The sequence below is a fragment of the Muscardinus avellanarius genome, assembly GCF_963383645.1.
Source record: "Muscardinus avellanarius genome assembly, chromosome: 3".
In the NCBI taxonomy this organism is placed as follows: Eukaryota; Metazoa; Chordata; class Mammalia; order Rodentia; family Gliridae; genus Muscardinus; species Muscardinus avellanarius.
The window spans coordinates 94,980,610-95,124,788 of record NC_137788.1 but is presented as its reverse complement, the minus strand read 5'-3'; positions in this window follow the sequence as shown (position 1 = coordinate 95,124,788).

Sequence of the window (144,179 nt, the reverse complement as noted above, 5' to 3'; positions counted from 1 at the left end):
TCCTTCATCAAGTTCAATGTGCATACTTAAAAATTAGAATTAGAAGGCAATGTTTTAACTTAAGATTAAATTATAGTATTTAAGAACAGTTAAACTAACCAGGCATAGTGGTGTACATTGAAGACAGCCTCAGTGACTTATGGAGCCCTCAAAAATTAGTGAGAGCCTGTTTCAAAATAAAAAATAAAATAGTGCTGGAGGGCCGGGTGTGGTGACACATGCTTGAAATCCCCGCTTTTGGGAGGCAGAGGCAGGAGGATCGCACTGATTCGTTGCCAGCCCCGCTGGCTTAAGAGACCCTGTTTCCAAAAAAAAAAAAAAAAAAAAAAAGTATAAAATAGGTTTGGGAGTGTAGCCCGGAGGTAGAAGGACTTCCAGGAACCCAGTACACCACACACACACACACACAAAAAAAAAAAATAAAAAATAAAAAATAGTGCTGGAGGTTTATCTCCGACGTAGTAGCTACTGTGTTCAATCTGTAGTAACACACAGACACATATACATGAATTTGTAGAACTAGATTTGTTTTTTGTTATTACATTTATTAGATATTCTTAAGCAGATGATTATATCCTATAAACTTAATTTTTCATTTATAAAACCTAGTTAATATTTTCCAGATTAGGTACTTTGGACATCAAATGAGAAACTACACAAAAAAAACTCAGTTAGGTTCCTGATATATAGTAAGTAATCCATAATTTAAATTATATTATTTGATATTTTATTAATCATATATATGGTACTTTAATATGCTATATTAATCATACATATGGTACTGTTCTATATACTGAAAAGGAAGAAAGCAATATAGATTAATGGCAACAGATACTTTTGTTTTTAGCACTGGAGATTGAAGTAAGTGACATTTTACTTCTGAGTTCCACCCCCAGTCCTATTTTAGTTTGAAACATGGGTTCACTAAGTTGCTGAGGGTCTGCTATGTTTCTGAGGCCGGCCTAATACTGAGGACTTCTGACCTACATTGCAGATACCTATGCTCATGCTGTTTCTATTTTATTGGCCATTTTAATTTCTGCTTTAGCCCCTTCGGTGCCGTAGCATGGATTTAAAAAATATTATCAAGTGCCTACCATGAGCCTCGCATAGCACTTGTATTAAAAATTTGCTTTTGCTTGCTCTATGGTGTCATTTTATTTTTGGTGCTGGGAGAAGAAGATCATAGTCTTCTTTCTCCCAGCTTTACATAATAAATGAGCATTTTATAGCAAAAATAGGCAAAGTTCAAAAAGCCTTAAAAGAACAATAATTATTTTTTTTAAATGTTATCCCTTCAAGAAAGCTACTCTGGATATAATTGTATCCTAAATATTTGTAATATACAGTTTAGGAGCAAAACAGTTGTGGAAACACTAATATTAAACCTGAGTAAGCCAAGGATTCCTAACATAAATTAAGGCCCACTTGACATGGCTTGCTGAAGTCCTATTGATTACCATTAATTATCTTTTTATAACATTTCTGATTGAAGTGGATTAGCAAATCAATTAAACACTTGGAGTTCATTTGGCATTTCATTTAACTCCATTTGGGGAAATCTATTTCTTACATAGACTTTCCTTCTGGATTCCTCCCTGAAGAAATTAGATTATTGGGGGGGGGTTGTATTTGTTTTTGCTGAGAATCTTGAAATCATTGAAATGCCATATATATATATATATATATATATATATATATATATAATTAAAATCAAACCCAGTCAGAAATGCTTGATTTTTATTATCCAAACCAAGCCCAGTTAGAAAAGATTCAGCAGCACATGCTGGTTATAGTGGTACAGGACACTTGTAAATTAGTATTTGATCAGGGAATGGTCTATATGTCATAGGGGTGTTATGTAATGGAAGTAAATGTACCGTGAAGCTAATTTAAATCCTCCCTCATCCCTGCCATTGTGCCACAGACAATCAGGAATGGCTTTTAGCAAAAGAAAACTGCTTTGGAGCCTAAGAATAACTGGAGAACAGGGTGGCTAGTGAAGACTAATGATTTATATACACTGTAAAATTACCTACCTGGAGCTATTAAGATAGAAAAGGAAAATGGAGCAGGGCTGCTATCATATCTTTATTATTGTACATTTATACTTCTCAACCTGAGCGTGAGCCCATAAAAGCAAATCAGCCGAGCAAAATACCCACCCTTTCTACCACTAAGGGTGAAGGAAATTAGCTTCTTTTTTTGCTAGCTAAACACTTACCTATCTTGTTGAAGTTCTGAACACATATCAGTTTTTATCTCACTCTTATTAATAGGGTAAGAGATATATTTTAAATCATGTCCCCAACATTTTAGCATCTTTTATACTTTCATTCTCTGAAATTGTGAAGACAGATATATAATTCTTTGTTTGGGTTTTGTCCAACGACTTTAATTTTTTAAATCATCTATATGTATGTTAATGAAAATAGGATGTGAATTTGTAGTTAGCAATGTTCACAACTGGCTAGAAATCCCATGGATGGGCAGAGAGAGAAAAAGCTCTTGGACATAAATTATATACAATATATGCAGGACTCTAATCATGACTTTTCCATTCTCTTTCCTGGCCAGACTGCAGCTTATGGAGCCTCCCTTTCTCACTAGCACTTGAGGGGAGAGGAATGCTCTTGTAAGTCTATATCTTCAAGACCCACAGGAGAGGAAGGCCCATATGGCTGTTACTCATAGTTAAATAATTGATGGACTCTAAAGGACTTATGAGAATGGCTCACAGGAAAAACCAAACGGAAACAGAACAGGAGGACAATGGCTGAGTGAATAGCAGGAATCTAGAAAATAGAGTGCCTGGGAGTCTTGGATTAGCCCTCGACGATCTCTGTGACCCGGTGACTCTGCGCCACAGATAATTCGGGAAAGAAGATAGATAATTTTTCCTACCAATTTTGTATACCTACTTAGGGAAACATATATTATCTATGGAAGAAAGCCTTTAAATCCCTGTTACTGTGGGATTTTAAACCTTTGTTGTTTTTTTTTTCTCATTCTTATATGTTTTTGATAGGAACAGAGCTTCATAAGAGATAAAGTGGTCTAATTACACTGCTACTTCTAGTTTAGTGTCAGAGAGAGGCACATAGCTGATGGTGTTTAGACAGCAACTTTTATTTTCTCAGCTTTGAAATAAATCTCAGATATTGTACAATTTGAAGAAAAATTACTTGATGTCTTTTAAGAAGTTAGTATCTTAAGTCATGATGATAAACATTTACTCCTGTTTTATCCCATTTAATGTTGCTTCTTTCTTTCTGCCTAAAGTTAGCAGGACACGTTATTTATTCTGAGAAGAAAGTATGATACTTTAGCCTTGCATGTTTAGTTTGTTAAGCAAACCCCCAATTTTATAAAAATATAATTGTTAAATTGACACAATATTACTAAGTGATACTTTACAATATTTCTAATACTCACATGGCTCTCATAAGAAATGGAGGCTTTGAAATGCATTTCTCAGATTTATCATAAAGACAAATATTAACTTTTTATATTTTAACATTAAAAATTTCTAATCGACAGTATAATTGTATTTACTTATGTGTACAGTGTGACATTTTAGTATATGTATATAATATGTAAAAATCAGATCAAAATCTTTTATCTGTTTCTGTGGTGAAGACACACAAATATATTATTTGAATTTCCAAATATTTTATTTTTTGCTATGCTAGTTCGAAATTGTATCATTGTGACAGGTACACTCTGATATGCAAAATACAGACCCTATGGTTGCAAATTCTGCATTCTTTGTGCCTAAGAAGATCCACCCTTTTTCATTCTTACATTCCCTGAGTATTTGCATTTATTTCTCTCCCTAGAGCCCTTACTTGCAGACGTTCACATGGATAACTCTGCACCAGTCATACCTGTGTGAGCAGTTCAGATTGCTCTTCTCTGACCGTAGCACCGGAGGCTGCCCTGCTTTCCCTCGGCAACTGCCATATTATCCTGTCTGTTTTAGTGATGGAGATGGCTACTAGCTGAAAAAGCATCACTATCTCTATAGATACCAATAAACTTGTTGAATGGATGATGATTTAATATTCTGGGGACTTTTTTGGTTAACTTAGAAGTAAGAATTGTACCTAAAGCAGTGTGCTACATTTATCCATCTATCCACTCATTTCTCCTCTTTTTTCATGTTTTTTTTTTTATCACTGAACTTTTGCAAATGACATCTTTAATTTGTCGCATTCAGACAAATTATATATTTTCAAAGGACAGAAGAACTTTTTTTTTCTTTTTTTGCGGTACCAGGGATGGAACCCAGGGGCATTCTACCTTGGAGCTATACCCTAATCCCTATTTTTTTATTCTGTTTTTATTTTTTGAAACAGGGTCGCACTGAATTGCGAAGAGTCTCGCTAAATAGCTGAGGCTGTCTGCATACTGTGATCCTCAGGTCTCAGCCTTCTGAATGTTGAGATTACAAGCGTGAGCCACCACAACAGGCTGACAGAAGAACTTTTAAAATTCAAAAAATTAGTGAAACATGGTTGAGATAAATTCCCCAAACATTACTTTTCACTTACCATTAAGTTGTCATAGATCTAGAATGACTTTTTAAGGCTAATAAATTTAATAAGAAAACTTTATTTGACACCTAATTATTAGACTTTAGAACAATCCTTGCCCTCAGAAACTGTAAGCAGGTATGGGTCCTCAGTCTTGTTATCCCAGTTCTTGGGAACTTAAAGCAGGAATATCACAGAGTTGAAGCCAGCCTTAAAAACTTGGTAAGATTCTCAGCAACTTACCAAGAGGTTATTTCAAAATACAAACAAAATTAATGGCTGGGGAATGTAGCTTGGAGGTAGGATATCCCTGGGATCAATCCTCAGTACTTGAAACAAAAAGCAAACAAAAACAACCAGGCGTGGTGGCACACACTTGTAGTCCCAGTATTTGGGAAGCTGAGACAAGAGGATCACTGACACAGGAGATTCGCAGACAGCTTTAGCTACTTAGTAAGGACCTCTGCAACTTAGTGAGATCCTTTTTCAAAATAAAGAATAAAAAGTAAGGCTGGGGGTGTAGCTCAGAGGTAGAATGCCCCTGGGTTCCATCCCCAGCACTAAAAAAAAAAATGTGTAATGTAATAAAAGAATATATTTAGTGTACCTAGGATAGTCAGTACTTGCTAGCTTTCTCTCCCTTCAAACCTGTTTCCACTGACCTTCGCTGTTTATGGAGCTTCTCATAAGATCATAATTAACAAATTATTAATTTGGATTTTCTTAATTTTGGTGTTTACTGTAGGCAAGAGAAATCTGCTACATGACATATGCTTGCCCGAGAGAAATGTGATGGATTTCAAAGAATCTGGGAGAAAATAAATAGCCAGGATTTCATATACATTATCACGCTCCTGAGCCTCTTTGACTTTCCCTCCATATATTGGTTGATAAAATAGATATGTAGACCTAGGTATCTACAAGCTATGAATATCACAGTAGAAACAGGTGAGGGAAAAGATGTTTTGTATGTTTGTTTAGAGGGAGGAGAAAGGAGCTTCCTGTCTGTTAGCATACCATGAACTAAAGTAGAAAGAAGGATCAAAGATAAAACTTCTGTTTCTGATTTAGGTACAACTGTGTTTAGTAATATTATTCAGTCTGAGGAGAAAACAAGATACATATAAATTCTGAGTGAAATGATACTTTTAGAAGAATCTAACTTAGATAATCTAAGGAATCTATATTACTCTTATCTTAGAGGAATCTGTGTAGATCTTTGTAGAAACAAAAATAATGTTTGAGTTTACAACATCAGTTAAGGAAAGTCTAGTTAAATAAGAGTAGCTACTGCCCTCTCAGAGAAAAAAAAAATGAGGATTGTTGAGAAAGTTGTGAATAAAAATTAAAAAAAGGAGAGGAAGACATCTCAAAAGGCACTAGTGAAGAAAGTCTCAGGATATACTGAATGAACTCAGGATAACATTACAGATATTCTGCTCAAAGTGGGGAAGGCTCTGAACTTACAGTGAAGTCACCAATACATTTTCAAATATTCAATTCAATAGATGCTTGTTTATACTGATAATTCATATCCTGTTTTCATCAAGATTTTAAAAGTGATGAAAATGTTTTGAGCAAATTTAAATGATCAGTTCCATAATCTTTTGACACATCTCCAATGTCTTGGTAATGTAGGACCAGAGGCCAGACCATAGAGAAGTAAACAACGGGTCAATGGGTGATATTATCACTAAAAGAACACAGGAAGGATGCTGCAGACAATTTAACCAGCCAAAAACATAGATCAGTATGTGTGTAAGAGGAAAAAGACATGTTTGCTTTTGTTTTTCTTTCACTTTCTAACTGAGCTTGTAGAGTTCTGAAACACTGATTTATTAATGTATTTCATTACAGATTTTTAAGAATGGAGGTAGAACTTCTCATTGCAGAAAAACTCAAGGTTGGGTACTGCCTGGACCTTCTCAGGTTAACCGATTTACAATATACACATTGTTAATTCTGTATTGTTGAATATTATATTTTGGAAAATGAATGTATTGGCAAAGGGGAACTATGGACACTGTACAGGCCTCCTTTGGTATTAAAAACATCTCTGGGTTCATAGTGAAAATGCCAAGCAAATATATCGTTTCATAAGGTTGACAGTTGCTGTAGGAAAATTGCCTGAGTACACTAATAAATTCCTCACCAAAATACATACTTAATTTTAATAAAAAATATGTGCATGTCTTTACTAATGTAAATGAGTGGCCTAAGTCAGAATATAGGCTCAAGTCTTGGCTTTCTCAATGTGTAGCTTTAAAAATATTTAATAAAATTTTTCCTTCAGTTATAATTTACGCTGATTGTCTAGATATTATATCACCAAGTTTATAACACTTAGGATTTGACTCTTCATGCAGAGTTGGTGCTCTTAGTCCCTTTTGACATACTTTTAAGTTAAGACAAGATATAATATGTGCATAATGATGTTATATGGGCTATGTTAGATGATATTGCTGTCTAAAATGTTCTGCTTTTCTTTCCTGCATACCCTCCATTAGTGGGTTGTGTATCTGAAGTGAGCTGAATTTACACATGGTCATAGCACTAGATTTGGTTAAGATAGTTTGCATGTTGTATGCCCCACTCAAATAAAACTTAAGAGCCAGCAGTAGCTTAGGATGTTTTCCTCTGCCACCTTTCTGCCACAAAAGCAAGTAACAATTCCACACAGAGCGCTCTCTCATAGCCTGGTGCCAACCAACATCATGATAATAAAATAAACCCAGTCTATCAACAAAAGAATATTCATTGTATAAGGCCTAGGAATCTTCCCCTTTTTCTTATTTCTTTTTCTTCTTTTGTTTTGGTAGAGGATTAACTAGCCTAAAATTTGGATTCTTAATTTAAAATTTCCATGTTTTTTATTTTTTTATTGGTGCACTGTATTCATACATCATAATGGGATAAAAAAAGTACTTTTGTAGACATACATGCACACATTGCCCAGTTAGCCCCTACCCGATCCCCACCCCGTTCTCTCTCCATCCCTCCTTCCCATGCTTGGCTTAGTAGTTGACATCTAGTATTATAGCAATTTATCCATCCATGGTTTTTTAATTAACACTTTTTAACTTTTTTCCTAAGTTAAAAAGTTTTATTGGGCAAAGTTTACAACAATTTACTTAAATGTATTAAGGTTTTTTCCTCCAAATGAACAAAAAGTTATATTTTTTATTGTGGTAGTGCATGAGTACAAATACATTAATACATATGTTCCTAAATAAAGCTTTCAATTTTGAATAGAAATTTTAAAATAGCAATGTGCTCTGTGAAAATATAACATCTTTCAGCTCAGCTGTATAAATATAACTGTCCTTCTGCTCAACTGTCTTATCAATTTTTCATAACTAGATTGACCCTAACACCAGAAAATGTTAAAAAGCAAAATAATGTCTTGGGGAATTAAATAGAATTTTAAGAAAAACAAGTGAAAGTATCTTTTTATCAACAATAAGCAGGATTTATAATTGGATATAAAACTATAGGAAAGAAATTAAACCTGTTGACACCCACCAACAAGTTTTTAGTGTAATTTTTAATGTTGTATTACCCTTTCATATATCACTTTCTTGCTTTTTTTGTTTGTTTGGGATGCTAGAGATCCAGGGTCTTGTGAATGGTATGCAAACACTCTATTACTAAGCTGATATCCCCAGCTCAGCTCTACATTCACATTTCTAGAGATATAGTCATAGCTAACAATTTCTTAGGGCAGGGAAATCCATAGGCTTATCGCTTGCTCTTTCTCTGTATATTTAGTACATGCAGAGTTTTAAAGTTAAGGTTTGAACCAACATAATTTATAAGATTTAAAGAATGTTTTTATACACATCTCTGAGCTCATTTTATCTTTATATATAATCATCCCAACAACCGAATAAGAATTATCACAGTAATTTTACTTGTAAAAAAAATTTGGCACTTACAAAGTATTTGCCATAGTCATAGAGATAATATAAGATGGAGTGAGTTTGGTGTGGTGGCACATGCTTGTAATCCCCGCACTTCGGAGGCGGAGACAGGAGGATGGCGCAGGCTCAAAGCCAGTCGAGCTGGTTTAGGATACCCTGTTTCCAAATAAAAGTATGAAATAGGTCTGGGAGGGTAGCCCGGAGGTTGGAGGGTTTCCAGAAACCCCAGTACCACCAAAAAAAAAAAAAAAAAAAAAAAAAAGATGGAGTGAGAAGTAGATTCTATACCTCTGTTACTTTATTAATCTCTCCTATATTCCTTGGTTGAAGTATTTATCATCTTTGATATAGTAGGTAGCTTTCTTCTCTCCCCATTTTTATTGAGGGTTTCATGAGATTTAAATTTAAGATGTATTTTGAAATTTAAACACATTAATATTGGGTAAACATGCCCGTTTTCTTAGAAAATGTGTTTTTCATACAATGATATTTGTAGTATACTCTCAACTTTTAAAATTATAACTACTCAAATATTTTTTTCATTTTAAAGCTTAATTTTATATTTTGATTTTGCAGAGATAGGAAAAGCTAATGAATAATTATTAATAAAAATAATAATCCTAAGCCTTCTTTTGGCAGAAAAAAATAAAGGAAGAAATTTACTTAGAAAAATAAATTTAAAAAACTATTGATTATGTATACAATTAAATAATATAAAGAAATAATGACCAATATCACTTAATGGTCTAAAAATGTAATAAAGATCATAAATAGTCTACAAAATGGTGCTAGAAAAGGTGAAGAAATGGAAAGAAAAGCCTGTATCAAGAGCAAGTCATTGAAGTTATGGCGAGATTATGAGAGTGAAGAAAAAAAAAAAGTATCTTTTATTTTACTTGTTTCTAGTATCTCTGCTGAGGAAGAAAGTTGTAGCCATAGAATGAAAGCAGGATAAAATTTGAGACACTGGCACCTTCTTTTTGATTCTAGGTTTAAATCTGATGTGAATATAGAATATGCTCATCCCAGGTGAGCTGGGATGACTAATATGTTGAGATGTCTTGTATGATGCTGGCCAGAGACCATGGAGGCTGGAGATTATACATTTTGTCTGTCTCTTGTTTTGATAAATAAAATCTATAAGTGTATGTACTAAGGTAATGTCTTAAATACAGTTCATGGCAGCCTGGCATGGTAGCTCAGCTCTGTAATCCCAGGTCTTGGGAGGCTGAGACAGGTGGATCACAGATTTGAGGAAAACCTCAACAACTTAACAAGACTCTCAGAAACTTAGGAAACAAAAAAATAACAAGGGCTGGAATTATAGCTTAGAAGTAGAATGTTCCTGAGTTCAATCCATGGTATAAAAACCAGAACAAAACAAAATAGAAAACTATGGCAGCCTTTCGATTATTGAGAATTTCAGTGATCATCATTAAGGGTGAATTGTACAAAGCCATATGAAAATTTTTTAATTGTTTGCCTTATTAGGAAATAAATGTTAATCATTAACTTTATGGTTTCTTTTTTTTCTTTTTTCTCAGGTTAGATTAGGAGTCTTAAAAGAATCTTCAATGACTTTTTAAAAAATTTCCTTAGAAAATGTTACTTTGTCTATTTTTATGTTTGACAAAAGCCATCAGTGACATTTTTCTTTAGAAAACTTTTCTTTAAGGGAAACTTACATTAGCATAAATTTTTTGCTTATCCCCTTGCGATTATTAGCATTAGCACAAATGAACGGAAAATGCACTTATTTTCAAGTTAGTTTTATTCCCAGCACACTTTGGTGTTTCCAGGTTAACATCAAAATTGAGCAAGTGCTGTGTGCATGCATGTCACATCACTGTGAACTACATTATGATGTGAAACTATAATGCACCAATATCTGTATAAAAATGTTTTTGAGATTTCAAATGTTGATTTTTTTTTAGTATAAACTTGACTGATGCTGGAGGAGATTAAAAAGATGTTTTTGGATTTCTTTGTTTGATCTTAGTTTTTTGAATATGTATGGCCTACTTTGTAGAACTATGAATATTACTGCAATGATCTATATAAAGTATCACACAGCACTGCCACATGATGAGAAACAAGTACTGTTGGTAAACCAGAATTCCCCTTCTTCCACCGATAGTCTTTGAAGAGATTTCTTAAATTTGCTCAAGTGTATTTATTCTTATTCACTGGAGGAGAAGGATATTATGATGAAATACAGCCCCTCTCTAAAAATGTGCCCCAAGCACTTTTGCTCTCAACCAAGTATCTACAGCTACAGGCTTAAAGTATCAGGCTTGTTATTTGACTACACATTTATAACATATTACCCTCATAAAGCTTAAAGAAATAAGACACACTCCAACTTTCGACTGTACAGATCTCAACTCCATCACAAAAGACTCCGAGTTGTATTTTATGCCTCTCCTCATGTATGAATTTGACTGTTCACAGATGCCTCTATACAATTTAACCAGAATTCCCCTTTTCGGTGGGAAGGCTGGGTATGGTACAAGCTTCACTTCTTATGGTGTTCATGTAAATGTGCATATGTGTGAGCATATATCAACCTGAGATTTCATTGCATTATGTTTACTTATTTTTCTCTGAATTGTTGTTAAATAATGAGAAATGTTTATTTGTTTCAAAGTCCTGCCAAACTCTGGTCCTGAATGCTAGCTATCTGGTTTAATATGTTCATTTGATTGGCTACTGACATTAAAGAATAAGAGTTATGACATATTGAATGCTACTAAACCATACATTTTTTTCTCAGAATCTGATTGATTTTCCAAGCCTGGGTTATTATAAAGATATCAGTTTTATTATTATTACAAATAATTTAGAAAATTTATATTAATTTATTTCCAGGTGACATTTTCCTATATCACATTATTCTAGAGCAAAAGAATTATTGCAAAATCAATGGCACTATAAAAGAGAAATTACAGAATATTTCAGGGAGCATTTAAACTATGCCAAGTAGAGCAGTGTTGATTCATGTTGCATCATCCTTTTCTTTTAACCTGTTATGGATTTTTTATTTTCCCAGAATTCATATGTTGTAGTTCTAGCCTCTAATACTTCAGAATGTGGCCTCACTTGGAAACAGCGTAATTGAATATATAAGCAGGTATTACAATATGGTCATTAGGTCAAGTCTGAGTGGTATTCTTATCAAAGGGGATAGATGGAAAAAAAGTCTTGCTTAAAAGGAGAATCATATATGAAGGTGAAGGCAGAGATAGAGGCAATGCTTCTACAAGATGGAATTATGTTAAACCTTGTCAGAAAACCTTGTCAGAAAACCAGCAGAAACCAGGTAAGAGGCATCAAACAGATTTTTTTCAGCCTTTGAAAGGTATGGATTCTTTCTTTTTTTTTTGTACTGGGGGTGGAACCCAGGGGCTTTTCTACCTCCGGGCTACACTCCCAGATCTGTTTTATACTTTATTTGGAAACAGGGTCTCCCTCACTAAGCAGCTGAGGCTGGCTTCGAATCTGTGCGATCCTCCTGTCTCAGCCTCCTAAGCGCAGGGATTACAAGTGTGTGCCACCACGCCCAGCTGAAAGGTATTGATTCTATGAACATCTTGAGCTTGGATTTACAGCCCCAGAATTTTGGCACAGTATGCTTCTATTGTTTAGGCTACTCATTTTTTGATACTTTTATACAACATCCTTAGCAAACTAATATATTACCAAACCAGTGCACACTAGTAAAGATGTTAGTCGTTGTTAGCAGCAAATGGCTCTTTCAATGAGCCTGTCATAAATTTTCTCTAGGATTGCCCCTGTTTTAATAGTTGTTAAATTTGTGAATACTGTCACTATGACTTTTCTCTCAGAAACAATATTATACCAGCTATCAGAATACAATTGAGCTCAGTTGCTAGGCTTCATTTTCCAGGTATGAAAACTAAAGATCCTGATGGTCTTTTAAGCTGCAATATAATTCTGGAATCCCATTAATTTGTGATTTGAGAAAATGATGAGAACTATTACTTCTGTTATCTAAAAGAAAAATTGAAAATTGAAAAAAATATTAGCTAGATGAAAGATATATATCTCAAAAGTATTAGGAGTTCAATTTAAGTCATGTAACACCATTGGAGTTTTCAATTTGCCATGTTTTATCATGGTTTTCCTTTTTAATTAATATTTTATTGGTTTGTCATAACAGTATATTATAGTGAGATTTCTAGTCAGACATTCACACATACATGTATGTCATCTATATGTTTATCCTACATATATGAACATTTATGAAGTCATACTTATATTAGCACAATGTCACATGGCCCATTTCTCTTTTCTTCCATATCCTCCTCCCTCATTCCCATACATTGATAGTAAGATTCATAGTAATACCTTCATAAATGCACATAAAATTATTTGTTCTGTTTTCTTCTGTAAACCTCCCCTACCCTCTCCCCAAATCTTTTCCAACTCCTCTACTGGTCTCTCGTCTAGTGTTTATGAGGCTCCTTTTCCCCACTATTTACACTCAAGCTTCCAGGTATGAGAAACATGTGGCCCTGATGTTTGTTCTACCTGATCTCACTGAGCATCATGTTCTTCAGTTCCATCTAAAATGGTGCTTTTTGGTATTTTAATGGGGATTGCTTTGAATCTATAGATCACTTTTGGCAGAATGGCCATTTTTATGATATTTATTCTGCCTATCCATGAGCAAGGGAGATCTTTCTTTCTTCCAAGGTCTTCTTCAATTTCTTTCTTTCATGTTCTGTAGTTTTCTCTGTAGAGGTCTTTTACATCTTTGGTTAGGTTTATTCCTAGCTATTTTATTGGCTTAGAGGTTATAGTAAATGGAATAGTTTTCTTTATTTCTTTTGTTATGGATTCATTGTTGGCATAACGAAAAGCAATGGATTTTTTTAGGTTGATTTTGTATCCTGCAACTTTGCTGAATTGGTTAATCAGCTCCAGAAGTCTTTTGGTTGAATTCATTGGAACTTCTAGATAAAGAATCATATCATCTGCAAATAAGGATAGCTTTAGCTCCTCTCTTCCTATTTGAATTTCTTTGATTTCCTTCTCTTGTCTTATTGCTGTGGTGTAGCAGCACAGTTTGTAATAGCCAAAATATAGAACTAACCTAGATCTCCATCAACAGATGAATGGATTGCAAAATTATGGGAAAAACACACAATGGAATTCTATTCAGCTATAAAGAAGAATAAAATAATAGCATTGCAAGAAGATGGAAGGAACTGGAGAACATTATGTTAAGTGAGATTAGTCAAGCACAGAAAGAGAAGAGACATATGTTTTCTCTAATATGCCCAAGCTAGGGAGTAGTGGTAATACCAGAGGGACTCCAGATGATGGAGGGTAAAATCTCAGCAAAGCTTGAATGGAAGGATAGAAAAGGAAGAAAGCTGAGGTTGTTTAATGGAGGAGCTACATAAGAATATGTGTAATAATATAAATATAACATGGTTAACCTGGACACTCTTTATTGGGAGGGGGAAAGGGAAACTGGGGGGGTGGAAAGGGCATGAAGCACAATCTAAATGTACACCATTTTCAATATGTTCCACTTATAAATAAAAAATAAATAAATACAAATAAATAAATAAAATGGTGCTTTTTTCCCAAACTTTGTCTATGGGGTACAATATAACATTGATATAAATTAAATTCTGGAGAAGTGGGTTTATGTGTACTGACAATAAAATATTCACTTTCTTACAATTGCATTAGATTTTGTTTTTTTTACTTATAGGTGTTTCCAAATTTAATCCTGGTCTTCATTGTAAATACTGCTGTGTATAGGATGTCCTTGAAAGAAAGGAGTTGTTCATTCAAAGCCAGTTGAAAATCAGCAAACTGTACTTAAGGATTACATCTATGGCTGTGAATAGATTTTTAGAGTTCACATTTTATTTGTGTGTCTTTATAGCAATCAATAAGAAGCCATCTGTAGCATTTAGGTGTTCCCAAGCTGATTACTGTGACAGCTACTGAATCATGGCTAGGAAATTCACTGTGTTAATAGGTTATATTGGCTAGCTAAGCACATCACTTGGATAGAATAAAAACAAGAGTACAGTGTTAAAGCAAAACAAGATTGTAAGAGTCTATTTGAGTGGAGAATACAGAAAAGACTAAGTTCTCCTAAATTTTCTCAAAAGCATTAGGATATCCCCTTGTACTAACATTTAATATTATTTCAATAATACACATTCGGTAGCAGGTTAGAGTACAGGAGAAAATACGAAAGAGATATATGCATATATGTTTGTCTCACTTTGAACCCAACTGTAATACATAATTATGATATACCAACAAAATTATAAAAAACTCATAGAGATATATTCACTTACAATAATTTCTAATATATTCATTGCCATCCATTCTGCAAAAACAGAAACCAAATTAACATGAAAAATTATACTGAGCTTTGGATTTGGTAGTACTTGTAGTAGTGTTAGTGTCTTTGATAGTGGTGAGAGTGGTGAACCAGTCATATTTTGACACACCGGTTTTAGAAAGTAAAAGCCTATGGAAGGTAACTGGCCCATTCCCTAATCATCAAGACATTTGTCTTTATTGAAGAGATATATTATAATTAACTCTCCTGATTAAATTTCAGGATACTGAACAAAAATGACTTAGAAATTACTATTTTCTGGGCACTAGATTTCTAGGAAGTATTTTCAAAGAGGGTTGGACTCTAAGGTGAAAAGGAATTTATATTTCAAATCAATATCTGGGACCCATGTACAGGCAACTGTATTTTATTTATTCTGTCAAGTGCCATTCACTAAATTTAAGTGACAGTATAGTTGCCATGGGATTGACATTCACTTTGGAATGGTCTTCAAAGGGCACTTCTAGGCATTCAAGTACCCAGAACAATTAATTTGGAAAAGGGGAAGAAAAACTGTGACATGTTCTGAAACTTGTAACCAGGATACTACAAAACAGTAGAAATAATTTAGAATTTGTTTTAAAATTATCAAAAAAATGAAAATGAGTATGTAATTTGTTGAGTATTTGCATGTTTTTGAAAACATATCTAAAAAATAACCTGTAATGTTGTGGTAAAGACCTTTACATATTAGTAGCTATAAAATGTGTTGGAATACAGAAATAATAAATATTTGAGGAAAGAAATATGTTTAATATTATTTAAGTACTATGCAGTATATTAAACATTACACAATACCAAAATGATATATAAAACTTTTATGTTTTTATGCATTTGTATAAACTGAGGGAGGGAAGAAGCAGTAAAAGGAGGCTTATGAAAGGAAACAGACCAAATAATTTTATATCCATGTATAAAAATGTCACTAACAATCTAACTAGCATGGATGGGGGGCAGGAAGAGTTGTAAGATGGAATTACAAAGGAACCACACCAAGAGATATTGTATACATATATGAATATGTTGTTTAGAATCTCACTCAAAATGAAATAACAAAGACCAAAAACACCATGACCAAAAAGAAGAATGACTTTGAGGGATTCATTACTAGATGGGACATGGCCGAAGGAAACAAATCTGGCACAAAATGGAATATATTATCCAAAAATTATGGGGCAGCTAAAAAAAAATCCCTCTCATCTTCCTAACGGGAATACAAGAAGAAAGAGAAAGAAAAGAACACAATTATCAAGGCAACAATGACTGAGAATTTTTCCAACTAATGTTAGAAGCCAACTCAAAGATATGGAAAGATCAGAAAAAAGCAAGTAGCATAAATACTAAACAAACAAAACATCCTATATAATATACAAACTGTAGAAAATTCAAAATAATAAAAAAATTTGGAAGAAGCCAGAGGGAGAAACATATCTATAGAGTATGAAGAAGTTTCATTTTTTGTCAGAAACCATGCTAACAAGTAGAAAGTAAAGTATTGAAAGAGGAAAAATATTTACTAACATAGAACTCTTTACCTTGAGTAAGTATCCTTCAAAAATAAAAGAAAATAATGAATTTCTCAGACAATCCAATAGACCTGTCTTCCAAAAATACATAATGATAATTTCTATTTCTACAAGTTTGTTTCAGAGGATAGAAACATAGGGAATATCTCCTAATACATTCTAGGAGACTTCTGTCACCTTAACACCAAAAACAAAGACATTACTAGAAATGAAAACTACTGACTAATCTCCTTCAAGAGTAAAAACTTTATGCTATGACCAACTGAGATTTATCCTCAGTATAATGATGATATTATATAATGATTATAATCCATTACAAAACAGGCTAAAAGAGAAAATCACATGATCATGTCAATAGATGCAGAGGAAGCATTCAACAAAACACAACACATACTAATAAAAAACTCTCAGCAAATTGAGAATAGAGAATTAGGAACTTTCTTTTCTTTAAAACCTATAAAGAAAACCTCTCTAGCTAATATCTTATTGAATGGTGAGATAGATTTCTCTTCTTTTCTTTTCTTTTCTTTTCTTTTCTTTTCTTTTCTTTTTTTTTTGCTAAAATCAAGAACAATCCAAGGGTATCTCTTTTCACCTATGGTTTTCAACATTGAATGATCAGTCCTAGAACATAAAATAGGAGAAGAAAATAAAATTAAAAGTATACCAATTAGAAAAGAAGCAATTAAATTGTCTTCTTTAATATGACAGGATTGTCTAGGTAGGAAATCTGAAAGAACTGACAAGAATATTCCAGGACCAAATATATGATTACATTCTAGGAACTAACACCCAATTGTAACATGTGTGGCAGATTTTATATAGAAGCCATTTCTTTCCTATATACCGGGAATGATCAAGTGAGATTTACAGTTAAAAACACGTTGACTTATATTAGTATCTCAAAAATGAGCTATTTAGTTTTATGTATGTATTTCTTTCTTTCTTTCTTTCTCTCTTTCTTTCTTTCTTTCTTTTTTTCATTCTTATTTATTTATTTATGGTGGTACTGGGATTCCTGGAAACCCTTCTACTTCGGGGCTACACTCCCAGACCTATGTTTTACTTTTTTTTTTTTTTAATTTGGAAACAGGGTCTTTTAAGCCAGTGCGACTGGCTTCAAACCTGTGCGATCCTTCTGTCTCTGCCTCCCAAGCACGGGTATTACAAACGTGCACCACCACGCCTGGTGATTTAGTTTTAAATATAATAAAATACACATAAAATTTATATAAAAAGTACAAAGCTCTGATTAAGCACATCAAAGAATTAAATAGATACATTTTATGTTTATGAATAAACTCAATATTGTCAATAAGTTAGTTCTCACCAATTATCTCTAATTTTAATACAGTACTTATCAAAACATCAACAGATTCTGAAATGTCTATAATGAGGAAAAAGCCAGAATAGCCAATTTAATGTTGAAAGAGAAGAAAAAGTTCAGAGGATTGACTTTACTAAATTTCAATGTTTATAATAAAGCTAAAGAAATCAAAATGGTAGGCTATGGACAAAAAATACAAAAAAAGACAAATAGATAAATGGAAAAGAATTAAGAGCCCAGAAACAGACTCACATAAGTGCAGTCATCAACTCTTCGACCAAAAACCAGTTGAATGTAGCATTGATAACAATAATAATATAGTAAGAGGACATTCACAAGCAGAAATTAATTTAGACACAGATATCATACCTTTCAAAACTAACTCAAAATGAACATACACTTGTATATAAATTGCAAAACTATAAAATCTTAGAAGATAACATAGAAGAAAACAATCGTTTTTGGATGTGACAATGACTTTTCTATATAACTCAAAAAGCAAGATCTACAAAATAATTGATAATTTGAATTTTCTTTAAATTAAAAATGTCTGCTTTAAAAATGATAATGTCAGAGAATTAAAAGACAAGCTGTAGGCTGCGATAAAAATTTTAAAGGTCACATTTTATAAATGATTTTTATCTAAACTGTAAAAGGAACTCTTAAAATTCAATAATAATAAAGCACAACAACAGCACTAATAAACTTTTAAAATAGGTACATTTATGAACAGTTTTTTGACTAGAGATGGTATACAGGTTGCAAATAAGATTATAGAAAGTGCTTAACATTCTATGTCATTAGGATATTGAAATTTTAACAATACTAAAATACCACTATATGTTTTTGTGAATGCTCAAATGCAAACCACTAACTATACCAAATGCCAAGGAGGACGTGGAACAATAGTAACTCTTACTCACCTCTTGGTGGGAATCATAAACAATACAGCTACTTTTAAAGATAGCTTAATATTTTCTTTCAAACCTAATATTTTCTTACCATATAATTCAACCGCCATGTTTCTCGGTATAATTCAATTGAATTGAAAACACATCCATTCACAAACCTGCAATTAATGTTTACAGCAATTTTACTCATGATTACAAAACTTGAAAGAAATCAAAATATCATTTGGTAGTGAATGGATAAGTTATCGCATATTTCCAAAAATAAAATATTACCCTGATCTAAGAAAAAATAAGTTATTGAGATCCAGAAAGTCATGAAGACAACCTAAATGCATATTAGTAAATGAAATAACTCAATTAGAAAGGATGTGACTTCATCTATATAACATTTTGGAGAAGAAAAACTGTGGAGACAGTAAAATAGAACCTGTAATTTATAGAATTTAAGGGAAAGGAAAGAATGAAAGAAAATAGCACAAATGCTTTTTAAGGATGTAAAAACTATCTTGCATGATGCTGTAACAGTTTGTATGTGTCATTTTATGTTGTCAAAGCACATGGCATGTAGAACATCAAGGTGATAAGCCCAACCACATATTCCCCCCACAACATGACTACCATATTACTACCATATTACTACCATATTATTTTTATTTTACACTTTAGTAGGAATTTGCCCAAGAGGGCACAAATTAAAATGTGCTTTCATTTGCACCCATTATTCAAGGATTTAATACTCAACATAGTAAGAAAAAAATTGCAATGTAAATGTCTGTTTACTAAAGCTTATATTTTAAATTACTATCATTTACTCTGTCATAAATTATTAGTCCAAAATGCTAAAACCCAACTGGCCTTTTAGAATTGTAGGGAATATAACAAGAATTTACATTCTTATGCTTGTTTCACTCACTCTCTAGGTGAAAAGATATGCATAATTTAGGAGACTCATTTGTCTTTCTTTCAGTGATACAACTGTAAATAGTTTTTGTTGGAATCTTTTCAAGTATTTGAATATTGATTGGCCTTAAAGGTGTGATGTGTAGCTATACTAATCCTTCAGCTATTAGATATGAGGAATGAAACACTAGCTTCTTGATAAACTTACTAGAGGCACAGTTTTTTTAATCGTTAGAGCCCCTCATATTTTCACAAATATACCTATTTATGATTTCATAGATCTAAGAAAAATTGCTGGTACTGTCCAAAAAATAATAAGAATCTTTTTGAGTAGTTTTATAGCCATCACTAACTTTATATATTATTATTATTACCGGTAAAGTCAAGTAAGGCATTTCTCCTCATCTTTCATAATAGGGTCTATTACTGGGTGAGAGGAAACTAGAGTGAGATTAAAGAAACTGAAATCCATTCTCAATATCTATCTTTCCTTTTTGCAACATCGCTTTGCCTCAGGGTGCCTTGGTAAGACATTGAATGTGAACATTCATTCTGTTTCTAAAATTCCAGTATAAATTTTGCACAAACTATGGCATCTCATTATAAGATAACATATCAGATGTATTCATTGATCTTCCAGATGTTATATGATTCTCCAACTACATTTAAAATGGCTGATTTACAAATATCAACATTTGTTTAAAAGCCTAGACTGTTATTTGATCTGATCACGGATCTGGTTTCTTTTTTGTATCCCCCCAAAATACAGTTTGATTTGGTATTCATTTTCAAAAGAGAGCATTAGATGAAAGGTGACATTGTCAGGGACATTTTTCTCTTTCTGATTAGCTATTAAATGGTCAAAAAGGGATAGGGAAGACCTAAGCAACAGAAGGGATTTTTTATCCAGCTTAATATCTCCTGCACTCAAAGAGAAATGAGTTGTACTTTGAGTGCATTAGAAGACACATCCCAATAGGCATGGATAAAAATGTAAAAGATATTTCCATTTGCAGTTGTATTTGGAATTGTTTGACATGAGCATACTGGGCCAAATGAAAAAGACATTAAGTTTGGGATGTGGTCCCTAATCTGTCCTTGAATTTCACATTCAATTCTCTTTTTTAAAAGCTCCCATAAGAGACTATTTCCATATTATTCTTCTTTATGCTAAACTTGTATAGTCAAATATGACTATTTGAAGTCAGATCTTCAAATATAAGAACCCAACCTGGAATTTCAAGCACAATTGTATAATAATCTTTGGACAGAATAGAATTCAACCAACTTCCAACGAATTGAAACACCTGCTTTACAGATACCCCATGGAGGACAACACACACACATGTGGGCAATTCAACAAATTTAACAAGACCTAATGAGCCTTGAAACTGTAATTTAATTCTTAATTTCTTCGAAGTAAATTTAGTAATGACTGATAAGGATCATCATCATCCACACTTAGAGAGTCATTAGCAGGAAAGTGGAAACACCTGTCCTTTTATGTAAGGCACTTATTTATCTAAGCTATGAAGCTGGTGTCCCCTGAAAAGGAGAAACGAATGAAGATTCCAGGGTTAAAATGATCTTAAAGGCAGAATTATATGCTGGAAATTCTGGTGACAATTAAAATCAAATTTTATAGTTACAGAATGAAGGTTAACAAATGCTTTATAGTCTGAACTGACAGAAATAAGTAGTTCTAGTGTGATCGGCATATCCTTGGGTGATAGTTGCATGTATACAACAGTGCATGAATATGTTTGCTTTGCACAAGTAAATTTCAGGATTGTATTATTTCCATGCAATGGTCTTTCTTTGTTACTATCACAATTAAAAATCTGATATTATTGTTTTACTCTAAGTGATTTTGCTTTAGTACTTAAAGATAACTGGGTATATTCAGTATTCATTAGGAATATAAATGGATAAATTGGAGAAGTAGCAAACTAGTTTTTACCCGTGCTTGGAAAGCTGAGAAAGGAGGATGGCCTGAGATTCAAGGACAGCCTCAGAAACTTAATGGGATCCTATTTCAAAATAAAACAATTAAGAATGCTGAGGTTGTAGCTTGAGGATAGAATGCCACTGGATTCAATCCCCAGCAGCAGTCCCCTTAATAAACCCTCAAAAAAAAGAAAAAAAAGAAAAAAAAGAAACAACAAATGCTTAAATTTAATACTTGGTAAAGTACAAGAACAACATTGCTTTCACTGATTTACATTTTTTCTTATCTCTGTGAAGATAATTCATGAAAATCTTAACTGATAAATGTGTGTAGGGCATGTGTATGTGGTGTGTGTGTGTGTGTGTGTGTGTGTGTGTGTGTGTGTGTTCTTCCTTCTAATACACTTTTATAAATGAATTCAGGAAAATTAATCACTGAAGACAACCTGGGAAGATAGAATCTGTTGCTGAATCTCATTTCGCAGTGTAGACGATTGGAAGAGATGTAGCCCAATTATCAAGTCTGGCTTCTGTCGTAATTCAATTTACTCTTCCAGTGACATCATTAGGGCAACAAGTGGCATAAACAATTCAAAATCCTTTTAATTATTAATTTCTCTGTGACTCAATTTCTCCTCTGTAAATACATTGCTTACCTCTATGTTTCTTCAAAGAAAACAGTGAGAAAAATATTAACTTGCAAATGATCAGAGTTGTAAGAGTTTATCCTTACTACCATATTCAGTATTTCATTCATTAGACAAACTTAATATCAATGTGTTCACTAAAATACAGGCATAAGGGGGTAAGTAAAATGTGAGGAGGGATTATTATGGAGGGCTCTACTATGGGCATATTGAACAGCTACCCAGGGAAAGCAAAGATTTTTTTTTCATCTGCTAAAATATATGATAATGAACATATTTGGAATAATTAATGTCAATTGTATTGCTAGCATTTATTACTTTATTTGTGGTAATTCAACAAGTTTAACAATACTTAATGAGCTTTAAAACTAATTTATTTTATTTGCTAATATTTATCATTGTTAATATTTGTTATTTATTTATTATTTTATTTGCCTTTGTAAAAAATGTAATGAAGGATGACGTGAAGATTGGGGATTGGTTTGGGAACTGTTTAGTGTTGGAGGCAGGGCACCACATGCCATGAAAACAAGAAATGAGAGGAAAATTATAAGAAAGTGGGAAGATGGAAGCAACAGCCACATTGTGGAATGGATCTCACAGTTTTGTAGAAACACTGAGATAAAGTAAATGCAAGCCGCCTACTAAAAACCCATAGATACTATTTAAAATTCAATCTCATATGTAACAGGAAACCCCTGGGGTTCTACTGTGGCTTAAATATAGTTTGCTTCCTGAACCCATGCTGGAGTTTAATCCTCAATTAATTATATTAATTAATTAATTATATTAAGAAGGTGAAAATTTAATCCAGCTATGGTGTTTAGAGATGGGTTTTTTTGAATTTGTAATAAATACAGACATTAGGATGGAGCCCCCCCTGATTGGATCCGGGTGGCTTTCTAAGCAGGGGAAGAGGCATACACAAGAGCTCCTAGTCCCTCACTTGAGGATGTTTTGTGTTGCCTCAGGACTCTTCCAGCAAGAAAGCCTCTCCAGATGAGGTGCCAAACCTTGGACCTTTAGCATCCTGAGCCAGTGAATACATTCACCAAATGGAGAGAAATTGTAAAGTTGCTAACACATGAAAATTAGAAAATTTTACATACTGAGACTATGTCTTTCTGTCTGTCTCTGTCTTTCTTCATTCTTTCCTAAAGTGAATATTTTTTCTCCCTTTTTCTGTTTCTAATTGGTGCACTGTAATCATACATCATAATGAAGCTCCAAGTGATGGAGGCCCACATGAACTCAGGGCTCAGTGAGCCTCTCCTGAATTCCCAGCTGCTCCCTCACCCTCTCAGTGCACGGCATTGAGGTTGACATTGATAATTTTGTGGATGTGCATCATGTCCATCGAAGTGTTTCCTTCATCGAGTCTCCCTCCCTCCGTCCACTTCCCTCTCTTAGGTTTCCATCACTCCTTTGTCTAAAGTACTTTGTGTTTCCCAATTTTTCCCTAGCTTCCATATATGAGGAAAAATATCTGACCTTTCATTTTTTGTGTGTGACTGACTCATCGCACTTAGTACAATATTTTCTAATTCCATCCAGTTTCCTGCAAACGATATGATTGTGCTCTTTATGGCTGAGTAGAATTTCATTGTGGGTATATTCCAGAATTTTGCCTCAGAATCTTTTGTATCTCTTCTGGACTATCACTTTCAGAGTTTGTGGCTTTGGGCTTTGTGTCTCTAACCTTATATTCACTTATATATTATATATTTATATATTACTGATAAAAAATCAACTTGGCTGGCCATAGTGACACGTGCTTGTAATCCCAGAATTTGGGAGACTGAGACAGGAGCATGGCACAGGTTCAAAGCCATCCTCAGCTACTGAGTGAGTTTCTCAGCACCTTAGTGACATCCTGTTTCCAAAATAAGTATAAAATAGATCTAGGGGTATAGCCCGAAGGTAGAAAAGCCCCTGGGTTCCTCCCCAGTACCACACACACACACACACACACACACACACACACAAAAAAAAAAAAATCAACCTGTCAATCTTCTTTTCTGTTTGCTTGTTTGGGCCACGATAAGGTTAGATTATTTTTTCCCAAATTTTATTTATTTTTCTCTGTTTTTACCTCCGTTCTTCAAAATATGTAGTCTCTGATTACCTTAGCTTTTATGTCTCATACCTTTGTTTCCAGTTATGAATATTCTCTTTTGTATTTCATAATTATTCTATAGTAAAAGTTTAATAATTTGTTTAATTTTTAGACTGCTTTTTATCCCATTTTCTTTTTCATAGTGTCACTTAGTTATTTACTGTATTCACATTCTAAATGGATTTCAAATCCTGAAACAAAATTATAAGTGAGTAAATTAAGTCTGTTATTTATAAAGTTATCTTGCTTCAGAGTTTAATTACATTAAGATAAAAGTAACACAGAGACCCTAACTAAAGTGCAAATTTCCAGGGTGAACCATGTGAGCTACTCTTTCACTTAGAGTTTGGGCCATGCAGTTTATGTAGTTGGTTTAAAGATCACATTTAAACATATCGACTTAAATTTTTCTAAATAAAGTCATTAAATTTTTTTGCTATTTGGTTGAAAGGTTTATTTTATAAATGTTTAATAACATTGTATTCAGGAACTGAAGAGCTATATATATATTATTTGCTTTTTTGGTGATGACATTTTTAGGTGATAAAGTCTAATACTGAGCTTTGCCATTCATTAATACAGTATTTTTCTTTATTAATTTAGGTTTTCTGTTACTTCTTTAAAAATGTTTGAGGCCGGGCATGGTGGCGCATGCTTGTAATCCCTACCCTTGGGAGGCGGAGACAGGAGGATCGCGCAGGTTCGAAGCCAGCTGCGAGCGCTGGCTTAGGAGACCCTGTTTCTAAATAAAAATATAAAATAGGTCTGGGAGTGTAGCCCGGATGTAGAAGGGCTTCCAGGAACCCCAGTACCACCAAAAAAAAAAAAAAAATGTTTGAGATTTCACTGTAATGATCTCAAAACCTTTGTGTAAAATTTTTACCTATGTGTTTCATAATTTTGATGTTATTAAAAAGGCTAGTGATTTTTATTTTAGTTTCCAAACACTTATCAATAACATATTAACCTTGTATGCTGCAGTCTTGCTAAACTTACTGATTAGTTTTGGGTGCATTGTTTAGATTATTAGGGGTTTTCTATATATAGCATATGCCTCTGTGTAGAGAAACATTTCTGTATCTTATTTTCAAATATATATATGACTTTTATTTCTTTTAGTTATCTTGTGTACTGGTAAAAGTATCAGTAGGTTGTTGGATAAAAATATTAAGACTAGGTATCTATCCATGTCTGATCTTTAGAGACAAGTATTCAGACTTTCACATGAGGCATATTGTTTGCAGTGAGCTATCTTTACATGCTTTATTTTATTCCCAGTTGTTTGAGAATGTATATCACGAAAAGGTGAGACAGGAGGACTACAGGTTCATAGTCAGCCTCAGCTACTTAGTGAGGCACTCTGCAACTTAGTAAGACCCTGTTTCAAAATAAAAAATAAAAAATGTATCTCAGAGGTAGAATACCCCTGAGTTCAATCCCCAGTACCCCCCAAAATTTTTTTGCTAATGTTATTCATTTTACTTTTACTTTTATATATACACCATAAATCCACATTCATTGCTTTTCTTTTTCCTTTATATAAAGAATGGAATAATTAACTTGAGAAATATCTTATATATTTTCAGTCATTTAAAATTCATTCACAGATATTCACATGTTTGTGTGGATGCAATTATTTCTCTATCATTAATTTGACTGTTAATTTATCATTTCTTTTATTTATATCTGCCAATAATATATTATCTAATTTTTTGTTTAAAAGGCTTTAAAGCCTATATTTTTCATTTGGCATAGAATTCTGGGATGACAGCTTTTAATCTTCCAGGCTTGTATTTATTTTTGTATTTATTTATGTATTTATTTATTTATTTATTTATTTATTTATTTATTTATTTTATTTTGTGCTACAAAGGTTTGAACCCAGAGGCATTCTATCTCCAAACTACACCCCCAGACTTTTTCTTTTTTTTGCAGTGCTGGGGATATAACCCAGGGACATTCTACCTCCAAGCTATACCCCCAGCCCTATTTTTTATTCTTTATTTTGAAACAGGGTCTCACTAGTTTGATGAGAGTCTCACTACTTGCTGAGACTCTCCTGGAACCTGCCAACTTCTTGTTTCAGCCTCCCAAGTACTGATATTACAAGCATGCGCCTCCACGTCTGGCTCTGACAGAACTTTAGAGTGAGTCTCTTTATTATTTTCTAGGTTGCAGAAGAAATCTGGTATAAGTTTTTAGTTGTTTTTTTTGGTATATGATGAAACTTTTTTTTAGTATTGCTTTTCAAGAATTTAAATATGATATGTCTAGGTGCAAATGTTTTTGTTGTTTCCATATATAATATGTCTTGCTGAAAACTAACTTGCTGAAATTCCCAACCTATTCATTTATATGAAGCATCTATTGTTCTAGAAACTTTTACATATTATTATAGATATTTTAAATGCACTATCTAATCCAATATCTGTGTCATAATTGAGTTTGATCTTTGGATTGTTATCTCTCTTGATTCTGATTGTGTGTGTGTGTGTGTGTGTGTGTGTGTGTGTGTGTGTGTGTGTGTTTGGGGTGTGCCTAAAGTTTTGACTTGGTGCTAAATGATAAACTAAAGTGAAAAATTGTATTGATGCCTTGAAATTGTCAGACTTCTCATGGTAGGCTGGTAATTAGGGAAGGAGTTGAGTCTGTACAGTCAGATATGTTAATATTTGTTGATAATATATTTCAAATTTCTTCATTATTTCCATATGTTTATTGTTCTGAGTTTTTCATAATGTTTCTGCTATATCTTTATGTTTAAATCATCTCTCTGCACCAATGTCCAGAGAAAGACTCCACTATTTAAACCCTATCTAGCAGAATGCTGCTACTTCTTTCGAATGAACAATGTGCTGTTAACATGGAGGTATTTTCTGTTGTTTAGAACAGCTTTAATGATAGGCTTGGCCTTTGTACCAGAATCGTGGGTCTAAGTCTTATTCAGTAACCTCTAATTATACAATCAGTAAAAATCCTAAACTGTTCTGAGCTGAGAGCTCCTCCTACCTCTCCTTCATGGGTGCAAGTCTGATTCCTGTTTTTCATCCCCACCCACAATGGGTATTCATTATTGTCTGTGGGGCAACAGTTTCTGCTGTCCTTGCTCTAAAGTCCTCATCTGTAGTTATTGAGGAGACAACACTTTTCAAGCAGATTTTGTATTATTTTGCAGATGCTGCCTTTTCCTCAGCAGACCTGCACTCCTGAAGGAACCTTGTACAAGTCTGTACTTTTGATTTTTCATGTGAAGACCTGGTAGACACCCATGACTCACTGGATTTTATATTTTCATGCTAGCTAGCACCCAGATTTTACAAATCTGTTAAAACTTTATATTGAATTCTTATGTGTGTGGCTAAGCCATTTTCTTCCCTTATTGTATTGCAAGGGATCCAACAGGGACCCATCTCTTCTTAGAAGCTCCTATTTTCAGATTATAGGATATTTGGCTGTTTTGTGATCTCAGTAGATTACCTAAGTGGTTTTAAAATGAGTGTCACTCTTTCTGGATTTCTCCAGTTTATATAAGGAGAGGCCACTGCTCTTCCTTCAAAAAGCTTTGTTTCACAACATTATGTTGAGATTAGCCAATCACAGAAAGTGAAGGGTCATATGTATTGTCTAATATGTGGAAGCTGGGGAGTAATTGAGATACCAGAGGGACTCCAGTTAATGGAGGAGAAACCTCAGTGGAGCCAGGGAGGTGGTCTAGAGAAAGGAGGGGGGAAAGTGAAAATCACTGAAGGAATTACTACCATCAGCTTTGTGGGCATATGTGAAAATACCAATGTTAATCTCAGTACCCTGTATAGAAAAGAGGGAGACAGGGAAGGAGGGATCACCAAGTACTGTGTGCATGTATGTCACTGTCAACGTAGTTTACATTAACATGTGAGACTACCATGCACCAATAAACCATATTTTAAAACAAACTTTTTCAAACATTTGAGACTCTTGATCTGAACAGGCTTGAATTTTAAGTATATGCTAATGAGAAGTGTCAATTTTCTTTTCTTTTTCTTTTTTTTTTTTTTTTTTTTTACTGAGGATTAAATCCAGGGGAAGTCTACCTTTAAGTTACACCCAGAGGCCCCATTTGTATTTTTTATTTTAAAACAGGGCCTCACTTAAGTTACTGAGGAGCTTGTTAAATTGCTGAGGTGAGTTTTTTACACATGTGCCACTATGCCTGGCCAAGTATCAGTTTCTAGTCTCTCGGGAAACCTATTTTTAAGGGTTCTATATTATCAAAATTCCTTCAGGTTTTTAAAAGCAGGTTTGAGCATCTTCTGTAGCTTGGATTTTTAGCCTCTTGCCTATTACCCATATGTAGCAAAATATTCTCAATAGAAAATTGAGAATTGATCACCAATGGAAAATTTTCAATTGATGAAACTTGAGTTTTCAGTTTTCATCAATTGAAAATTGATCATCAAATTTGCTAATTTGGTGATTTTACTCCTTCAAGTAAGCAATTCTCAAATGCCTTATTTCCTTATTCATCCTCAATTTTTAGTTTCTCTGTGGAAGTGCTGTTCTGCTACATTCCATTCCATTTTAGTTAGAAGCAGAAATCTTTTTGTTTCTCTTCTCTTGTCTATCTACTTCAATCAATCTATGATGCACATATCATTTTAAAAGTATTATTTCCTATATGCTGGCAGTTCCACTTTGTATTTTAACAGTGCATGATATAGAGTTATAACAAGAAGAGGATCTCTCAAAAAGTATTGGCTCTGGCAAGAGTATATATCTATATATAGTATATATATATATATATATATATATATATATATATATATATATATATTCTTTTGTTTTGCCATGGGACAATCCAGATGTAGGATGGGTCTTGGTTAAAAGGGATGTGTCCTGCTTTATAGGTCGATCAACATAATCTAGTTCCTTCTACCTTCATTATCCCTTCTGCTAAAATATTGTTTTGGCATTTATGATTGAAAGTGGCTCACCAGAAACATAGCTTTCAGTCTGCATTCTGCTGATGCAGTTTTGGAAACAGGAATTGCATTGGGGATAGAGATATAAGAAGCTCTTTAAGAAAGGGTTTATGCTTTTTTCGGTCATATCTTCTGGGAAGTTATTTGGGTTTTTATTTTTTATTTTTATTTTTCAAATCTCTTCTACAATCACCTTAGTCTAACCTCTTGTTTTTCCACAGTTCTTGAGTTCAGAGAATATTCACTTGTTGGGATCTATCTATCACCCACATCTCTATCTTCTTCAACCTGATGACTAATTTGTAGCGAAATGAAAAGAACATTGACTATATGGGAAGAAAGCTTCTTTTAGCTAGGCTATTTCCCTCAGTCTTTACAAATTATATAATTTTATCTGACTTTATCACGCACTGTGGAGTTAAAAAAACACAAAGATCATAAATTATCTAACATTTGCTAATTAATTTCCCTAAAATAAATAATAGGTTTGGTAGCAAATGGTCTACCTTCTATAAGGGAAATAATTTTTACCAAAAGTCTTATGATTTTTATTTCTACAGTAACTATATCTTCACCATGGGCTGCTAACTACCCTCTTAAACAATTCCACACATTTTTATATTATGTTACTCTAACTCCCCTGTCCCAGGTAAAATTTTCCCTACCGGTCAATTATAACATACTTTTGCATATATAGATTCCTTCCCACATGACTACATAATTTTAATGTTAAAAGTAAAATAAAATTCTTCTACGGGGCCTTTAGTGTGTAAGGTTTATATTCATCCACTTCTTAGAATACCAATGTCAAGTATAAATACTAAAGATATTTTGCATGCCTGGATGCATTTCAGAAGTAAGTAAAAATAACTCCAGGAAATATAATATACTTCTAACTACAGGTAAAACTATTTTGTGTCTTATTAAATCATTCTAAGTACCGAATCATTTATAAATTAATTCTATGTTAATGAAGAAAGAATTGGTTTATTGACACCAAGTTTGAAAAATCAATACTGAGAAAGCAGCAAGAAATTTTCAATTAAAACAATGAAATTGTAAATCTGAGTATTGATTACTTTGCTTTGATAGGCACTAAGTTTAGCCTTTTGATATATGTGCACAATTTCATGTACCTTTCTTCCAGACATGATTAGAAATTTAATTATATTAACTAGCACAGATTTTTTTCGTAATGAACAACTTTATTCAACTTATTAAGCTGATCACCAACTGTTTTATAACGCATCAGTTCCTAGACTAATGAACCATACATCCTTGTCAATCCCTAGCAATGCTTTGACAGTGTTTACCTCCTTGTTTTTAAATGAGAAGCACATGCATGGATTGTTGGTTGCTACAGCGGGCTTCTCCCGAAGGATATGGAAGGTCATGATTTCTGGTTTGAATTGTTTAACCAAGCAATACTACTTGATTATCCTATCACAAAGAAAAAGAAATAATGTCATTTTACGATCTTCATTTTAATCTTAGTTCATTATAAAAATCAAGTGTAAGTGAATTACATAAGTATTTAAGTGTGTGAAAAATATGTGCATTTAAAATACTTTTAGCATCCCACATAGTCAATACATGAACATGAATCCTTTTATGCAGTTATGAAATCTAAAAACAAACTCTGAAAAACAAATTTTTAAAATTAACAATTTGATAGCAAAAAGTAAGCCATTTTTTATTACTTTATTAAGTACACTCAATGTATATGTCATTGAGCTTCTGTTAAAGAATTTTAATGTGCTTGATTATGGGTGCTGCACCAGAATATACTGTGGGTAGTAAATATTTTACTAAAAATGAATCTTTCTACATATGTATATATATATATATATATATATATATATATATATGTATATATATATGTGTGTGTGTATATATATATATATGTATATATATATATTTGGAGGATATCTATACATATATATATATATATATGTATTCCCCAAATGGTAAATTTTTATGATTCAACTAAATTTTACAAGTTCACAATTTTTTACTTAAATCTTAAGGTAAAATATATTTTATGCTTCATATATATTTATAAATAACTATCATATGATATATAGTATATATATTTACAAATATAAATATATTACATATGATGCATGCATATATATTTATATTGTGAATGTACTTAAATATTATTTTTATTTATCAAAAAGCACATATTTGTAAGTTCACACAGTTTGATTTATAGCTCAACCTAACATGTTTGTGGATTATAATTATGTTATTACTTTTTTTGTGGTAATGGGAATTGATCCCAGGAACTAGCTACCTTTAAGCTACATCTACAGCCCTATTTTATTTTTTTTGTTTTGAAACAGAGTCTTGCTAAATTGCTGAGGCTGGCCTCAAATATGCAATCCCCCTTTCTCAGCTTCCCAAGTACTAGTATTACAGCCATGCACCACCATACCCTAAGATGAATTATAATTACAAGGATATTATTTTATCATATATATGGTATATACACATACATATTTATAACAGTACAATGCACAAAAAATACTGAGCAATTTTTTTGCTAAAATACTCACTTAAAAATACCCGAATTGACAAGTCTGTATTTTCATTTAAAGCTCACATTTTTCACTTTAATCTGTTGTACTTCTGCTCGCTCTACAAAGTGTTTACTATACACTGCGCAACTCTGCTGCATCTCTTAATGGTATCCTGACATCCAGATTTGAAATATCAGTCATCCTGACAACAATTTCCTGCTTGTTACTCATAGACTGATTGTTCTATAAATCTTTTTCACATTGTTCTCTCTTATCTTTTACTTCCACAGATGTTAGTCTAGTTCAGAACCCTTCAGGCATGTGCATAAACTATTGTAACAGGTGTTTGAATTGACCTTATATACAGTGCTTTCACACTGTAGTATGTTCTATCCATTTGTTACTTGTTCAACAGCATTTAACAGCTCCTAATTTTCTACTTAATTTAAATTAAAATTTTATAACTTAGCAGTTAATGCCCTCTACCGTCTGGCCATAGTTTTTTGTTGAAACCTTATTTTGTTTAACATTTAGATTTATAGGGGGGTTTCTCAACTCAATAAGTTACTTATGCAAAACACCCACCATACACCATACTTAATCGTAAAAGATGGTGTCTTTCCTAAAGATCAAGAAAAAGGCAAAAATATTTGTACCTATCATTGCTATTTAATATAGTAGTGGAAGTCCTAGCAAGAGCAATAAGGCAGGAAAAATAAATAAAAGGTATATTAATTATAAAAGAAGAAATTATTAAACATATTTGCAAATAGTAAATTTCAAGACATCTATGAATAAAAATATATACTACTATATGGGTATAAGAAAGTTATCTTGTAGAAGATCAATATACTACTACTGTCCCAACTTTTCCTTCCATGGAAAATGGAATATATAGGTAATAAATTTAACATTGTGTATAATCTGCATGCTTATTATTTACAAATCATTATAAAAGGCAAAAAAGAAAATATAAGCAAATATACATACTGTGTTCTCAGACTGAAAGACTCACCATAAGTATGTCAAATCTTCCACATTGATCTATAATCAGGTTATCTATGAACTTTTGATATTCAATTTCAGAAAATTTATATCAAAATCTCTGAAAGATATTATATATAGTCTTATTATAAAATAAATTTGAAAAGGAAAAAATATGCGAGAACTCATTCTGCCCAATTTCAAGATTTGATGTACAGCTACAATAATCAAGAACTTTGTGATATTAGCAGAAACATAGGCAAATAAATCAATGGAATTGAATTGAGAATCCCAAAACAACTCCACAAAAATATAGACAACTGATTTTTGACACTCAAGAAAGTAACTAGCTCTTTCCAACAAATGATGATGTGTTAATTAGACATCATTAGGCAACAATTATGCGTGCATAATACACACATAAGTATATATGTAGAAATAGATACATATTTATTCACATTCATATTGGGATTAGAATATCTTATCATCCAGTAATGTTAGTTCAATGATAATATGAGTGAATAATTTTATATATTTGGTTATGTGTTATGAGCTTACACAGATTTAAAGTTCAGAAATGGATCTACTTATAAAGTGACTAAATTTTATTTAGGGACACAAGATCATATTAAAGAAATAATTATAGAATGAGAAAGAATAAATTTCTGAAACAGCAGAGACATTTAGATACACTGTGGGGGTGAGAAAGAAAGATATGGGGAGAAAAGAATGGGCCAACTAGAGTGAAAGTGATTCTTTAGACTGAGGTCCTTTGACAAGTGACAGCACTGTAAGTTGAAAGCGTTTTAGAAATTAAATTATTGAGTGCCATGAACACCTACAGGTATAGGGTTTGTTATGGTTTGTCTTAAATATCCTCCAAATACTCATGTACTAAAAGTTTGACCACCAGTCTCTGTCACTATTGGGAAGGAGCAGAACATTTAGGAGGTGAGGCCTAATAAAAGAAAGTTAGATTACTGGGGCCATGCCCCAGAAACAAATAATAGGACTTCACTCCTTTCACTCTCTCCTTTTGCTTCTTGGTCAGTATATCCCCTGCCCCACACACATATGCAAAAAGATTGGGTTAAGTAGCAATAGACTGAAATCTCATATGCTATGCTCTCAAATAAATTTCACTCTTCGTAAGTTGATTTTCTTAGTTATTTTGCCATAGCAATTGAAAGTTGATGAATATAAGATGGAACCTCCACTTGAAACCATACATTTCAGGATGTATGATGCCACACATATATCAAGAACATTTAAAAAGCTTCGTAACTCACAAGATGACACTTTTTGAGAACAGAGTAGGCCCTCAAACTCGTTAATTAATGGCTTGAAAAACAGAGAAGGGAGACTAGCTTGTAGTCTTATGGTGCTTAGAGGGTAAGGCTTGAAATCAAGAGTTGTTTGAATTGAATTTCCACCAGTGCCAAAGGAAGGAACACTCAGGAATCTGATTATCTTTCCCAGATGAGGGACGTTAGAAATAAAGAGTGGAGTGGCTTGAAGCTTTTTCTGATGGAAACATCAACAATTGAGGCAGAATTTTTATTATATTGGATGCCTCAGCAGACTTACTGGATCTGAAACTCTTGGATTTTAGAGTATCACCCAGCAATCTCTGTGTTAACAAGCCTATCAGTTAATTACAATGTATTGTAACATTTGGGAATTTCTCTTAGTAAAAGCCTGTGGTGGGAATTAGAGTTTGTAGTGTACCTAGAGTGAGAGGGCACTGTGGGGTTTAGGAAGGAGATAATGAAGGCAAAACCTTAATATCTGAAGATTATAAAAATTGGAACTTTATATTAGGCACTAATAACAGATTTAAAAGGAAGCAAAACAAATAATAAATGTTATGGGATCATTATAGCTTATAAAAGAATGAATTTGAGAAAGTTTATTTTCCTTAAGATTTATCTTTGTTTACAAGCTTTTTACTTGAGTATATATAATATGCTTTATGCTAAAACACTGAAAATGTATTAATTATACAGATTATCTACATCTTTCACTAATAATGTATTTTATATAGATCATGATATAATAGGAACTCATTTATAACTCACTTGATTTTGTAAGTCTAGCTAGAAGATTTTGAAAATATACATAGGTGTGTGAACACATAAATATTTAATCATAATTTCTCTAAGTTGTTTAGGCAATTCCAAAGACCATTTTAACTCACGGATCTCTAACTTTTAAAACAATTATCTTTGGAAGTAAATTTTACTCAGCCAGAAAGAAAAATATAATTATGACATTTACAAGGAAATGGAGGACATTTATGCTAAGTGAGATTAGTCAGTCACAAAAAATAAGAAATCAGATTCTCTCCCTAATATGCAGAAGCTAGTGAGACAATGAGTCACAGAAGGAACTCTAGATGAAGAAGGGATACTATAAATGACCAAATTAGGCGACCTAACTGATTAGATGGGAGAAGGGAAGTGGAAAATTCTTTAATACATATGATGTACTTTAACAAATATATCAATAACAATCACCAAGCCAAATATGAGAAGGAGGGAGTGGGGAGTGTGGTGGAAATTAGGTAAGGGCTAATTGGGTGATGTGTGCATGTACGTCTCTACCATCTCGTATCCCATTAAGATGCATGACTACAATGCAGCTAAATCTTTTGTTTTTTAATTAAGAAACAAAAAACAATTATCTATCTGTAATATGAGTAATACAAATAACTAATTTAATATCTGAGGTAGTGGCATTTTATTTTCTTAAAGTTTAACTTTTCGGAAAATGATACTTATTCGACAAATGTTTATTTAGTATCTGCCATATTTCCAAACACTGTCCTCCATACTGGAGATAAAATGATAAAGGATATGGACCTTCCATTAATGCTTTCTAAGAAATTATAATAACAAAAGTCATCAGATTCAACAGGTGAAAAAACTGAAGGCTACAAAGTTTTAAACAATTTGTCATGGAAATATATAACAAAAAGGGCTTAACTAAAATAGACTCTAAGTGTTTTAGTGTATGATAAAATTTGGGATAAACAGAAAAGGAAAGTTAAAGTATTTACAATTTGACTCGTAAAATATTCTAGCCATAGAATGGAAGGATTGGAGAGGAAGAAGGCTGAGGTTGATTAATGGAGGAGCTATATCCAAATATGTGTAAAAGTATGCATATAGCATGGTTAACCTGGGCACTCATTGTTGGGAGAGGTGTAAGGAGGGGGGGGAAGGGTAGAAGGCACCAAGCACAGTCTAAATGTATACCATTTTCAATATCTTCCACAAATAAATAAATAAATATTCTAGTCATGCAAAGCATTATTCAATGAGCTGACCCTCCATTCCTGTTCTGCCCAGTCATGCTATGGGTTGGACCATGGACTGGGTTGAGACTCATCTTAGGTCTCTTGGTTCACCTCTCATTACAATCTTCCAATCAGGTAACTTAGCAACTCTTAAGAATATTAGTAGGTGATTTCAGCTTTCATCCTTATAGTCCCTGTTAAGTATAAAGTTTTCCATTGTTTTGGCAATGGAAACAAGTAGGGTTTTGAAGTTTCATCCAAGATATTTGAAAATGTATTGGGATAAATTGTAAACATTTATGGTTGGAGCTTCTTTCTTAAAGTGGAAAGGATAATATAAACACCTGTATTTTTATGTATTGAACACAAATTTTGGAATCACATGAAAATATAAAATTTATAAAAGGTAAGTGATATTTGTGCTAATATTTCTTATGCTATCACTACATTCTTTTGTAGGCTTAGGATGTTTTATGGAACTAAAATTCTATGATCTGTTTCTAAATAAACATAATGAATCTGTTTCCTATACTTTAGCTATATACCAAAACTATGAATTAAGTATTATTACATATAAGTCAATATATAGAATAATTTAAAACTCACAATTTGCTATGTAAATGTTCTAATAATGAATCTTTTATGATAATGAAATTTATTATACATGGAATTTGCTTAAAACAAAGCACGATATAGATTAATGCACTCCAGAGTAGGTTCATCAGGGCAGCTATGTGATTTCTATAATTTTTCTCATGATTTATGTTAGACATACCTTCTTTATTACCAAGTAAAGAAAAATCCAGAAGATATGTTTCTTTAAAAATAAAATTATCTTTCCTATAAGGAGTATCTCCTATCCCCTCAATTAGGTAGCCTTATTTGCTCATCTATAGAATCTCCTTCTTCCTCTAGAGTTTCTCCTATTATACACTTCTCCCTAGCTTTCACATATTAGAGAAAGCATCAAATTTCTTATTTTGGGGGACTGACTAATCTCATTTAGCATAATGTCCTCCAGTTTAATCCTTTTCTCTGTAAATGATGTAACTGTGTTTTTCTTTATGGTTGAGTAAAGTTCCATTGTGTACACATTCCACCGTTTTTGAATATTACATTACTTTCTAGTATGTTATTTTTAAGATTTTCATTCCTATTTGGAATCAACTATTGCAGAAGAAGAAAATGTTCAAAGGATATAGTGACAAATTTTTTGTTACTACTGTTAATTCTGACAAGTTAATATTAAAAGAGACTAAAATTGCTAATAATATCTGTGTATAACAGTTGTGCTTATTCTCTGTGTAGGAGTTGAAACTAAAGGTGAACCACAGACTCACCTTCAGTTTCATAAATGCTTCTGCAGAAATGGTTGGGGGTAAAAAGAATCTGGGTGATTATATCAAATCTTATCTATTTCATAGAAATTATAGCTATTTCCTGATCTTAAATAGAATAAGCTTTCCATATTTTGTCACATAAATCAATTTTTTAATTCCTCTGTTAGTTGGCAATAACAAAATTTGAACTTAACTTAGAATGCCAGTGCATAAACCTACAGATAACAAAGGAGAAGATGGTTCACAATGGTGTTCATAATAATTGCCATTAGACTCTTCTACACACCCACCCAGACAGCTAAACGTTATTTATTTTTGTGTGTGTCTAGTACTGAGGATTGAACCCAGGGTCATTCTACCTCTGAGCTACACCACCAGTCCTATTTTATTTTTATTTTGAAAACGAGGTCTTACTAGATTAATGAGAGTCTCACTACTTGCTAACATCCTCCTGTCTCTGCCACTTAGCTACTGACATTACAGGTACACAACACAATACCCAGCAGGACAACTAAACTTTTCAAATCGAACACAAATACAATTATAGGATCAGCATCAATTATTGGTGAAGATAATTAGCAATTGTAACTCTCAGTCTGTTTTGGGAACTGTACAGACACAATTACACTTTCACCCCATAGAGCATATACACCAAAATACATCTATAATAATGTTGCTAATATCATTATCTCTAACAGCCAAAAACTTAAAACAACAATAGAATGGCTTAAGAACCTGATGCGTGTGTATATCCATACAGTAGTATACTACAGAGAAGCTAAATTAATAAACTATTACTATGTTCAACAAGAATAACATTCATAAATATAACAGTAAGTAAAAATAATAGCACTCATGGGGTACAGTTTGCACTTGTCAGTTTCTTTCACTGCTGAAAACTAAATTGCCATAAATGTCACTTCTTTTTTTGTGTATGGTATTGGGGATGGAACTCAGGGGCACTCTACCTCCGAGCTACACCCTCAGCCCTATCTTATTTATTTTTTTATTTTGAAACAGGGTCTCACTGAGCTGCAAAGAGCCTCACTGAGTATCTGAGGCTGTCCCCAAACTGTGATCTTCATGTCTCAGCCTCCCAAATGCTGGGATTACAAGACTGTACCACCAAGCCCAGCTGTATTTTTTATTCTTTATTTTGAAACAGTGTCTCACTAAGTTGCAGAGAGCCTCACACATAGCTGAGGCTGCAGTCCTTCTGTCTCAGCCTCCTAAATGCTGGGATTACAAGCATTTGCCACCATGACTAGCTCTAAATGTCACTTCTTAAAATAACACATCTGTACTATTTGATAGTTTCCCTGGGTCAGACATTTAGAAACAGGTAGGTTCTGGTATAAGGAACTCAATGTGCCAGGTAGATATGGAGATGTTGGCTGGAGCTTCACTTGACTGAGACTTGGATCCTCTTCCAAATTTCTTAAGGTTGTTGGAAGAATTCAATTTCTTGTGATTTTATTACTAAAGCCCATGTTTTTCTTAATGGTGTGGGCCAAGGTTTCTTGCTCACCCTTGTCCAGCTCTCAGCTACTGCAAGCCACCCTCAGGTTTTAACCACAAAACCCTTTCATAGCATGACTCCTATAGTTTGGATTTATAATATTTCCCAGACCTCAAAGGCTGAAAGCAACCATTTTTAGAGCCAAGACATGTTAGTTGAGGAATGGTCCCTGGGGATGTAGCCAATGACAGTTTTTTTCTGTTTTTTTTTTTTTTCTAAGCTGATGCTGCGACTTTCTGTTTATCTCTCTCTCCTGCCTCTATGAGATGATAACAAACCCCTTCCTTCTGGTCTCTGTTCCACAGTATCATATCTCTAGAATTTGAACCTCTGACTTTTGTTAGAAAGTCAGTTCAACATGAACTGAAATTCTCCAGAGCACTGAGCAAACAAATCTGCTTTTCTCTAAGTTATTATTATAAGATATTTGGAGCCACATTTATGAGAAGGTTGACTGAAACAATGTCAGTTCTTATTTCTAGGCCAATAGGGGAAATTTTCTGGCTTTGAGACTCTTTCTCAAAAGGGCCAGGCCCTCTTAAGGATGCACCTAATAAAGTCAGTCTTATCAAAGATGATCTCTCATTTGGGTAATTCAGCAAATTGACAACCAAATTAAGGGAATAAAATTGAGTATATTCAAAAATCCCTTTTATAATTCTTTTATTTGTATTGCATAACTCTATATGAAGTTGAAAAATTGAACTTTTGGGAAACAAGTCCAAGCTGTCGTTCACCTTTATAAGAAATAGTTAACAGCTGAAATGAAGATAAAGGAAAACTTCTAAAATGCTAATAATCTCCTGAGGTTTTGCTTATATTTTTAACCTGATGGTTATGAGAATATGTTCATTTTTCAAACTGTTTAGTTATAATTTGTGTACTTTTTGGCACATACGTTATAATTCAATTAGTTGTGTTATAAATAAATTAGTTGAGTTTTTAATTTAACCAAAAATAACTATAGTTTCGCCTCCTTCCAAGAATATACACAGGTGGATATAAAGGGATAATAATAACATGTTAGTCTAGAGTGAGTAGGGAGAAATATCTTCTAAGCTAGGAATTATTTGACATTGGTATTTTAAATATATATATACATATATTATATATGTATATATATACGTATATATATTATATATACGTATATATACATATATACATATATACATATATACATATATACATATATACATATATACACACACATATATATATATATATATATATATATATATATATATATATTGCATATATATATATTGCGGTACTGGGGGTGGGAATCAGGAGCATTCTACCTCTGAACTACACCCTGAGCCCTATCTTTTATTCTTTATTTTAAAACAGGGTCTCAATGAGTTGCAATCGGTGCATTGTAAGCATATATCACACTGAGGTTTAATGTGATAGAAACACATGTGCCCTTGGTCAAGCGTGGTGGCGCACGCTTGTAATCCCCGTGCTTGGGAGGTGGAGACAGGAGGATAGGGCAGGTTCGAAGCCAGCCGCGCTGGCTTAAGAGACCCTGTTTCCAAATAAAAAAACTATTAAAAATATATCTGGGAGTGTAACCTGAGGCAGAAGGGTTTCCAGGAACCCCAGTACCACCGTACCACCAAAAAAAAAAAAAAAAAAAGAAAAGAAAAAAGAAAAGAAACACATGCACGCAATGCCAAGTAAGTACACTTCCCTCCTATCCTGCCAACCTCCCTTCTCCTGCCCATTCATAATATTGAAATTGACATTGATAGCTTCGTGGGTGTGTATAGGATTATTCAAATTGTTTTCTTCAGGTCTCCCCTTTTTTCCTACCCTCTCCCGCCCCCAAGATCCTTCCTCTGTTCTACTGTGAGATCCTCATGGTCCTTTGCTTTCCAGTTTCTGTCTAGATTCCACATATAAAACAATACATTTCACTTTCTGAGACTGGCTAACATAGCATAACAATCTCTAATAGTCCCATCTATTTTCCTGCAAATGACATGCGTTGTTTTTCTTTATGGCTGAGTAAAATTTCATTGTGTGCATATACTACAGTTTTGTTGACGGACACCTAGGCTGCTTCCATATTTTGGCTATTCTGAATTGTGCTGCTACAAGGATAGATACAGATGACATATCCTCCATTAAGGCCCCTTTTCTCCAAATAAAGCTGAGCTTTGTTTCTGCCCAAGTTCTGCTGATGAAAATTGGAGATAACTAATTAATAAAAGACGCTACATCATGAAGATTTGGGAAGTTTTTATTTATACTATAAATTACAATGGTACGAGATTTTATGTACCATATAAATTTTATTATCTTTGCCTTTGTGCTTTTAAAACAGTGGTGATCAATTAGAAAATTTCATTTTAACATAACCTTGCAAAAATATGACCCTTTCCCATGGAAGTCATTAATATTTAACTCCATTATATAAATAATGATTTTATTTTGCTATGAATTCTTTTCCTTATAGTCTGCCTAATACATTTTTTCTTCTTAAGCCCATGTCACTGGGAATGGCAGTGAAGTAGATGCCTATGGCTTCTCATCTCCTTTAATGTTTCAGAGAATTTTATTTGCCTCTCCTAAAAACTCCATGTTTTTTTTTTTTACTTTATAACATCTGTTTTTTTAACCTTTTATTATTCATTTTTTTACTTTATTTTCTAAATCTGGCTTGATCACTTCTTATTTTTCCATGAATCAAATGCTCACCATCATGCCTCAAATATTTGTACCACAATTCTTGGAATAGATAACATTCTGCCCTCCTGGCCTCAAGTTTCTTATAATAATCTGTTTTAAATAATCATGTCCTCCACCATACCTCAGCCATTCACTCCCTAGATATTGTCTTGACCATAGCCACACTCCCATCACTGCTTGGCAGCTAATTTTTTTTTTATCACTGCCTCCTCTTTCTATGTATGTATGTATACATATTTTTCTTTCCAGAACACTGGCTTGATAATTATCTACTTTATAAATCATCAAATCTCTCAGCATTTCCTTGTCCTTCATTAACTTAATATCTTCTGCCTTCTCTTTAAATTTTATGGACAATCATTAAAATCCTATACTGCTTGCACCCTTGTCTTACAACTGTCCTCCTGTATCACATTTGTTTGAGACTATTTAATTTCAGTTCACCACCAATTCCCTCACCTACATATATGAATCTCAATTTGGCCAGAGAAAGCACATAACCTCGTTAATCATTTTCCTTATAAATTTATATCCATAGAATTTGATTGGGCAATTACTTCTACAAGGCATAATACAATATTCTTCTAGTCTATTTACTTCCTTTTTCTTAAATTTCAAATACCACCTTCGCCATCATTACCCTCAGATGACAACTGTACTATCTCTAGGCAATTCCCCCACCTCAGCAGGACTTCTGTCTGTGTCACAGAGGGCTAGCAGGTCACCTAAGATCCACAATTCTATCCTTAGTAAAGAATTTTTATCCGAAGAAGCTACTGAGAGTAAGGTAATTTTTTCTAGCTGCTCTTGAACCAAGGCAAAGATATGATATTCGTTCTCATTGATGGAAACTGAGAGGAGATAGATGTCACTTGCAACATGTGATTAGAAAGTGGGCCTTTACTGTATTTTTTAAAAATAGCTCATCAAAATATAAAAATATATAAATATGAAAAGGGGCTCAGGCTTTGGTAGAGTAAACTGCACCAGAGAATTGAAGCATCCACAAAACCATTGTATGAAAGTAATCTGCTAGATGCTATCATAAAACAGTTGAGTGAACTATTAGTAAACTATTGTGTTGAGATGTCTAGGTTTAGGGATGTATATGTTAGAGCAGTTAGAGTTAATTTATGCACATCTCCTCTGGCATAATTCCATCAATTCTTTTATCTACTACATTTGCAATCATTAATTCTTCACAGGGATGTGAATATTTTTTTCCTATTAAAAAATCCACACTTGCCGGACGTGGTGGCGCACGCTTGTAACCCCCACGCTTGGGAGGCAGAGACAGGAGGATCGTGCAGGTTCGAAGCCAGCCACGCACGCTGGTTTAGGAGACCCTGTTTCCAAATAAAAAAATGTAAAAATAGGTCTGGGAGTGTAGCCCGGAGGTAGAAGGGCTTCCAGGAACCCCAGCACCACCAAAAAAAAAAAAAAAAAAAATCCACACTCTATACCGGTGACACATGCTTGTAATCCCAGCATTTGGGAGGCTGAGACAGGAGGATGGCAGTTCGTAGGCAGCCTCAGCTACTTAGTGAGGCCCTCCACAATTTAGTGAGACCCTGTTTTAAAAATAAAAATAAAAAATCAGCTGGGTGTGTAGTAGCTCAGAAGTAGAATGCCCATGAATTCTATCCCTAGTACTAGTAAAAAAAAAAAAAAAAAAAAAAAAAAAAAATTACTCTACTACTTTAACAGTTAACACCAAATTAATAGGTAGCAAAATTCCATTGTTCATCTTTACTGTGTTCCTTTTCATGATCTTTAAATCTAATCCCAGTTGGGCTTTATATCTACTGCTCCGTCAATATATGCCTCTCTGAGATCAGCAGTAACCTTTAGCTTGCAAAATCCAATGGCTATCCTCTGTTGGTCCTTAGCTTGATTGGCTCGCCACTGTGTAACCACTACTCCCCACTTCCTTACTATTCTCTACTCAGGTGACTTCTTGAACATCAGATCTCTTGGTCTTCCTTCTGCTTCAGAGGTGTGTCTTCAATCTCCTTGGCTGCATGTCTTTAACCCTTTTAAATGTTCGTGTCAGATTAATTCATAAATCACCCTTGGCTTCTTCACTCACGTAGTGACCTCATCACCTACAATAGCTTAAAGCTTTATCTAAATGACATCAACTTTGAAATAAATATTTCAAACCCAGACCTTTCTCCTAAACCAAAGATTTCTGAAGATAAGTTATGACTCAATATTTCTACTTAAAATTCAATAGACATCTTAAACTTGGTACGTTTGAAACTATAATAATCCTGATCTCATCAAATCTCCCTTCCTACAGCTTTTCTGAAAAGTTGGATGCCATTCTTTGCTTTCTTCATATTTAGGTTAGGAGTGCATTTTCCTACTCTAGTTTATTTCAAGCTTTTTTTTTTTTTCTTTCTTTGATTTTCCCAAGTTGAGTAGATTTTTCTAGCTGTAGGGTTTGTTTTTTATTTGGTGGTTTTTTTTTTTTTCGGCTTAATGTTTTATGAAGTTAATGGCATTAATTTCAATCACCATTTCTTATTTTTTATTCTTTCATTCTACTTTCCTATTACATGCTTTTTAGATCCTTTGTATTTATCTCACAGATTTTGGGCTTTTCAGCATTGCTTCTCTTCACTCTTCAGTTTTGAAAATTGCTATTAACATATTTTAAAGTTCAAGTGGGATGTGGTGGCATATGCTGGTCATCCAGTACTTGGGAAGCTAAAATAGAAGGATTGGAAATTTGAGCCCAGCCTCAGCAACTTATGGAATCTCTCTGCAACTTAGTGAGACACTGTTACAAATATAAAAAAATAATAAAATAGGACTGGGAGTGAAGCTCATGGGTTTTTATCGCCACCAGTATCATACACACTCTTTAAAGAAAGTTCAGAGATTCTATATCTAGCCATGTCTAGTGATTAAATTAAAAAAATAATTTCTCCTATAGTGTTTAAAATAATCTTTTCCATTCGTACTTCAAATTTCCATCTCTCACCTTATATTATCAATCTGTTCTTGTATGTTGTCTATTTCCCTGCTAGCTGTTAGTATATTAATTATACTTATTTTGAAATCTCTGGTAAATTTCAGTGTGGATGCCAATATGATTTTGATGCTTTTTCTCTCTTCAAACTATATATTTTCGCCTTTTAATGTGCCTTGCATATTTCTTTAAACCGCACATATTACACTGGATAAAAAGAACTTAGATAAATAGGCCTTTAGTAATCTAATGGTTAAAGTGTGGGGCAGGCAAAGTGTTCTATATCCTGAGAGGCCGAGTCTCAGTTTCTCAATAAGCCTGTGCTGCTGGTCAGTGAACTTCAGAAGGTTTTATTAGCTCCATCTCTATCCTGCCCCTTTAGAGGAAGAAATAGGACTGATAGAGGAGACTGGTTTTGTGTACTGGTCTCTTCCCCCAAAGCCATTAGGGCCTGAATAAATCTCAATAGGTTAAGCTTAGTAAGATAGTTTCTCCTGAAGGCAGGCCTTGTTAAGAAGAGTGGAATGCTCTGGTGTATTTCAAATGGTTGCTCTTCTTTTCCTCTTGCCAGAAGCCTGAGTGGATTTTTCTTGGCTATTGACTCCAAGGACCTGGTAGAACGCCCCTGCATTTAAAACTCACAAAAATATGGAGACTTTTCAAAGTCTAAACTGCTCTGGAGGTTTTGCGTCTAGATTCGTTTATTCTGAGCCTTCAGAAGTTTTTTTGTTAGGTCTTTTCTATTGCTGTACTGGTCCTTAGAAAGGTTTCTGCTTATGAGTATCTGCTTCAGTATGTTGTTATTCTCTTTATTCGTCTGTTTCATCTTCCCATTTGGGAAACAATGATTTTCCCTTGGATATTACTTCTCTCACAATTTTAAAAACAGTTGCTTTTTCAGTTTGCTCAGCTTTTCACTTTTAAGTATGAGCGACGCCATTTTAGCTCCTTGGGTACCAGCTTAGAAACCAGAGTCCACGGCTCCTCAGGAATCAGGAGTCCCCTTATCACTTGATACGATGGCACCCCATTTTTTCCACTGCTGAGCCTTGAAAAAGATAAAATTGCTGCAACCACCTTGGTCTTTTTTTATTTTTAAAATCTCAATACAATGTCAGTAAATCTCCTCCTAAGCTCCACCATATGGATGTAAGTTCTACCTTATTAATTTGACCACTTCTTCCTGTCTCCACTGCAATTGTTCTGACCCAGAATTGCCTCCATTCAACCAATTTTGCCTCTCACCTCATCATTTGGTCACCCTTTTTTCGCCTCTACCTCAGTACATCTATAGGCCAAGTGCAGAGATCAACGAGAGTGATCCTTTGAAGTTGTGACTCAGATCATACTATGTCTTTGCTCCGATCATTCCAGTTATTAATCCTTTCAAACCACACTTAGCTCTGTTGCTCTCACCCTGAGATCTGAATGAACTCTGCCTTGCTCCCGCTGCCAATGCCACACTGACTTCACTGTGGCTGATGACCAAGGCAGTGCCTTGACTCAGGCTGGTCCACTGGGCTTTCCTGAATCCTGGAGGTGTCTTACCCAAAAGAACTGTATTGCTGACTCCTGATTTTCTCCAAATCCTTATTTAAACGTAACTTTCTTGATAATATCCACCACGAGCAACCAATTTATTAATCGGCCCCGCCTCATTCCCTAATTGTTCCCCATCTGCCTTACTTTGACCTCTTTAAAATCTTTTCGACAGCATTTCTCACTTTCTCACATAGAAGATAATATACTTGTTTATTAGATTGCTTGTTTGCAGTCTGTCTCCTCTCTGCCCTCTTGCTTGTACAACACGATGTTGGAATATTAATAATAATAATAATAGTAAGCTCCACAGGGAAGTGAGGCAAAGATGTTTGACTATTCTATTTCTTGATACATTCTAAGCACCTTGAACGATTTCTAAATAATAGGCACTTAATAATTTGTGGGCTGCAAGAAGGCAAGGACAATATCATTGCCTACATTCCTATTTTAAGCATATTTAATTCTAAATTATATAAGCATACACAATACTTATATAATGCCTAATGCATGCCCGGTGAAACAAGTAGTAACATAGTTGATTATGATGCTTTAAAGTAATTCTGGTTTTAAATGTTATAATCATGTATTTAAAGTTATTAAGAATAACAGCTGGGTAATAAAATAACATGACTTTAATAAAAGGAATCGTTAGTGATTGTTTACATTCCATCATTTTCTATACATTAATTAAACTGTGTGTGTGTGTGTGTGTGTGTGTGTGTGTGTGTGTGTGTGGTTTGGAGATTGAACCCAGAGGCATTATGCCTCTGAACTATACCCCTAGTCCTATATTTTACAATGTGTTTTTCAAAAAAAGAGTCTCAATATATTGCAGAGTTGGGCTGTGAACCTGTTATCTTCTCTCAGCCTTCTATGTACTGAGATTACTGGCATGCATCACCAGGTCCAGCTTAAAAATTGTTGAATGTGTTACAATCATCTTTGATTTCTTTCATTTTTCATATCTTAATACAATATCGGTAAATCCTCCTGGCTGAATTGAGGATCATTGTCCCCAAATGTGAAGAAAAGAAAGATGACCCAAAGAATAACAACTTACTGAAGCAGAAATTTATAAGCAGAAACCCATGTACTTGAAAAAAAAAGTCTTTGCTGTCTAAGACTGTTAATAAATATGTGGTACCCAAACTGTCTTTCATTTTTCTGGTATTCACTTATAGTATCATGACACATCATTCCTTAGTTTCATTGTTCACTTTTTTATTAATAGTTATACTTAGTCAACCTGATCTAGGGCTTTTTTCAATCTCTAGTAATTAATCAGGACATTGTGATTATATTAAAATTGGTTTCATATTTTACTAAAATATCTAGAGTTCAACTAATAGAGAAACCTTAAAGATAATTGAGAATTAAAGTAACCTCTTTCTAACATTAAATCCAAGATATTTTTAAAACTATAATTCTTCAATAATGCTTCCAAATGACTCTGTATGTGAATAGCCCTAGAAATGATAAGAGCAGTGAGAATAATACTCAGGATATCTTCCAGGCACTCTGCACACCCATCTACTTAAATATCATCAAATTACAAGAAATACTTTATTTGATAGCATTGCTCACTGGTTCTCTACCAATACATTTATAAGATTTATGTGTGCCTTTCAAATTGGCTCCTTACTTCAGATTCTTAGAAAAAAATACATATCTGATGGTTAATAAAATTCCTTCTACTTTCCATTTATTACAAGCTATAGTTGAAAAAATTTATTGAGCATTGAACTCCATACTTGATATACTGTAATAGAAAAGGCTCCTTAGTACGCCTAAAGAAGAGAATGTAACACTAGTCTCACCATGAATTAATCCTGGAGAAAAGAAGAAAAGAGAAAAATGAGAAACTAAAAACTTGGAGTGGTAATGACACCTATTATTAACAGAAAAATGTCCCAAATAGTCTCAGTATTTATTATTGAATAAAAGAGTGTGTATTTGTTTCCAGAGCTTTATTCAAGCAGTTTCCAATGGAAAAAAAATTTTAAATGATGCCTTTTTAAGTACTGTGATTAATTATTGTAAATCACATTTAGAAAGATAATTTGGAATAAGGGGCTGTGTGTTGTTTTCTACCTGTCCTTATGAGACTACCACAAGTCTCACAAGCCTTTGGTCAGAAGTGTCATCCGTTGCTTGATGTCCGTTTATATGACATTAGCTTAGAATAGGTTTAGATTTATAGAAAAATCACAAAAGAAGCTAATAGAGCTTATATGCCCTTATCCATAGTCTTCCTGTTGTTAGTACTTTACACTGTATAATATAAGATTAAGGAACCAATATGGACACATAATTATTGACTCAAGTTCACCTTTTACTCAGATTGCAGTAGTCTGTAACTATTTTGTTTTTTCTGCTTCAAGTTTTCATCCAAGAAATATTAAATGTCATCATCATGCCTCCTTTGGCTCTTGTCAACTGTGACACTTTCTTTGACTTTATTTTTGATGACTCTCAGAGTTTTAAGGCGTTCTGGTCAGATCTTTATAGGATAGCTCTAAAATGAGATGCATCTGTTATTTTCTCATGATTAGACTGGAGTTAAGGGTTTGGGGGAGTAAGACCACAAGATGCTGTTCTCATCACGTTATGTCATGGCTGAATGCTGTTCACCTGAGTTAAGCAATTGGTGTCAACCATTTGCACCTGGCTGAGGTAATATAACCTCTCCCCATTGTACATTTCCTGTTGTAACTTTCCATATACGATTCTTTGTAAGTAAATCACTATGCACAGCCCATGCTTAGAGGCCAAGAGTTAGATTCCACTCCCTGAGGGGCAAATAGCAACATAAGATTTGGAATTATCCTACACGAGACATCTATTAACTTTATTCATTCAAACTATTATCAGTATGAATTGAGGATTAGTTTATTCTTTGGATTATAGTCCAATAAATACACTATTTATTTTTATACTGTGGGTTATAATCCAATATTATGTTATTTATTTTTCTACGCTAATTTTCCAAATTTGGCTATCAGAGCCATTTTAGTTGGTTTCTGTGCCCCTTTGACATACTTAATAGTTTACTTCTTTCTTTTTCAGAACACACCTTTATGTTTTTAAACCATTTCCTGATTCATCTTTAAGGCTTTCTGTCCAATTCTAAACCAGCCATTTTTCCAGGGAGCATTAATTCCTTTAATGAGACAATGGTATCAGAAACCAAAAGCTGAAAATTGGGTATGTGCATTGCTACATGCTGCTGGTGCTTCTAGGATTTCTGAGACACATATTTTGGAATTTTATATGTGCATAGTAATACATATCTAGAAATCTATTTATAGCTATTTCTGTATTTATCTTTCTCTAGGTATATTAGACTAAACATAAGTTGATGTAAATTTTTCAAACTTTAATTCACTATCTTGTGGCTCATTCTATCCTTCAACTCTTGCTTACCATTCAGGAAAATAATTACAGTTATTCAGAATTAAGCCATGCGCCACTATGCAAACAATTTTGCCAACTGGAAGGCAATGCTTACATATAGTTTCTCCAGGAGTTCCCAAAGATTCTTAAGTTAGCACCTTTTGGCACCACTCCTGCTCAATAAGGTTATGTCATTTGTTTGTAATGCACTTAAAAAGTCTGGTGTAGTGGTACATACCTGTAATCTCCGTACTTGGAAGCTGAGAACGGAGGATTTTCAAGTCAGAGACCATCCATCCTTGGCACCTTTCTGTCTCAAGAAGATATAAGGAAAGAAGAAAGAAAGAAAGAAAGAAAGAAAGAAAGAAAGAAAGAAAGAAAGAAAGAAAGAAAGAAAGAGAAAGAAAGGGAGAAAGAAACTCAGTGGTAGAGCACCTCTAAGGTTCAGTGGCTCAAGCCCAAATAAAGTGCGCGTGCACACACACACACACACACACACACACACACACACATAATACAGTTAGATTCTTTTGTTATACCTTTTGCATTTTATTATGTAATTCTCTAGTGTCCTAATTTTATTTTAATTAATATATAGTAATTAAAATAATCACACTTTGGGCTATAAATTTTATGCATTTTAACAAATGAATAATAATATAGATATCCCATTATGTTAAACACAGTAGTTCCACAGTTCAAAAAACAAAAGACTAATACAAAAACACCCACAAACACACACACACACACAAAACCAAATCCCACATTTGAACTATACACAACTACCTCTTCTAAAAACTTCTGGCAACCACTGGTTTCTTCTCATTCTACAGAGTTTTTCGTTTTCTGGAATATAAATGGAACCATATGATAGATGACATTTTCACAATAACTCTTTTCACTTAGCAGTATGAAAGCGAGATTCATCTGTGTCATTGTGTGGCTTTGATACTAAACATCGGCTTACTGATTCATGTGCATATACGATAATACCATGACACAAGACTTTTGCAAAATGGAAAAGCTTTATTGCAAGGTCAATGGGCAGGAGGCCAAGAGCTGAAGCAAAGAACTCAACTCTGTCTTTCCAATAGGTTCACAGGAAGGGAATTTATAGGAAAGGGAAAGGAGAAGCTGTTTGTTGATTGGATAGTGAGAAAGGAGAAGGTTAGGAGTTTTGTTAGTTTTTATTGTAAAATTGGTAGTGGATGCTAGTGCATCTTCACAGGTCATATGCTTCTTCACTTGGGGGAGTCATCATGTTCTGTACCAGGATTTTTGAGTTGTGACATCAGAGGGCCTTTGACTAGAGAAGCTGGCTCTTGTATGTATGCCCATTCTTGAAAAGTTGGTTTCAAACTGTTCTTGAGTGACTTCTGTGGACTTCTTCTGCAAAACAACTTAAGTAACTTGTTATTTTAAAATGTTATGCTTTGATGTTCATGCCTTAACCAATTTTTTATCTTTTTATCACTAAATAGTATTAAATCGAGAATGTGTGATATACGTACTGCAGTTTGTTTGTCCATCTACCTACTGACAAATATCTTGTTTACTTCCATTTTGTTGGGAGGCAATTAAGAGTAATTATGAGTAAAGCCACTCTAAATATATGAGTAGTGTGTGTGTGTGTGTGTGTGTGTGTGTGTGTGTGTAAGATTTTAAATATTTTGGGTAAATTCTAATGCAGTGATTGAAGGATTATTTTATATGACTATGTAAGCCTTTATAAGAAATGAAAATTGTCTTCTAAAGTGACTATGACATTTTGAATTAATACCAGCAATTAATGAGGGTCCAGTTATTACACATTTTCACCAGCCATTGATATTTGCAAAATTTTGATTTCTAGCCATTCTAATAGGTATAGCATGCAATCTCTTTATTTAGTTTACATTTTATTTTAGGCAAATATTGCCATATACATTTTCATAAACTTGTCATTTATTTTATGGTGAGATATTTGCAGAGATTTTTTGTTCATTTTGAAATTGTTTTGTTTCATTTTTATATTGTTCAGAAACCTCTGAAAGTTCTGGATAGAAATTCTCAATCAGATACAGGATTTGCAAATATTTTCCCCAAATGTCTTTCCTAAAAATAGAGTATAATCCAACTTCTCAAGTATTTGTTTCATGGGTTGTACTTTTAGTGTCACCTATAAAAACTGACCTTAATACTCAAAGCCACACAAATCTTCTCATGTTTTCTTCTAGAAAACTTAATGGCTATGGTGTATTTTATGTTGATTTTTGTATAAATTGTAAAGTCTGCATCTAGTCCAATTGTACTTTTTATTAACAAGATTCACCTTTCCCCCTTAAACTTTTGTGCTCTTGCCAAAATTCGGTTTACTGCATTTGTGTCGATCTATTTTTGGCCTCTATATTCTGTTCCATTGATCTATATGTCCATCATTTCACAGGTAACAATCTGTCTTGATTATTTTAGTTTTATATTGTCTTGAAATTAAGTTATGAGAGTCCTCTAACTTTGTTCTTTGTTTTTTATTTAAAAGCACTATGTTGTCTCTTCCACATTCTTTGCCTTTTCATATTAATTTTCAAGTAAGTTGTTGATATATAAAGTATCTGAGATTTTGACTGGGATTTAATTGAATCTATAAATTGTGTTAAGAAGACACACCATTCTAAAAACACTGAGTTTATCAATCTGTGAATAGAGAATATCTTTTCATTTACTCAAATCTTCTTTGATTTCTTTCAAAAGCATCATTTTCTTCATGTAGATCCTGTACATATTATTTATACATAAGAAGTGTGTGTGTGTGTGTGTGTGTGTGTGTGTGCATGCGTGTGTGCGCGCATGTACGTGCTTGTGTTATTGGAGACTGAACCCAGGGGCTTTCTATTTCTGAGATACACTCAAAACCCTTTTTATGCTTTGGTTTTGAAACAGGATATTTCCTTTCCTTTCTTTCTTTCTTTCTTTCTTTCTTTCTTTCTTTCTTTCTTTCTTTCTTTCTTTCTTTCATTCTTTCTTTCTTTCTTTCTTTTTGTAGTCCTAAGGATAGAACCCAGGGCCCTCTACCTCTGGGCTACACCCTGGGCCTATTTTATATTTTATTTTGAAACAAGATCTCACTAAGTTGCTGAGAGACTCACTAAGTAGCTGAGGCTGACTTTGAACCTGTGTGATCCTCATGTCTCAGCCTCACTAGTACTGGGATTACAAGTGAGCACCACCACGCCCAGCTTGAAACAGGATCTTGCTAGGTTGCTTAGAGTCTCATTACTTGGCAAGGCTGGCCTCAAAACTGTGATCCTCCTGACTCAGTTTACCAAGTAGTGTGATTACAAGCCTACACCACCACACTTAATAAAAACATTAATTTTTGGTGCTACTGTAATTGTAATTTTTTAAATATTTTTACATTCCAATTGATTTGCTGGGTTATAATAACAACCGACTTTTGTATATTGACCTTGTATCCAGTAACCTTATTAAACTTGCTTATTAGCTTTTCTATATTCTTTGAGGTTTTCTATACAGACAATTATGTCATCTTCAAATATGACAAGCTTATTTTTACCTTTGAATCTGCCTATCTTTTTTCCCCCCCTGAATCTATTATGTTAGAAAGTACTAGTTGATATAGGAGTCTTTTTAAAATTTATTTGGCCAGAATCTCACCATAATGCCCATGCCAGTCTCAAACTCATTCTGTGCTCAAGTATTTGCCCACCTCACCCTTTACTTATTTCTTAAAAGGAATGTGTTCAGCTTTTCTTTTTAAGGGTGATATTATATATACACTTATATACATATATGTACATATGTATATTTGTGTATATAGCTATATATACACACATATATATGCATATGTCTTATTAGTATAGTCTTCTTTTTGTTGATCAGTTTAACCAAGAATATATGGTGAACTCTCACAATGTTTATTCACCATTTTCCAATATGAACATTTTTTTAATTTTTCAGTCTCTTTATATGATGAACTGGGTTAGTCTGAGAACATATTTTTTTACATTCATCAAACTTTTTTTAATGACCAGATGTAATCTACTGGTGAATATTTTTTGGATTCTTGAGAAGAATGTGAATTCTGCTCTTGTTGAATGAAGTATTACATAGTTATTAACGAGATCAAGTTGATTGATAGTGCTGTTCTGGTTATGTATTTCCTTCCTGATTTTCTGCCTACTTGGTCCATCAGTCATTGACAGAGAGGTGTTGAAGTCTCCAGATATAATAGCGAACTTGTCTCTTTCTTCATTCAGACCTATAACTTTTTGTCTCATGTATTTTGTTGCTTTTTGGTACTCACTTACTGGATTGTTATGTCTTCCTGGAGAAAAGACCCTTTAATGTTTACCATCTCTCTTAATCCTAATATTCCTTGTTTTGAAGTCTCTTTAGTGTAGCTATGCCAGGGCTTTTACTTAAACAGTGAATAGAGTTGGATGGAATTCCTTCTCAAAATTCCAGATCAGATAGTTTCCACATACAACTATCCTTCAATATGCATTATGGACAAATTATAATAATCTCTTTGGAGAGTGAAATCTATGAATGCTCAAGTCGCATGTAAATGATGTAGTACTTGCACATAACCTACACGCATACTCTTGTATGCTTTAATTTATATCTGTTTTACTGTTATTTGTATTTATTTTTTAGTCCTGAATGCAAGACCTTGAACTTTGAGTATATTAGTCAAATGTGCTACCACTTAGTTACACCCCCAGCCCTCCTCTTATATACTTTAAACTATCTCCAGGTTAATTAAAATACCTAGTGTAATGTAATGATATGTAAATAGTTGTTATACTTTATTGAATACAAGTAGATTGTATTGCTTAAAATCTTTCCCACATCGAATGGGCCTTTGTTGCAGAGAAATATCCAGTTTTTTGACTGTTCTTTCCCTCCTCTTTCAGTTTCAGGGCTACTAACCTACCTTTCTTTCTTTCTTTCTTTCTTTCTTTCTTTCTTTCTTTCCTTCCTTCCTTTTCTTCTTTATTTCTTTCCTTCCTTCTTTCTTCCTTCCTTTCTTCCTTTATTTCCTTCCTTCCTTCCTTCCTTCCTTCCTTCCTTCCTTCCTTCCTTCCGTCTTTCTTCCTTCTTTTCTTCTTTCTTTCTTCTTCCTTCTTCCCCTTCCTTCCTTCCTTCCTTCCTTCCTTCCTTCCTTCCTTCCTTCCTCTCTCTCTCTCTCTCTCTCTTTTTCTTTCTTTCTTTCTTTCTTTCTTTCTTTCTTTCTTTCTTTCTTTCTTTCTTTCTTTCTTTCTTTCTTTCTTTCTTTCTTTGCTTTCCTCACTATGAGAACTTGGTAGCTTCCAGAAGGAAAAAATTAAGAAACTATGTGGATTGATCCATGACTGTGGCTCTACAAGTTTTTCAAACTTTCACACTAGTCTAATTCACATAAAGTCAATACACTACTAAGAAGTGGTCTTGTGGTATCCAGTGATTTCTGGCTGGAATAAACAACCCTGAGAGCCCTCTCTGTCTATTGAGGTTCTGCAGTGTCAGGTTGCTCTGCAACTTCAATTGTCTGATGAATTCAATAGAGTTGATGAATTTTATTTATCCAGGTTTTGCCTCCAGTGATGACAGAAAGGAAAGCTACCGAGCTCCTTAAATACTGGGGTTGAAAATGCATTATGTATTTTTTTGTTACAATCTTTTAAATTTTTTGCAATATGTGTGTGTGTGTGTGTGTGTGTGTGTGTGTTTTTACTTTCAAGCTTTTTAAGGCTCCTCTTTGGATAGATATGTATTTTCAGTATTTTGCAGATATAATGTGAGAGACAGATGAGAGAGGAAAGGAGAGATAGAATATATATATATAAGTTTTTTGGAGATATGGGTATAGAAAACCGTAAAAGTTGCAGTTAAATATTTTTGAGCACGTATGTTAGTCATACTTCTTGGTACTTTCACATGTTCTTGTTTTTATCTAATTTTTTATTTAATTTGGGAAGTTGACCTATTTTAGTCCCGTTTTACATATAAAATGAGGTCAGAGATATTGCGTGTGTTTCTTCGTGACATACAATTATAAAGTAACATTAGAAATTCAAATCCAGCATGATCTAACTCCTTAGCTGTTAGATCTTAAACCTCTCAATTTTAGCAATTGCTAACACTCTTAAAGATCCATGATAAGACCTCCACTAGATTTTTAGCATAGTAAATGTGCATTTAACTTGTGTTTTTAGTTACACTGTACATGATACAGATCTTAGATCCTCTTTCTATGTGACTGCAGATAGACAATAAGGAACAATTTAAGTAATAGGTTTTAGGGGAACCTGATGAAGGTAGAAAACTGGATTTTTTTTATCTATAGTTGTAAATGTGCATAAAAATGAAAGAAAAAAATCATATCCTGAAAATGTGTCAAATCATTAGGATGAGAAGCCATTAGAATTTAAGTGGAATATTTTAAATTAAATGCAAATATATCAAGAAACATAGGTGTTAATGTGGAAGACAAGGATTCTTGAAAATTAAAAATAATGGAAAGAAGCATAACACTTGACCAATAGAAGGCAACATGGAAAAAGAGACATGAAATGTGAATACTTCACACTTCATGCATACTTTTACTTTTAAAATGATAATGGAATTATATGGTGTTTCATAAATTAAGTTCATTTGCAGATATCAATAGATTACTGCATTTAACAACAATGTTTATTATCTCCTTGATATTTCTATTACCATTACAATGATTCAAGAACTACCAAGTCAAAGCCAGGATTAGAAGAGATAAAGTGTTATGCAAAGCAGGTGAAATTCAAGCAAATTTATTATGTCCATCTCTCGTTTCGCTACTTATTAGCTTAATTCATTTTATGACAATAGGTAGTAAGTAAAAGTATACTTTTAAGCAGATTGGTTTTTTGCTGTGACTGTTTACTGTATGTCCTCACTTTGTAACTTCAGTTGAATGAGGGTGACTGCAGATTTTAATAATGGTAACACTCATTTAAAATAATGAACATTTTATATAACTGCTCATCATATGGTAGGTACATGGATATACCAAGGAGTCTGAGCAAGTTATAGTTAAATAATAGTGGAAATCTACCTATGCCTAGTATAAAGTAGTTAGATAATTTTTGCAGTTTTTAAATGTTTCATGTGTTCTACATCGGGATTTTAGTGAATAATTTCTGATATATTAGCTATTTTTTATTAAGACCATTGTATGATTATCTTAACTGATTAGATCTATAAAGTGTATTTAAATTAAAAATTGTGTGGAAATGACTAGCTAACATAAGCATTCCTTACTGTTAATTCTTTTAACATAAAGTAGCCAAATTAAAAATTAAAAAATAATATTGGTCTCCTCATTTTTAGCTACTACAGCTAACATTTTATTTAGCTACTGTGTAATTATCTTTTCATTCTGGGATGTTCTTCTACATGTTCTTTTGTCTAAAAATTTTTTGAATTTCTGACGCCTATTGCAATTAGAAATATATTTTCAACTTTTCACAAGATAAAATTGGGGAAGGTCCTAATAAAATCAAAACTAAATCTCTTTTTGTAATAAAAATTCATGTTAGGATATAATGTTATGTTCATGACTCATCTAGCTGACCCTTAATATCAAGAAGTCAGTACTGAAAATAATATTATCTTCATTTTATATTAAAGAAAGCAGGTATAGAAATATGCAAGATTTACATTGGCAATCTGTGCAGATAAAAATACTACTGTTTTCAAGAATGATGTTTTGGGGAATAATAACTCATTTTAGCATCTATTAATTTTGGCTAATTATATTATTATTTCTAAAAGAAGCTCAAGGAATATAACTCAGAATTCTGATTTATTAATAAAAACAATACACTTTCCAATTATAATGTAACCAAAATTCATGTTATTGTATGCTGTATATCTACTATTGTTGACTATTCTGTTATGGAGGCTTTTCTATTTACATTTGTATTGGTTTGAAACTCTGCTTCTTGTTTATTATACATTAAGAGAAAAGAATAGAAGGCCACAATGTACAAACTAAGGTTTTTATAATGAGTTTAGCATTTAAATTTGGTACTGGAAATGAAGCTTAATAAAGTAATAGGATTCCAATAGAGACAGATTTTATTCATTCAAAAGCATTGATATGTTTGTTGAAAATGCCATTTGTCATTAGTAAAACATTTATTACATTACCTTTTAGTGTTATAATTTGAGATCTTATTGTTTGGCTTGATTGTGTTTAATTTGTCAAGTACTTTTGATTTTAAAATTATTGAAGAACTAGTTTCATAGGGAAACTAATTTTATGCATCAATTTAAAATATTTTATTTTCTTTTTATTATTCTTTTTAAAATTTTTTATTGGTGGATTGTAGGTATACATCTTATTGGGGTTCAAGATAATAGAGACACATATGCACATTTCACTTTTTTAGCCTTTCCCCAATTCCCACCCCATTCCCTCTCCTCTTCCTGCTTCTCATGTTTAGTTACTGATTGACTTTGTTATGTTTATGAATGTATATCCTGTTCTTAGGGAATTTTCTTCTTCCCTTTCTCCCATCCTCCTTAGTTAGGTGGCATTATTTGCTCATCTATGGCTTCTCCTTTCTGTCTAGAGTTTCTCCTATGATCCCTTTTCTCCCTAGCTTTTGCATATTAGGGAAAACATCTGATTTCTTATTTTTGGTGACTGACTAATTTCACTTAGCATAATGTTCTCCAGTTCCATATATTTCTCCCAAAATGACGTAATTTTGTTCCTCTTTATGGCTGAGCATAATTCCATTGTGTATATATCCCATAATTTTGTAATCCATTCATCTATTGATGGACATCTTGTCTGGTTCCATAGTTTGGCAATTGTGGATTGTGTGGCTATGAACATAGATATGCATGCATTAGTTTGGTTTTCATTCTTTTGGGTAGACACCCAAAAGTGTTATTGCTGGATCATATGGTAAGTTAGTTCCCATTCTTCTGAGGATCCTCCATGCTATTTTTCAAAGTGGTTGTACTAATTTGCAATCCCACCAACATTGTATTTTTTTCTTTAGTACTGAGGAAGAAAACCAGAGGCATTTGACCTTAGAACTAACCCCTAACCCCTTTTTAAAATTACTTTTTATATTTTGAAACAGGATTCATCAAGTTCCTGAGGGTCTCACTAAATTACTGAGGAAAGCCTTGATTGAAACTGTGATCCTCCTATCTCAGCCTCCCAAATACTTGAATTACAGGCTCTCATTTTAAATGTTTCTGAAGGATTACAATTTTTTTCTTCATAAAGATTTAAATTTGATAAATATTGTTCTCCAGAAAAGATGAGTGGTTTAATTATGTGATTGGACACATAACCATGAAGCTTCTTAAACTGTGACAGCAATGATTAAAAGCACAGCAACTTTTAGCACATACATTGCTTACTACATCAAAGAGTTTGTTCTTGTTGTTTACTAAGAAAAATCATCTAGAAATGATCAGATAAATAGCATAGTAATTAAAACCATGTTGTTTGTTTTAATTTTGCTTTCAAACTCAAAAGGAAAGGAAATCAAAGTGGTCAAATGTGAGATATATTGTGCTTCAGATTCAGAGAGTTGGTGCTAAATTCAATTTGATTATATGCATTTACTTTATTCTTAAATGTTCAGTGTATGTATAAAAATTTGGGTTCACACGAAGGTCTCATTGTGGAAATGTCCTATATAAAATAGCAAGTTCTGTATTATAATGGAGAACTTACTGGGCAATTTAGGTACCAATTTTTACCTTGGCCGTAGCAGGACTTGAAGTGGTAGATTATAATTTATTTTTAGGTTTCAGGACATATGTTAGCTTCATCCATTTTTTATTCATATGATTCTAATTATTGAACTTGTTTAAAATGTTAAGCCATTATACTGGTTAGCAGAGCAATAAATGCACATTTAAACTGTAGGCCATCACTATATCTGAAAGTTCTGCTATATACCACATACATTTTCCTATCTCTTTTGTCTAAATAAAATTTCATACTTTTTCTTTAAAAAAAAACCTTTATGCTCAGGACCTAGTGCAGAACAATTAAATTTGCATTTCTGAGCATGGGAAGCAGTCATCAGCAAGTTTTAAAACTCTCCAGATGATTCCAATGTGCAGCCAAGATAGAGAACTACTGCCTAAAGCTGTGTTTACCTGAAATAAAAAGATAATTTTGCTTCTTTTGAGAGTGAGAAACAGCCAGAGTCCATAGATTTTCAAAATCCTACTTCAAACCAGAATAATTATTCTGCCTTATTATTACCATCCTTCTTTGCATCATATAAAATGAGGTATATGTACCCTTGGAGTAGAAAAAAAAAATCACTTGTGCATCTAGATTCTTAATCCTAGAACATTATAAGTCTTTTGAGTTCTCTGTACATCATTTGTTTGAAGTTTGCATTTGTTAATTTCTTTTTATGCCAATTTCTTTTTTATTTAAAATATAAATAATAATTTCTTAAAAGTGAAAGAAAGGGTACAATGGAATAAGTTGGCTTAACAGTAAAGTATGTTGACAAGATATCCTAGATTTTGTTTCTGGTTTAGAATTATGGAAAAATATTGACCTTAAGCATATTTTTATTTAAAATTGTTCTTAAGCAGTTTGTAAATTTAAATTTCATAGTATACATTTGGTACAGAAAAGTACAAGAACCAACCCAGGTCCCCATCAACAGATGAATGGATTGCAAAACTCTGGGAAATACACACAATGGAATTCTACTCAGCCATAAAGAAGAACAAAATCATACCATTTCCAAGAAGATGGAAAGTCCTGGAGAGCATTATATTATGCTCTCTGAGACCAGCCAAGCACAGAGGGAGAAGGTACATATGTTTCCTCTAATATGCCCAAACTAGGGAACCTAGAGGATACCAGTGCTACTCCAGATAATGGAGGGAAAATACCAGCAAAGCTAGAATGGAAAGATAGAGGAGGAGGAAGGCTGAACTTGATTAACGAGGGTCCACATCTGAATATGTGTAAAATTATGAATATGGCATGGTCACCTGGGACAATCATTGTTGGGAGGGGGGAAGGGAAAACAGGGGTGGGAGAGGGGAGCGGGCATCAAGTATAGTTTAAATGTATACCATTTATGTTCAATGAAAAATTAAAAAATAAATAAATTTAAAAATTGTTCTCAAGCAGTTTGTAAATTTAAATTTCATAGTATATATTTGGTACAGAAAAGTATAAGATAAACAAATTAACTAATTAATTGGGTCCTAGATTGGCAGACTACTGAAGCATGTTTCTAGTTGTAGTTTTTCCATTAGAAACTGTATACTCCTCTTGCCAATACATGATTGTTTCAACTAAATTATGCCAATGAATGAGCTATAAAGTGATGTTTTCTCATCATTTCATTTGCACTTTGGTTACCATTATATGTGAGCATTTTTTCTAAGTGTATTAGCCTTTTCACACTACTCTTGTTTTTAATCCATACATATAAAATTTTCAGTATATTTTTCTTTGTTGAAATGTTTTATCAGTCATCTTCATCTTCATCTATAAGTATATTCTCCCCAATTATATTTTAACTGGGTTATTAGATTTGCTTATAAATATGCATTTACTGCGGTAAGGGTTGTGAGTTTCAAGTAATTTTGTCTCTAACAGGAATTTATTTATTCATATATTTTCTATTTGTGCATTGTAATCATACATCTTAATAAGATACAAGATGGTAAAGGCAACCATGTACAAATCACTCATTTAGCCCTTCTCCAGTTCCCAACTCATATTCTAGATATTAGTTCTCTATTGGAGGAGTAGCTTGCAAAAATGTTCTCTGATTTGTCAGTTTTCTTTTGAGGTTCTTAAGAGTTTATTTTGCTATACAGAAGCTCTTCAGTTTAATGCAACCCCACATATTGATCCTCCTTTTAATTTCTTGTGTCTTTGGGATCTTGTTGAGAAAGGTTTTACCTGTGCCTATGTGTTGAAGTGGTGGACTTCTGTCCTTTTGAGGTAACTACAAGGTTTCTAGCCTAATTTTCAGATCTTTGATCCATCTTAAATTGACTCTTGTGCAGGTAGAAAAAGTGGGGTTTATGTCCATTTATCTATATATGATTAACGAGTTTTGCCAACACCATTTGTTGAAGAGGCTATCTTTTTTCTAGTGTATCTTTTTGGTTCCTTTGCCAAAAAACCACTTTGCTCTAAGTGTGTGGATTTGTTTCTGAGTCTTCTATTCTGCTCAATTGCTCTATGGATTTGTTTGTGTTATATACCATGCTGTTTTTATTACTATGGATTTGTTTGATGTCAGGTATTGTGATTACTCTTGAATGGTTTTTGTTGCACAGAACTACTTAGACTATTTGGTTTTTTTGTTGTTCCAAATTAATTTGAAGACTGATTTTTCTATGTCTGTGAGATATGATCTTGATAATTTAATGGGTATTCCATTGAATCTGTAGATCACTTTTGGAAGAATGGCCATTTTGATAATTCTTATTTTGCCTATCCAATAACATGGAAGATCTATCTTCTAAAACTTCTTTGATTTATTTTCAATGGTTTATAATTTTCCTTGTAGAGGTCGTTATCTTTATTAGGTTTATTCTTAAGCATTTTATTATTTGGTGAAATATTTGAGTGGAAGTATTTTCTAAATTTCTTTATAAGTGGATTTATGGTTGGCATACAGAAAAGCTTTTTTATTTAAGATTGATTTTATATCCAGACACTTTGCTGAATTTGTTGATCAGTTCTCTATCCTTTTGGTTGAGTTTGCTGGATCTTCTAAATATAGTATTATGTGCATATAGAGATAGTTTTAATTTCATTTTTGTGCCCCTTGCTTCTTGAATGGACCATGCCAGTTGTCCTCCAAAATTTCTTATCTTCCCAGTTTATCTAATCTTTAGTATTATTATCTTATCTGTAGTATTATTTATATTTTTACCTAGCCCCTGTATTTGTATTTAAAGGATTAATAGAATCCCAGTAAACATATTTGCCTAAAAGATATCATAAATGTTACACTCACTTCAGGGGACTCAAAATTATCCTGACTTAAAATTCATGATGTGAATATTCACCACAGACATGGGATGATGATAAATGATCCCTTCATTGTGATTTGCTTCCCTCTCCTGAAGCTATAACATTATTTAATCTGTGTTGTGTAACTTAACACTAGGCATGTAATTGTTTTCACTTCAGTTGATAACCATTATATAATTTAATCTCATCAACTATTATAAAGTATCAACAGATTTCTAATTTTATTAATAATTCACTTATATTTATATGACATTTTTATAAAATATATCTTTCCCCCAATAAAATATCCCTTTATTTAGTTACTATAAAGCAACTAGACAAAAGAAGGAGAAGCTCAAGTAATTTTTTTCTTTTAGTTTTAAATGTTTTTAATGTGTTAAAGAAAATGGTGATTAACCAATGCCTTAGAATAGTGACTTTTTCTCTAGATTTCACTATTTAAATATCATTCTATGATCATGAACTTTAACTGATTTACCATATTTGAAATTATATCATTATTATATTAAATGCACAGATTTTCACAATTCCCCTAGTTGTGCATCCCATATGTTGGCTGCTAATCCTTTGGGTGGAATTTCAACAAATTTTGGAAATTAATTTGGTACAAAAAAGATATCCTAAGTTTATCATGTGTCTTCATGACTTATTTGGCTTTTCATTGCTATGATAAAATACCCAAGATAAACAATTGAGAGAAAAAAGATTTCTTTGGCTCATGGTTTCAGAGGTTTCAGCCCCTAGTCCCTTGGCCTCCATTGCTGAGAACTTGTGGTAAAACAGAAGGTCATGGTGGGGAGAGTGTAGTGAAGCCATGCTGTTACCTCATGGTGGTAAGGAAACAGATGATGGATAGGAAGAGAGAGTGTGAAAGGGAGGGAGGGAGGGAGGGAGAGAGAGAGAGAGAGAGAGAGAGAGAGAGAGAGAGAGAGAGAGAGAGAGAGAGAGAGAGAGAGAGAGAGAGAGAGAGAGAGAGAGAAAGAGATTATACCCCCTCAAACACCCTCCCACACTCCCAGATTTGCTACCTTCAAATAGACCCTATCTTCTACATTTCCACCTTCTTTCAATAGTTCATTCAAGATTGGATTAATCCACCAATAAAATTGGAACCCTTATGATCCAAGATTTTTCCAAAGCATCCCTCTGACCACTGCTGCACTGGGGTGTAAGCCTTCAACATATGTGTCTTTAAGGGATATTCTAAATCAAAACCAAGGCATTTCCTGATTTAAACCTATTTAAAAATCACTTATCCAAGGATTATTGGTACATCCCCAAACTAATGAGATAAAATCTAAATTCTAGGGCCACTCATTTTTTTCTAGGTTGGCACTAATTTCAGGTCACTTCAATGGACAGAACTAAATGCTTCATAATTTACACATTTTAAAAGTTCATTTTATTTTAATTCATTTTTATCATTGTTGCATATTAATAGGTTAAATTTCATTATTATATTTTTGCCTTTTATTTACTTTTTAAATTTATTTTATTGGTGCATTGTAGTCATACATCTTAATGGGATAAAAGATGGTGGAGACATACATGCACACTTCATCCAATTAGCCCTTACCCAATCCCCATCCCATTCCTTCTCTATTTCTTCTTCCCATGCTTGGCATAGTAACTGACTTTGATATGTTTAAGTACATTATGTGATTTAGAGAGTTTCTCTCCCCCCCCATCCCCTCAGTTAGGTTGCCTTATTTGCTCATCTATAGAATGTCCTCCTTCATCTAGAGTTCCTCCTGCTACCCATTTCTCCCTAGCTTTTGCGTATTAGGGAAAGCATTCAATTTCTTATATTTTTGACTGACTAATCTCACTTAGCATAACTTTGGCTTTTATACTGAAAATCTTAATTTTAAAGTATAAGTCATCTTTCATAAATTAGAAGATAAAAATATTTCCAAGATGGCGATACTAATATTAACATAAAAATAAAAATACTGCGTATATCAGTCAGCTTTCCATTACTATAAAAATTACTTGGTATAACAAACTAAAAAGTAGAAAGGTTTATTTTGTCTCACAGTTTCAGTCCATGACCAATTGACCTTGTCATCTTAGGCCTATGGCAAGGCATCAGCTCATGGCAACAAGTGGATAATAGAACAACCTGTTTTACTCATGGTGGATGGGAAGCAAAGAAAGAGAAAGAGAAAGAGAGGAGAGGTTAATGTCCAGATATTTCTGTCAATGGCCTCTTCCTTAATGGCTTAACTTTCTTTCAGTAGGCCCCACCTACTGACAGCTCCACCATCTCCCAGTAGCACCATAGACTAGGGACTAGCCTTCAGTGCCTGGGCATTTGAAAGATCATATCCATTCTATGACAATGTGAAAATACTAAAATTTTAAGGTTCTTTTTGCTCTCAGAATATATTTAACTAAGATTTAGTAGTTAAAAACCTGTGTTTTAGCCTAGTGTGTTAGCACACACCTGTAGTCTCAGCACTCTGAAGGCTAAGACAGGAGGACTTGAGGTTTGTAGCCACATTGGTAATTTAGCAAGGCCTTCAGCAACCTAGGGGGACTGCTTAAAAATTAAAAAAAATTAAAAACGGTTGAAAGTGCAGCTCAAAGCTAGAATGTCCCTCAGTTCAATCCCCAGTATCAAAAAAGTACTCTTGCTTTAAAATCTCTGTGTGTGTGTGTGTGTGTGTGTGTGTGTGTGTGTGTTTGTGTGTGTGGTGCTAGGAATTGAACCCAGTTACATTCTGTCTCTGAGCTACACTATTAGGCCTATTTTATTTATTTTTTATTTAGAAACATGGCCTTGATAAATTAATCTGAGCCTGACTGAGTTGCTGAGGCTGGTTCCAAAACTGAGATTTTCCTGTTTCAGCCTCCTAAATATGGAGATTACAGGTGTGCACCACCATGCCAGACTTAAAGTCACTTATGATAAATTCTTTCTCTGAATATTTTTTGCAAGTTTAATGATTGGTTGTGATAATTCGTTTCAGTTTTACTTTCAAATTTAAAAGTTTATAAATTGCTTATTTTTCAAAGAATTATGATTTTTTTTTCTTTTTGGTGGTACTGGGGTTCCTGGAAGCCCTTCAACCTCCGGGATACAGTCCCACTGGCTACACTCCCAGACCTATTTTTTTTTTAACTTTTTATATGAAAACAGGGTCTCTTAAACCAGCGAGGCTGGCTCCGAACCAGCGCGATCCTCCTGTCTCCGCCTCTCAAGCGCGGAGATTATAAGCGTGCGCCACCACACCCTGCAGAATTATGAATTTTTATAAAGCAAAAATAAAAATTTTTAGATGGTTTTGATGAACAAAAGGCATCTTCTTCCATAGATATCACTGTAATTTGCTTTATATTTTTCTATTTCTTAAATGCTAGAGTATGTGTTTATGTTTGTACAAATAAACACATCCCTTAATTTTCTTATACAAAATAATTATGGTACATATTCTATTTGGCTTGCCTTTTAAAATCAATTGTGCATCTCAAATACATCAACTGATAGAAATTATTTTTATGCCGGGCGTGGTGGAGCATGTTTGTAATCCCCATGCTTGGGAGGTAGAGACAGGAGGATAGCGCAGGTTTGAAGCTAGCCGCGCTGGCTTAAGAGACTCTCTTTCCAAATAAAAATATAAAAATAGATCTGGGAGTGTAGCCCGAAGATAGAAGAGTTTCCAGGAACACCAGTACTACCAAAAAAAATTATTTTTATTTCTTTTTATGTCTACAAAGTACATTATTGTGTGGTTATACTAATTAAATATGTTTTTGAAATTATCAAGGCATATATGGTTCAAGTAAATAATTAAGTTTCCTCTATTATTTTGTTAAAATAATATTATAACACTGTATATACATCCATAAATGTGGATAGATATATCCATAAACATTGCTGCTAGAAAAAAAGCTTCAACACTGCTTTTTTCATAAGGAACAGTATTAATGATGATCGTTATACAATTTAGTTGTCTGGTTATAAAATATTTAAGTTGAAATACCACTAAATTAGATGAGGTATTAAATTACTAATAGATATTGAATAATGAAACTTTGGAGGGTGAAAGAACGTTAATTTGTATAAGGAACCATTGCATCGTATTAAAGAAATTTGTCATGTTTATTTTAAGCATTGTGTGCTATATTATTGATAAGAAGGGGTGCTGATTAATCAAAGGGAGTATTGTAATGTCCATTTGTTTGCTCTGAATTATATTTCTACCTGGTCATGATGCTTTTTCTAGAGTATTGGTTTAGATCACAGAAACCATATTTACCAATTTTCCTTGCTAACAGGATTACCATAAAGTTCTGTCCATGAAGGCACAACAAAGATCACTGAAAGCAGAAGAATGAAAATATATCTTCCCCTTTTCTCTCTCCTTCTCTCAGTGCTATTGTTAATATGAAGAGTGACAGCAAATTCAAGGTTTCCACTCAAAGACCAAGTTTCCAGTAGTGTTGCTGGAAGTGAGCCTGTCAGTGGTCTCAGCAGGAGAGTGCTCTAGGCTCCATCTCCAGCAGCAGCAGCAGAGGTGCAGGCTCCTGGTTTTGGGGATGGTTGTAATTTCTAACACTTGCAGCAGAAAGTGGTTTTGTGCTCTGGGGCAATGCAATTCTCATTTTATGTTCCTCTAGTCCAAGGGTCATCACACCTTCCTCAAGTAAATTATTTGAATAATTTCACCTCACAATATTCCCTCCTCTAATCCTTCCAGCAGTTTTCTAATGCCTACTGTGAAATTTCTTCCTTTGATAAACCTGAAGAAGCTTCTGTTTTCCTGTATATGAGCCAAACCATTTATATAAAATTCACACGGTATATTTGTGTATGTATATTTATATATTCACACACATTTCTATTATTTTTCTTTGTTTAATTTATATAAACAATATAATTATAAATATAATATAACATATAATTCAATATAGAGTATATAATTTATATTATATTATTTGCATTATTATTCATATATATTCATGACCCTCTCTCTCTTTTTTTGTGGTATTAAAATTTGAACCAAGGGGAATTCTACCTCTGAGCTATATCCCCAGCCCTATTTTTCATTCTTTATTTTGAAACAGGGTCTAAGTTGCAGAGGGCCTGAGCTATATCCCCAGCCCTATTTTTCATTCTTTATTTTGAAACAGGGTCTAAGTTGCAGAGGGCCGAGGCTGGTCAAGAAACTGAGATCTTCTGGTCTCAGTTTACCAAATTCTGGGATTACAAGCATGCACCACCATGCCCAGTTCTTGTCCCTCTTGTATCTATTCACTCCCTAGCTTCCTTGTATGATAGAACATATATGATCATTTACTTTCTGTGACAAACTAATCTCACTTAACATAATGTTTTCCAGATCCACCTATTTTTCCACAAATTACATAATTTTCTTCTTGATTGCTGAGTAGAATTCCTGTGTGGATATCCCATCATTTGGAAATCCATTCCCCTCTTGGTGGATGCCTCCGTTAGTTCTGTCATTTGACTACTGTGAATTGTGTCTCGCAGGGTTTCCTGAGTAGCTTCCATTTTAGTCATTTCAATGTTTTCCTTTTTTCCATCTTCTTCATGTTCCCCTCAGGTTTGACTTACTTCTGCTGGTTTAAAAGGTAGAGTCTACTTTTCATTTTCTTAGAATTTTCTAGCCTCTTTGGTTTTTGTTGTTGCCTCCTTTTCTGCCTTGTGATTGTTTTTTGTTCTTTTTTTTAAATGTTATACCAGATGAAGTTTATAACAAACTACCATTCCAAAAACATAGGCATATCTATAGTAAACCTATTTTTTATTTTTTGATATGGCTAAATTTCAATACAGTTAAGCTCTAATGTTCAAGTATAGCTTTGATAGTCAAAAATTATATAGAGAGGCTGGGGCTATGACTACACACCTGTAACCCCAGTACTTAGGAGGTTGAGCCAGGAGGATTGTAGGTTCAAGGGTACCTTCAACATCTTAGCAAGGCACTCAGCTATTTAGCCAGGCCTATTTCCAAATAGAAAAAAAATAGGACTGGGGTGTAGCTCAGAAGTAGAATGTCTCTGGGTCAAATCCCCAGTAACACACACACACACACACACACACACACACACACACACACACACACACTATGTTTAAGAATTTACTGATGGTATTTTATTAAGGCTGTTACTAATTTAGTTCCCCAGGCTCTGTTTCTTGAATTATCAATGTGCAATAAAACCAGCTATTTGGATTAGATATTTGGGAATTAATAATAGTACACATGGTTGGCATATGATACATACCAGGTAAATGATAACAATGAGAATTTATGCTAATAATATGAATAGGGATTTTTTTTCTGAGATAATGACTTCTTAATATGATTTTATGTGTTCTCATTGATATATAATAAACCAGTATTGAAGAGGCTGGTGCACAAGCATTATCCCTCTCAATCTGCTTAGAATTAACTGGAAGATCAAACATTCAATATACAAATTACATTCTCCATTATTAATTTTGGAAAATAAAGTTAACAATCACATGCACTACTGAAAATGTCATCTTTCTCTTTCTTTCCTCAGCCATTGATAGGTGGCTATGACTGGAAATTCTGCTTTCATAAATTTTTAAAGCGATCAGTTTACTTGATAGTAGTTTGTTCTTGCAAACGGGTCTCATTTGTCATGTTGTGGGCCTCTCTCTGTTTTTGTGTCTTCACAGCATGTATATTTTTTGGAATCCCTGTTCTGAAGTAAAAGACAAACAAACTATCATCCAAGACATAGCACTTTACATAAGCAGCATAAATCTCTTGTGCTCTCCCATAAATATCCCTTTGTGACTGGGTTTGGGGACTTCCTAGTGCAAAGTGAGCTCTTGGTAATTGATGCTCTTCAGCTAACATCATTAATCAAATGAGTTTATGAGCAAAATACATAAAATTTCCATGGATATCTTTCTCTTAGTTGGTAGGTAGAAAGCAGACTTTCACAGGTTGAATTGTTAGATGACTTCAAGATTCCCAAGGTCTTATGAGAGGCAGCAAAATACACAGTGGAGTCTGCATCAGCTCTGAAACTAGACTGCCTCCTACAGATCTCATTGAACCTCTCAACAGCTCTATGTTCTTGGACAAACTAAGTAAGCTCTCTCTGTTTCTGTGGTTTTTATCTTTAAAAAATAAGAATATTTTTTACCAACTTCACATGGTTGGTTTATAGCTCAGACAAATTGGATTTATTATGATGTTCTTGTTTCTGTACCTGGTTTGTAATAAAAGCCTTTGAATCTTAGTTTGTGTCTATGTTTAATAAGCAATCCTTTGCACACTTCATTGTGAACTCAGTTTAACTGCTTTAAATATTTGACAGTACTTTGATGTAATGAGAAAAACCAGGAATGAAAACTAAAAATGTCATGAAAATAAACAGAAATGGAGATATTCTACATATGAGCAATACTAAGTAAAAATATGATCAGTAATTCATTGAATTAATCTGAATTTTCAAAATATATTTTATTTCATATATTTTTAAATTCATAAATAAAATTAATTATTATACAGAAATAAAAATAATTTAACCACATCATTATGTATTTAAGAGCAAAACACTTCAAAAATCATAACTCAAGAATGACAATGAACATTTTGTGAAAATTTTCTATCCTTGCTGTGTGTGGTGGCACACGCTTATAATCCCAGCATTCGGGAGGCTGAGATCAGAGGATCGTGGTTTGCGGACAGCCTCAGCTACTAAGGGAGGCCCTTCGCCACTGAGTGAGACCTTGTTTCAAATTAAAAAATAAAAAAATAGGACAGGGGGAATATCTTGGAGGACAAATGCTCCTGGGTTCTATTCTCAGACCTGCAAAAAAATAAAAATAAAAAAAATCTACTCCTAATCATAGAATTAGATTTCTCTCATATTATTAAAGTAAATCACAATACATTCCCCATTAAACTTATTATTTGAAATTCATAAAGAGTATGTTTATATCATAGTGGATGCATATCATCATATCTGATGCCTGTAGATCCAATTTTAATATTATATAAAATATTTTCCCATCCCCTATGATTGGATATTTAGTTTGGTTTCACTTTTATGCTGTATGTCCCGTGGAGCTCCCTGGCAGGCCACATTTAGGGCTTCTTATGAGGAATGACATTAACAGGGGCAGGTGAAGCAACATGGTTCTATGGAGAGCTGGTTGCTTTATATAGTGTGGTCAATGCCATGGTAGAAATGACAAGTGTCTCTGGGCTCCCTTGCTGCTCCCGTGGGCTCCATATGCAGTCGATTCTTACTATTCTCACATTCCTTATTTTCATATTTAAACAACTTGCCAAAATACACCTTTAATCCTCAAATCAATACTCTTGGTGCTTTCACAGTCATTTCCAGACATGTAAAACTGTCAAGAACTTTCAGTCACTTGATTTTGGCTTCCCCGCGTAAGGTTGGAAGAGACAGCTGTCTGCTTTCTGTGTCAGCTCTTCAATTCCAAACAAGGGTCCTTTTCAAGTATACGTAGTACCATGTTTCCCACACTTTTTGTGGGGTTCTTGCTGTTTAAAAGGGCTCCCACCCATAGCGTTGAAGTTCTGTCAAGTGCTCACAAGCACAAGAAGGTTGTGATGTGCCTTACAAAGAAAACAGGGGTATTAGAGAGTATTGTTCAGATACAAGTGATGGAGCTGTTGGCTGTCAGTCGAATGTTAATAGGATAGAAAACAATATGTACTAAAGTATCTTTAAACAGATTGCACAGGGAACAAGTTCTTGCTTTAATCAATGGATAAAAATATTGTGACCAGAAACTTTCAAGAACCAAAGTCTATATTTTTTAATTTAAAATTTTTATTGGTACATTGTAATCATATATCTCAATGGGGTTCAAGATTGTAGAGACATACATGCACACATCACCCAATTAGCCCTTACACAATTCCCATTTCATTTCCTCCCTCCTCCCTCCTTCTCAAGTTTGGCTTAGTGATTGATTTTGATATGCTTGTTAGTATATATCATATACAGTAGGGAATATGTCCCTCTTCTCACCTCTCATCTCCTCACTTAGGTCGCTTTATTTGCTCATCTATAATTTCTCCTTCTTTATCTAAAGTTCCTCCTATAAACCATTATCTCTTTACCTTCTGCATATTAGGGAGAGCATCCGATTTATTATTTTTTGTGACTGACTAATCTCACTTAGCATAATGTTCTCCAGTTTGTGTTCTTCTTTATGGCTCTGTAAAATTCCGTTGTGGGTGTCCCTAAATCAGTGTACTTGGTGACTTTATAAAACTCACTACTCTAAGTAGCAAGAGCATACTGTTTCTTTCTGCTTTCTCCTCCATATGAATGCCTGCTTTATTTTCTATTTTAAATATGTTTATATGCTTCTTAATAAGTGCTCCAAAACAGATTTTGTAAAATATTGTCTTGTATGTCCCATGGTAACTATTAACTCATTTGATTTTATAATAATGTCAGTGGGGAAGAGAGTTCTGTAACAACAACAAAAATATACAGGTATCGTGTTATTTCCCAACTACGTTAATCTCATTTTTCTTCCTGTTGTATAAGTTATTGTAAATCATATTATATAAAATAATTTGTTTTTAATCTACATATGACTTCTCCATTTTCAAACACCTTTCTGTTCCAGACATAGTATCCTAAAGCCATGACAGTAGTACATTCTATTGTTACCAGCATTACACATAGAATATTTGAAGTCAAATATAAGTTTCTTATGTTGACATAATTAACCTTACTTTTCTAATACAAGAGTAGAAACCAGTTCAGGGCAGGCCTTATAACCAGGATACAAATGTATAATCTGGGATCTATCCATAAGAGTTAATCAATAAGACTTCAATTCACAAGTAAACTATTTAAAAAATCATTTTCTATGGAGCTTCTCTTTTTACTGCCCTGTGTTATGGCAGAACTATTGGCTGTGTGACAATTGTAATTACAGTGTCAGTGGCAGCATTATCAATGATTTCAAAACAAAGTTCCTGGTATAGAAGTTCTATTAGTAGTAAGAGGCATCAGAGATATACTTATGGCTTGTTCAAGCACCATATTTATTATTGTGCCAGATCTATTGGTCGATTTGGGGCTATGATACTGGACAATTGCTTTAAAGTTGGTTTGGGAGCCCTCTCATAAATTCGGTCAATTTACATCTATCTCTTTAATAAATCACATCTATGTAAATGTAGCCACAATTATTTTCTTTTGCTGGTAACCATGAGATCCTAGAATCAAATATTATATTAATTTATTATTTTTGCCACAATAAACATGATGATAATGGCTTAATATAACACAATTTTATTATTTCATAATTTTATAGATTTGAAGTCTGATACAAGGCTTCACTATCAAAATCAAAGTGTTGGCAGGGTACATTTCCTTCAGAAGGCTTTAGGGAGCCAACCTTTTTCTTGTTTATTTAAGCCTTTGGCAGGATTCATTCCCTCCACAAAAGTCCTTTGCTCTTGCTGACTGTCAGTGAAAGAGCATTCCAGGTCCCTAGATTCTGCCTACATTCCCTCGCTCATGGCTCCATTCCTTCATCTTAGAAGCCAGACACAAAGAGTGGAGACCATTTCATGCTTTCAATCTCAGTTACTTCTTCTCCCATTATTGATAAAAAGGTTGAAAGATGCAAACAATATTAAACTTTTCATTTTTTATGTATCAGCAATAAACAATTGTAATTTAAAATTAAAAATTAGCCAGGCGTGCTGGTGTACACTTGTAATCCCCATGCTTGGGAAGCGGAGACAGGAGGATCACGCAGGTTTGAATCCAGCCTCGCTGGCTTAAGAGACCTTGTTTCCAAATAAAAATATAAAAATAGGTGTCTGGGAGTGTAGCCCAGTGGTAGAGGGTTTCCAGGAACCCCAGTACCACCAAAAAAATTAAATTAAATTAAATTAAAATTAATGCAATTTCTACCAATGGCATAGTAATATGGAAATTTAGGTTCAAACTTAAGCAAAATTTTAACTAGCTACATATATATATATATACATGAAAAATTTATAAAACTTTTATAAAAAAAAGCCATGAGGATCCAAATAAATGGAGAGGGAGATTCAATGTCAAGATGTCAGTTTTTCACAGTGGATCTATAGATTCAATAAAATCTCAATGAAAATTTTAGCAAGTTGTTTCATGGCTATCAATAAAATTATTCTAAAAGTTATATATCCAGCCAAAAGATCCAGGTTATCAAACACAATATTAAAGTTAGTGGACTTGAACAAACTCAATTTCAGGACTTACCATTAATCAGTAATAACCAAAGTGCTGCACAATTGGCAAACGAATAGACAAACGGATAAAGGGAACATATCAAAGAGTACAGATATAAACCTAACCAAATGATTCTCGACCAAAGGGCAAAAAATACTTCAGAAAGAATAGTCTTTGAAATAATAGTGCTGAAAAAAATAAACTACCTGACTATCCAAATGCAAAACAAAGAGAAAATGACGTAGATAGAGAACTTACAACCTTTATAAAATGTAACTCAAAATGGATCATAAGCCAAAAATAAATAAGTAAATAAAACCTGTGGAACATTTTAAAAATAAATGCAATCTTAGTGACATTGGGTTTTATGAATGACTTCTCAGACCCAACATTGAAAGCACCATCTACCAGTCAAACCACGTGCTCTGCAAAGATAACTGTTAAGGGACTCAAAAACTACACCACGGATTGGGAGATCTTCACAAAGTACTTATCTGAAAAAGGACTCTTACCCAAAATATAGAAAACTCTTAAAACTCAACAAGAGGAAAATTAACATTGTGGTTGAAACATAGGCCAGGGGTCTAAACACAACTCACCAAAGAAAACATCCAGATGGCAAATAAACATATATAAATACTGAACATCAGTTGTCATTAGGAAACTGCTGATTAAAATAACACTGAGAAAGCTACTGCTCATCTGTTAGAATGGCTCAAAGACAAGCACTGACAATACTAAATGGCGGCAAGAATGTAGTGAAACAGGAACACATATTCATAGCTGGTGGTAATGCATCCGTTTTTTAAAGACAGTTTCATATTTATATAAGTAGGTATAGTCTTACTATGCAACTGAATATTTGGTATTTGTCCACATAAATTGATAACATAAATCTACAGAGAAGCCTGCAGAGATTGCTTATAACACCTTTATTGATACTTGCTTATATTTGAAAACAGCTGTGGCATCTTTCAAAATAAATGAATAAATAAATAGTATATACACATTACCCAATGCTAAAGAATGATAATAATTTTGAATACACGTTTCTTTTTTAAAATTAGCCAATGTGAAAGGTTACACATTATTGATTCCAACTGTATGACATTTCTGGAAGAGACTAAACTATGGCAACAATAAAAAGATCACTGATATTTGGGTGTTAAAAAGAAGGGAGGGATGAATAGCCGAAACAGAGATGATTTATGGGGCTGAAATTTTTAACTTGTATGACGTTGTAATGATGATTATATGCCATTATACATTTATCAAAATTCATAACATGTTCAACATTTAAAAGGAACCTCAGCTACTTAGTGAGGCCCTCTGAAACTCAGTGATACCCCGTATCAAAATTAAGAATAAAAAATAGGGCTGGGAGTATAGCTTGAAGGTAGAGTGCCCCTGGGTTCCAGCTCCAGTACTATGAAAAAAGAAAAGTGAACCCAAAGCCAGGAATGGTGGCAAACATGTGTAATCCTAGTACTTGGGAGGCTGAGACAAGAGGATCATGGGTTTGTGTCCAGCCTTAGGTACTTAGTGAGGCCTTCCACGACCTAGCGAGACTCTATTTAAAAATAATAAATTTTCTGGGCGTGGTTGCGCACGCTTGTAATCCCAGCATTCGAGAGGCTGAGACCTGGAGGATCACTGTTCGCAGACAGCCTCAGCTACTTAGTGAGGCCCTCTGCAACTCAATGAGACCTGGTTTCAAAATAAATAATAAAAAATAGGGCAGGGGGTGTAGCTCAGAGGTCAAATGCCCCTGGGTTCCATTCCCAGACCTGCAAAAAAAATAAAAAAATAAAAAATAAATTTAAAAAAGTAAAAATAAAAAATTTATAAAATAGGGCTGGGGTTGTAGCTTGGAGGTACAATGCCCCTAGGTTGAATCCCCAGTACCACACACAAAAAAAGAGGGGACACAAAATGTAAAAACAACGGACTTTTGTTCATTAAAAATAATCTTTAGTGAAAGTTTCAAATTCTCAAGAATTCATTTGATGAGACATGTGGTCAATTTGAAAATAACATAAATTCAAGTAATCTTAGACAGCCAAAGAAAATAATGACAAAATGGCCCAGAGGATAAATCTAAGACTTGATTATATGTGTTATTTGTAGTCAAAAAAGAAGATAGATGTGGGAATCCATTTCTGTAATCCTGGTACTTGAGAGGCTCACACATCAGGATGGGGGTTCAAGGACAGCTTCAGCAACGTAGCAAGACTCTTAACAACCTTTGGAGACCCTGTTTCAAACGAAACAAGCAACATAATTTAAAAAGGCTGAGCTGTAGCTTGGAGGTAGGATGGGTCTACTTTTCAATCGTTCAATCTCCAGTACCACAAAAGGAAATAAATAAAAAGATGGTGGAAAGAGAGAGAAATATTACTGAAGTTAAACTTACTGAGATTTGAAATCAAGTGTCTTTAGATCAAAATTGCACTCATAGTAGAAACAGATAATGATCTACTGAAACAGAAAAGGAGCAACAACAAAGTATCACTCTAAATCTATGAGTAACTACAATACACTAGTAAAATATATAAATGTAAAAATCATTAAGAAGGAAAATAATCTATAACAAAATAATGTGTGAACAAAAAATCTCTTTGATAAAAATATTATAGATAATATAGAATCTTAATTTGACAAAAATAGCAGCTTTGTTTTTTAATATTATGTCAAAATAGAATTTGAATATATCAGCAAAATAAAAATATTTCCATATATATAAATACCAAACAAGTTCACCAACACTTTTCTACTATACTATAGTTTGTTACTATAGTTTTTTACTATAGTATAATTTTATACTATAGTTTACATTTCAACAAAAATAAAAATACAGTAATAGAAAGGCAGGAGTTTCAAGATTCCTTAGGTTTTTTTTTTTTTTTTTTTTTTTGGTCAGAAATTCAGATAATCTAAAGCTTAAAGAACAATTAGGGTTGGTGAAATCTAATACTTATGGGAAAATATTGAAAAAATGAAAAAAATGGAGGTGGGGTAATTAGGCAATAAACATAAAACCCATTATTTTATGTATTAGTGGCATTATTCTACAGGTTTTGCTGCCAGAATTCTTCAAAAATTTTTAATTTTCGTTCTTGATTGTGCCAATTGCAAATGACCACATCTCATTGTATGTAAATTTAAAATCCTCCTGCATTTCCCAAACTAATTACATTGAAATTCTATTTGTTAATGTTTAATAAACCCAAAGTCATTAAGAACTAGCATTCCCCAAGCACCTTCAAATTCCAGAAGTCATTTACATACTGGGTCACAGCCATTGATCCATTAGCATCTTTGTAGGTCATATCATTTGAGATGGCCAGTCTATTAAAAGTATAATACTACTTCACTTAAATTGTATTATATATATATATATATATATATATATATATATATATATATATATGAAATATGTCTCTCTTTTTTGACACCTAATTTATAGTGGCATTTATGTCTAGTTAGATTATCCTGCTTTTTAAAATCAGTTCCCCCTTCATACTTATTTCAACTTGGCTAAAATTACATTCTGACCCTGGGCTGTCCGGCCTTTAAACATTATTAGATAGCTATCATTTATAGTTCTCATTTAGCTAAGCCACACCTATGGTGGTTTGTTGCAATCATTGCCCATAAATCAATCTCTCCATCCTTCGAAAACTGAATAAAATGCCATGCCACCTGCTTTCTCCTCTGATGGTTTTTCTTTCTGAGCTTGGAATAGCAGCTCTCAGTACAAAATTGCAGTCCTTACTTCAAACATTTCACACTGGCTGCAAAGGACTGGCTGGTATAACAGCATTGCAGAAAGACATGTAGTAAGTGGCACTTCTGCAAATTGTTGCCTGACCTAATAAGCAAATCAGTTCCTGGTGGCTATCAGGGAGACAGGGGGAAGGATGGTTGGGAACAAATGTTAAAGGGGATTTTACTGGCAGGTACAACAAGGCTTAGAGCTAATGAGAGGAGTATTTGTATAATTCTTTCTTTTCCCTCATATTTTTTTTCTGTTGAGTTTTAGTGCTATAATTACTTATCAAATATAGACAAAAAATTCTAACCCTTAACCCTAATGGATATCTTATCTTTAGATAAGATTTATTTCATCTCTTTCAATGAAATGCTCTGTTTTACTTTAGATAATTATCATATTCAAAACTTTCATAATAATCTTATGTAGAATTTCTTCTTTCACGATCAGTTTTCTGTGTTTTTGTTGAAGATGTCCCATAAGAAAATACAGGATTTTTCAAGTATTCAATAACTTGTTGGATTTAGAATGTAATATTCCTCCATTAGGCAAAGAAGAATATGGTATAATTCCTAAGATTGATTTAAGAGAGGTGAGAAGATATTTGATTATATTTTCTAGTCAATTACCTTTTCTTGTTTTTGACATCAGAGAACTTCTTATATTGCACACATATACATCTTACTCCCCCCAAAAAATCTTCCCAAACACCACTTCTCCCAATAAAAGAAATGTTTATTCAATTTCATAATCTTTTTTATTTTTGGTTTTTGGTAATGAAGATTAACCCAGGGACATACTTCCTCTGAGTTCTCTCTTTTTATTCTTTATTTTGAAACATAGTCTCACTAAGTTGCTGAGGTTCTTGGTAAGTTGTTGAAGGCAGTCTCCAACCTTCTGTCCTCTTATTTCAGCCTCTTAAGCACTGGGATTACAGGTGTGTCCCACCATGCCTGGCCTCATTTCACTGTCTCCATTTCATTTTTTACCTTTTTACAATATTGTTTGGTAATTGGCCCTATTATTTACAGGCAGAGCCCCTCCTTTTCTTATAATAGAAGTACTGTTTTTATTTTAATCATCCCCCCATATTTGTTTCAACCTGCTTAAAATCATATTCTATCTCTGGGAGGTTCAGGCTTTATGTATAGTAAAAACCTGTCACAGAGAGTTTTAATTTAGCTAAGCTACACCTCTAGTGGATTTTTTTTTTTTCGTAATCTCCATCCATAAATTGACTTCTCTGTCCTTAGTTGGAAAACTGAATAAAATAGGGTATCACATGCTGATTTTTTTTTTAACTGAGATGGAAACAGCAACACTCAGTACAAATCTTTGTAGGCCTCACTTCAACTTACCACTGTCTGCAAGGAATATGGTGTAATATCACTGCAGAGAGAGCCTTATTAAAAAGACCCTTCCCTTCCAAGCCACTCTTTTCAGGACCAACACTCATTCAAGGTAAGTGTGGCAGAGCAAATATAACAAGCAAATGGTAATAATGAGAGAAGGGGATATTTTCTTGTGCTAGTCTCTTGCCCTTCCCATTGTGGGATGAATCTCATTAAGCTAGTAAAACATCAGATTAAGAAATGACTTTAATCTTAACTTTGATAACTTTATCCTTCTTTGAAATTCCAACCAGGCCAAGGTTTACCCAAGCCTGCATGTTCACCAGTAGCAGGAGAATCAGCGCTAGGCTTCAGGAAGCATCATGTTAGAAACCAAGAGAACTGATGTTGGGTTTGTACTTTGTCAGTAAGGGCATCTCTGCTCCTATTTTCATTTTGCAGTTATTTTCTAGAATTCAAATTTTTTTTTTTTAAGTATCAGATGTTCCCATGTCTTGATTGGGGGTTTTTCAGGACTAAGGAAGAGGAGGATGATGTTGCAATTTAAAGTCATTGGTTCCAAGTTCAAATAAGGTTATTTCCTTACATGAAGGTTTCACTTTGAATCTCACTAATATGTTGTGGGGAGAGAAGAGGAAGTGAGGTGAGATATGGAGGGAAATAGACAGCATGATGTGCACATGTACTTATGTATCAATTTGAATCTAATTATGATGTGTAAGTATAGCGCATGATTAAAAACATTTAAAACAATAAAATGATTAGTTCCACTGTACTCCAAAGAGTTGTTAATAAATTAAAGAAGATATATTAAAATGCATATAGCATATTAAATTTATCTATGAATGTTTTTTAAATTCATATAATTTTTCTGGCTGCCATTAAATAATATATGTTTAATACATTTTTAAAACTTCCAAACTAGATATTTTATAACATGTTTTTGAAACTAAAAGATTCATTATTTTAAGTAAATTGATGGTTTTCTTCAAACTCATGTGTTTAAATCACTCTCAACATCACTAAAACAAATTATTCTTATTCTAGATCTCATCCTAATTTCAAGAGATATATCAAAACTTTCATTTTTTTCTCTCCTATATTCAGTAAGGTATCACAATAAAAATGCTACCTATTTATTAATCTTTTCAATATGATATTTTATTTTGTGGGGCTATCCAACATCCTATTCATTTCTGCTTGAAGCATTTTCTTCTTGACATAATGGCAATGAATTGATATCTAAGCATCAGGTCCCAAAGGTTTGTCCTGGTTTTGACATGGACACACTTGACTTTTCAGTGAGTTCTAATTTAGCCAATGTGTGCTCTATCCCTGGGCAACACAATTCTTTCAATAGCAGTTGCATTAACAATTACTGTAGCATCTTAAGTGGATGCTGTGTGGTAAACAGAAGAGGAATGGACCACAGCTAGCAAGGCCTTGAAAATAAAATTGGATCAGAATACTTTCAAAAAACACTTTAAGAGTGAGACATCATCATTTTTACAAGTGTGAAAGCCATAGAAACCTTTTGATATTTTTCTCAGGCACTACTGATCTCAGGTAAGCTACTTGGGAAAATTCTCATCCAAAAATGTTTTGCACTTGATGTTTCTACATACTTTGAAACAAACAAACATTTACACATTAGTCATGGCAATTATTTCATTTATTTAGCAATAGTCTATGTATGTGTGTGTACTTACCATAAATTTATCACATTGTCAGGACCAATATGGCACCTTATCCCTGTATCACTATTTCTATAGCTAGCATCAACACAATAGCACATTAGCTCTTTATACTGTTTCTCTTTATTGCTAAGGAAATTATAACCTACTTGATATTTATCACGAGCTGTCACTTGATAATGCAGTCATACACTAGGAAACAACCAAAGATCCTACCATAGTTGCCGACTCCACCTTTAGAAATAACAATACATATCTAGATTTTTTGGTGCACTTCTGTAATCCCAGTACTTGGGTGACTGAAACAGGAGGATTCCAGGTTTGACACCAGCCTCTTCAACTTAGTGAGGCTCTCAGCAGCGTAGCAAGACCTTGTTTCCAAATAAAATAATAAAATAGGTCTGTGGGTGTAGCTCACAGTTAGAATGTCTTGTACTACGAAAAAAAAAGGCAATATGCCTTACATAATGTGTATCAGAGTATTTCAAAGTACTCTGATTGAGTAAAGTTTTAGAAATAAAAAAGAAAAAATTTCAAAATTATTCTTACTTAATTTTATTTCTAAATTTTTGATAAGATAAATATTTTTTGAGTTTTTCTTTTCAAACAAAAGAATTGGCAGAACCTGATTTATTGAAGTAAAAATCAATAATAAAGCTCAAACAAGTTGATTTATTACCATCCCTTTTTCAATTGTAACATCTTTAATAAATATCAGCATTATTTTTTGAGAGATGAGAACTGGAATACATTGTTTATTTAAGTGTACACAGTAGCTTGAGATGATCTGAAGCACCTGTTTAGTGGTTATCTGTGTATCTCTTTAATTTATTATGTGCTATGAAGAATAAATTGATGCAATTTTGTGAAAAATAATTTACAATTGTCAATATTTGTTCTGATTTGAATATAAATTGTACCTTGAAAATTCTCATGTATTGATAATGCAAAAAAATGTTCAGAGGTGAACTCTCATCAGTGGGTATAGCTACTGATGGGTTAATAATTTGAATGGATTTACCAGGTGGTAACTGCAGGCCAGTGGGGTGAGTCAGGAGGGAGTGGGTCACTGGGAGCTTTGTGGGCCACATCTGTCCATGGACACATTATCTCTCTCTCTCTTTCTGCTTCTGAGGAACCTGGGGCAAGAGCAGCTTTCCCTTCTCTAATGCCTTAAAAAGCAACGCCGCTGAGACATTCAGCAGCTGTGAGCCACCTGAGTGAACTGACCTCAGACGTCCAAAACTTCAGAAACCATGAGCCCTATGTAAACCTTGCTGTCTCTAACTTGTACCTGTCAGGTATTTTGGTTATAGCAACAAAAAAGCTGCCTAAAACAATATCCTCAAACTAAGAGATAAAAAACAAATCATCCTTTTTGGCTTTTTGGCTTTTGTTTTAAACAGGGTGTTACTAAGGTGCCTTGCTAAGTTGCTGAGGCTAGGATCCTGACTCAGCTCCAAAATACTGGGATTGCAGGCATGTGCCATTATGCCCAGCAATTTTTTTTGAAGACAAATTTAAAGGATAGTTAATTTGGAGGGTGCTAGTTGCAAATTATAGAGGCAATTTAATCAAATGACCAAACAATAAATAATATAGTGAAGTGGTGGGGTATTGTAGAAGTGGACCAGGGCTTAGAATCCAGCCACAAAGAAATTCCTTAAGTGGAAATAACATTATGATCTGACATTAAATGTGCGAGCAGAGGAACAACTGACTGCCTATGCTCAGAAGAGCCAGCTTTGTTGGAAGCCAGGACCCTGTGAGCACAGAGCGTCTCCTTTCTAGCCAGTAGCGCCCTCTCTCACAATGTCACCCAGGAATAGGAAGTATCCTTTTCTCAGGCAACCTGAACTAAAGACTCTGGGATCTAGATAAAGGATTTGAATCTCTGAGTTGCAAAATTCATAAATGCTTCTAGTGAAGCTTGTCAGTAAGAAGTACGTGGCAATACTTCATATGTCAGAAAGTTTGCTATACTACCTTCATATATTCTGACTCCCACCTGGAAGAAACTCAGGGACTCAGCCTAGAGGAATATTTGAGCCATAGTTTATTACAGCTAATAAGACATAGGGAAAAATTAGCCAAGTCAAAAGGTGTACACATCAATGTCCAGAGGAAAACAAACATAACTTTCAGAATGTCCAGAAACCCTATGCAGGATGCACTGAATTTCCCCAAAGGACAAAACATGTGAGATATTCTCTCCGAAGAAAGACTGTTAGAAACGCAGAGCTTCTTTTTTTGTTCCTGAAGGCTACTCACATAGGCACCCTCTGCAGAACACACATCCATGTTCTGACCTGCCACAGAAAAGCTTTTATTCAGTATAACCCATGTCATTTGCACAATGGGCCATCTGTATAAATTCTGAGAATGTTAGAAACCTCCTGTAATCCTAGTTCCCACATGCCAGGTAAGGACCAAGTTTCTAAGAAATAGGCTTATATCACTATTTCAAACCATTAACAGTCATGCTCATGATATTAACACTTTTCTGTATACCATACAACTAGCAATTCTACTTTTAGCAATATAAGCTAAGTGGGTGTTTTGAAATTAGTTCCTCATCCTGAAAAAATATAGACAATTATCACATTCTAAGATCCATCAGGGTAAATGGATTGGGTTGCTCAAAGAAGCAGCAGGCTGGGGCGACCTTCCCTTTGCCACCAGACTACTTAGTGGCCTGGGTCTGCAGCTAGACTGGCAAGCCTCAGACATTTGAGCTACACTGGGATGTTCTCTGTCTGGATGAAAACATTGCATGTGAGAACAAAGAGACCACACAGGAAAAAGTTCTTTGCAACATCATTTTTAATATTGAAAAATTGGTATGACTTAAAAGTCTATAAACTGGGGAATGAATTAGTGAATTACACTAATACAATATGGCATATTTTCAAATATGAAAATATATGGCCAATAGGAGCACGGATCAAGATGGATAGCTTTCATAAATATAAGGTTGAATGAACGTTATTAGGTTGTAGACTATTATTCTAGATAGAGCTATAAACTTACAAAAATATAAAATTTTTGGATATCGCCTTATGGAATAAAAATTGAAAAAAAAAGTGCATGCATAAAATAAACACCAAATCCAGGGATCTCTTCCCTTTGGGGTGAGAGAGAACAAAGTCAGAGAAGGGAAAATGAAGGAATTGCTGTATCTATAGTTTTTCTCTTTAAAAATATCTGAATCCATTATCAAAAATGCTAATATTTGTTAAAGTTGGGGGGTAGAGACTTATCTTGGTCTCTAAAGCAACATATCAAAAATTTCTCCTAAAATAAATTCAAAGTAGATGTTAGCACCTATGTGTTCACTTATCCTGGAAAGATTTTAGCCTCTCTCATGATAATTTAAAAGTCTAGTGACACTCTCTGAAATAGCCTTTGGCACAAAGTTATTCACATTTTTTCTCCTCATCTTCCTCCTCCTATTTCTTCTGGATTAAACCCAGGGAAATTATGCTTCTGAGCTATACTCTAACATTTTATTTATGTGTTTGTTTGCTCATTTTGTAACAGCATCTCACTAGGTTTCTGAGGGTTTCACTAAGTTATAGGGGCTGGCCTCAAACATGCAAACCTACTGTCTCAGTCTCCCAAATACTAGGATTACAAGCATAAGCCACCACACTCGTCAGCTGTTCACGTTTCTGAGCACTATGGCAGTATTAGAGGCATTCCAGGTGAATCAGAAAACTGTGTTCTATGAATTATAAGCCTAGACATAGTAATCATTACATAGAGGGAAAATAATAGACCATCTATAAAGTAGAACATTGTATCAATGTATATGCATTGCTTTGAGTAAAGTCAAAACAGATTTCATTACTTCTAATTTTGCTTCTAGTGGGACCTGTACAAAGACAAAGGAAGCTCCTAATTCCCAAACTCCATACACCCCTCTCTTTTAATAAAACCAGCCTTTCAAATGCCATATGCTGCCACTTCCACAGGGAATTTTTCCAGAATAATTTCAGCGCTCAGTACTGTGGCCCTGTTTATCCTACACTGCACTGTTGTTCTTTATCTTCACATATTCACCTTGCCTGTCAATATTATATAAGATGATAGGGCAGAGATAGTAATAGAAATAATTGCCATAATTCTTTCAGTTATTACTACCCACAAAATATAGTTTTAAGACCTTCATGACTGTTAGAATCCTTTCATGTTTCCACTTTGATGTTAAGCCATCATTTCAAACAGAACCCTCATGTACATATTGCTCTTCTCTTTCTTCCAAGATCACCATCTATTCCAAGGTAAAAGCTTGAGATTTGCATTTCTTGGGTACCCTGAAAATGAGATTCTAATCTCATTTCCACCTCATTTATTCTGTATTTCTGCCACAGACTGTGCCATAATTACTGGCTAGACCACTCATATTTTCAAATATCTCTCTGTGTAAACTCATGTCTGGTCTGTGTACTGTTGCACACCTGTGGTCTAGACGCAAGACTTCTTACAGCACTTTCTCTCAGTAGGATATGTCTTCTCACCATGCTTAGAACAAAAGTTGACATTCTTTCAATAGTAGATTCTGTCACTGACTTTCTTATCATCTCTTTTTATACTTTCTTCCTTGCTCATTTAATGTCAGCAATACTGGCATTTCTGTAGATCCTTTAGTATGCCTAACATAGACCATCACAAGGCCTTTATACCTTATCATTCCTCAGCCTAAACCAAAATTGCCTATAATGTTTGCATGATTTGCTACTTCTGAGCTGTCTTTCTTTCCCTTCCTTTCTCTCTCTTTCTTTCCTCTTTCTTTCTTTCTTTCTTTGTTTGTTTGTTTCTTTCTTTCTTTCTTTCTTCATTCTAGGATTGGATTCAGGTCCATTCTACCTCTGAGCTACACACTCAGATCTTTTTTATTATTATTATTTTGAAGCAGGATCTAACTAGATTGTTGAGAATTTCACTTTGTTGCTGAGGCTGCCTTTAAAACTTTAGTCCTCCTGTTTCAGCCTCCCAATTACTGAGATTACATGGATGCACCACCATGCCCAGTTAGAGCCAACTTTATTTGCAAATCTCTTGTCTTTTTTTTTACACACACACACACACACACACACACACACACACACACACGCACACACACACACACACACTGTTTTCCACTACTGTACAGTTTTACTGGATATTTGTTGTTCTGCTTTATGTTCTAAAACCTTCAAAAGTGTCTAGTAGCAATGGTTTAATATTTGATAAACACATGATTCATCAAACTTATGAGAGAGGCATCTATATAATCTAAATTTTACACATCAGGAAAAGAACACAGAAGGATTAAATAATACATTCAAATTAACTCAATTACCAAATGGAAGAGCCAATATTTAAACCTGAGTCCTGAGTATAGGCTACAGCGACATAAAATAAATTGATATGTAGAATTTTTTTTGTTCTAGATCTAATTATTTTTAAATTTAGATATAATATTTAGACCTAGGTCTAAATAAAATAATATTTTTTTGTTTAAGAGCCTAGATGTAGGCTCTAGAAGATTCAAATATGCATTAACTTATTCTCTACAGTAACAAATCACAGAATAGCTTATGCTAATAGAGTGCCTCCTAATCTCTGTGTTTGAATCTCAGTGCCAGGTTTATCTTCATGGTGTAGCAAAGACTCCTTTCAGTGTGACTCTGCCACATAGAAAGAGCAAATAATCAACTTAGCCTATTTCTCCCTAACCTTATTTTCAGATCATAGCCCTCAAAACACTTCCATTGCAGTCAGAAGAAAAGGCCAGAACAAAGATATGTAAGCAGAATGAATACATTTTTTAAAAAAGTATTTCTTCCTTTGTCCCTTCAATGGAGATAAATCCACTCGGATTTTAGAGATGTCCTTCGTAGTGGAGTAGATCATCATTTTGTGCTAATTTCTTGGGAGCCCAAGGCTCTAGTGTAATAAATATCAAGACAGTGTGGAACAGGAGAGGGTGGGAGCCCTAAAGAAAAGAGACAAGTTTAGTCCCAGAACCTGAGCCCTGTTCTATTCTGTAATTTCACCCATCTTCAGAGAAGGAGCTAAGGGAAGAAGGAATCTGGAGCTCCCCCTTGTGGTAGGCATCTGCCAATTAACTAATTTCAACTTTATGAGAAAAAAAAAGTATAGAATTGGAATTATCTTTGACTTAGATAACTGTACCTTGAGGAAATCATGCATTCAAAACAGAAGATGAAAGTCCAACTAGCGCTATGAACCTATTAGCAATTTGTCTCAATTTTAGTTCACCCATCTAGCAGAATGTACCACTTTCAGAAATCCCAGGCTTACAAACCCACATCTATAATTAGCACTTGATATGCCAGTGATACTCCCTTTCGATTACCATATATATTATTTCTAATTTATACCTCAGTCAAGTAACTTGGGTGTTATCATGACTATTTTCCAGAGGAAGGACTGGGTATAAAGGTATGTGAGTAATCATTTGGAGGTCACAAAACCAAGTAAGAGTCAAAAACAGGAATGAAACCACGGCTTATCTGATTTTAAAGCCCTGTGACTTTTCCTACTATTTCACATGGCTTTCACTAAATGATGACAAATGCCTCAATGTTGAGAAAATTAAAAATATATCATTGATGTTTCATATCTCCGCTTAGTTATTATTGCTGATGCTGTTGCTATTTATGTGAGGATGGCTGAAAGGGGGAAAAAATATGAGTCACTGTATATACATCATGTTGCTAATGTAGTCACTGTCTCCAGAGCCTGTCACCGCTTGTAGCTCTGCCACTTTCCTTCACCAGCTGTCCAGAGCCTCTGCACAAAATGAGCTATTCCACATCTGATGGCTACATTCCCAAGCTCCTTGGCTGCTCTTGCCCTTCAGGATCCCAGTTATGCCTCAGCGCTCCAGGTTGCTTTCTAGTATGCATTGTTGATCTGCTTTGCATACACAGAGTGACTAAACAGGCCACCGTTTGGGTGCACTTAAATAGCAATTTGCAGAATCAAGGCTATCTCAAAGATTGAATGCTTTTCCAAAGGTGCCTGCTATAATTTGCTAGAAAATTCTAGCTGCTTCTGCAGGAAATCAGTGCATGCATTATGATACAGAAATAAGTGTTTTAAATATTTAAAACTAACCCTTTAATCCTTAAGATATATTTTTTTCCCAGAGCGAGGTGAGCCAATAGTCATGAAATTATATATACTGTGTGTCTGACATGACAATTTGATGCTGTATGTGTTGATGCCTTTAGTAATTACACTTGGTCATGACCAAGGGTCATTTGTTTGATTCTCACAGGGTGAGAGGAGAGACAATGTGCCAATGTGACAGTATTGAGGTAGGAGGAGGATTGTTTCCCCAAATGACCTAGTTCTGTGATTTCTTGAAATTTGAAGAACAAACTCCAGAAAATTGGTTCATTTTCATCATTGCCCAGTGTTTCAATAAGATGCTTGTCTTGTCTGCTTTTGGAGTCTCACAGTGGAGGTCAGGAGTCCTGCATTTACCTCATACACTCCAAGCTTGGGTGGGGTCAGGGAGCAACTGGACAAAGAAACACCAGGTAACCTGGCAAGCTGTACCACATCCGTGTGCCGCTGGTAGAAGGTGGTGTTAGTCTGAAGTACTGGAGCTGGAAAGGCATGGAAGTGACAGTGTTGCTGAGGTTGGGCAACTTGTAATCCTTACTGTGAGATACAACAAAACTAATGTAAATCCACCATTGGCCGCAAAGGTCGCCATTCTGCCCATGTTACAAAAAGAATTGCATTGAGCCTTCTTGAAGACAGACTTTTCTGTGGATTCCTCGGCTTGAGGCTTTTTTTTTTTTTTTAATCTATCACACACTTCATCAAGTGCTTTTATTTATTTATTTATTTATATTTTTGGTGGAACTTTCTTTGTCCAGTGCTGGATGGAAAGATGTGGAGATTAATTTGAACTCTAATGAAAATTAGCTGTGGTGTTTGGTTTCATGTTGTGACTGTCATCGTGGAGGTCAGTACTAATGATGTGTCAGGCTCTCTGTGACAGTGTGCATACAGGCAGGTTTTACTAGAGCTCAGGAATGCCATTCTCAGAAGATGAGGAGGTATTGGACTGTCAAACGGGGACTGCACAGGTGACAGACAGCCGATAGATGTTAGATCACCTTCCCAACAAAGCAGGCAGGCTTTTCTCCTCTCTTCTCCCTAAGAGTAAATGACCGAAGTCACCACTGTGCTTATGGAAAACATTCTTGTATCAGATATTTTTGAAAATTCTTATCAAAAGAGAAAGAGGAAACAAAGAACCTTTTAGAGGTTTCATTAAGTAAATTATGTGATGGGTGTGTTATATTACAACTTCATTATATTAGTGTTGTTTGTGATCGCCATTCATTTCTATGGACACTGAGTTTTTTCAATCAAGAAAATAAAAGTAAGTACAGATAGTGACAAAAGATATGTATTTGGAAGTGAAATAAATTCATTATTAATGAAATTCATAATTTCATGTGGTTTAATAACATTTATTTTTTCCTTACTTGGAATACTTTAACAATTTGGAAATAAATACTATTCATGAAGTAGAATTAAGTTTTAGGTCAATATTTATCTCAAATAACAAGAAAATGAAACAGTTAAAAAGTAATGCAATTTTTTTCTGTCATGTATATTGTATTTTTCAACTCAATGCATAGATCTCCAGCAGGAAGTCTGTATATTGGAGACAAACTCTTCCATCTGTCAATTTCTAATATATGATGTCATTTAAAATTCTTTTGTGGGGGACTTCCTGCTCGGGACCCCCTCCCCTTTTGGGGAGCTGTTCTCTCTCTCCTGCAGGTCGTGTTGGCACTGAGAGAAGGCAGAGTGCATCTGAAGGCACGTGGCTCGGGCGACTCTCGAGAAGTGACCTGAAGGCCTCTGCTGGACATCATGGCTGACCAGGCCCCTAGGGGTGACCTGTACCTCTTTTCTGGCAGATCGCATGGACTCTGGGAGAAAGTAGTTTGCAACTGATGGGCACTTGGCTCGGGCGACACTCGGGTAGTGACCCTGAAGGCAGCTACTGGAACCCGGAGTTCCGACCGCCCCTATGGGGTGTTCGGCCACTTTTCTCTATTCCCTTCTGGCAGATCGTGCGGACTCCAGAAGAAAGCAGCCTGCATCTGAAGGCAATTCGGCTTGGGCTACTCTCAAGTATTTTCCTGAAGGCAGCTGCTGGACCCAGAGTCCCAGCCCCTTTGGGGGTGTTCAGCCACCCTTGCCCCATTCCCTGCTGCTTCCAATAAACCTTTTACTCCCCTTCAAAAAAATAAAATAAAATAAAATAAAAAAATAAAATTCTTTTGTGTCATTGGAAAAAGATTGTTAGCTTTAAGACTTTAAAAGCAATATTCCACGAGAGGAAATACAAGCTCCTATTCTTAAGCTTTTTCCTTTTGTAATACTTTAATGTTCACATGTACATGCACAGAAATTACTTAGGAATTCTCTATGATCAAGTTCTAAAGATCTATTTGCATATATACATTTAGTTTTGTTAACTTGCACATTTACTTTGACATACTGGAAATAGATTTGTAATTCTACAAATTGTATTCATTAAATTTGGCCAGACAATGAGCTTCCATTTGGACATAAGTGAACATAAGAGCATTTTTTGCTGAAGTCACTTCAATGGTATTCTCCTTATCTGCAGAGCAGTAGGGAATGCAGAACAACTAGAGATGATTGACATTTTCTCTAACCTCTCTGTCCTTTCCTCATGAAAATGCTTAGCTACTCTGGGAAAGCACAGCTGTTGAACAAAGGACAGGGTCCAAGGCTGTGCCTTTGGGAGGGCTAACAGAGAAATTCAGCCAATCGAGTGGCAGGCTGAAAAATGTCAGATCAGATATGCCAATCACCATAAAAAAGGTGGTGACCTGGAGAGGTGATTCTGCCAACTGGATGCTCAACCCAGTCCATAAAGCACAATTCTCTTGCTGCTGATTTTATATTTTTATTTATTTCGGGTATATAAGAGGACCATTTGCAGAAAATATACACTGATATGTGGAATTAATGCATCAAAAGTGCTCTAAAACTTTCTCTGCGGAATAAAAGTGAATTACTTTTACAAAAAGAAAGATTCTTCCATCTACATATAAGTGAAAAAACTCTCAACTTCTTTATATAAATACTTCCCTGTAAGAAAAAAAGTGTGCACATATACCTTTCCTTTAAAGCAGGAGAATTATATTATATTGTCAATATATACAAAGAAATTTAATGGCAAGAGCATAAGACTTTTTAAAATGTTGGAAGGTTTTTGCCTGTCACTATTCTCCAATTAACTTAAACATTATAGTAAGATAAGGATAAAAATTTTTAAAAGTACATATAACAGAGTGATTTTTGAATTAATGTAGTAGCTAATCAATGTCCAATAAGAAGGCTTAGAATTTACTTTATATTATTAACTAAATTGATTTAAATTTCCTTTTCCATTTTGATTTCCTTTTTTAATAGAAAGAATAGTAGAACTCACTACTATCTACCACATTACTACTATATTTGCATTTCAATTACATCTTAAAATTAGCTGCAGAACATCCTGAGTATGTTACAAATTTGTTGGTGGGTTACACAATCCAGGAATTACAACCAAAAATAAATGCCAGGTGTTTCTATCCCAAGTCATTAAAATTGCAGAATGGGCTGGCACTGACCTAAGGTTGTCCTACTAGCATATAGCATAAAACTCAAAAAAAAAAGTAGTGGAAAAGAGTTGGTAGAAAGGAGAAAAATATATCCTATATGTGCAGTTGATATTTTTACCCTGTTTGTCTGTCTCTCTGTTTAATCTTGCTTTTTCTTCTGTAGTTGAACTCTGATAAATAGAACACATTTTGTGAACCTATATGGTGATACAACTATTTGAATGTATATAAGAATGGACAATTTGAATTCCATTAGACATTAGAATGTTTTCTACAATTTGAATTCCATTAGACATTAGAATGTTTTCTAAATATGAGAAAGAAAAAAAATTAGAAATACCAATGTTGTTCTTAGTACAAATCGATCAATCTAACGTGTAAACAACTAAAATAATTAAATTTTACAGATGAGTTTTAGATACATGTATACTATCTGCAGAGTTTTTATTCTTAATTATCTTCCAGAATATTTCGAGTCAGAAAGTTTTAATTTTAAACATGCTGCAGTTATTGTTAAATGATGTTCTATTTGCTACGGTAGATGAGAATGTTGTATTTAAGAATACTCAGCAAATAGTTGTTTAGTAGAATGGATGAATGTGTGATGAACACAATTTTGCCAGGTTTGTGGTATGTGGTTCAAATTCATAACTATGCCCATCCACCCATTTTTACTTTCCCTATCTACTTGAGGATGGCACTCCTGCAATTGCATCCTCTGACCCTTGCATCTTCAAGTATTCTATCTTTATTGTATTTTTCCAAGATCAGACAAACATGTCACAATAATTTTTACTTTAAAGTGGACCTTGTATTTCCATATTGCTACCATGCCATTTCCTTGCTCTCATCTACAGTAAAAATCCCCAGTGAATATTCTTTATTTCTACTCACTGTCTCTTGAATTCACACCAGTCAAGTTTCCTCCAAAAACACTCCATGGAAATAATCATTGTGAAGGTAACAATCGGCTTCTAGGCAATAAGTGACATTTTCTTTTTTTTTTCTTTTTTTTCTCTACTTTAATGAATTGCAATTATGCATCATGAATGATGACATTCAGTATGATATAAATGGCATGCACACGGATCTTGGTGCCCTTCCCTTCACATCTAACCCCACTACTCCCACTTTCCTGTACATACTGGCAGAATTAGCAATAATACATCTGTATATTCCCAAGGCATTATTTGAACTGTTTCTTTCCTCAGTTTCTTCCCCCCTCCCTATGTCTACCTCCTAATACCCTTCTATTCTACTGGTCTTTCTCCATATTTATCCAAAGTTCCTGTTTGTCCCTAGTTTTCACATATGATATAAAACATTTAACCCTTAACTTTCTGAGACTGAATGATTGCACTTAGCATAATATTCTCTACTTCCATCCATTTTCCTGCAAATGATATAATTTTGTAATTCTTTATGGCTGAGTAGAATTTTATTGTGTATATATACCACAGTTTCATAGTCCATTCATTTGTTGACACATGCATGAATTGGTTTTCTAATTTATTTATTGTGAATTGTATTGCTATAAACATATATATATATGCATATATATGTATATATATATATATATATATATATATATGGATTAGATTTGGATTCTATTGCAATAGAATTTAAACTTTATTCTTTATTCTTTGGAAAGATACTAAGAAGTGGCATAGTTGGGTAATATGGTGATGTTTCCATTCCTAATCCCTAGGAACCTCCTCATTGATATCCACAGTGGTTGTGCTAATTTGTAGTCCCACTAACAGTGTCTAAGAGTTCTGATTTTCCACATCCTCACCAATATTTATTAGTGTTTGCAATTTTGATGACTACCATTATTATTGGAGTTAGATGGAATCACAGTATAGTTTTGATTTGTATTTCCTTAATTTTTGAGTAATATCTTACTCAAGAAATCAGAAGCAATTGACACTATTTTGACTTCTTCTTGAAATACTTTCTAATTTATTTCTAAATAATCAATCTTTGTTTTCTTCCAGCTGCACTGGGTGCTCAATTCTACACTCTGGTTCCTCCTTTTCCTTCTGACCTCCACTTGGTCAGCCTTGGTCCCAGTCCTCGAGACTCTTCTTTTATACACAGTAACATCCTAATTAATAGCACAAACTCTCCTGACTTTGAGTAACATATGTATGTATGTATGTATGTATGTATGTATGTATGTATTTATTGCGGTACTGGGGATGGAATCCAGGAATATTCTACATCTGAACTACACTGCCAAGCCTAGTTTTTATTCTTTACTTTGAAACAGGGTCTCACTGATTTGCAAGGGACCTCACTAAGTAGCTAAGGCTGGCCTAAAACCGAGATCCTCCTATCTCAGTCTCCTGAATGCTAGGATTTCAAGTGTGCACTACCATGCCTAGCTTAAATTTTAAAGATTATGCCTATATATATAAATTTATATAGTCAACTCAGCTCTTTCCTAAATTTAAATGAATTCTATTTAAAATCTCTATGTTGGGGTCCCATGGAATCTTAAAATGAATGCCCCCAAATTAATGCTTATTTTTTCTCATAAATAAGTTTTTTTCTGCATCAAAAACAGGCAGTTCCATTCTTATGTTTATTGGGTAAAGAAAAAAAAATGCAGTTATCCTTGATATGTCTTTCACTTGTATTCTACTTTTCATTGCCTTTGTCTCCTATGCAATCAATAGATCTAAACCTTTATAAGTTCTTACCCTGGCCATTTTCAATAGGTTCTACCTGCTTTCATTATTTCTACCCTTGTCCCCTCCTCTCCATTCTCAGGGAAGCCAGAATTTTATTCACTTTAAAGCATAAGTCACATCTGCTCAGAAGTCTCCAATGTTTTTCATATTGTTGAAAATAATTTAGGAAACTTACAGTCTCCTACAAGATTTGACATGGTGTAGTTCCCTGTGGACTCTCAGGTCCCACCCATCTCCTGCTACTTTTTCATTCATTCTACTCCACCCACAATGTCCTACTTTATATTCAACAAATATACTAAATATTCTTCGACTCAGGACCCTTGCACTTCTTGATCCTGCTGTTACAATATTTTGCTCAAGTGTTTGTTTTTTTCTGTAACTTTTTTTAGGTCTCCGGAAAATTCCATTTTATCAATAGAGTCTTATTGTACTGCCTTAGAATATTAGCATACAGGTTTTTATTCTCTTTAACCATCATTTGTTTCTTTTCAAGGGAAGTTTACATCTCATGTGTTGTATATTTATTCATTTACAATTTTTCTTCTCTAACATACAAATGTGAACAGGCTGACAACTTTGCACTTTGTTTCAGTGTTACACCTTCAATACCTAGAACAGTGAATACTGCATGCTAAATATTTATTAAAGATACTTAAATGTTTAATGTATGAATACAAAAAAGAAGAGAAGAACTTTTGACATTCTGCAAAAGATGTCAGTCTATATTAAATAATTAGGTAATTAACTTATTAGTGGTACAGTTGTTCCATCAGCGATATAGCCTCACAACTACACATTTATTCCTATTTTCACACCTCTTTTTCATGTCTCTACAAGGACAATAAAACTTTTTTCATGAGTGTGTGTGTGTGTGTGTGTTTGTGTGTGTGTGTGTGTGTGTTTGCTATGAGATTTCCATTTGAGGCTAATATTAATGACACCTTTCTCTTCTAGCATTTCCAAAGAGCCTGTTTAACAATTTAGGCTAGCTTTTATTCGTGTCTTTTTATTACCATCCTTTTATTTTGGACATAAATTAATTAGTATCATTTGAATTTCACTGTATTACCCACCATCTCACTTTACATGACTCCCTGATCCTAAAATCAGTATTAATTATAGCAGTAGTGCCATGAAATCGCCACTGTTTTTCAGTATGTGTAATTTATAACTGTCATGAAAAATGAATTAACTGCAAATTGCAAAGCGTTTAGTTACTGTGTAAACATTAGTTTTGGGGTTTCTTCTTACTGTCTTGTGCATGGGAATTTGTATGCACATTAACATGTTTTTGACATGTTCTCTATAGAGGGATCAGGTTCAAAGACGTGTAAAACCGGCGTGGTGGCGTATGTTTATAATCCCAGCACTTGGGAGGCTAAGACCAGAGGATCGTGGTTCGCGGACAGCCTCAGCTACTTAGTGAGGACCTCTGCAACTTAGTGAGACCGTGTTTCAAAATAAAGAATAAAAAATAGGGCAGGGGTTGTAGCTCGGAGGTCAAATGCCCCTGGGTTCCATCCCCAAACCCGCAAAAACAAAAACAAAAACTAAAACAAAAAACAAAAACAAAAAAACACGACATATGTATTGGATTGAGGTCCTTATAACTTCGGCCTAGGTGACCTCAGCCATACTCTGTGTGTGTTTGTGTATGCTTATTGAAGAAGACTTGTGTTTAATTTTTTCCTAGATCTCTTAGAAGCAAACCAAAATGATAACTTGGAATATAAACATTCAGGACCTAAAGAAACATGTCAGAGACTGATAAATGCCTCTGAAATATCGGGCAGAAAGCAGAACTTGTTTTTAGAGATCATAGGAAAATATACTTTTAGTTGATAATTTTTCTCAAGATAATACTTATTCCAAGATTCTTTTAAGATTACTGATTTCTCATTCATTCAGGTCTTTGCTTTATGTTTAATCCCAAATAATTATCTTACTTTTTTGCATTCTTACTCATTTCTTTAGATAGTATTTTAACCCATTTTATTTTAATATTTTAAATTTAAATTAAATTTTAACTAATATATAACAACTTAAAATTGTATATATTTATAGGGTACTGTGTAAGGTTTGGAGAAGAGAAGAACTTTTGACATAATTATCTCTAGCTAATCTTTGATAATGTATACATAATTTCAACTTTTTCATTATCTCAAATATTTTAATTATTTCTTTTGATGAAAATATTCAAAATCTTTTTTTCAGCTTTTTGAAATATTCAGTAATTATTGCTACCTGTAGTCACCCTACTCTCTGCAATAGCACACCAGATCTTACTCCTATATAACTAGAGCTTAATATCCATTAATCAACCTTTTCCCTTCTCACCCTGTATGTTTCTATTATTATAAGACCATGTATATGATTACTACATCTTATCGAAATATTTTTAAATTAGGTTGTGTAATGTCTCCTGTTTTGTTCTCTCTTCTTGGCTAATCAGAGAATTTTATGTTCCACACAAATTTTAGTATTGTGGGAAGTCTGTGTTGAATAGTATTGACATTTTGATATGGATTGCATTGAATTTGTAGATCACTTTGGGCAGAATGGACATTTTAACAATACTGATTCTTCCAGTGCATATAAAAAGGATATCTTTCCATTTATTCAAGCCCTCTTCAATTCTTTTTATTAATATTTTATAGTTTTCATTTCAGTGATCATTAGATATTTGGCTAAACTTGTTTCCAAGTGTTATGGTTAGAGCCATTTCCAAGAGAATTTAAGAAATCATAAATTGGTGTTTGGAATTGATATAATAGTCTTACGAGTTGTAATACCAGCAGTGGATATAAATTCATTGTAATGGATTAACAGGAGTGATACCCAGTAGGCCGGTAGAGTGGGGCAAGAGATGAGTCTCCAATCCTGTGGCCTTTGGGATTATATTTGGTTCCTCCTCCCCCTGCTTCCTCCCTCCCACCAGAATGCCGGGAGATTTGTGATCCCTGGCCGCATATGGACTGAACTGGAAACCATTAAAAAAAAAAAAAAAGAAAAACTTTTTCCTCTAGATTATAGCTGCAAGATTATTTTATTAGTTTTTGTGGTCATTATAAATAAAATTATTATTTTTATTTTTATTTTAAAAATTCACTATTGTCATATCAGAATGCTACTGATTTTAGGTTTGTTTGTTTCTTTGTTTGTTTGGTACTGGTGTTTGAGCTCAGGGACATTATGCCTCTTAGCTACAGCCCCAGCCCTATTTGATTTCAAAACAGGATCTTTCTAAATTGATAAGCCAGGCCTCAAACTGGCAATCTTCCTACTTCATCTTTTCAAGTACTGGGTTTTACTGACCATGAGTTAGTATATTGATTTAAGTCCAGAAACATTTCTGGATTTATTTATTGTTTCAAACACATTATTTTTTCTTTTTTTGATGAAGTACTAGAATTTTCAAAAAGTAATATTTAATGCACAGTGATGAGTTGCTTAACTCTTCCAACTTGCATGCAATTTCTTTCTTTCTTTTTTGCCTAATTGCTCTGCTCTGCCTTGAGCTTCTAGGACTATGTTAAATAGCAGTGATGAACGTAGACATATTTGTCTTGTTCCACTATGATAATATCTATTGAATTATTATATTTGACCTTTATTATATTGCGATACATTCCTTCTACACCTAATTTGTTCAGTCCTTGTTGCATTTTGATATTAGGATAATGTTGATCTCATAGGATGAGTTTGGAAAAATTCCCTTCTCTTCCACTTTTTTTTGAAGCTGAGGAGAATAATTTTAAAATAACTGGTATCAGTTCTTTTTTAAAATGTTCAATAGATATCAGCAGTGATGCCATCTGGTCTTAGGCCTTTCTTTGATGGAAGCCTCTTAAATGATCAGTTTAACCTTATTACTCATAATTGGTCTGTTCATATTTTATATTTCATCATGATTCAAACCTGGTAAAATATGTATGCCTAGGAACTTATCCATTTCTCCTGGGTTATCAGTTTTTATGTAGAATGGTTAATAATAGTCTATAGTGATCTTTTGATCCTTTGTATTTCTGTGGTATCAGTTGTAATATCCTCTTCTTCATCTCAGATGTGTTTATATGAATCATCTCTTTCTTTTTCCTGGCCTAGCTAAGGGTTTATAATGAATAGCATGTTATATTATATGGCTAAAATAACCTGGAAGACCAGAATAACTGAAGAGATATAGTGACTTTTAAGTCAACTAGTCATTACAACAGAAGGCTTTTCAACCTCTCGCCTACATTGTAGGCTTTTCAAAATCTCTGACCTACATAAAAAAAACTTTTGGCATGCATATTTTCATGCGCCAGATATCACAAGAAATGTAATTACATTTTTTAAAAAATTAAACATTGATAGAAAAATTATCCACTATTCTTAATATAGATTTAGCACAAATCAATAATATATTTTACAAATCCTTTAATTCCCAGACTAGGTCCAATTGTATCTTTTTAATTCTAAAAACTAAGTAAAATTAGTTTTTATTAGATCCTTTTACAGTCTTTGAAGTGTACTAATTTTTATTCCAGTAGTGAACCAAAAATCACAGATATTGACCTCTTGTAGTTCTCATTTAAAAATTGTGCTCTACAATAAAGACATTTAACTATAAGGAATAAGGTATAGTTATAATTAATGCATTTTGTTAACCTAAAACTATGGTTTATGCCAGTATGGTGTTGACCTATGAATTAAAAAAAACCTGAAAAATAATGAACTATAAGTTCCTGATAAAATATCTAATGATACAGTGCAATTTTAGAATATCTTAATGATTCTCTATTATAATCTAAAATATTAGTAAGTTATTAAGCATACACATTACTTAAATTCTATCATAAGATTTATTTCTTCCATATATAATTTAAGCTGGGCATGGTGTCACATACTTTTAATCCCAGTACCTGGGAGCAGAGAAAGGAGAACTGCAGGTACATGGCCAGTCTCAGAAACTTAGGAAGCCCCTCTGCAATTGAAACCCTCTTTTAGAATGAAAAAATAGAACTGGGGGTGTAGCTCAGATGTAGAATGTCCCTGGGTTCAATTTCTACTATCCCCCTAAGAACTCAGAATAAATACTAATGATCTATAATTATGTGTAATATATGTATCATATGTATATCTTATCTATCTACATTTGTTTATCTCTATATACTTTTACATATATTCATTTAGGAAATGAAAAGATAATTGAATCATAAATTTCATTCATCAAATATTAATATTTCAGTTTGGGTAATAAAGAAACCCTGGGCATAATCCCTAGAACTAAAAAAAAGTCATGACCAAATCACTTAAAATTCAATTTTTATGAGGTAATTAAATTCATCTTAGTTACTGACTTATTCCAAATACCTTTTATTTATGCTAGTATATAAGCCATTTCTCAAACACAGTGGGAGACAGGTTAATTGGAATGTTTCATTTTTCCAGGGAAAGAAAATTTACCAATATAGTTCTTCCATAGTTTTTGATTTTGGTGTGAGATTTAAGCATCATTTGTCTAACCCATGATTGTAAAAGATTTTCTTCTGTGTTACATATTGGTATACATGGATTGACTTTCAATCATTCAACCACTCTTAAATTCTTGGAAGAAACCTAATTGCTTTACTCAATTTGCTAATATTGTTCTCTCTCTCTCTCTCTCTCTCTCTCTCTCTCTCTCTCTCTCTCTCTCTCTCATTGATAAATACTGGCCTAAAATGGTTTATGAATTATTTTCTCTTTTTATGTATTGTAGAAGAGTTTGTGTTTACATCGAATTGATATAAATTTTCCTTTAAATAGATGGTGAAATGTTTTATTGAAGCAACTTAGACAAAGAGACATTTTTGTAGAAGGTATTAAATTATGAGTTAATTTTTATAGTAGTTATACTATTCTCACGTAAATTTATGAATTTCCACCTTGGGAAAATTTAGCAGTGAGTTGTTTTTGAGAAATTATTCTACTTCATTTAAGTAGCCATATATATATATATATATATATATATATATATATATATATATCTACACACATACATACATACATATATACATACATACATACATACACACACACCTAGAATTTTTGTGATTTTTATTATCATTTTTTATTGTCTCTTACATGTAAAAAAGCATACCTTTCTCATTTCTGATATTAGCAACTTCTGTCTTCATGCATATTTTCCTTTGTGTGCCTAACTAGAGGTTTGTTTGCAGATAATATCTTTGCTCCTTTGTTTTTTCTTTCTGACTTCTTATGGACTATTATTTCACTATATCTATTTGTATAGTTGTTTCTCCTAGTGTTTTCTCTATGGATACAAATATATGTATTTTTCCACAGTCTACTTAAACCAGTAATTCAACAACAGAATGTAGAAAACTTATCACTACCTAGATCCATTTATCTTCCCCCTTCTATGGTATAGTTTACTTATATATGCCCTATCTCTGTATTCATAGCTCAATAAGAAAAATGTATTTATATTTATACATTTATAAGTTAGCATTTATAAATTATACATTTATAAATTTATTATTAAAATAACATTTTAATGAAATTTATTTTAAACAAATCAGTAGAAGAGTAATCCATTATGTTTGCACAGGCATCTACCACACTGTTGCTCTTTTTTTCTGATGTTCCAAGTTCTCTTCTCCTTACATTTCCCTCTGTCTGAAGAATTATTTTCACAAATGTTTTAGAGCAGTTCAATAGATAATGAACTAACTTAATTTTCTTATATGAAAATGACATGATTTTTTTCTTCATTCCATGATATTGCTATAGTGTGGATATTGATTGTCCCCCAAAGACCTATGTGTTAAAGACATTCTGCAGGGTGGCACTATTAAAGACACTAGAATCTTTGAGAGGTAGGATCTAATGGCAGTATTCATTGGGGCTTGCATTAAAGACGATTGTGCTTTTCTGGTTCCTTCCTCTTTCTCTCGGCTCCCTGGCCCATGATGTCAGTGATTTTGCTTTGCCAGCGAATCTTGCTATGATGTGCTCTATCAACAAAGGCCTGAAGCAAACAATCCCTGGCTTTAACCCCCAAAATTCTAAGTCCAACTGGGACTTTTCTCTTGTTAAGATAATTATCTTGGGTATTTTATTATATTTGTAGAAAGCTGACTAATACAGATATATATTTTTTTTACTGGACTTAATATTTGCTTTCAGTTTCTGAAAAATATTACAAAACATTTTTGGCTTCTTTGACTCTTTATAATTAAAGTGATTTGAATTATTGATTTCTACAGGAGAATTATTGTTTGTTTTATGTTTTCTTGTATTTTTTTAGGTAGTTTCATTTGATATTTCATTTAGGGGATACATTTCTATAGATGTTTTTATTTTTTCAGTCCTGGGGATGGAACCCAAGAGTATTCCAACTTCAAGCTACACCCTCAGCACTACTTTTTTTTTTTTTCTTTATTCTTTATTTTGAAACAGGGTCTCACTGAGTTGCAAAGGAACTCACTAAGTAGCTGAGGCTGTCCACAAAACACGATCCTCCTGTCTCAACCTCCCAAATGCTGGGATTACAAGCATGGCCGCCATGCCTGGCTTGGACGAACGTTTATTCTTTGAAGCATAGAAATTTTCTTAAACCAGTTTTTGTGTTTTCCTTTTCCCATAACTGGGACATATTCAGCCACTAATAATACTTTCTCTGCATCACACCTTTCCAGTTGTAAGACTTTAATATAACAAATGTGATAATTTTCTTATTAATGTACAAGTCTCTGAGGTTCTGTTAATATTTTTCTCTTCTGTTTAATTTATATAGTTTTGTGGATCTATTTTCACTCTCCCTCATTTATGCCTTTGCCATCTCAAGTTTAAGATTGAGCCTAGCTAGCGATTTTCCAGATTTTGCTTGTATTTTTAAGTTCTAAATTTCCCAGTAATTGTAGGTATTATTTAGGTATCTTCTGGGAATTTCTATATTTTCTTGTCAGATCTCTTATTGAAATATTTTCATTATAGCTGCTTTAAAATCTTTATCAAGTAATTCTAACATCTCTGCCATCTCAGTATTTGCATCTGTTGATTATCTTTTCTCATGCAAATTGAGATCTCTCATTCTTTCAGTTGTATCCTGTGTATTTTGAATATGTTGTTATAAGATTGTAGATTACAATTAAAGTCTACAGAGAATGTAATAGTTTTCTTTTAGGAAACATTTGACCTTAGATTCAGGTAACAATTTACAACTCAGACTCTGTGGGCTGTGAAGGTCAGTTTAGTTACCAACAGTTTTTGAGATTCTATTTATATTTCTCCTCCACATAGTATATACTAGACTGTAGACTAACAATTTAATTTTCAGTATTTATTATTTTGGTTATTGGGTTCATGCATAGCACACTCATGGATAAATCCAGGACTTTAAGAACAATTTTGTGGAGTAGCTTAATAAAGTCTTTCCCATCCACAGTCTCTCTATAACTTTCCAGCTTTCAGGAGTCCTCTTCTTGGTCCTCTGACCAGACATCTAGGGATTTAGTTATGTCACTTCTCTATACACTTCTGCAATTCTTCTGCAACAAAAGACACACAGTAGGAGGTCATATAAATGAGCAGAGACTCACCATATATGTTTAGTCCTACAGACACTGATACTGCTGCTACCACAATTTGCCTGGAAGATGTCAGTGAGAAAAGATGGTGGGGAGGTGGTGTGGGGAAATCAAAGGGGAATACCTGCACTTTCTAAGTGTTAGATATTTTCTCAGACCAGAATTAGAAGGGCTTCCCTGAGAGTTTTCTCTGTCCACTTTCAGCTCTCTACCCACTTCCAGTTCTCATTGAAATTAGTTCTGAATTAAAATTTATTCATTGAAATTAGTTCAGGGGACACAGGAGTAAGATGTATTTCAAATTCTGATGATGGTGAAATGGACTTTCAAGTCCTAGCTTGCTTATCTAATATACTTTATTATATATTTTCTGAGTTTTCAAATCACCATTCCTTACATTTTATTCAGGATTTGTATCTTCATTTAGAAAGAAAGTATATTTGGTGTTGCACCTTTGACTCTTTTAGTGTGCTTCTGAGCCTGGGAACTTGTTCCATTTCTCTCATAGATCCATGCTCTATACTCCTTTTTTGCTTCCTAATCCCCTATCGCAAATCAAGAAGAACACACTTGATAACGATTATTTTCTTATTCTGAAAAAATGTTCTCAAGATTATTTTAGGTAATATTTTGTGATTAAAGTGTGGCATGTTATCATAGTTAAGTATTTGTTAACCTTTGAGAAGGGGCACACATAATAACTGGTGTCATTCTGGGATTTTCATTTGCATTCCATTCCTACTTCTCTGCCATGGTTAGATTGGATGATGTTACTATAATTATTATGTTTTACCAACTTGTGCAGACTCTTTTGAGCCAAGGTGTCAATTGCAAAGCTTGTGTATTCCAAACCCATATTAATAACTGCCTACTTGAAATTCTAATTGGCTATTTAATAGACACCAATTAAACATGCTTAAAGGTAATCTTTTGAGTTCTCTATTCTACATAATCCTAAAAATACTCTTTCTTGAACATTTTCATTTTATCAATTTATTCATTTACTCAGGCCTCAAATTTACAATCAAATCTTGATTTAATCCATCAGCAAGATTGATTAGAACTAGCTTAATGTGTATTTGTGCATATCAATTCACACCATCTTTATTCACACATAACAATTACCACAATTATTTTGTTTCTAAGTTTTAGGAAATTGATAAGAATAATTATGAATATTCTGTCACTGATTTTCAAACTTATTAGGTTGCTGTCCTCTTTACAGAAATTAATACTCAACACACCCCTGGGCACCTCCACTGCTCAAATATTCCTCATTTGAAGCTGAGGTTATTACCACATCCACCATCATTCAAGTATCCCCCCACCCCACCTGAGGTAGTATCATCCAGTTTGGAAATCCATATTAGCCCTTACTGGTGAAGGTAATTGCCTATGAAGCAAATGTCCAACAAGTAATAGTGACTTAACTTTTGATAGTGAACACAGTCTCTAAAACACATTTTAGGTTTATCTCCGAAAATTTCTTCATAAGTATTAGTCAGCTTTTCATTGCTGTGACAAAAATACCTAAGATTTTTGCCCCATGGTTTCAGACCATGATCTCTCATGCTAGAGCTATCGGCAGCTTACCTTATGGTAGCTAGGAAGAAAGAGTAAGTCCAGAAGAGAATCGACATCTCTGTCAAGGGTGTGCCAGAGTGATCAAAATTCCTGTCACTAAACCCATCCTTTTAAAGGTTTTCCACTTCCCAGTACTGCCAAAGGTAGAAAGCAAGAATTCAACAAGGGCCTTTGGGGAATATTTCAGATGCAAACTACTACATTCTATCTGTGGTCCTGAAAGACCCACCTCTATCTTACAATGCAAAATCTATTTAGTCCATATCCAAGGTAGCCCCCAAAGTCCTAACAGTGCCAACATTACTCAAAAGTCTAAATCCAAAGTTTCTTCTTAGACTCGAGAAAGATTTTGCTGAGTCTCCATAGTTACATATTTCTGACCTATAAAGTCACAGGATAAATATTCCCAATACAAAATGGAGGAATAGAAAAATAATGAGACCAAGACAAAAGCAAAACAGAAACTTAACAGGGTGAAGGATAAATCCTATGGCTCCATGTCTGGTATCTGGAGAACACGGAAGCAGGGTGTCGGTGGTAAAGGACTTGAGTATCCCTGCTTTTATGTCCTTATCGGCTGCAGCTCACATGGTATTTTTCCTGGGCTGACTTTGATTACTGTTCATGGCTCCTCTTGGCAGGCATTTTATGATTTTTGGATCTCCAACTTTCTGGGTTCTTCTTTGAATCTTTGCCTTCACTCACAATTTCAGACACTGGCCTGTTAGAGACTATTTGTAGAACTCAAAACCTGCTACAAATGCCCTGGACTTCCAGGATTTATTTGAAAATTTGGTGGAACACTTGACCTGTATGCCTGCAAAACCCCCATCACATGGACTCCTAGGTCTCCCACCAGTGCAGAGTACCTGAGCCAACTTGAGGTTGCGGTAGCCTCTGCATGCCTTAATGGGCAGAAAGTGGAGAAAAAAATTCCCCAAGTAAACAATCTTTTTAGGTGGCATCTATGTACAGAGTAGCTTGGCTCTCCTTCTCAATGGAGTCTTTGAAATAAATGTATATCTTTTCACTTTTGTGTCTGCAATAGATAGAGTCTTGCTGATTCCTGAGATGTCTCAAGTCATCTTTCTGATCGTCCTGGTACAAAGTACTTGGCTTTTTTTCAGTGGTGTTAATCTCTTTAGTACAACCTACTTTTTGGGCAAAACTGCAAGTTTTTCCAGTCATTCTGATTTATATTTTTGTTCCACTTTCAGTGTGCACACAAGCAGCCAACAATACCCATACACCTGCCTGAATACTTTGCTGATTTGAAATTTCCTCAGCCTGATTAATTATTTCATCACTTAGAAGAGTTATTTGCCAGATGTAACATGAGTGGCCTCCAGTCTCATTCACAACAGTCCCTCAACTAATCATTGCATTCAAACCTAGCTGTTTGTATTGGCCAATATTGGCTTCAGCAACATCTCCTTAAAATTGTCTGAAGGAATATTTGTACATGAGTCATTATAACTTCTAATATATTATCCTTTGGTAATACTAAAACTGCAAAGCGCTCAAAATTTCAAAACTTACACCAATGGGAAACAAAAAAATTATATTAAATAATTGTTAAGGTGCTTCAAATATAAGAATTTACTTCTTTTGAGTTCTTTTAATTCCTTTAGATGATTCCTTTAGGCTTAGGATATAAATAAAAACTGTTATGCTCCATTTAAATTTTTTTTTGTGTGTGTGTGGGTCTAGGGCTGGAACCCAGAGGAATTTGACCTCCGAGCTGCACCCCCTGCCCAATTTTTTATTCTTTATTTTGAAACTGAGTCTCACTGAGTTGCGTAGGGCCTCACTAAGTATCTGAGACTGTCCGTGAACCGCGATCCTCCAGTCTCAGCCTCCCAAATGTTGGGATTATAAGCGTGCGCCACCATGCCCAGCTCCATTTAAAAATTTTAAAGGTTTAGTCAAACTTTAAAAATATTGTGGCTACATTAAAAAATATGGCCTATTTTTTTTGGCCACATGCTTACCTTCTGTGCCATACACAAATATACACAAAGAAAATTAAAAAGGAACAGGCAACCAAATCATTTATTTCCTTATCTCCACACACAAACATAGATCACTTGCAATGATGTTCCTGAGGACTATATTTTAGTTCTATTTTTCTGTTATGTATTTTTATGGTTGGAACCTTAAATGTCTCCCCGTAGCTCATGTGTAGATGGTTTGATCCCCAATGCAGCAGTGTTCAAAGGTGAGAACTTTGAGAAGTGATTGGATCATGAGGCATCTGACCTCATGCATGGACTAATCCATTTATGGGTGAATACTTTGGTAGGTTTGAGAAAGAAACTTTGTTGTAAAACCTCTATCTATCTATCTATCTATCTATCTATCTATCTATCTATCATCTAACTATCTGTTACAATTTAAATGTGAAACATCTTTCTACTTGCAGAGAAATATTCTCTTTGTTTGCTCATGTCTTGGCAATGCAATAAAATTCAGAGGTGAGTCACTGTAAACATGGCCCTAAGCACTATATCTGTCCCTGGCCAATCCCTGTCTCTCTCTGATCCTGGCTGCCATAGCTGAGAATATTCTTTCTCCATCGCATACCCAGCTTGTCATGGACTGACCCTCTAAAGACTCTGAAGCACCTGAAATTGTGAGCCCTAAACTTGTTTTTTGTTTTTCTCTAAGTTGTGCTTTTTTGATGTTTTGGTTACTTCAGTGAAAACCCTAATAGAAATATTCTTTGCTTGTGACAATCATAAGTGATCAGCTTTGATCTATCACAATCTCTCCATGCCATGATATTCTGTCTCTCAAATGCTAAAAGTAATAGGAACACATGATCATAGAATTAAGCCTTTAAAGCTGTCTATCAAAAATAAGCCTTTCCTTCTTTTTTTTTTTTGTGGTAATGGGGTCCTGGAAGCCCTTCTACCTCTAGTATACACTCCCAGACCTATTTTTTAATATTTTTATTTGTAAACAGGGTCTCTTAAGCCAGCGCGGCTGGCTTCAAACCTGCGCCATCCTCCTGTCTCCCCTCCCAAGCGCGGGGATCACAAGCATGCGCCACCACTCCTGGCTAGCCTTTCCTTCTTTTAATATAATTTTCTGGGTTTTTTTGTTTTTGTTTTTTTTGTCATAGCTATGGACAGCTAACACAGGTACTATTAAACTTAAGCTTTATTTTTAAATTTAAATGGCAGATGACTTTCTTAGTTATAAAGTGTTAATTTTTCTAAATCATCACCTGCTGTCTCTTGAAATACAAAGGTTATTTTTTCTTGTACAAAAGAGTTAGAAATTTATTCTGCTTTAATAATGACTTTATGCAATAGTCCAGTTTATTTTGAACTTTCTAAATATATCAATGTTGCCATTTACTTGCAGAGAAATATTCTCTTTGTTTGCAAATCCTATATAATTACCAAAGTTATTGTCTAACAACATTATTAACTTTCAAATATTCAAACTCATTAAAATAATTTTATTGCTAGATTTTATAGTTACACAAATATAAATTAATCAAGAACATTATTAGGACTAGGAGAAAAAAATATGTATAGCAGTCTAAATTAGTCATTAGTGAAAATATCTTCAACAAAGTTGTTAGTGTGTACTTATCAGGTTAAAAAAAAGTATAATCTAATGAAGACATACTATGGAACTTGTTTTACATTTTTGCACATGTGTGGTACCAAGGATCAAATGAAGGGGCATTCTACTTCTGAGCTACACTCCAAACATTTTACATTTTTCAAAGTTTTGAAATAAATTTTACTAAATTACTGCATGCTGGCCTTGAATGTGTAACCCTTCTGTCTTAGCCTCACAAGTTCTAGGATTATATGCATACACCACTGTGCCTGGCTTTAGAAAAACTGTTTTGATAAACTCTCATTTATTCCTGAAGGGAATTTTTTTTCTTTTTTTTTTTTTGTATTTTGGTACTACTTTGGGTTAGTAATACCAAAATATACTGTTACTTTAAATCGCACAATGAGGATTCTTATGAGTGAAAACTGGAAATAAACATTAAATACATAAGTTTTATCATGTTTAATAAATAGCAAATGCAATATCTTTTAATTTGACTAAGATGTTAAATTTATGGTTTATTACTCTGCCACAGATACTTAAAATGATTCATGGCTGAGTTCATTTGAACAACTCTGTTTTGTGGGTCCACCCTGATAGACTAAATCCTTTTTTTTTTTTTTTTTTTTTTTTTGTAGCGCCAGGTGAGTAACAGTGGCTTAGGAGCATCCTGGTGTGAAGATAAAAGAAAATACTAAATTGAACACTTGATGGAGATGGGAGCCCTAACTCTAATTCTGATTTATGAATTCTAATTATTCTACTTTGCCTCATTTTACAGAGCTTCAGTATGTTCCAGATCTTTGACTGAAAGTTTTCACATTTTTGGAATTTTGAGTCACCACCTGTACATTGAGAAACTTATATGTTACTTTAAATTGCATGATGAGGATTCTTATTTCTAAGTCTGAAAAAGATCAGAAAAATTATGACAATATGTCAAAAAATTTGGGGTATGTGCATACATTTAAATTACCTTAGGAGAGGGTCTATTATAAACTTGTCACTGTATTAAAAACAACAAAAATATGTTACTGATCCCACCATTAAGGCAACACTCTTTCTTCACTTGAAGGACTTTGATGCTTAAAGTAGATCTAGAGAAATGAATCAGTATTAATTATACTTTTAAATAGGAATTTGAGGGTGATAGCATATGTCTATAATCACTGTACTTGAGAGACTGAGGCAGGATAATCTGAGGTTCAAGGTCAGCCTCAGCAATTTAGTGAAATTCTCAAATATCTGGCAAGACCTTGTTTCAAAATAAAAAAATAGATACCCAGGAGTGGTATAGTTGGATCATATGATAGATCCATTTCCAATTTTCTGAGAAATCTCTACACGATCTCCTTAGTGGCTGAACTAATTTGCAATCCCAAAAACAGTGTAGAAGAGTTTGGATTTCCCCACACTCTCGCCAGATTTATTGTTTTTTTGTCATCTTAATGATTGCCATTTGGATTTTGGGGTCAATAGAATTTCAGTGTAGTTTATTTTGTATCTCCCTGATTGCTAATGATATTAAACATTTTTCATGTATTTATTGACCATTTGTATCTCTTCTTTTGTAAAGTGCCTATTTAGTTCAGCTGCCCATTTCTTGATTGAGTTATCTGTGTGTGTGTGTGTGTGTGTGTGTGTGTTTTTAGTGTAAAATCTTTAAATTTTTTTTGGTATATTTTAGATATTAGTTCTATATTGGAGGGATACCTGGCAAAGAGCTTCTCCCATTCTGTAGAATTTATCTCTAGACCCTTTATGGTCTCCTTTGATTAGTGGAAACATTTTAGTTTATTACTTCTTGTTTTAATTCCCTGAGCTCTGAGCATCTTGTTGAGCAAGTTCTACCTGTGCCTTTATGTTGGAGTGGTGGACCTATACCCTCCTTTAGTAGATTAAAAGTTTCTGGCTTATTACAGTAATATATGCATTTCCATGTTCATTGCAGCCAAATTATAGAACCAACCAGGTGTCCATCACCTGAACCAGTAAAAGTATAAAAATAAAAAAAAAAGAATTTTAAAAGGCTGAGGGTATAGCTCAGAGGTAGAATGTCTTTGGTTCAATCTTCAGTATCACACACACATACACAAAGAGAGCATGTTACATGTTTATCAAGAGTATTGTTGAGATAATGAGCAGAATACAAGAAGGGAGACTAAGTAAAAATCTTACTTTTTAAAAAAGATTTGCATATATCACCCTTAAGACCTTGAACAGCACAAGAGACATATTTTTTAAATGTCTTTAACACATCAGCAAGTATATCATCTATTTTCAGGAACCTTATGTTACCAAGCTTGGTCATATGAAAAACAATCATCCACAGTTATCTCAATAGTCTCCCTTCTTGTGTAAATGAGGATGTAGAATGATGGGGCTGCATCATTAGCTTTCAGATTGTAGAAATACTTGCTAAATATAATTCACTCAAATGGTTTAGGAGCAGTTGAGCCAGAGTACAACTCCTATGTATAGAACTTATAATAAGAAACTAGAAAATGGAAGTTTCAGAAGTTGGATTTCAAAATAAATTATATGCAAATAATACAATAAAATATACTGACAATGTTTTAACCCTAGATTAGCAGAAGAAGAAATTAAACTGTTATCTTCTGAGTTTATTTTTTATTCAAATACCTCTTCAATAGTTATCCCATTCATCCTGACAACTTCAAGTTTGACTTTCCTGTAGAAGATAACCGATGGTAAGTCTAGGATACAAAAATCAGGATGTGATATCATCTGGGAGCAGTTTACACCCTTGATAGTAAGGATCAAATAATTTATCCTAAGAGAGGAAAATCATTTTTTCATTTTGATTATATGACTTTCATATCTCAATCTCTTTTTCTAATATTTTCTTTAACATTTGATCTCATACCTTCATTGAATCCATGTATTTCTCTATCTAATTTTCCTTTGAGACCCCTCCATTAGGTCAGCCCGTGATCAGTTTGGTTTCTGATTGTGCAATGTTGACTCAGCCTTTATTAAATTATCTTCTTCTTTTCAGCAATTTGTCATCTACCAATTATTACAAATTTTTCCTTCATAATATACATCAAAACCATTTTGTTATTTTATTCATAGTAGTCAGGCTCAAGGCCTTCTTCAGTGTCTTTTTCTCCTCCCCTCTAGTTTATCTTGAACATTATTGCTACACTTTTTATTCTTAAGTACAATTTTCTGTCATTTACTCCAACAATCTAAAACAATGCCTAAATGATAGGACTGGCTCGTGAGTGTGTGACCTATGCAATAAATAAGGTCACAGGCTCAGCAGGGCCCCACACTTGGTTTAATTCTGTAGCATTCTTGAAATTTCCTTAATTTTTTAATAAAAAGCTTTGCATTTTCATTTTGTACTGGGCTCTGAGAAGTATGTAACCCATCTTGTTTCCAATAATAATGAATAAAAGTGAATCTAACCTTCTGCCTAAATAGCAAAGCTGCTGTACCGATAGTTACCCAGCTCAATTATCACTTTTCCCTTAACCCTTCAGTGAATCTGGACTGCTAGCTTCAGTCTAGAAATCTGTGTTCACTTCCTACCTTTGCACTTTTATTACCACTTAATATACCTTCAATATATAGCTCCTCAGCATTTTACTTGAATTATCTTCTCTCTGTTTTGTATTCCTTATTTTCACTCTCAGTCCGCATACAGGTGATTCACTCCTCTAAAATCTATAGTGCTGTGTTTATTTCTTCTAGCAAATTTCTTCTGTTTATTCTTCTAGGATATTTATCACTTTAATTATTTGGGGAGTAAATATCTTATTAATCTTACTAATATGAAACTTAAAAAAGATAAAAAAAATTCTTTATCTGAGATTACATAAATGTTAATATATTAAATTTATACTATACATAATTATTGCTTATATTTTATAGCAAAATGTACTATTTTAACCTTTTAAACTATTTTATGATAAAAATAAAGTATGTAATTGTTTGTTAAATAAAATCGCTTCTCATCTTAGGAATTAAAGTGTGCGTGTATGTGTGTGTGTGTGTGTGTGTGTGTGTGTGAGAGAGAGAGAGAGAGAGAGAGAGAGAGAGAGAGAGAGAGAGAGAGAGAGTGTGTCTTTCCTAATTTGCAGGTGATACAGTTTTTGCTTCTGAGTGGAATGGAAGAAGAATAAAAATCCAAACTGAAATATATTTAGTGGTGAACAAAGTTGAAATATTAAAGAAAGAAGTTGAGAAAAGAAAAGAAGAAAAAAGAGAATACAGACACAAACATCAATTCTGTTGATTAACATGTTCCCTGGTTGTAATCACTACCCTTTCTTATGTTCCAGAAAGGTGATATATCTTTCATGAGACTGGTCTAGAACAGAAAAAGAAAATTTAGTAAATAAAGCTGAAGGTGGTATAGCTAGCCTCAAGCATTTTATTTATAAGAGCATTCATTCACGTCTGCTTGGGCTTGCTGAATAATACTCATTCTATCTTTAAGACATAGATCAAGAAATAAGGTTTTGTAATATTAGTCCTTTCAGGGTTTCCACTGATTCCAGAATACCTGTGAATATATTAGTATAGGAAGTTTTATTTGTCAAAATTGAGGTGGGTATACCAGTGATTCTATTATTTTTACTTTATTATTTTAACAACATGAGATGAAAATTATATAATGGAATAAAAGAGAGAAGGAATAACTAGTGGAAGACTATATACAAAAAAGCACTTTTCCTACCTGGAATCAAACTCAAATATCACCGAAGCAAGTTCTGTTATTTAACTTTCCATTTATTTTCATTCATCACTCCCTATTTTTCACAGCATGACTGTGTAAATAAATGAATATTAAATTGTCAGAGGAAAACAGGAAATCCAAAGTGAATATTTTATTATAATTGTGTGACTTCCCTCTACCATTTAGAAAACAATACTGGTATGTGCAAGAAATGTAATATTAAATGCTAAATACATAAAGAAATTATTTGTGAGGAGGCTTAATGTTGATACCTATAAAGATCCTAGATAACCATAGTGTTTTTATTTGATTACTTCAGACAATGTATATCTCCTTGGTGATACAAAATATGGGAAGCAAATATCAATGTGTATCTCTTAGGTTAAATACTCCCCTAGTGCTAAAAATTAAAAAAAAACAATCTTTTTTTAAATATTTATTTTTTCTAATTGCTTCAGCGTTGATACCTGATACCTAAAACAATGTTAAGTAACAATGGTAACATTTTATAAATGTGAATATATATGTATACACACACACACACACACACACACACACATATATATATATATATATATTTTTTTTTTACACCCCTTTTAAACTGTATTAAATATTATGTTGAATGACATTTCAATGTCTACCTAGATATTTTTATCTTTTGGGCAGTTAACATTAATTACATTATTTACAGGGAAATGGATGGAACTGGAGGACATTGTGCTAAGTGAGATTAGTCAGGCATAAAAAAAGAAGAAATTTGATGCTTTCTCTAATACATGAAAGCTAGGGAGAAATGGGTAACAGGAGGAACTCTAGATGAAGAAGGAGATTCTATACAGGAGCAAATAAGGTGACTTAACTGAGGGGATGGGAGGGGGAAGAGGGAAACTCTCTAAAGCACATGATGTACTTAAACATATCAAAGTTAATCACCGAGCCAAGCATATGAAGGAAGGATTGGGGGGGAATGGGGTGAGGATGGGGTATGGGCTAACTGGGTGATGTGTGCATGTATGTCTCCACAAGTCTTTTATCCCATTAAGATGTATGACTACAAATCACCAATAAAATTTTTAAAAAGTAATGTAATTTTATTTAGTAGAATTTCAATGCCTGGTTTGTTCTTATTTATGTTAATAGCTGGAGATGTGTCAGATCATATTCACTCTTCCTGAAGTGTTGTAAATATTTCCTTACTGTCAAAGCCCACTAGCATGAACCTACCAGCTATGGAAATCCTTTATCCTTTGATCACCTAGGTTTCAATGATATTTCCATCTATTATGTTTTAATCATGACCAATAAATTGCTCATCACCCATAACAGAACTTCAGTCAAAATACTGATTTATATGTTCGGGTTATCTTACCACCCTTAATTATCCTTTTAGCTCAACACTTCCATTACATTTATTCGACTTCACTGAAAATCCCAGTTCTCTAATATATCCTTTGCTCAGTTTGGAAAATCACATATCAGATTTTTCCTGATCCATATTACATTTCATGATTCACCATTTCAATAAGGATTTTTATAAATGTGACTAATTCCTTTGTATTTCTATGTTTGCCAAAGAAAGCAAGAGTGCTACAAAAGCAAATAATCAAATAGGCCTTCTCAAGAGCAGTTAAACCTGTTAGAAGACAGTACATCCATTGATTACATGTGAAATTTAGGACCACACATTTCAAATGGGCATCCCAGTATCTAATAATTCTATGTATCTCAATAATATTTGAATTATGAAAGGTAATTAAATGGCTCTTTTCTCCTCAAATTTCCAAACAGGCTACTCACTCTCAGTTGACTATCCCACATTTTATTTCACTTGTAAACAAAATAGAAGAGAAAAGCCATATTATCTTTTTAGAAACCTAGCTGAATATGAATATTCTGTTATTTTTTTCTTTATTATCAGTGACTGTTCCTGTCCCTATCTCAAATGACTCCATTTCTGAAATCCACACTGTATCCCAAGCACCTTCGCCTTCTCAAGGATGCTGTAATGAAATGTTCCCTTTTTCTATATCATCACTGTGCCCTTTCTCCTGGTTTTCTCTCATCAATGTACATACATAATTCCCATTTTAAAGCAAACGCATAATGCAAACTCTAAACAACCATAAAACTTGTTATTATTCCTTTAATTCTCTTCAGTTTCACCTTCCTTTTTCCTTTATTCACTTTTTAATATTCAAAAATTTTTAATGAACTTGTTGTGCCTGATCCCTCAGATTTTTTTTCACTGTAATCCATTTTTTATCTTACCAATTTATTGAAACTACTCAGGTTAAGGACATCAGTTTCTTCCATCTTCTCAAATCCAGTGATCATACTGTAGCTCCATCTCTCTGTGAAGCACTTGGCATTTCTGGTCAATCCTTTGTTTTGGTATACTTTCTTCATTTGAATTTTGTAACTAATTATCTTCTCTTTCTTCTCATGATCTCCTGATTATTTTTTACTTTACCAGTCTTTTATTGGCATCACCAACCATTCATCCTTATTCTGATCACTGAAAGCAATTCTTCTCAGGTCTTGTCTTCAGTTCTTTTCTCCTTTCTAGTTGTACATTACCCTAGAGAATCTACTTTAATCTTATTGAGGAGTTAGTGAGACCATAGGCACAGAGGGAAGAGCTCCAGGAAGAGGCTCATACAGACATCATCTATGAGGAAGCTAAAACTTAAATGTATGCCCATGAGGATGTGAGTAAGGGTCAAAACAAGTATAAATAAAATGAGGAAAAAAAATGAGAAAACAAAACCAAGTTAAAAATACCTAAGATGTAAGTAGGGGTTGCCAAGCCCTACTTACATTAGCAAAGAAAAATTTAGTATCAAAATTTCACTCAGATTAAGGTTGTACATATAAGTAATGTGAAAAATCTAAAAAGGAAACAAGGATACTAGTTAAGAAACTATTGCAAGAATAGTGGTGGCTTGGGTCCAGATTTGGATCTATTTTGAAGGTAAAATCGTCTATAGTTCTGCCCAGCTTTGTGGTCTGTAGTACAAAGAGTGTGGTTAAAACTGACATCAGAGACTATGGGGTGAACAACTAGAATAATGAATTTTAATCTATGGAAGTATATTGTGGAAGCATCGAACACTTGCTACATTACCTATTAAAACTTGTGATGCCCAATTGCTCTCCAAGTAGAAATGTGAAGAAGTCATATCCAAGGACACAATTCAGGACGAGATTTGAGATTAAGGTAAACATTTTGAGAAAAAGTCATGTAAATGATATGAAAAGCCTTGAGACTGGAATTATCAACAAATGAGTACAAAGAAAGAGAAGTTAGTTCCAGGCATTGAGCCGCTATAAATTAGAATATTAAGAAGATGAGATGAAGACAAGCAAAAGAGATCGAGTAGGAGTGACTAGCGAAGGAGAAGAAAACTGACAACTCTTGAAAAGTCAACTTCAAATAAAAATAAAGTACTTTCAACTGAAAGTCATGACCATTTGAGTAAATGTTGGCCAGAATTAACCATCAGATCTAACATTACAGAGATAACTGTTTAACACAAAATAGTAATTGTGGTGGAATGGTTAAAGAGAAATGTCTGTTGCAAATAGGTTTAACAGAAAATAGGAGAACAGTATGTAAAAGCACAACAGTAAAGAGAAGGATGTGAAAAAAAATTGTCAAGCAAATTACCACTGTGGGCAATAAAGGCCGAAATCCCAATGGGAAATTGGGAGACATAAAGAAGCATGCGCTAACATTGTCCCCAAAATAGGACAAATAGTCTGCAGTATTTATTTCCACTACCTATTAATCATTGAGCTATCAAACCAGATATTTCCAAAATGCTTTTATTTCATTCGGTTTCTCAGCCCCCTAAAATGTTTCTTTCAGTAGTCAGATTATGTGGGTGCAAAAGAAGATGGACAAGATTCTGGGGTTAATGCATGTAGAGAAGCTGTTTCACAGGCCTCTACCCCCCATCCAGGCAAGTTTATGAAACTATCATTTGCAATCTCAGGCTTTGGAACAAAATCCTCACAATATTTGTTTGGAAGAAAATCTCAATGTAGTTTAAGTATAAAAGAGAAACTCATTATGAATCCTGGAGGCTGACTAGCAAAGCTCTGTAATGTGCAGGGCTAGACTCCCTGAGAATTCAGGTCCTCTCTAGCTTCTGCATCACCCTCTGCTCCATTTCCTACTCTTTATATAATTAGTCTTTGTTTAACTCCAAGGTCCCTGGTCCCCATTTATATGTGAGACAGAGAGAAAAAATGAGAGAGAGAGAGATCTTTTTGTGTGTAGATAGAATTTTTTTCTGGAATTTTTCTTTAATAAGTAAAATGAAAATCTTTGATGTTTATGGAACCAATTGTATATATTACTATTTTTTGCTATTCAAAATAAAAAAAAAAAACAGAAAAAGCATATTTGCAAATGTTTGGGTATTTTAGATATTTCATTGCATAAAAGGAAAAATCTATTCTCTTTACATTTTTTAATTAGCAATTTCCTTTTGTCTTCAGTCTTTCATAAAATCAACTAATGCCGTATTCCATTACTTAGCAGTACCTTCAAGATGTATGACCATTTGCAGAGAGATAGAGTACCAAACATAAAGTATAGCACTCAGCTAGTCACAGGTATTTATTTGTTCTTATATAAAAAGGAATTATTGATTTTTATGTCTATTAATAAATCAGTTTTATAGTCTTGCAATCAAGGTTAGTGAGAGTTTCTAATTCAAATTTGCAGATATGCAGGACATGAAAAATGTTTAAAGTTAAACAAACAGTCTTAGTTTCAAACTTGTATTGCTACTTCCTATCATTCAAGAGATAAAATTTTCCTTTTTGCTATAAAACACAAACTATGTTTATAAACATCGTAATACCACATTAAGAGAATAAACATACTTTGAATATATGCACTTTACTGCGATCAAAAGTTTTCTGTTTCCTATAGATGTCTTTCAATCTGTCTTTTACTGAGGGTTAATTTAGTACCTGCATTCTAATTGTTTATTTGTGTATTTCTAAAGTGCTTAGCTATAGGAAGTCTTGCCAGGAAATGCCATGATCAGTTGCTTCTAGACATTGTAAATAACTGCTTATGCAAGCCTAAAGACAGGTCATCTTTAATGAGTACTGATGCAACTGTGTTTATGGGATACTTAGTCATTATTATGTAACCATTGAGCTATATAGCCAGAAAATGCTGATGGCATAACAAATTGTAGTTAGAGTCCAGAAATTAGATCTAATACTCTACCTTGAGGAGAGCAATTTTTGCAAAGAAAAATTTTTTTTTGCTAGAATTTAAGGCCAACATAATTGAGATAAAAGAATCTTCTTGCTAAATCCTTGTTTTCTGCTTTCTATAGCCTGGCAGAATTTTACTCTGGGAGGTAGAATTTCATCACCACCAACCCCAACACATCTCTATTCAGGAAACAGAGTGTTGGGGGGGGCAGCAATAAAACTCGACACATGAACACAACTTCACCCCCAGCTTGTTTTCCTTTAGTAGTTTTAATGAGAAAAAGATTCACTCAGTATATTTTAGTTAACTACTTCTTTTCAAATTTATATGTGATTTTTGCCAAACATCAAATCCAGTCTTTGACAGAACAACTTTAGTAGCACATTCTGATAAAAATAGTAGAAATCAGTGAACAGTTGTTAAGGAAGATAAGGGATAAGTGATTCACACTCTAATGAAAATCTTCTTAGCTAGGCATGGTGGTACATACTTGTAATCCCAGTGCTTGGGAGGCTGAGAGAGGATGATTGTAGGTTCGCAGACAGCCATAGCTCTTAGTGAGACCCTGTTTCAAAATAAAGAATAAAGAATAGGCCTAGGGGTGTGATTTGAAGGTAGAATGCTCCTGGGTTTAATCTTCAGTATGGGCAAAAGTAAAATAAACAGCAAAATAAATAAATAAATAAATAAATAAATAAATAAGTCTCACTTCTTTATTTAACAACTCTCTCTCTCTCTTTCTCTTTCTCTCTAGCTCTCTCTCTTTCTTTCTCATTTCCTATCATGATTCATTCAGGGTATCATTTTCTAATTATTTCCTTAATTATTTGGGATATTTTAGTGGTCCCATCTTCACATCTGGTCTCCAATCTTGATGACTTTTGTGAAAGCAAGAAACCTATTAATATTCATTCAGTTTTACATTTTTAAATGTTCATTATATGTTATCTGAGATCTTGTGGACTAAATTTAAAAATGACTCAGTTAAAATTAAGGAAATCATGCCAGGCATGGTGACTCATGCTTGTAATCCTAACATTCGGAAGGCTGAGACAGAAGGATTGTGGTTCGAGGCCAGTCTCAGCTACTTTCATGCAATAAAATATCTAAAATACCCAAACATTTGCAAAATAGGCTACTTTCCCTAAAATGTTTATCTTAATCTCAAATCTCTTCCTGAATTTTGTCCTCGGATATGACTTCTTCACATTTCTATTGGGTAGCTAATGGGCATTACAAATTTTAATATGTGATGTACTATGTTTGATGTTTCCACAATCTACCTCCGTAGGTAATAATTCATTATTCTAGTTGTTCACACTGATGTCAGTTTTAACCACATTCTTTGTACTACAGCTGTGCAGAACTCTCAATAATTTTACCTTCAAAATCAATCCAAATCTGGGCCATGTTATCACTTCCATAGCTCCCCATCTTGATGTAAGCCACACTACCCTTGCAATAGTTTCTTAACTAGTATCCTTGTTTCCTTTTTAGATTTCTCACATTACTTATATATACAACCTAAATCTGAGTAAAATTTTCAAGATCTAATTCTGATTATGTCCTTTATCTCTTTAGATCTTTTTATAATTTTATTTTTAGAGTAAAAGGTAAAATTAAAAGACTTTATCTATAAATTTCAACAAGTTTGGGTCTTTCATTAATTCTCGAACTTTATTTTCTACTCCTTTCTCTCCAACCATTCCTACCCAGCCATACTGGATTTTTTGCTCTTTCTTGAATTGTATTAAAAGTGTTCCCTTTTTGAGATCTTTTCCTAGACCATTCCTTTTCCCTGGAATGCTCTTCTCCAGATAATTTCAGACTATATCTTCACCTCCTTCAGGTGTAAGCTTAAATTATAATCCTCTCACTGAAGCTCATCCTGGCCACACACTGCATGCAAATAATATTGCACTTGAAAATTTCACTCTATTTTTCCATTATTGACTTCTAAAACTACTATGTACCTTATGAATGTATTTCATATATTATTTGCTTTCTATTTCTATTCACTAGGCAATAACCTCCACAACAAGGGTTTCTATCTGCATTTTTAAAAATTTTATCTTCAGTGTCTGATCGTGTCTTCCAATAGTTGGTAATAATAAATGCCTGCATTATAAGTTAAACCCAAGGTATTTTTCTACAGGAAAAAATTTATATCACTTGTCTTAAGCAAGAAAAATAAAAAGTACTTTAGATGTTTCACTAAACAAATATGCTTTAATGCAAGGAAGTAGTTTAGTTACACAGACACAAAGAACAACAACAACAAAAAAAAAAAAAAACACAGAAAAGAAAAAAAAAAAACAGGCTATGAAATTCTAGAAGTTAATCTCCCTAAACAAAGTAGAACCACAGAGGCAGCAAAAGCAGACAAGAACTGGAAGGCGAGAAGAGCATTTTTGAAAGTTAGAGATAATACACTCCATCCCTGTACAGTGCAAGAGATGGATAGATTTTTATAGTTCTCCCTTCTTCCTACTTCCAAGCAGGCACCTGTTTACATGAAACCACTGAAATTTGATGATGAAGTCTGGCAAATGAACTTCTCTGCTTTTCAGAGCAGGGGAAGCATACCAGTGGATCTCAGAGCAAACAGTCTAGAGCAATCATAAAAGAACATTCATCAGATCTCTGACTGTAGGAAGTGTGACAGAAGACTTCAGCTTCTGTGTTTCAAAGTTTGCCACGCTTCATGGAGCTGCCCCAACAAGTGACAGCGTGCAGCAGGGATGCTAGGGCAGGGCTTTTCCTGGGAGGTGGTGACTCCTTTGGCAATTTGGCTGCTGGACCTCCCAGTGTTTTTGACAAATCTCTTAAAACTAAATATATGATCAAAGTCTGTAGACTTTACAAATTTAAGTTTAAAAACCTTGATAAGGAGATCCTTGGAGAAACCGGGCCCAGTACCCTGGGTCCCGGGCGGGGATTGCGCGGGGCACGCCAGCCAGGGCCCGGATCACGGGACTCTGGGCCCCAGGCCGAACTGCGCGTAGCATGCCAGACCCCTGGAGAAGCCGGGCACAGTAAGACGCTTGTTCCCGGGCGGGGGTCGTGTGGGGCACGCCAGCCGGGGCTGGGTCGTGGGACTCTGGGCCCTTGTCTGACAGCGTGTTAGCACGACAGACCCCTGGAGAAACTGGGCCCAGTACCCTGGGTCCCGGGCAGCAGTTGCTTGGGGCATGCCAGCTGAGGCCCGGGTTTTGGGACCCTGGGCCCCAGGCAGAGTAGTGTGGAGCAAGCTGGACCCATGGGGAAACCTACCGGGTCACAGTGCTACTGAGTGCCTGATCCTACTACCTCCTCAAACCACATATACTTTCTTCTTTTATTAAAAAAAAAAGGAAAAGAAAGAAAAAGAAAAAGAAAAAGAAAAAATATGGAAAAATATCCGAGAGGAGTTAAGAAAGCCGTGGCGGATGCCAGGACACTAGAGATGCAGACAAAACTTATCCAAATGCACTGTAACTTATGGAAAAATTTTCCATGAAGGAGGACTGCTATTTCTCTATATTGATAAGATTCTTGGACTGTAAGGAGAGAGTTTAGCAGAGACCAAGGAGAAAGGCGGTGTTGAAAGCAGTCTCCGTGATGGCAGTGGAGACTTGTATTCAGGAGAAGCAGAAATCGGATCCTACCAACCTTATTTTTTTTGGAGAAATTACACCAAATGTTGAATGCTACCATCACACATGCTTAGGAACACTGGACAACATTCAGAGTGGAAAAAGAGCTTGGGAAGGATTTGAAATGGTGGAGGCAGTGGCAATGGCAGTGGCTAGTACTCAAGGGAGGCAGAGATCTGGTGCATTACACCTGGAACCTTTGAAATAATAACCCCAGAGGTAGAATGTTACCACCAAGCACCCTCGAGAATGTGGGACAATTGGTTGGGCGAAGAGGGTGCTCAGATTGGAGCCTGCCGAGGGGTGAGGCCGGCGCAGGACTCAGAAAAGCTGGGTTGGAGCCTGCCGTAAGGCAAGGCTGATACTGGAGCCTCCGAGGCTGGGATCGGAGCCTGCCGAGGGGTTAGGCCGGTGCTGGGGCCAGTGAGGCCAGGATCGGAGCATGCTGTGAGGCAAGGCTGGTTCTGGGGCCTTCGAGGCCAGGATCGGAGCCTGCCAAGGGGTTAGGCCGGTGCAGGGGCCAGCAAGGCTGGGATTGGAGCCTGCTGTGAGGCAAGGCTGGTGCTTGATCTTCGAGACAGTGATCAGAGCCTGCTGAGGGGTTAGGCCAGTGCCGGGGCCAATGGCTGACATCGAAGTCTGCCATGAGGCAAGGCCACTACTGGGGCCTCTGAAGCCGAGATTGGAGCCTCCCGAGGGGTTAGGCCGGTGTTGGGGCCATCGAGGCCAGCATTGGAGTTTGCCATGAGGCAAGGCCGGTGCTGGGGCTTCCAAGGCCAGGATAAGAGCCTGCCGAGTGGTTGGGCTGGTGCCGGAGCCAATGGCCGACATCGGAGCCTGCCGTGAGGCAAGGCCGCTACTTGGGCCTCCAAGGCTGGGATTGGAGCATGCCAAGGGGTTAGGCCGGTTCCGGGACCAGCAGCCAGCATCGCAGCCTTTCGTGAGGCAAGGCCACTACTGAGGCCTCTGAGGCTGGATCGGAGCATGCCGAGGGGTTAGACAGGGGATGGGGCCAGAGAGGCCATCATCGGAGCCTGCCATGAGGCTAGGCCGGTGCTGGGGTCTCCGAGGCCGGAATCAGAGCCTGCCGAGGGGTTAGGCCGGTGCTGGGGCCAATGGCCGGCATCAGAGCCTGCCGTGAGGCAAGGCCGCTACTGAGGCCTCTGAGCCTGGGATTGGAGCCTGCCAAGGGGTTAGACTGCTGCTGGGGCCAACGAGGCTGGCATCAGAGCCTGCTGAGAGGCAAGGCCGGTGCTGGGCCTCCAAGGCCGGGATCGGAGCCTGCCGAGGGGTTAGGCCGGTGCTTGGGCCAGGGAGGCCAGCATCGGAGCCTGCTGTGACACAAGGCTGGTGCTGGGGCCTCCGAGGCTGGGATTGGAGCCTGCCGAGTGGTTACGCAATTTCTGGGGCCAGCGAGGCCGGCATCGGAGCCTGCTGTGAGGCAAGGCTGCTGCTTGAGCCAGCGAGATCTGGATCAGTCCACTGGGTAGCCAGGCCACTACTGGGGCCGTCAAGAGTGGGATCGTTACTTGCAACACGGCATGCATAGAGAAATGTCGCAGAAATTAAAAATCAGATGCTTCCCCTAATCAGCAATAACTAGGAGTAAACAGGCAACAGGAAAAGGTTGAGCTATAGAAAGGGCCCTATAGTGAAGCAACTAAGGTGACCAATCAGAGGGTATGGAATAGGGGAGGATGGAGCCTCTTTAAAATGCAGGAGGTACATAAACAAATGTATCAAAGTTAATCACCAAACAAGCATGGGATCGAGGGAGGGTGAGGGAATGGGATGGGGGCTGGATGAGGGCTAATTGGATGATGTGTCCTTGTATATCCTCTGAAGTCTTGTACTCCAATATGATATATGACTACAAAGCAACAATTTAAAAAAAACCTTGATATGAAAATATTTATTCTGGATTATCTAGATGGGCCCAATGTATCACATGGGTTCTTATTAACAGAAAAACTTATCCAATTGCAGAGAACCAGAATGATGTGAGCATTATAGGATTTGCTCACTGTTATTAGATTTGAAGAAGGAAGAAGAGGCCATGAGAAATGTGCCTGGCCTTGAAAAGCTGGAAAAGGCAATAAAATAAATTCTCCTCTAGAGCTTCCAGAAAAGGAATTCAGCCCTGTCAACAATTTGTTTTATGCCAAGTGAGGCCATAATCAGTCTTCTAACCTGTATACCTATAAGATGATAAAGTTCTTCTATTTAAGCTGCCAAATTTATGGTCATCTGTTAGAGTAGCAATTAAAAAGAAAAACAACAAAGGTTTCCCAAAATTTGCTATACATTACACTGTATATATTTGCTATATTATATATCTCATACATTATGCTGTAGAATTCTTGGTAGCAGCCTTATTTCTTCATAATATATTTTATGTACCTTTAGTGTGCACAAAACCTCATTTTGTCAGAAAATCAATGTCTACAGAAAGAACAAGGTGACTGTGTTCAGTGTATGGATGAATATAATAAACACGTAATAATTTGGTGGGAATTATGTTTCTTTAGCTTGGATCTTAAGCTCATATCCTCAAACCTCAAATTTTGGAACATTTCATCAGGAAGGAGTCAAATGGAAAAATGCCCTAGATTTAAAAACGGAACACAGCTCAGATGGATTCATTGAAAGGTTGCAGTTCTCTGAAAGTGCAGGCACAGATTGTTAATGAGATATAAGGGAGCCATTCAATAGAAGCTCAAAAACTCAAAAAAAATAACAGTTTTAACACAATTCTCTCATGAGCAGGAAATTGTTCATTAAGTAACATGAGCTCAGGAAGAGAAAAGCTACTTGTGCAAGGGCATTTACAATGAACGAAACATTGAGACGAACAGAAAAGAAGGTGACTAGGAGACGAGGCTGCAATATTTGAGATCTTGAGATGGAAGGATATCAACATAATGATGTATCTGCTAAGATTTCATGTATAGATATATTAATAAGATGAAGCAGCTGAGAATGATGGAAAACTATGAAAGAAAAGGCTTCACTTCTATAGTGTGTGTTCACGTAAAAGAATATTAGATGAGATTGTAGTAATGATAATAAAAATATTGTCTACATCCTTATAAATATTATGATCCATTGTGAAAAATTACGAAATTATACATTTTAACTATTGCTAAAAAGAAGCATAATTAATTGGTGAATTAAATTCTTAAAGTATATTTATAATATAAATAATTTTCTCCTTCAATTTTTCTAAAAAACATTCCTCTTACGCCATTTGAATGTACAAAATAATCTTGGTTTCTCATTAGTTATCATTTCAACATATACTTTTGTGTACATTATTAGTCATTATTATTTATTTTACTATTTCATCAAATATCACAGCTTCAGAGAATCATATCTTATTCCTTATTAGCCTGAGGTTGCATTCCTGTATTCAGTGAATGAAAGATAATTTCTACCTTTCTTTCCTATTCCAAATTATCCCAGTCATATCTTTAATACACCTCATCTCAACCATTTCCTGTACAACTGTACCTTTTTTAAACTTTGTTTTTCTGCTGTCTTTCATTCTCCTCCTTTCTCCCCTATTTCTTTTTCTTTTTCTCTTCCTACCTTCTACCTTTTCTTCACTTGAGCATCTACTGTGTGTTGGATATCTCAAGGGTATACAAGGACGAATAGCCTCTGTGAACTAACATCTTCTACAAAGGCCAAGATAATAAAACCAAAAGTTATAATGGAGGGTCAAATGTCTTATAAGATAAAATCGTATGGGAATATAGAGGAGACAAAGAATACAAATGGTGTCCAGGAGAAGTTTGCCAGAGAGACTAACACTTGACCTGAGTTTTAAAACACAAACTTTGTTGAGAGAGAGAGAGAGAGAGAGAGAGAGAGAGAGAGAGAGAGAGAGGAAGGGAAGGGAAGGGAAGGGAAGGGAAGGGAAGGGAAGGGAAGGGAAGGGAAGGGAAGGGAAGGGAAGGGAAGGGAAGGGAAGGGAAGGGAAGAGAAGAGAGACTGCTATGGTGGTATAAACTTGTAATCTCTGTACCTGGGAGGCTGAGACAGGAGGATTGCAGGTTCCTGGCCAGCCTCGGCTACTCAGTAAGGCTCTCTGCAATTTAGTGAGACTCTCTTTCAAATTAAAAAATAAAATTGGGTTGGGGGGTAGAATGCCCTGGGTTCAATCTCCAGGAAAAATAAAGTCTCTCTCTCTTCATGTACCTTTTGCTTTGAAAGGGAGGTGGTTGTTTGGTTGTTGTTTTTCTGTTTTGCTTTTTTTTTTTTTTGTAATTTTGTGCCCTGAAGAAGTCATATTCATTACCCATACTCAATGCTGAATCCTGACAATTACAATATTCAAAATTTTGATATTTATTAGGAATATAAAGGAGCAGATGACAGTTTTAAAACATTTCAATAATCTTTTAATTACTATTTTTCTGGTATGCTTCTTCCAGTAAAACATGAACTTTGGATGCTGACTTCATTGTTGACAACTTGCACTATCTCTAGTTTCAGCTGAAAGATTTGAATCTAAATTAGTAGAGCTTAACATTACAAATAATTAAGGTAGCATAAAATTGGAGAATGCACATACAATACTCAGCACAATGCTTCACTACCACTACTAGCTTCTAATTAGCAAAATATTTTTTAAGTACAGAAATTTTTAGAGGCAATAGGGAGAGAATAATGACAAACATTTCATTTTTGAAAACAGAACTTCACCATTTAACTGGTTTTATACTGAAAATAACTTTTTGTGTGTGTGTGTGGTACTGGGGTTCCTGGAAGACCTTCTACTTCCGGGCCACACTCCCAGACCTATTTTTATTTATTTTTTTATTTGGAAACAGGGTCTCCTAAGCCAGTGTGGCTGGCTTCAAACCTGCGCGATCCTCCTGTATCTGGCTCCCAAGATTACAAGCGTGCGCCACCATGCCCGGCTTACTGCAAAGAACTTTTGATTGTTACAATATGGATGGTTATTCCTGTCCATTGTGATATAAAAACATAAAGTTCTCTTTCTAAACTAGGTCTGCAAGAAAGTTGGAAGATAATGTGCTACTAACAACTGAAGAGGTCATCTGAATATGATAAGTTGGGGCAAGATAAAACTATTGGTTAAAATTAAAGACTATTTATAGATCAACAGGAGAAAAAGTCATATCTCTAAAATTCAATAAGTAGAAACCAAATAGTTAATTAATCAGAAAAATTCAATCGAGCATTAAGTGCATTAAGTGATGTGATTCAAGACACATGTAAAGGGTTAATATTTTTTCTTAGATGAAAGGTAATTAACTTAGCTCATTTGCTCTGGAAGGTTTATTGCACTCCAACTAAAGGCAAGATATTTAATTCATCAGATTTTATGGTATGTCTCATTTAACAAATTATTATTTTAAAGAGATGTGAGTTTCTGAATAAAACATTTAGCTTCTGTCAATTTCAGATGTGACTGGTTTCATCACATTTCTAGATAGGAGTATTCCTGTTTTCTATGAAGCTGTGAGTCTTTTATTACATTTCTTTTATGAGTAAGAACTGGAATTTCATTTGCTTATTTTGACAACTAATTATCATGTTAGCCCTATACAGTTTAGTATTGCTTTTTGAGTTATTCCCAAAAGTCATAAAAAATTATACAGTAGGGATTTAATCAGAATTACACAGGTGAGAATTCCTTTCCCTGCTTTACTCTGCACTCTTACTTCTGAGCTATTTTTTCTCATATTAATAACTTGCATCTAATTGGGGAAGCTTTTAAGCAAGAGTTACTTTTATCACTTTATATTCCAGGCCTTCTGCCTCCCACCCGTTATCTGTGTTGTATTTTATTTTCTCTGAAAACACCTGTTTTTAAATTGTTAAATTTGAAATGTGTACAAGTTATTTCATTTATCAACCATCTGTGTATCATTTTTTAATTGTACACATTTATAGGATACAATGTCATAACTTGATACATATATAGTATGTAAAAATCAAATTACGGTAGTTAATGTTTTATTTTTCTGATCATTTTTATTAACTTTTGATTATAGTGAATAATCCCATTTGTTTTGTGGCACAGTGTAATATTTCAATAAATGTGTAAAATGTGTACTGATCAAATCAGGGTAATTAACATTTTCATCTCCTAAACACTACTTTGTGTTTGGAGCCTTCCAGATCATCTTTTCTAGTAATTTATGAAATATGTAATAGATTATTGGAAAATATACTCACCCGACTGTGATATAAGTATATCAAAGCAACACCTGTACACCCACTTTATGCTGCTTGATTGGAATACAGAACCAACCTAGATGCTCATCTCTGTATTCTTACCCATTCATTACATGCATTAACTATTAATATCTTATTATCTATTAACCATGAAATCACTGAAAAATAAAAGTATTACTCAATTCATAAATTATTTTATTTTAAAATGTATAATAAATTATTCACAAATACAAGGAATCTGGTTTCTTAAAAAACCATGTAGTAACATGTAACGTTACATGTATTTATTTTCTTTTTATTGATATTTTGGGATTGAACCCAGAGACCTTCTACCTTCGAGTTACACCTCTGGTCCAATTTTATTTCTTATTTGAAAACAAGGTCTCACTAGGTTGCTGACAGCCACGCTAAGTTACGAAGGCTGACTTTGAACCTATGTTCCTGTATCAGCCTCCCAAGTATTGGTATTGCAAGCCTGTATTATCAAACCTGGTTTAAATCATATCTATTTTTAAATTTTTATTGGAGCATTTTAGTTATACATCATAATGGATACAAAATGGTAGAGGCATACATACACACATCACTCATTTAGCCCTCCCCCAATTCCCATCCCATTCTCTCCCCCTCTCTCCTTCTCATATTTGACTTAGTGATTGAATTTGATATGTTTTGGATGTATGACATGTACATTAGAGAATTTTCCTCTTCCCCTTCCCTATCCCCTTCAGTAAGGTTGCCTTATTTGCTCATCTATGGTTTCTCCTTCCTCATCTAGAGTTTGTCCCATGAGCCTTTTGCCCCCTAGCTTCAGCACATTAGGGAGAGCATCCGATTGATTTTATACTTTTTGTGACTGAATAATCTCACTTAGCATAATGTTCTCCAGGTCCATCCATTTTTTCCTGCATTCTGATGGAACTAATCCTTGCAAGACAGAAGTTCCCACCTCATGGCTTATGGTTCAAATCCATGTTTATTTTGCAACACTTTATTTATTTATTTATTTATTTATTTATTTAAAGGGGTTATTTGTTTTCGTCTTTTTTGGAACCGGGGATCGAACCCAGAGCACCACACCTGCAAAGCAGGCGCTTTGCCACTGAGCTACATATTTATTTATTTATTATTTATTTATTTATTTATTTATTTATTTTTGGTGGCACTGGGGGTGGAACTCAGAGGCTTTCTACCTCCGGGCTATACTCCCAGACCTTTTTTTATATTTTATTTGGAAACAGGGTCTAAGTTGCTGAAAGCCTCACCAGCTGAGGCTGGCATTGAACCCATGCAAGCCTCCTGTCTCAGCCTCCCAAGCGCGGGGATTACAAGCATGCGCCACCACGCCCGGCTATTTTACAACACTTTAAAGCATTTAGTATAAGCATATTAAAACATAAAGACTATGTGTATATATAAATAAATATAATTATACATATATATACGTATATATATGTGTCTGTATATATACATATATATACACATATATATACATATATATATATATACATATATATATATATATATATATATTCTTTTTAAAATTAATTTATCTTGCCAAACTAAGAGCTTTAGAAATAACAGATCCATGTTTCTGCATAACCAATATTAATTCGGGCATTGTTGGAACATGAACTTTATAATTAAATTCATTCAGTCAAAATCTAGCTTAAGACATGAGAGTAAACAGAAGAGAAGGAGGGAAAAAAGGAGAAATAGGGGCTTGTAGGACCTGTTGTAAACCGATTCTTTATAATACTGCTATGGCTAACAGGGATCTACTAAGTGGGTTTAAGAATGGAATGAATATAGTTTTAGAATTTACATATGATCATTCTGGCTGTTGGGTAAAAATCAGGTTTGGAGTGATCAAGAGAAGAAATAGAAAAGCCATTAAAAATCTACTGAAGTGGTCCAGGTAAGATACCATATAAATGAGAGTAGAAATTAGAGAAAAGTGGATAGATCTAAAAAGAAAAAAATATATATAACCTAAATCGCCAGTGCTCACAGTACTGGATTTGTGAGATTCATGAGAAAAAAAGATAAAAAAAAAAAAACTGAGATGTTTGAGTTGCACAGCAAGATAGGGACCCTCTTGGGAGGGCTAGACTTTCCAAAGACGAGATCCTGTGTGCAGATTCTGAAATGATTAATTTGAGAGTCTGAGATATCTTAGTGGGGTTAAAGTAGCAACAATTCAGGTAATAAAGAGAAATGCTAAAGGAGTAAGAAAAGAATGAGAAAATCTTGGTAGCTAGAGGCTTGGAAGAGAATTATAGTCTAGGAGAAGAGAATGGGAAGGAAGATGAGGAAAGTAATAAGAGAACTAGGATGAGAAAACATAAAAACTAATATGAAATCATATAAAAAAGGGAATATGCTTATCAAAAAGTAGGAAAATGCTTATAAGATTCCAGGTAAGATGAACACCAAAACTATTCATTTTATACAGGGACATGGAGGTAATACACACACACACACACACACACACACACACACACACACACACAAGGCATCATGGTAGTACATGACTGAGCTCCTAGCTACTCAGGAAAATGAGGTTGGAAGCTGAATTGAGCCCAGGCATTCCAAATCAGCCAGAGTAATACGGCAAGATCCTATCTCAACAGCAGCAACAATAATAAGTATATATATGCAGTTTGTACTTATTTAGACTGGATCACTAAATTCCACAATTTATATCAAGTTTATTTATATACATTTATATATATATTTATATCATATATATATATATAAATTTGTATATATATACAAATTTGTATATATATACAATAAATGTGTAACTATTATTAGAACTTGATATAAATTGTGGAATTTAGTGATCCAGTCTAAAATAGTTACAAATTTATTGTATATTAACAAATAAATTAACTAATATTTTAAAATTTTGATGTAACTATTCATCTTGTGTTTTACATTTTATAATAAGTTCACACAATTATATGGATCATAAACTTTAGTGGGGAGAATATTGTATTTTTTAGAAGTAGGGTCCATTCTGTATTTTTTTTCTTGTATCTCTCGTTATTCTATTTTTCCTACTCTGATTGATATCCAGAGTATACAGCTATCTAATGGGCTAATATATAATGAATATATAATATATACAATTATTTCTATATATTTTGTAACATAATGATGCTCATAATACTTTCATATTTATAAAATTACATAATGACATTGTAATTGTGCTTTAATATTAATATTGATCAATACTGAAATCCATGACCATATACGTGAATGTGTTTATTTTTTTTTGTTGTAAAGCATTTTAACGTTTATATATATCACATTTTATTTATCTATTTACATGTTACTGATCATAGATTATTTTCCATACTTTGATATTACAAAGTACACATATGCACAAACACAGGAGATGTGATGAATATACTGATACTTGTCTGTTTGTTCACTTGGCTTAAATTTTGCAGAATATGTAAATAAAAAGATAGAAGTTTCTTGGCTTATAGAATTTTTATAGTTTCAATTTCATTAAATACCACACTCTAAATGGCTGCAACCTTTTCCATAAATTTTCCTACACTAGACTCTGAAGACCTTTTACAAAATATAAAAAATATTTACAAGGTTTTTTTTTTTTGTGATACTAATGATGGAACCCATGGGCATTCTACTTCTGAGCTATACCCCTAGCTCTATTTTTACTTTTTATTTTGAAACAGGGTCTCACTGAGTGCAAGTTTTTATATTTAGACTTTTAATGGTTAACTTTTTCTTTTATATCATTCTTAAAAATTTCTCAATAGCTGTGTTTTCAATTATGTTCTAAAAATTGAATTTTTGTTCATATTTTTGCTCAGTAAAATTTGTTCCAGCTTTCATTTTATTTATACTTTATTAATATATATTATTAATTTATTTAATTTTTAGCTTTATAAATTTTTTATCTAAGAATTTTGTATTTTAGTCAAGTATAATTTATGCCACCTAGTGAGGGGATCAGGTAATTATGATATTATTTTCTGGAAATGAACTAGAATAAAGAAAGATATTTGTTTTGTTTCTAAATGGAGGGGGCATATTGGTGTATGGTTTACTTGAACTCTAAATTTCTTTTGGTCCTAAGTTCTTATTTAAAAGAATATAAATTACAAATTATCTTATCAAGTTCTTGATTTTAGGGTACTTTCTGTTTTCTGCTGAGAAATTATCTTCAAGAGAATTTTTGGTGGAGGCAATATGGAGATTTAACCTCGGTGCATTCTACATTTTATCTACAGACACTCCCAGACCTATTTTATATTTTATTTGGAAACATGGTCTCTTAAACCAGCTGAGGCTGGCTTTGAAACTGCCTGCTTCTCCTGTCTCCGCCTCCCAAGCACAGGGATTGTAAGCTTGCATCACCATGCTTGGCTTCCTATTTATTTATTTATTTACTTACTTACTTACTTACTTATTTATGGTACTACGGTTCCTGAAAACCCTTCTACCTCCAGAATACACTCCCAGACCTATTTTATACTTTAAAAAAAAATTTTGGAAACAGGGTCTCTTAAGCCAGCAAGACTGGCTTCAAACCTGTGCTATCCTCCTGTCTCGGCCTCCCAAGCGCAAGGATTACAAGCGTATGTCACCATGCCTGGCTTCCTATTTTATATTTTTAAAAAGACATAAATATGTTTTTATTTTACCGTAGGGAAAAATTAGGAAAGTGCAATGAACTGTCAGTGATCATTTAACAATACAGTGACAAGAAAAATGAGAAGACATTCCTTTAGAACACTTTGAAACAGAGTTATGCTAAGTTTCTGAGACTGGACTCAAACCTGCAATCCTCCTGTCTCAGTCTTTCAAGTACTGTAATTACAGGTATATAGCATCATGCCTGATTGAGAAATTATTCTTATACTAAGAAATAGTCTAGAATTTATGTGGCATTCTTAAAAGTCGTATATGTGGTTGAACAACAACAAAACAATAATAAAATATTTTTTAGAAAATAATTAAAATTTGTGCGTGTTTATGTGTGTGTGTGTGTGTGTGTGTGTGTGTTGTGTCTGCATAAAAGTATTTTACTTTCTCTAAGGGGGGAAATTCTTTTTGCGTTTTAGTCTGTATAAAATGATGCATAAACTATATCAAGTTAAGATTAAAAAGAGAAAAGTTCTGTGAAATCGTTCACCTCAGCTCTTATTGAATGACTAATATTCCCTCTCCTAAAAATTAGCCAAAGAATTAAATTACTAGGGAACATGTAAGCAGAAATCATTAAACGTTGTTGAGTTTTAGTGAACTGTGGAAGCAAAGAAGCCTTTTGATTTGAACTTTAGTTTTTTTCCAAAATAAAATATAATATTGAAAAATAGTGACTATGTAATATAATTTGGCAAAAATGACAAAAATGAAAAATGAAAAAAATGAAAAAAAAGAAAAAAGTGGCAAAAATGAACAGAAACACAGCAGGAAGTAGAGCTGGTAAGAGATGTGATAGAGGAAACAACATAAAGGATGTGTAGTAAAACCCTAAAGTCTGCCAACAGAGAAGGTGGACACAATAGCCCGCCTACCTTTGCTGCAGGTTTCTTATTCATAGAAGAAAACACAGAGACATGAGCCCTTCTGTTAGTGTGTTCTCAGTTCTCTCCTCATAACTTCACTTAAGCTACATCTCTGAACTGAGAATGCATTTTCCATCACCACCTCTCCTGCTTAACATTTCTGCTTTGGCTACTCTTAGGAGAGATTCATGAAACACAGTGATAAGGAATCTTTGGTATGACAGATTGATTTGATGACAAAAACAAGACCTAACAAATAAGTAGTGTTGTGTTAAATATTTTTATTTTTTCCTGTACTATATTCTTTTATTTTCCTGGTCATAAATTTTGAAGGCTAATTTAATTCAAGTTTCCTTAATTTTTAAAGATATATTAATTTATGTAGCATCAGAATTTTGGTTCAAAAAGAATGTATTCTTATATTTGCCCTATCACTAGCAAAAACCTGCACTCCAATCTTTTGTTAGCAATCAGTTTCAAGCATTCTGTTTCTGGAATTTAAAGAAATACTGTCAACTATAATTAAGATAGTTTGAGGGTTCACAGTAAGAGGATGTCATTGATAATTTCCTTTGGGTTCCAGGAGAACATATATTCTGGTGTAATTGGATGTGACATGACCCCATGGCCTGCATGCATGTCATTCTTCCTTGCTTGTAGAGGCTGACTTTTGTCTCAGGGCTAAATGTATCAAATACACACATTTTCTATCTTTCTTAGCATATGTAATAGGACCAAATACTGACCGATGTTATCTTGCTGGAAAACATTTGGGAATTTTTTTATATAATAAAGACTCATCAACCAACATTTCTCTTTCTCATTGTCGGATGTAGCTGTTCACCAATGAGCTACCTAGAACTATTTTACCCACTGTATGTTCGAGGAGGTGTTATCTTACTGAGTACACCAAAGATCATGGAGTGCACTTGATATGACATCATGTACCTCAGGACATCTCTGCATCTGATATTTTTATTAAATTATTTAAGAGTTGACTTTTTATGTATCAGTTTTGTGTTCTTCATTGGTCCCATGCCCTGATATTTATCCTGAAGAAGATGAAAAATTGTTAAATTGTTTTATTCTTTATTATCTTCCAAATATATCTTTACTCCAATGCTAAATGTCATGTTAATAAGATACTGATTTCATTGTTTTGATTATTTGATTACATCATCAGAAAAAAGGGATGACATATATATATGTAAGATGATAATGTCAAAAAGATAAATAAATGTGAAAGGAAGGATAATTAACATAAAACATTATAGCATAGCTTCTGCTTTGTTTAATTCACACTTGCTTCCTATTTCTCAGAACTTCAGATATGGGCATTTTTCTCAATTATACTCAGGTAAAATCATGTTGCTATGTAACCTTAGATTTTCAAAGGCAACTATCCCCCTTTGTTCAACCTATATGTGTTGAATATTTGAAACAGGGCTCTATATGACTATGCTTGTGATGCATATTCTATAGTAATCTAGATGATGAGAAGCAGAAGACCTTTCCTTCTTGATATAAATTATACCCCTGACTATTTTTTTTGTCATTAATACTATTAAACATAGAAGGATAAAACCCTCAATTTTAGCCTAGGAACAAATTTTACAATGCTAAAAATGGGTTATATTGTTTGAGTATAAGATAAAAGAAGCCTTTGAAAAAATCTTGATATAAAAAAAGAATCAATGTTAGGATATATCTGTCAGTGTTTTCAACATAATTCAGTGTAACTTGGGTTCACTGCAATAAGAGATGAAATGCAGAATGATAAGACAAAAGATGTATGACAAAACTTCTGGCTGAGAGATTGAAATAAAACAGAGATGGATAAGATTGTGAAATACAGAAATTAAAAGCAATGTCAGGGGAAAATCTCTTATACTGTAGGAAAAGAGAATAACAGAGTTGATAAGGTTGAAAGTAACAGTTAAAATGTGCCAATACAGGGTGATGGGGAAAAAAATGAAATAAAAAGTATAGAGGGCATATATGGAATACCAAGAACTGAATTAAAGGTAGAGATAATTGGTGCTCCCTAGAGGAACTAAGAGCACATTGGAATGGAAGCCATAGCAAAAAAAAAAAAAAAAAAAAAAAAATACAGTACAGAAACTTCAAATACTGTGACATGTCTGCAGACTGAAAGAGTTCACAGGGCCCCAGGAAAGATTAATGGAAGTAGACCAATGAATGTCTATATAAATTATGATGACCATCTTTAAATTTCAAAACTAGGAAAGAATTCTATAAAAATCGAAGCACCAAGTTTTTAAGAAGAAAAAAGCAAATATATCCAAGAATAAAACCAGGACTTTCCTGAATAGTTTCACTTATAATATTAAACAAGAATATATATAAAAGAATAAGTCGCCTACATAGGTTTATTTTTTGAACCTACATAGTTCTGAGAAAAAAATACCTGTTATCCAAGAATTTTATTTTTGGTCATTCTCAAATAAATCCATGAAATTAAAGTATATTAAAACTTACCATTCTTTTATCTAACCTAAAAGCTATTTTATGAAACCTAAGCAATATTTAAGAACTCAAAAAGAAGAAATTGTTACATAGAATATTTTAAGGGGGAGATAGATTCAAACCATCCAGAAATACAAGTAAAACAAAGCAGTACAAATAATTCTATAAGCATTATTTTAAAATTATATAAAAATATTCCATACGTCCTCTATGTTGTTACTGATTTTTATCCAAATATTGTATCTCAGTTGAATCTGATTTCCCCCTAAAACACTGCTTCTCGAGCTGGTATGTCTTCTAGTGAAAGGTACATATTTTCCAATAAAGAAAATATTCAATTGGCATTGAACGATTGAGCATGCCGTTTTTTTATTTCACACATTTCTTTTCTCATCATCATTATCTTGAACCTGAATATAATACCCAAAACTCTGTAGTAATTCTAGAAACTAGATTATTTCCTAGAGCACATCAAGGCTTCCTTCATTGTTTTACTTCATCCCAAGGCTTGATAGCATATAAGTGACTAAGGAAATCTTTGAGTTTCTGAACTATTTGGCTACTTCATTTCATCAGAGTTTTACACACTTTTTCTTTTCTTTTTTTTTTTTTTTGGTGGTACTGGGGGTGGAACCCAGGAGCTTTCTACCTCTGGGCTATACTCCTAGTCCTATTTTATATTTTATTTGGAAACAGGGTCTCACTAAGTTGCCGAAAGCCTCACTAAGTAGCTGAGGCTGGCTTCGAACCTGTGCGATCCTCCTGTCTCAGCCTTCCAAGTACAGGGATTACAAGTGTGCGCCACCACGCCCGACTACCAACATTTTTAAATGAACTGTGATAGCTCAAATTTTGAATTATTTATTTATTTGTTTATTTATTTATTGCAGTGCTAACGGTTGAAGCCAGAGGCATCCTACCTTTGAGCTATACCCCCAACTCTATATTGTTCTTTATTTTGAAGCAGAGTCTTACTAAGTTGTGGAGCACCTTACTAAGTAATTGAGGCTGGCTGCGAACCCTCTATTCTTCTGTTTTAGCCTCTCAAGTACTAGGATTATAAGTGTGTGCCACCACACTTGGCGCGAAGAAAAAAATGTAATATCTGTTTTTATACCATATTTTGTTTTAATTTTTTTTATAATTTCCTTAGTGCATTGTAAGCACACAATGTCGTGAGGTTTAAATTGACATAGACATGTATGCACGCAACACTTGCTTGGAGTGTTTTTCTCTGGATCTCATCCTCCACCTCTCTGTACATGTTAGTGAGATTGGTAGTGATACCTTTATATATGACATAGCATTGTTTGAACTGTTTCCTTTATATCTCCTTTTTCTCCTACTTACCTCTTTTCCCCAATTCACTTCCATTTTTTTTCTCCTCATTTATCTAAAGTCCTTTTTGTTTTATATTTTCTTTCTAGTTTCCATATATGACAGAAAAAAATACTTTCATTCCCTCCAGATTAGCAAAATGTTGGCAAAAGCATTCAACCACAAGAACTCTTATGAAGTTAGAGGAAGGGCAAAATGATTTAACTATTTTACATTACTTTGTGCATTTGAACCTGGATCATTTCCATTATAGACATATAAACTGGAGGAAATTTCATACATTACACCCACAGGTTTAGTTGCATTATTTTCCGTTAAATTACATCTTAGAAACAACTATGTGTCATAAGAAAATGGCCAAATGTAACGATCTTAACCATTCTGGGCAACTGCATGCTCACGTGTAAGGTATTGTCTATAATGTCTCACCCCTTCTTTGCAAAACAAGTCAAGACTCCTCTGACTTCACAGCATATTTAGCTAATAAGAAAGACTGATAGGTGATTTGAGGCTTATACTGAAGGCTCTATGTTAAAATATTTCCTCTTCATCATCTCTTTCCTTTGGTATCTAAATAAAGGTTGTGTGAGGCCTGCTGGGTTCTGGCAGCTGCAGCTCTGGCCCCGGCTTGCCAGGATGGCTCCCATCTCTGTTCTCTGTTCTCCAGATGAGATACATGATCCTCTTTTCACTCTCCTGTGCTCCTTGTGCCATTTCAATTCAATTACATTTTGACTGCCTTTCTTCTGCTGAGTTCGAACTGCTTTTCTCCTCTTTCTAAGAAGAGTTTTACTACTGGTACAATTCTGAATCTCCGAGCAACTGAAACACACTGCCTTGTTTTATTCTGCCATAATTAATTTAAACTTTCATCCTGCCTAAGAATGAACTCAAGATGGAAATTAGAACAGAGACTTTGAAATTACTGGAGGCGGACCAGGACTTTGACATTTAGACACTGGTAGAAACTTCTTCAGTAAGATCCCTCAAAGGTCTTAATTTAAAAAGTAATTAAATAGCCTCAGCTACTTAGTGAGGCCCTCTTCAACTCAGTGAGACCCTGTTTCAAAACAAAGAATTTAAAAAAATAGGGCTGGGGGTGTAGCTTGCAGATAGAATGCCCCTGAATTCCAACCCCAGTACCACAAAAATAATTAATAAATGGGATAACATTAAGTTAAAAAGTTTCAGTACAGAAAAGGGAGACTAGTATCTAGGATATACAAAGAACTTAAAAGACTCAACACTAGCCCTGCGTGGTGGCTCACGCTTGTAATCCCAGCATTTGGGAGGCTGAGACATGAGGATCGTGGTTCGCAGACAGCCTCAGCTACTTAGTGAGAACTTGTTACAAAATAAAGAATAAAAAATAGGGCTGAGGGTATAGCTCAGAGGTAGAATGCCCCTGGGTTCCATCCCCAGTTCTGAAAAAAAAAAAAAAGACTCAACACTAAAAATAAATTAACCCAAACCCCATCAAGAAATGGGCAATTGAACTAAACACATACTTTACAAAATAGTATATGAGGCCAATAAATACATATTTATAAAGTTCAACATCAGTAGCAGTTAGGGAGATGCAAATCAAAACTTTACTGAGATTACATCTAACCTCAATTAGACTGGCAATCATAAAAAATATAAATAATGAATATTGGTGAGGATATGGAGAAACAGGTAAATTTATGCATCTTTGCTGGGATTGAAAATTACTACAACCATTAAGAGATCACTTTGTAGATTCCTCAGGAAACTGGAAATGGAACCACCATATAATCCTGCTATACCACTCCTGTAGATCTTTCCAAAGGGATTCAAATGAGACAATTATAGTTAAACATGTATGTCCATGTTTATAGAAGCAAAATTCATAATAGCCAAATCATGAAAGCAACCTGGATGTCTCTCAACAAATGAATGGGTTAAAAATTATGGGATATACACACAATGGAATTGTACTCAGCAAAAAAGAAAAAAAAATTTATGTCATTTGTAGAAAAATAAATGGACCTGGAGAACATTATATTAATTGAGATTAGCTAGTTACAGAAAGTGTGGGATCATATGTTTTCTCTCCTTTGTGGAAGCTAGGGAGTTCTTGGGATACCAGAAGGACTTTATATAATGAGGTAGAAAACCAAATAGAGTAATGTTTGTGGTTTGGGGGAGGGTGGAGGTGGTAGGAAGGAAAAATTAATGAAGGAAACCCTTTTTTAATGTTATGCACATATGTGAAATTATCAGTGAGAATCTCAGTTTCACACAGGAAAAGGAAAGGCAGTAGGAAGGGGGCTAGGGAGAAGCTTACCCAGTACTGTGTGCACGTATGTCCCAATCATTCTGAACATCATTGTGATGAAAGACTGTGATGTGCTAGTAAAGCTATATTAAAAGTAAACAAATACAGATGCCCTAATTTTACAGCTTATACTCTCTCTTTGATTCCAGCTCTGCGGGGCCAGTCCCACCGATGTTCCAGTTTCCATTGTGACACTACCTCTTTGCATTTCCTCTTCGCTCTAAAGGTGGTACTGCAGTTTAAAAAACTCCAATATATATTGTGTGGGTTTCAAAATAACACATGAGTCATAAAACTTGTGTTAAGCCGGGCGTGGTGGCACACGCTTGGAATCCCCGCGCTTGGGAGGTGGAGACAGGAGAATCGCGCAGGTTCGAAGCCAGCTCGTGCGCTGGTTTAGGAGACCCTGTTTGCAAATAAAAATGTAAAAATAGGTCTGGGAGTGTAGCCCGGAGGTAGAAGGGCTTCCAGGAACCCCAGCACAACCAAAATAAATAAATAAATGATAAATAAATAAATAAATAAATAAATAATAAAACTTGTGTTAAGATTAGAAAATTACCAAATATGAAGTAGGATCCTAAAGTTTGTAATGTAGGTGTTTGATAGGAATTAGATGAATTCAGTTTTGAGAATGAGAATAACAATTGCCCCTGAATTTTTCTTCTGTCTGTGGACTCTAGCCTGGAAGGTTTTTGTAATGGCCTGTTGTTTCTCCTCAAGACTCATATCCACCAACTGCTCTTTGCCCCTATTAATTGTACAATCAGAATGAATCACTGTATGGAGAGAATATCATAATATATACTGCATGGAAATATAAGCTTATTAAATAATTGTGAGACTGAAAGACCCCCGCAGAGGGGAGACCCTCAAACCTTGGGATTAGCAACGCCAAGTACCCACAAGAAACTTTACCTTGATGCAAAAGCAAAAGGTTTATTAAGGAGCCAGTGCGCACTGGGGTCGTCTCATGACTCACGCAGGAGCTGAGATCGACCCCGAGTGCTAGGGGCTGGGATTATTTAAAGGGAAAAACCGCAAGCTGGGGAGGGGATTGGGCTGGATTACATACGTCAAAGGAAAATTACAAAACCATTTGAAAAGCACAATCTGGGGTCAAACGTTGGACAAGATACTAGGTGTGTCCATCTTGTAGTCAGCAGATTTCTGGAACAAGGTGGGCTGACCTGGGGGTCACACATTTTTTATCACTGTACCCTTAATCATGATGTTTCCTAAGCTTGTACTTTTCAAACTGCAGCAGAAATATGTCCTAAGCTTGCACTTTTAACCCATAGCAGAAAGATTTCTCAAATCTGCACTTTAACAGAAATGAGAAACTATCTGCTATGCATTTGGCTAGTTGCTAGGGGCTTTATAATTTTTCATTAGGGTCTTACAGAGACATTAAAAAATTTTTGGTCAGATGTCTGAGAATATATGCAATTAGTCTCAGGAGCGTGAATTATAACAGTATATCAGACCAAAGTTTTAAATGAGTGTGTTTGAATGAGGCTTTGATTTTTATTAATTGGCCTTGAGGTGTTGGGAATTATTTTGGTTGGCTGAGTAATAATTGGATTCAACAGTTTCCTAGATTCAGTGATTTTTTTTTTTTTGGCATGCCAGGGCATCTCTTGCATACTTTGGAGGAAAAAAAAAATTAAATTAAAATACTTAATTAAATAAATATTTAATAAATCATCATTTAATTAAAAATTAAAATACTCAGAAAAATGCAACTGTTGCAGTTGATTATTATGGGGCAGTCTTTATCCTAGCCTGAACTATGCCTTTGGGAAGACATAGAATCTATATTATTCACAAAGGCACTGAGAAATACATATATAAGACAAAACTGTAATTTTTTTTTCTAAATGGAAGAGGCAATCCAATAAGTTTGGGAGTCTATGGTTCTATGGTAAAATTATGAATTAAAACTTCCGCATTTTATTCTCTTGCTTTAAACTTCACCTCCTTGTTATAAGCTCTAGTCTTCCTAGCACTTGAAAAATGTATCATTCTTCTGTCCTTGAAATCGTGTTAAATCATTTTTTTCTAAGCCAGGTGTGGTGACGCACGCTTGTAATCCCCGCGCTTGGGAGGTGGAGACAAGGAGGATCGCGCAGGTTCGAAGACAGCCTTGCTGGCTTAAGAGACCCTGTTTCCAAATAAAAACCTCAAAAATAAGTCTGGGAGTGTAGCCCAGAGGTAGAAGGGTTCCACCTCCAGTACCACCACACACACACACAAAAAAAAAAAAAAAAAAAAAAAAAAATCATTTTTCTAGACCCTTTTCTCACTTCTTTTTTAATTGTGCTTTTATGCTTTTATCGGTGCATATATATTGAGTTTTGGTGTAATAGGAACATACAGCACAGAACACCCCGTGTTTTTCCCTTTGGACCACACACTGCTGTGTCTCCCTCCCTGTTAATAATATTGAAATTGGTATTTAGAGATTCACAAATGTACCTAGGATTGTTTGAACTGTTTCCTTTATCAGGTTTCCCATATTTCTTCCCTGTTTTCCTCCTTAAGTCCCTTCCACTATTCTACTGCAATTTTCCTCTTTTATCTAAAGCCATTTTTTTTTACCAATTTCTCTCTAGCTTAACATATTACAGAGAACATACATCTCATTAATTTCTGAAGTTGGCTAATACACTGTGTGTATATACCACAATAAAGTTATCCACTCTTCTGTTGATGGACAACTAGGCTGGTTCCATCGTTTGACTATTGTGAATTGTGCTGCTGTAACATGTAACACTGTAATGTTCTGATTACAGTTCCCTTGGGAAGATCCCCAGCTGTGGTATAGCCGGCTCTTATGTGGTTCAATTTTCAGTCTATTGAGGAAAATTGAGGAAACTCCAAACTGATCTCTACTTGTTTGCAGTCCCACATCCTCACCAGCATTTACTATCATTCTATCATGTGTATTCTTTTTTTTTTCTTTTCTTTTTTCTTTTTTTTTTTTTTTTTTTTTTTTTGGTGGTACCGGGGTTCCTGGAAACCCTTCTACCTCCGGGCTACACTCCCAGACCTATTTCATATTTTTATTTGGAAACAGGGTCTCTTAAGCTAGCGCGGCTGGCTTCAAACCTGCACTATCCCCCTGTCTCTGCCTCGCAAGCGCGGGGATCACAAGCGTGCGCCACCACACCCGGCTTATTTTTTTAATTTTAATTTTAATTTTTAGAAACGCAGACTGCCATGTGCAGTGCCTCATTTGGATGTGTTTTTTAAAAAAATATTTATTTTATTTTTTCTTTTCCCTCTAATGACACACACACACACACGCGCGCGTGCACACACACACGATATATATATATATATATATATATATATATAGAGAGAGAGAGAGAGAGAGAGAGAGAGATGGTAGAGAAATGTCAAAATTTTATGAGTATTTTTTTTAATTTTGGAATTGTGAACTATTTTGTCTTCCTTGTTTACATGTTAATTCACTTCCCAAATTATCTACAGTTAATGTCTCCACTTTCCATTGTTTTATAATATGTATTTATTGAAATAAATAAGAAAAGTAATTATACATAAATAATGTATGATTTCCCCTTTCACCTCCTAGATAATAACAAATTTTCCCAGTTTTCTTCAAAAACAACTAAAAAATGAATGAAAAATACTCCCATATTAGATCCTATGAGATTCTGCCTGACTTAATCCCTGATCCTTTGTACCAAGTAAATGTCAGCTAACTTCACTTTGCCAGATGTGAGGCATTTATCCATGAATGTTTGCTCATTTGACAATATTAGCTCTGGCTTAAGTCAAATGTTACTTATAGGGAAGGGGAAAATATTGCTATTAAAGCTTCCTCGCCTATATATACCTCTCTCTCTCTCTCTCTCTCTCTCTCTCTCTCTCTCTCTCTCTTTCAAACACACACACACACACACACACACACACACACACACACACACACACACACCAAACTTCTTTCTTTATGTTGGAATCATATCCAGGACTTACTTTCTTGCTTCTCTCCAAAAAGAATCTTGAGAGTCTTATTTGCAAGCCATTTTATACATATACTACATCCTATGCATATACTACAACCTAATTAGTAATATTAATGTGTCACCATCATAGGGTACTGTAACGATGAATAACCAGATTTCTAGAATAGAGTTGAATGGTTATTAGTAAGAGATTAGGCACTCATCTTGAATATTTTTCCTCTCACAAATCTGTCCTACTTCCACCCTGCCTCTCCCCAGCAAAGTGCCTCATAGATAAATAGAACTTTCAGCATACTTTTAATTGGTAATTTAATTGGTGTTTCCTGCTATTTCCATGAGCTTGAACCACATCTGTATTGGTCCCTCTTTTGCTAACACAGGGAGTCCAAGTGTATTATATACTTGGCTCTGCGGGCACTTTATCCCTAGAGATATCATACTCTATTAGAGCGAAGCAAAACCCTCAGGAGCTCTCATTTGGCTTTCCTCAAAATATTACTGATCTGATATTGTCTACGGCAATAGCTTTATATTCTGTTTATATATTCGTTATGTAAGTAATTTTCGCAAACATACTCTTCCTTGAACATCTTAAAAGGAAGCTTAAAATGGCCACTCCGAGTTGACTACCATAACAGGGAAGAATATGTACATTTGTACTGTGTGTATTCTCATCTAAGATTTAACGCAAATTTCCAAAATAACAGCTTATAGTACATAATTTAAATCATATTTTTATTTAAGAAGAATCTGTGTTTATTCAGCCCCCAAAAGTTGTCACTATAAGGACAATAAAGATATTATCATGTTAATTATACTGCTACTTTTAGTTTCCAGTTACTATTATCAGTTTCAGATGAAATTAAAAATGAAACAGAAGTTTTGTGCAGCCAATAGTATTCTGTTCAGTGGTCAAAATTTCAGCTTGAGGCTAGACAAATCTGGGATTTAATTTCACCTCTATCATTTAGCAATGGTATAATCCCTGATAAATTACTTTCTTTTAATTAAATAGGTACTATAAAATTCACAGGGTTTTGAGAAGAATCAAAGGAGATATTACACACAAAGTGACTACCACATA